The sequence below is a fragment of the Astatotilapia calliptera genome, chromosome 3, assembly GCF_964374335.1.
Source record: "Astatotilapia calliptera chromosome 3, fAstCal68.1, whole genome shotgun sequence".
Lineage (NCBI taxonomy): Eukaryota > Metazoa > Chordata > Actinopteri > Cichliformes > Cichlidae > Astatotilapia > Astatotilapia calliptera.
Window position 1 is genome coordinate 69383518 of NC_137424.1, and position 144179 is coordinate 69527696.

The following is a 144179-nucleotide window of genomic DNA, read 5'->3' on the forward strand; positions in this document are numbered from 1 at the left end:
TCTTTGTTCTTGTCGGGCTGATTCTCTGTCCATTCTCTGGTCTCTTGTTGCTTGAGACTGCATCAATGATTTCACCAGAGCTGTCAGTTCATCCAGTCTATCGCCAGGTTTAGCTCCTGCTTTAGCCACTGGATCAGCTGTAGCACCTTCACCATCCTCTGCCACTTCATTACTGTCATTCATCTTTCCACTTCTCGTCATCATATTTACCTCATTCATTAGAGGCAGCACTCCTGACACCACTTGTCAGTTTTGGCCGGCGGTCATAGGTTCTGTCCAATAATATGACGCGAGACTGGAGTAAAAGACATCCATGGATTGGCACTTTATTAAAGAAGGAGCATGATAACAGCAAAACACTAACCACAACTAAACAAAATGGCTTCCTTTTATACTCTACCTTTTCCAGGTGAGCATCCGGAATAGCCCAAGTATGGGGGTTAACTAATCAAAATGAACACATAACCCTCCACACAAACAAACATACAATAACATTAAAGCACATCACAAACATATACATATTTCCAACACACTATAAACAAACCAATAACATAAGCTTCACCCATTTCTATCTAAATTAAAACCCTCTTTATCCATACTCCCTAACCTGGCACACTGGTCTGCCCCAAGAGCTCTTAAACAGGTGATTGAGCTGCTTTCACTCTTTTGCTCCACATCCTGCAAGAAGCAACTAGGACAGGTGAGTACCTTTACAAGTTCTCATTTCGCATATGTTTAGGTTATTGATAAATGATTAACTGCAAGCAGCTCTAACTTTGGCTCTTCTCCGACACAGGTAGGATAGTGATGGGCAGATGAAGCTTCATGAAGCACTGAAGCTTTTCATCCAATTGCTTCACCCCAGCGCAAAACTTCTTAAAGCTTCATTTGCTCTAGTAGGACACCTACTGGACGTCAAAATATTAGTTGGCATGAATTTGAAGAGTGTGGCCTTTTGCACACAGCCTGTACATGTCAACAACAAAAGGAGTGTGTAAAACATGTATATTGTAGTGATGGCAGTATACTGTGTATATTTATGCTGGCAGTATGGAAAATGATCATTTGGAAATGCTTAAAATGGAAATGATCATTTACTGTGAGGTGAGGTGTGGTTGGGGTGTGGACAGTAGTTGTGCTTTTGTAACGTTGAGGTATGGACAGCTACACACTGAGGCGTCAGTCCTGCCTGTTCACATTTTATTCTGTAAAAACTAAATTTTCACTGCTTTTATGACCTTTTTAGTGGGGAGAACATAGCTAGGATTTAATGATTTAACAAATCTTTTGAATCCTTTGTCCTCCACAATGCTAAATGGCTGGGAGTCCTCAATCACCATGCTAACCAGGTTTTCATCTATTTGAGATTGTTCTCCTGAGGAAAGACAATAAAGACAAAGCACAGATATAAATAACCACACACGTGACTTATTACAGTTGTATAATATTGTTATATCATTTAGTAACATTACTGCATGCTATATTATCATGGCATTTGATGGCTCACCTGGTCTTGCTCCACAATCGCTGTTCCCCTTATTCTCATGCAAAGCTCTGTAGTGCCTAAGCATGGATGAGGTGTTGTTGTTATATCCCAGCTCCCTGGCACATAGCAAACACTTCACCTTGTACAAAAGTAAAGACAGCTTAACATAAATTGTATTGCACCATCAGTATTATGAAAATACATCTTCTGTAGAAATACCTTGTTGGGAGGAATAAGATCAAAATGTTCCCACACAGGGGAGGACATCCTCCTCTTCTTAGCTGCCTCCATTCTCTCCTGACTTTCTCCCCTCACTCTCATAAACCTCCAAACTGTCTCCAAACTCTCACTAACCGCAACTCTCCATCAAACACCTACATTTTTGAATGAAGTCTGAGGGGTTTGTATCGCTGTCATATCTCGCGGCAAAGTTCGAACCACTTCATAAACCAGTCACGTGGTACAGCCGGGCAGCGAGGCTTCGGACGTCATCATTTTCAGCTCCTCCCATAAATGAAGCAAGCCTCGATACGCGCATCGCGGAAACGCCCCCTCCATTACTCGACACAAGCTTCGAAGCCTCGATACAGAACATCACATCACTAAGGTAGGATGGCCAGTCCCACTGTCTCTTTTCTGTTACAAGCTGTCAATTTAATCGTATGTCAAATAACCTAATAAAAGACTCCATAAGAACTAGTGTGTTTTCTTTATTACCCCATTTTAAATTCCCAATCCAACAATTTATTATTAACAATACCAACCAGGTAATGGAACCCCTGGTCTCCATTACATGAAGCTATTTTTATTTTTGTATGACACCTGATTTATATGGAATATGGCTGAAGTAAACTAAAGTCTAAAATACTTAGTCAGTCATTTGTTTAATAGTAATTTAACATTATATAATTCACATATAAAACTATTAATTGTAATTTTAAATGGTTTAAAAGCATGTAGAATAGCATATGTAGGCAAGTATATTTCTATTTTATTTATGTATTTATTTAAATTTATTTATCTGTTTTTATCAAGGCAATCATAATGAAGCGATTCGTTTTATTTTGTAGATTCGAGCTGCTCTATATCTGTATTTTTGGCCACCAGATGTCACCAGACAGGACTGTGTTTTAAAGCTTCGGGTAATGAACCATTTTTAGATACGAGGTTGAATGCTTCAGAAAGCTTCATTTGTCCATCACTATCATCTGCTATGAAACTTCAGGAGTAGCAGATGACAGGAAGTGGTGACTGTGAGTCACCACTTCCTGTCATTAAAAATAATCCAGGTGTGAGGCTTCAATTACAAGAACGGGATGGTACAGCCAACTTTTATCCTATGGCAGGAAATCAGTAGTGACAGTCAGAGTGTAAGAGCAGCAAACTGATGCCAGACTGATGTTTACAACTGCGTCACCTTCACTACCCCTGTATGTTTGTAAAATCCATAATAATAATAATCCAGTGTGGAGTCTATGCCAGTCTTACAAGATATAAAATTATTATCAATAAATAAACAGCCACTGAAACTAATATGAAGAAAAGTACTGTTTACTGTACACTACTATTCCTAGTGTATATATTTTATATCGTATATCTTATTCATCTGTTCCTCTGTCTCTCCTGCTGCTTTGAGCATGTACATGACAAAATAATTTCCCTCGGGATAAATAAAGTTGTTCTTATTCTTATTTACTCAAAAATGAATTAAACAGATAATCACTTTTAATATTTAAATACCCTGTAAGATAAATCAGTTACAAAATATATATTCATAGAAAATAAATGTTTCCATAATATCTGAAAGTACAACTACATATGTGACTGAGTGATGGTGTCCCACTGATTAATGCCCCACTACATCAGTGACTCGTGAAAGCTTTGCATTGCAAAGGTTAATAATAATAATAATAATAATAATAAAGAAATAAATAAAATGTATTTTTGAGGAAGTTCATTACAACTCATGTCTCAGCTACACTTCCTCTGATCCTCATCACAACTCTCTGTCTACACAAACAAAGAAATAAAAGAATTGGTGTTGACACTTGTGTTTGATGCATTTCTGCAGCTCATTCATGATTCAGGCTGTGAAAGTTTGGGCGATTATCAACAGGTTTATCTACTTAATGTCAGCAGGTCATTGCTCGTTGCATCTTTGCCATCTTTCTGTTTATGTCTGTAAAAACTACAAACTCTTTTAGAAACATGCTTTCTGTAAGTCAGTGTCAAAGGTGCGAAAACTGACTGCTACTAAATGAATATGGAGAGAGCCAGAACTTTATTTTTATTGGTCACCTGAAACCTAAATACGTAGTCAACAACTTTTATGTGCTCTAAAACGCAGCTTGTCATGTGAAAATCCTCCAGGCACCTTCTGTACAGAGTGTCGAAATAAGTGTCAAAATGATCCGGAAACTATATCTATGGAACGCCAGGACTGCCATAATGAATTAATTAAATACACCATTAAATAATTAATTAAATGTGGCAATAATTAATTAAAATTGGAATTAATTAATTAAATAAATAGTTGACACATGTAATTAATTAATTATTGACACATTTAATTAATTATTTATGTATTTCACATTTTAATTAATTATTGACACATTTAATTAATTATTGACACATTTAATTAATTATTTAATGATATATTTATTTATTTCATTTTGGCAGTCCTGGCGCCTGGCTCTCATCATGAAATAATTTTATCTGTCAGCCTCACCCATCAAACTCAGGGGGCGGGGTTAACGCTGCCCATGCAGCTTCTCTAACATTCGATTGGTTGCCGTGCAAAGTAAGTCAAAACAGGTCGATCCTAGATAATCGATTGCTTGTGTAGACTTGGGGCAGCCAGGTATCCCAGAATGCAGATCAAATCACAGGCAGCAATGGTGGTGGTGTAGTTTTAAAATACCCCGTTTTTCTGTCACCAGCTACACTTTTAACAGTGTTTTAGCCGCGAATGTCGCGACGTATGTCTGGTCAGGTTGTCAACATAGAACATGTTTGCAAAAGTGCTCAGATGTTTTCAGAGATTTCACTAGCTCTGCTAACAATTAGCATGCAGAGTGCACCGAGGAGGTTACGTTAACCGGTTTGTTTACATATTCCACTCTCCTTGTTCCACATGTTGCATTCGCAGATTCTCATTTTCACCGAACGATCGTCTCTTTCCGCCTGGTCTTGTGTCTCTGTGCTTCTGTAACATAAAGAACGAGCTGACATTTTTCTCACGAAACCAGCGATCAGCTCAACAGACCCTCAGTTTACCTGCATGCATCCTCCTCCTCATGTCAGCTGTTTAACACCTGCTGCTAATTCAAGAAACACGCCCACGTTACCTGGTGATAGTCACAGTTTAACTGGGCAGCCGGTGCTCGATATAAAGCAATGTCAGCGCATTTTTCTGCACAAGATAAGTAAATATAGTGTTTTCCCCGAGCGCAGAGCTGCTGGAGCTTGTTTCCTTACAGAGCACTTTATAGGCGAACAGCTTCATCAGCGGCTGATGTCCAATCACCGGCACACAGCTTTGAAACCTCAGCTGAGTTTTAGCTCTCAGTGGTTAAACACTGGACTTCATTCACTCAGGTTCTGTCTGTCGGGTCACGTTTACTTCGCTGTTTTATTTACAACTGAGCAAATCGGTTTGGCTGAGGTTAAAGTTATGTTTCATAACTGCATAGTTTCACAGACGTTTAATGGTTCACTGGCACATGTGTTAGACTGAACTATCATCTAAATATCATCTGTTTTTTAATAGTTATTCAACTGTATTCTAAGCACCAGCTGTCTGTTAGAATGTGATTTTTCTCTCTCTCTGTTGGCAGAGGTATAAAAATGCGCTTTCTTGGATTCATTTGGTGATTTATTCAATGTATAACTGTTATTCTAATCTGCTGCTGAGTCTCTTACACTTTTCTTTATGCTGTATATTTTCACGTCTCTGGAATAGTTGGAAGTTAGATTGTCAGCTGGGAAACTTTGTGTTAACTCATGGAGCTGAGGATATCGTGGATATGCTGACCTCGCTGCGTGGTGTACAGAGCGAGGTCAGCATGATTAATTTTCACAATAAAAATATTAGCCGAACATCATGAAGTCTGTATGTGTTTCATTGTGTCGAACAACCTTTGTACAGTTAAAGCCAGCAGTTACTACATGACGGAAACACCAACGTTATCTCTTTTATGCGTTTATACACAGGTCACGCTGATTACTGAACAAAAACCCAAAGATCAGATGTTAAACAGATTTATTTGCTCTCTCTCCTCCTTAAACATGTTTTTAATGTTAGTTATAATTCAGAATTGGCGACTGAAACACGTAGGACACATAAGAACATCAGGAAATAAAACACCGATAAATATAACCTCAGTAAAAGAAGTCAGCAGGGGTTACTACAGCTGTGTACCGGGGCCTGCGCTTTGTCGGTGGGATTGCTTGCGAGGCGAGCGGGTCTATCCCACGCTTTGCCGTGAGACTGGGCAGACATCTCCGAAATCATCGAAGCACTTTTGCAAAGAGGCTGTATCTTGACAAACCGACCAGACACATGAAGATTAAACCACTACATTCTCGGCTAAAAAAATATTAAAACGGTATTTGGTTACACACAAACAGGTTTTTCAAAGCTCAGTTCTGTTAGCTTCCACATGCCGGTTGTTGTGTGCTAGAAACAATGGCCACCAGGCCAAAGCAATGGTTTTGACTCGATCAGCGTTAACCCCGCCCCCTGAGTTTGATGGGTGAGGCTGACAGATAAAATTATTTCATGATGAGAGCCAGGCCTGCCAAAATGAAATAAATAAATATATCATTAAATAATTAATTAAATGTGTCAATAATTAATTAAATGTGTCAATAATTAATTAAAATGTGAAATACATAAATAATTAATTAAATGTGTCAATAATTAATTAATTACATGTGTCATAACTATTTATTTAATTAATTAATTCCAATTTTAATTAATTATATCCACATTTAATTAATTATTTAATGGTGTATTTAATTAATTCATTATGGCAGTCCTGGCGTTCCATACCTTCATCTAACTTTTCATCTTACATGTGTAAGAGTGAATGGTCTGGAAAAAAGAAAATATCCAGTTAGCGTGAACATGCCTTGTTGATGTCAGACGACAGAGGAGAATTGCCAGAATGCAAAAGGGACTCAAATAACCAGAAGACCACACAAGTTTCACTAAGAACAAAAGACGGGAAATACATGTCCTGGTCTAATGAGTCTGTGATAATGATTACTGACCTTCATTGTGACATGAACTAGAGTAAGGCACAGTGGTGAACCAGCGACTAATGCACGCAGGGAGTGAAGGGTGGTCTGTGTGGTTCCATCGAACAGAAAATTGACTGGCTCAAACAACCAAAAAGGTTCTGAAAGAAAGGTGTCAAAATGCATGGTGTATTGCAGTTCATGTGAGGAGGAGGCTAACAAATTTGAGATGTTGACTTGGCCTTTAAATTCCTCAGATCTCAGCACACCTTCAGAAGTCCAGTGGAGTCTATACCTCAGTGGGTCAGGGCTGTTTGTCAGTAATAACATCAGTGCACCAATTAGATCTGCAGAGGACTGAAGTAATTATAAGCCAAGGGGTTGAGATGTTGGAACACTGCACATAGTGTATTATGTGTATGAGGACTCCACCCTGTGAAACACTAGAGTGCACATAAAACCTGAACACAATAAACAACCATTTTGGATCTGACCTTTATATACAGTACAAACAGAAAAATCACAAGGACATTTGTTTTGTTTTTTTTTTAATTACAAATTAAAAGATATTGGACAAAAACTTAAACAAATAAACAATAAAGATCAAAAGTACAAGTTGTATGGGTGCATGTCTGCTTATTGTATGTTTGTTGATTATGCTGTTTTATAATCATGTTCCTTTAAATGTTAAAAAAACCACAAATAACTGCTACAGCAGCAAAAATTAAACACAACTCCTTAATGTTAATGTCAAATAACAACTTAAAAACGCAAAATACATATAAGATATACACTGTCTTTTAAATGTTTTTTTTCCTGTGCAGCCAGTTTTATTTAGTTTCAGGCAGTAACACGTTAGTGCTCCAGTTCTGCCCTCGTGCAGATTGTAACACGACTACTGTTGGAAATGTTTCAACAACCTGACTTACAGTGAGCTCAAACTGCACCCGTCTCACAGTCTGCGAGTTGAAGTAAAACATGGTTGCACACAATTTCTGTGCCTTTAGGAAATTCTGCAGAATTAAATCAACACTGCTTAAAATAGATTATTATGAAGGTGTAATTTTACATTACATATTTTGAAATTTTAGGTAATTGTTATTTTGTTTCATTACGCATTTGTTTTAATTAAAACTTACCCTCCAAAAATAAAGATATAATTTTTTTAGAGAATTGATTGCTGACGTACAAAGCTCCAAAATATTGCATCTACATAGTTTTTAGTGCAAACCACTTTTGCTTAAACCCCCCCCCCAAAAAAAAACACAACAACATCAACAACAACAAAATCAAGCAACAAAGAACAATAGCAGATACAAACCTGCACCACTTGATTGTTCTGTTTTTACATTGTTACCACAGTAACAAGCCAAGCGTTCAGACCGCGACCTCTGAGTCAGCTACAGAGCCACGTCCCCTAAATGCTGCCCATCCTCTTCTGTTCCCATTTGGAAGACACAGGTAGTTTGTTATTATCACCTGTTATTACTCCCAAGCCTGGATAATAGGAGGAAGCATACAACACTTTCAAAGCTGCTCAGGACATGACTGAAGGTCACATATATATTAGGGATGCAACGATACACAAAATTCACGGTTCTGTTCGGTTTGATACTTTGGTGTCACGGTTCGATATTTTTTTGATACAAAAAAAAATATTCATGCCTTTTTAATTTGTCATTTATTAAAATTATAAATATATATTTTAACTCAAAAGTACAGTTTTTAAATTTAATGTTGCTTAAACAACAAAGTAATAAAAAAATAAATCTATCTCATCGAGAAAACATTCATCTTTGGAAAAGAGAGTTTATTACAGAGAAATGGCTCTTTCCAAACTAAAAGCTATACTATACGCTTCTTCTGGGCTATACCGATCGCCCTGTGTCTGAGGCTGGACGGCCAACACGTTAACGAGCTAACTGCGCTAACACACTAGCTCCCACTCATGTAATTAAGCATTGCGTGGCACATCCAACATACTGTTTTACTTTAGTCCATGAGCGCTTACCTTCAGGGTCATATGTCACATGAAGACCAAAATAGTTCCAAACACCACATCTGAATGAGGGTGGGGGAGGTTCATGTTGTAAGGAGAGCTTACAGAACTTCTGTCTCGCTAGCTTGCCCTGCACTCAGTGAATCTGCGTTCAACTACTCCGCCTAGGCTGCACTGTCGAGCGCAGAACCACTGAGCGCTCAACACAGACAGCATCGTCAGAAGGAAGGTTGATAAAATAAATAAAAAATTTTGTATTGTTTGATACATATGCGTACCGAACCGAAAGCACTGTATCGAACGGTTCAATATCGATATGAGTATCGTTGCACCCCTAATATATATATATATATATATATATATATATATATATATATTACACATCGAGCAAACAGATCACCAACAAGTTAGAGAAATAATATCTTTTACAAACATTCACAGACGTTTATTTTACTGCAGAAAAAGAAACTTCTGCTATTTTATTTTTGAATTTTTTTTTGCAAAGGTCTGCCACAAGACATTTTGTTGGATGCATCAAAAACAAACAAATAATATGTTTGTAATAATAAACAACATTGCATGATGGAGATAGTGGCCATTTGATTCCCAATTATAAAGAACAGAGGTTTCCAAGAGCCACTGCAGGGGTGCGTGGTATGAAAAGAAAAAAAAAAAAAGAATGCTTGGACACTGCTAGCATAACTGACAAGTTATTGACGGGGCTTCTTATAAAGTTTGTATCTGTCTTGTGTGAAACTTGTATGAAAAGCATACAAGAGTGAAAACAGATATAAGATCCCTTGAAAAATTATATAAATGAAATGTAACTAAACGTAACTACTCCTGAAATTTTGGAGATAATTTGTAATACTTCTGGAGATATAATAAGCCACATGGAAAATATATATAATGATATATTTAACCCTTTAAGACCTACCATAGAACCAAGTCCGCCAGAGCTTATATGATATTTTTACATGATGTGGAGCCATTTTTTGGAGCATTTCAAGTTGCTATACATCAATACAACCATTATAGCCCAAATTTTAATAATATGTCTGCATTAAGTGCATAGTAATTACATAAATTGCAAAAAAGTGCAATAAACTACAAAAAAAATTAAAATCGTTTTTGTTTTTTTTAACATATATTTGTAGTTAGAGAAATTTAAGAGGCTTATCCCTCAAAACTGTAAATACAAAAAAAGTTGCACAACCTAGTTTCCCACCACAGGAAATTTATTGTAAGTGTCTTCATAGTTTTATTTTTGAGATACACCAATTTTCATATACTGCAGGAAAAACAAAAAAATATATTATAGGGCAAATTTGCAAAATAACAACATATGCATCAAAATAAAAATATTTCCAGCAGTGCAATATGAGTCCTAAGCATCCCAGAAACGACACAGAAAGTCATGAAGTCAAACATAACTTTTAAAAACACAAGTATAGGCTCATAAGGCCACGATGGTAAAAAAAAAAACTACATTTCCGCAAAATGACGTCACTTCCGGTTTTGGGCAGGTCATGCCGGACATGTGATAGTTCACGCTGATGGACTAGGAAGTGTTACGAACAGCTGATCGGATTGGCAAAGCGTGTTTCTGGAACATTATGTTTTTGTTGCTGCAAGTGCTTTTTATGCAGTTTTTGCAAAGCTGTATGTGGATGGAAACTGTGACCGAGGACAAGCTGATGGCACAATATGTAAGTACAACTCCTCCGGTTTCATATGCAAAAAAAATTATTGCGCTAGCTTACGTGGTTGCTGTGCTACCGGGATTTAAAAAGAGTTACGCAAAATGGAGCGTGTCCGCTCCGACCGGCTTTAAAGGGATAATAGATATACATATATAATTCTATAATTTGTTCCCCCTGTCCAAATCATGAATAAACAGTATCCCATAGTTGTTTATGTTTTTAAACCCATTTTTCAAGAAGATTTTTCTTGTAAAACAAAGGGGGCAAAACAAAGTAAATGTGTGTGTGTGTGTTTTTTACAAGACCTGGAAACGGAGACATTGGTTACACATTACTATCCTTACCATGCTGTCCTCTGGTGCCTCCGTGTTAGATTTGAGTGGGATTCCTCCAGTGTCTCCAGTTTCATAAAGCTGCAATTTCTCTCTCTTCTTTAGACAGAAAAATACAAGGACCAGGACTGCAACAAAAAGCAGGCATATTCAAGATCAGAGCTCACAGAGTGCTTTTATGTGTGGTATACCTACACTATTGTATGCAGCATTGTTCGCTTCCTAATATGCAATGAGCAAACTACAAGAGAACCCCCATCTAACCCTTACAACTTAATCACAGTGGGAGACTCACAAAGCAGTAGGAGGAGGACCACAGGACACAGTATAGTCATAATTCCTAGTAGTCCGAAGGACACAGACCTGCAGGAAAAGGTGAATCAGTCATTTTTCCAAGTGTCCAAAAAGCAACCACACCCCATCTTACCCTGAATCCATATGTAACAAGTGTCACCTGGCAGTTTGTTGCTCTCTGTCAGGTGATTGGCTGAAGAGCTGTGAAAAGGTAGTGGGTGTGTGCGGTGAAGTCAGCGCTCTTCTGTGGAAAAAAACCGGCGATTAATTCGCTTGGGTGTGAGTGGGTATACCAAGCCTATTCAAATGTCTGGCTGTTATTAAATAAATGTCTGAATCTTACAACCAAAGTGTTTATCTGATGTAAAATGTATAGAAATCATACATATACCAACAAGACTGTACATCACTGTCACAACAGCGTTTGTTTTCATTCACAGGCTCTATTTTTCTATATATCTTTATTGCTTTTCCTATAATACCTGGTGGGCGGGTCTCTGGTCAAAATGCCCAGGCTGATCTTTTGTCCCAGTCCAGCCCTGACTGCATCCACTTTTTCAACATTGACATTCACAGGGATGGACTGCCACGTGGCACTGCTGCCATTCAGTGATGCTACATTTTGTGCAGTGATAAGGAGCTGGACATTGTTGGTTTTCTCATAATCTAATGGCTGGAAAAATGAAAGACATTTTAAAGTTTATAAATATAAATCAGTTGTATATAGGCTGACTTTGCATTAGATGTGATCCATGCAAAATGCTTCCACCAACATCACTAAATGATAATAATGAATTGAATAATAATCCAGTCTCACCTTTGTGATGTACAAAAGCCCTTCGTTTGTTTGGGGGTCAGTAACTATCCTGAAATTTCCATTTTCGTTTCCTTTAGTAATAACAAACTTTGACATCCAGTTTGATGTGTTTATCAAATCTTTATCTTGAACAGGAATTCGAAGTAAAAGTTTTTCACTTTCATCTTCTTGCACAGTGACATTATACTACAAGAAAAAAAAGCAGAGGGGGTTAATTGCTGTTTACTTATGTTAGTAAAAAGTATTTTGGTGAAATAAGTAGAAAAAGGACGTCAAAATCAATCGATATGATTTCAGTTATTCAGCCAAATTACAAACTGACACTTCTTTCAAACACTTACAGATGATTTCATGAAGGTTGGTGGATTGTCATTAATATCACTCAGAGCAATTGTTGCTGTCGATGTGGCAAACAGACCATTTGGTGCACCGTTCATATCCTGGATTTTTACAGTCACCACATGGTTGTCTTTTACCTTTAAAGAAATGTTACAAAGTATTATAATAAAAATATGTTGTAAAGCACTTGCATCATCGATTTCAATGCTATTTTCAATTAAAGTTCACAGGTATCAGTGATGCAGAGGCAGTGCTCACCTCTCTGTCTAGGGTGTTGGTTGTTGTTGTGATGACACCTGTTTCTGGATGAATGGTAAACATGTCTGATCCAGATACGAGTGTATATTTAATCTTCATATGGTCGGTGCCAATTTGGTCTCTGTCAGTTGCACTCACCACTCCCACCACAGTCCCTGTATTGTAACCCATAATCATTTAGAGCAACTGCACTGAACGTCAAATACAACAGAATCAACTATTACTGTATGTTGTCTTTCTCACCTGCACTACAGTGCTCAGGAACTGTAAAGTGTAAAGGACCTACGAACTCTGGAGCATTGTCATTGAGATCATCTACAATCACTCTCAGGGGTATTTTCTCATCTAGCTCCACATTAGTATGCTTGTCAAAAACAATCATCAAAATCTATAGAGGGAAAACAAACAAACGTTTGACTAGTTTGATGCACACAAATATAGAAAGCAGAGTCAGGAACATAACAAGACTCCATATGTGAACTGTGCCAGTTCCAGGTTTGAATGAAAAAATAAATAAACAAACATGCTCAGTAGAGGATTGATTACGCTGCAACTATTTGAATGATTGATAAATCACCCGTTAAAGATGACTGTGGAACATTATTGGAACTCTTTACAAATCTTCTAAATCAGCGTCATCTTCACACTCACATTATATGCTGGGAACTCCTCACGATCCACTGCTTTGAGCAAGAACAGATCCCCCGTGTCTGTGTCCATACTGAACACTCCAGTTGGATATGTATCGACTCCTTCTCCTTCAATAAAGTACCAATAACGTCTGTCTGAGGAATATGGCCCCAGCTACAGCAGAAACCAAATAAAATGATACATATTAAGGAAAAGAAAAAAAAAAAGGATTCTGTTATTCATAAAGTCTTTACAATCTGATGTGTATTGACAATAAACATTTGCATACCACAGTGATCATAAATGATAAAAATTAAACATTCAATTCACCCTTTCAATTAGTTTTGGATAGCTCCCTTCATAATTCTCCACTATCGATTGCCACGGGAGAACACGAAAACATCTTCTAGAGCGGTTCAGGGAGCCTTGGCCTCGTCGCTATGACATTCCAACAAGTTTGGACATGTTAGAAAAAAGATGCACTGTTCCTGCTGAGCTGTATAAACGACTCACAATATGCAGTTGCCTTACCTGTCTTTTCGGCATTGTACTGCGGACAAGGTGAACTTCCATCTTTCTTTCCCGTCCACTCTTGTCCTGAGCAGACACAGAAAATATCCGTCCTCCTTCTCCCACTGAGACAGACGTTAAAGCTACGACTGCTCCGTTACTTTTTATTGTGAAACTCGGGTCCTTCACAGTTAACTGCACTGATTTTGCATCACAGCCGACGGTTTCAACTGAAAAGCGAGAAAGTGAAAGATAAAAAGAGCCATAAAACACAAAACATTCGGCTTACAACACTTTTTCACACAGAAGGATTAACACAAATACACAGAGCAGCACCTTTTGTTACTTGGTATCCAGGTGGAATTATTTCAGGTACAATTACGTAGAGAGATCTCAGCAGAAAGCACGACTCCACACAGGACAGGATCTGGAGGTGAAAGTGAGTTTCAAACTGACTTGTCATGTTTAAATGTTTTAATACTTCTTGGCATGACAAAAGTGACAGAAAGTAAACATGTATCAGTCATGTAGGAGTGCTACATGACCAAACTAGAAGCACTTACCAGCATTAGGTAGGTGGAGGAAATCAAAAGTTTCCCCATCTTAGAAAAAAAAAAAGACTGACTTTGTCCTGCGTCAAAGTGTTGGGAGTCTGGTTAATGTAAGTGTGTTAACTCAAGAGCTTTGTCACTTGTCTATTGCTTCACTTCTCTATCAATGTAAAAAGGCAGGTGTTTCTCAGACGGCACACCCCACTATCGCATGAGTGCTGCTGTTTGACTGAGGATAAATAAAGTAGTCGTGTTAAACCAATCACATGACTACTTCAAGATGACAAAGCAAAAAGATGATATATAACAGTTTTTCAGTTGTGTTGATAGGCCACGTAAAACCAGAGTCATGATAAACAATATATACGTGGCATCTTTTCCTCACCTTTAATGTCTAACGACAGCTCTAGCAAGCATTCTCAGCTTATGAGCATAAAAAACAAAACAAAACAAAGAACACCTGTGTTGGTGGAAATGTGTAAAATGTTGACCAATCAAAAAATGTTATGGCAACATGACATTTGGATGTTTAGAAAGAGGGGGGAATTTAAGGAGTGATGGTGAGAGAGACAGAGAGAAAGAGTTTGTGAGAGATTTAGTGTGTCTGGAGTGTGTATATGCGGTTGTTACAGTAAAAAATGTACCTTTTTCTAATCAGAGTTTCTTTTTTGTCTGACTTTAAATCAGTTGTGCTAATACAGTATGTCAAAATGAAAACATAACTGTAAATTCACACATGTGAGGTTATGCTGAAAAGAATGACATAAGTGAAACCTAAAATGGGACTGAACTAAACAAACTATGACGACAATGACAGGCCACTGAGTGTTTGCTTTCAGCAGTTCAGGTTCATGCTCATGTCATGTTTGAAGTACTTCACGTTCAAGGTTTTTCATTCACCTGTTCAGGTTTCATCTTATGTCTCGTGTCATTGTCTCCATAGTTTGTTCAGTTCAGTCCCAGATTAGGTTTCACTTTTGTTTGGTCTCGCCTTGTTTTTCTGTTTTGTTTTTTCTTTTTTTTATCAGCCGTAATAAAGGCTCACTTTTTGTTTGATCATCAGTTTATTTCTCCTATGCTTGCTTTTAGGTCCGCTCCACAAACACATCGGCCATGACGGCCGTGACAATTTTGTTTTTTCTGGGACTTCTTTTATACCACTGTGGTTGTGAATCTTACTTCACAGCACAGGTAGTCTAAATCTCAAATAGCAACAAGCAAGGTTAGAGAGTGCATTAAAGGTGAAAGTGAGTTTCAAACTGACTTGTCACCTTTAAATGTTTTAATGCTTCCTGGCATGACAAAAGTGACAGAAAGTAAACATGTATCAATCATGTAGGAGTGCTCTAAAACCAAACTAGAAGCACTTACCAGCATTAGGTAGGTGGTGGAAATCAAAAGTTTCCCCATTATTGGAAAAAAAAGACTGACTTTGTCCTGCGTCTGGGAGTCTGGTTAGTGTAAGTGTGTTAACTCAAGAGCTTTGTCTCTTGTCTATTGCTTCACTTCTCTATCCATGTAAAAACACAAGCGTTTCTCAGACGGCACACCCAAGTGGAATTTTAAACAAGCGAAATAGCTTCGGGCTGTGCTCGCTGGTGTCTGCTGAGAAACCTCCCTGAAAGTTGCAGATATTCACGTTTTTTTCCCCACCAGCAGGGGCAACATGTCTATTTTACTGCAAGACATTAAACTGCGACTAAATGCTTTACTATTTCCCCTTGTAGCATTATTTATATAAATCTGTGCATATAGAGTACAAACAATATTCTTATAACACTACAGCATGCTGCAGGTACACGTATTTGAAGAAATACTGGTCTGTCTGCTTTTTTTGTCAAGACTTGTCTGCAGTAATGAATTAGTCATTGCTCATCAGGACTAATACAGTTTCCTAATACAACACATCTACCAGGATTCACAGTTGTGGCCAACCAGCAAATCAACACTAAGATTTTGCTTAAACTCCACCAAGAACTAACCTTAGACCGAACCAGTTGTCACAAACAATTTTTCTTGTTGCCACCTGGAAAAAGTAAAAGAAAGTCAATAATGATAACACTATCTATGCACTTCCTAGGAAAATGTTTTAAATAAGTCAGTGTTTCATAGCTTTTCTCATTGCCAATAAAGCCAGCATTTACAAAAAACAAACAAACAAACTAATCTGCATGTTGTTAGGTGGGACATAAGCTGTGCTTGTTACTTGTGATACCACATATAACAACCCATTGTATAGTTTGCTGTGAAAAATATGCATATAGGGCACACAACATCAGGCCTGACATTAGAAAGTGATCATGGCTGTCATGACTGGATATAAATGTTGATAATATAATATACTCAGGTGGCTCAAGCCATGTACATTTATTATTTTTTGGAATTTTTGTTTGTGACCAGGCGTTTTGAGTTTTTTTTTTTAATTTCCTGATGTTAGATTGAGATTATATTAAGTTCTTGTGTTATAATTCAGTTAGGGAGTAATTGAGTTTCATTCTAGATTTTGTTTCATCTATGTCTCCTGATATGAGTCTTTTCCTCTCCTCTATGTAGTCTGTCTTGTCCTCAGTGTTTTTACTTTCAGTTATCTCAGTGTGTTATTCTCTCCCTGTGTTACATTTTCTAAGCTTGTGTTGTCAAGTCTCCATTATGTTTCCTGTTGTATTTTGCAAGTGTTTTTTTTTTAATTATTATTTTCAGTGGGTTAAGTTTTGCTTCTCCTGTGGCGTCATGTTCATTTGTGTCAGCTGTGTTTCCTCAGGTGTTTCCACTTCCCTCATTACCCTCCTGTATATTTAAGTCCTCTGTCTTCCTCTCCTCCTTGTCATGTCACCATGTCAAGTCAGGTCAGGTCACTGAGTGTTTGCTTTCAACAGTTCAGGTTCATGCTCATGTCATGTTTGAAGTACTTCACGGTTTTACATACACCTGTTGAGTTTTCATCTTATGCCTCGTGTCATTGTCTTCATAGTTTGTTTAGTTCAGTGCCAGTATAGGTTTCACTTTAGTTTCACTTGTTTTACTGTTTTTTTTTCTTAATATCAGCTGTAATAATGGTTTGATCATCAGTTCATTTCTCCTGTGTTTGCTTTTGGGTCTGCTACACAAACATGCAGGGCATGACAATTCTTTTTATATATATATACCACTGTGTTTTTGAATCTTACTTCATGGGGTAGGTAGTCTAAATCTCAAAAAGCAACAAGCAAAGTTAGAGAGTGCATTAAAGGAATGCCACAGTTATTACTCATGTTTCCTGAGTAGAATATTTCTCATTTCTAACTTTTTTTTTTTAATATTCAAGTTTATTCAACAAAAAATTATAATGTATTTAAACTGAGAGAATCTCCACCTCCCTTTTCAACTTCACTTCCACATACGTTGACCTACAGACACCATTCAAACTTAAAAACAAAGCCAAGACATTGAGCCATTCAGATTGCATGTCTCTTTTCAATATCTTTTATAGCTTTTCCTTCAGTTCCTGTTCAAGTTCCATGTTTTATTCCCACATTTCAGATTTTATAGTAGGTGCCTATATGACAGTATGTTGGCAATTCCCTGTTCCATTAGTACCTACTTGGATCAACTCTGCGTGGGTTGCAGGGTTTGCCATCAGGTTATAGTACGTGCTCAGCCAGATTTCCAAGTGATCCAAACAGGTACTAAAGTGTGACACCGTCAGACTGCATGCCACTGATTGGCTGGTCAGTAGCATCATTCGATGAGTCACTAGAGCATCTTGTTCACGGAAATAGCATTTTTGAAAGTAAGCAATAAAGGAAATGGTTACAAAAAACAAATTTAAGTTCAGATAGTGGAACATTACACACACACTGTAATGCTCAATTTGTTTTTAATTTTTTTTACTGTGTTTTCACTGTGCAGCCAGTTGTATTTAGTTTCAGGCAGTAACACTTTACCTCTCCAGTTCTGCCCTTGTGCAGATTGTAACAGGAGACTGTTGGAAATGTTTCAATAACCTGCACCCATTCGACAGTCAGGGAGTTGAAATAAAACACAGTAACACAATATTTCTGTGCCATTAGGAAATTCAGCAGGAGTAAATCAACACTGAGCAAAATAGATCATTATGAAGGTCTAATTTTACATTACATATTGTGAAATATTAGGCAGTTATTTTCTTTCATTATGTTTTTGTTTTACTTCAAATATATCTGCAAAGATGAAAATTAATAACAATAAAAACCAGCAACAAGGCGAAAAAAGAAATGCACTTTCTTACTGCAGACAATGATTTAAATAAAAAAAAGTGTAAAACATACCATAGTGACTACTAACTAATATACAGACAAACACGAGTAGCTGAATTTCAACCCAAATTAACCAGAACTTCTAGTCCATGAACTAAGAGCTAAAAGGTTCCCTTAAGGTGGTTTTGTATGTTCTCCCACCAATAGCTTGAGTGCAAGCAAAACCAGTTTTTTTTTGTTTTTTCACAGCTTTCTGAATTAATTTAAGTTAATGATAATCAACAATTTATGTGGTATACCCCAAAAACAGCTGGATTTTTATGAGAAATTGCTTTCCAACCAGAAACGTGTCTTCACCAAAGACTCCTGAAGTGTAAGAAGGTGCTGTCCTCCAAAAATAAAGATATGATATATTTTTTTTAGATCTTGAGGTACAAAGCTCCAAAAGATTGCTTGGTAAGGAGCTCCTATGGTGGAAATGTTGCTAAAGCCATACAGCACACAGTATGCACAACTAACAGCATCTGCTTAGTTTTTAGAACAAAACCACTTTAACATAAAAAAAATATAAACAAAGGAACAACAAAAAACTCACAACAACAATAACAGCAAAGAAATAAAGCAAAAATCAGCAATAGCAGATACACACCTGCACCACCTGCTTGTTCTTTTTTTTATATATATATATTCTTACCCCAGAAACAAGCGAAGCATTCAGACCCAATCTGCATCTTTTACAGCTTAAAGTAAACAACATTAATCTGGAGTGACTGTTTTCGTGTCTTTCTGCAGACCTTTGCAAGATTTTTTAACTTTCATCTGAATGTATTCAGAAAGTCAATGTTATCGTTTTCATTATTATCACTGCAGCATCTGATAGAGCCAGTTACACAGCCACATCCTTAGACCCTTAGAAGTGAATGACATCGTCTGTGTATTGCCCTTTTGTTCCCATTTGGATCAGTTTCTAGAAGACACAGGCAGTTTGTTAATATTCCCTGTTATTACTGACGGTCAGATATTGAACATCAGGCTAACATATCACCAACAAGTTAAAGACAAAATATTTTTTACCAAAAGCTAAGAAATGCTGAGGTTTGAACAGGATACTATCCAGACTTATAGAAAAAGACGATATTACAAATGGGATTTAACTCATGTTTGTAATCATAAAAAAAAAATATTACCTGATGTAGATAGTGACCATTTGTTATACAGAAAACCTCTTTATGTCACAATCTGAGGAGGCAGACCGTGCGGTGGTGTGTGTGGTGGACCCAGGTGCGAACACACGAGAGTAGACTGGAGTTAACTTAACTGAAAGCGAGCCTTTATTGTGGCTGGTGACAAGGAGTGCAGACAAGGCAGAAACGCAGTGACAAACTAAACTATGACTAAACTGGGAAAGTAAAACTAGGAAAAACTAAGAAGACACAAGAAACCATAACTATGAATACTAAGTCTGGCTGTGACAACATGGAGAGTGGGAACACAGATGACGCGACACAGACTGTATGAAACACAGAGACTAAATACACATGAGGGATGATCAGGGGAAGTGGCCACACATGGGAGGACAGCTGACACACATGAACCTAACGGACAGGACAGGAGAACCTCAAACGCGCAGCGCCGAACTTTTATCAACACATCTCCTGCCCCACCAGGGGTGAAAGGACACTGGACCACTGCTACACTACGGTCAAGGACGGCTACAAGGCACAATCCCGCCCTCCTTTTGGCAAATCTGATCACGCCGCCATCTTCCTCATCCCAAAATACAAACAAAGGCTGAAACAGGAAGTTCCGGTTCAGAGGAAGGTCGCGCGCTGGACGGATCAATCGGTGGCCGCGTTACAGGACGCACTCGATGACGCAGACTGGGGCATGCTCAGAAACAGCTCCGATGATGATGTCAACGTGTTTACGGAAGCGGTTGTGGGATTCATCGGGAAACTAGCGGATGATACCGTGGAGACAAAGACTATCACAATGTTTCCCAACCAGAAGCCGTGGGTGGATAAAACCATCCGCGACGCTCTGAGATCCCGCACCGCTGCCTACAACACGGGACTCATGACGGGGGACATGGACCCGTACAAAGCCGCGTCATATAACGTGCGGAGGGCGCTGAAAGAGGCGAAGCAGCGCTACGGGAGGAAACTAGAGTCACAACTCCAACAGAGTGACTCTAGGAGCCTGTGGCGGGGACTAAGGACAATAACGGACTATAAAGCACCAACAACCGGTATGACGAACGCGGCCGTGACTCTGGCAGACGAGCTGAACACTTTCTATGCTCGCTTCGAGGCTCCAGCTAAGGAGTCCAACGATGCTAGTGCTAGCGGCGCTAACGGCTGCAGACAGGAAGATACTGCCAGCACCGGAAACGTACTCGTCATCTCCGAGCATGAAGTAAGGAGAGCCTTCAAGAGAGTGAACACCAGGAAAGCAGCAGGACCAGACGGCATCCCAGGTCGTATCCTAAGAGACTGCGCATACCAGCTAGCTCCTGTGTTCACTGAGATATTCAACATCTCTTTATCTCAGTCGGTGATCCCCACATGCTTCAAAGAGTCCATCATTGTTCCTGTCCCGAAGAAACCCCACCCTGCTTCTCTCAATGACTATCGCCCTGTAGCCCTCACCTCAGTAGTGATGAACAGTGTTGGGTAAGTTACTTTAAAATAGTAACTTAGTTACATTACTAGTTACTTCTCTCAAAAGTAACTCAGTTACTTCAAGTTACTCGTTACTTTCAAAGTAACTAGTTACTAGGGAAAGTAACTTTGGTTTTACTCAGAATTCTCTTGTTAATGTGTTTCTTCCATAACTTTGCCAGTCTTCTAGCTTGCTTACTTGCCACAAGTGCACTGTGCCACCTACCAATAGAAAGGAAAAGATAATGTGCATATTTCCACGAGAGAAATCCCACGCCTGGACCGTCATTGACTGCTGCCATGATTCTAGCCTACGTCACAGCGTCATGTGCGCCTTTTACATCCAACACAAAAACTGCAGTCGTGGCGCTTTGATTGTACTCAGAACTCGGAAATTCTGCCTTCTGAATAGGAAGATGTAGGTAACACCAGACTGCAGATGAGCTGCATACAGGGCTGGACTGGGACAGAAAATTGGCCCGGGCATTTTGACTAGAGACCGGCCCACCATTATAGGAAAAATCATAAAGCCTTTGAATGAAAACAAATACTGTTGTGACAGTGATGTACACTGTTCTGATGGTATATATGCATCAATCTATCAATCGTTTGTTGTAAGATTCAGATAATTATTTTTTAAAAGCTAGACATTTTAAATGAGAATAAGAAAGAAAAGTATTTCTTTGTGCCCCCCTCTCCCCGTTAATGCCCTACCTGCCCCCCTGGCAACACTTTGCTAGACCCGCACCTGCACAGTTACCAGCTGTCAGCTACTTAGAAAAGGATCCTGGGGTTATTTGTCTCTCAGAAACAGTTCATAACTTCCCTTCAACTCATTCATGTCACCTAAAAGGTAAACCTGTTTCTCCATCACAGCTCTGATGATCCAGTAAGGACATCTCCTGGTTTCATCTTCATGTTTCCCTCTCACCAGATAACCAAACCATATCATGACCAGCAGCTTTTTTGCAGCTGTGGCTCCAGCAAACATCAGCTGATACTAGAAAGTAATAAAATAAATTCTAACAACAGCTGATCAAGCTTAAACGTGCTGCTGTTGTTTAGCACGACATCCGCTGGTTTCCTCTTTCGGCGCAAAGTGAGCCATAAACAAACAAGAGAGCCGATCAGCTGATCATTGATCAGTTTTCATGATTGAAGTAGAAACAGGAGAGGGAGAATGAGAGAAGAAGAGGCAGCTGTGCAGCAAAGACACAGAATAACTCCAGCTTTGTGTCTTTTTCATTGTAGCTGAATTACGGGACAAACTGTTCCTTTTCACCTCAATAATAAGAAACGCGTAATATTTTCTCTGAATACCAGACGGGACGGTTGGCAACTCTAATAACTTATGAACAAAATAAAGTTCAACATCATTAACTTCATAGCACCCACCCAGCTGTATAGAAACTCCGTCATGCTAGCTAGCACGCAGTACGGAAAAAGTCAGAATAATGAAAATAAACTCCACCTAAACTTGGTTCATATCTGACCCAGAGAGACTGCAGGTCATAACTTCTTACCTGAAGTTCAGTTCACACTTGGACCGGCGGCCGCCTCGGGTCTCTCCTCTTGCGTCCCTTTTCCTTCATCCACCTGCTGCCTCCACCACTTGCTAATGTTACTGAATCTGTGGAAGCTCCGCGATAGCCACCACACGAAGTAACGAGTAACGAGCCTATCTAAATCCCAGTAACGAGTAACGCGTTCCTGATTTGGGCATAATAACTAGTTACCGTGCTCGTTACCACAGTAATAACGTAGTTACTGTAACGCGTTACTTAATAACGCGTTAGTCCCAACACTGGTGATGAAGTGCTTTGAACGCCTGGTCAGAGACTTCATCATTTCTTCACTACCAGACACACTGGACCCACTACAGTTCGCTTACCGTCCAAATCGTTCCACAGACGATGCCATCTCTCATCTCCTCCACACATCACTCACTCACTTGGACACTAGAAGGGGGAATTATGTTAAAATGCTCTTCATAGACTACAGCTCTGCATTTAACACCATAATTCCCTCCACACTCACCACCAAGCTGGAGCATCTGGGACTCAGCTCATCTATGTGTCAGTGGATCTCCAACTTCCTAACTGGCAGACCACAGGCAGTAAGGATGGGCGGACATGTCTCAGCCTCCACCACTCTCAGCACTGGAGCCCCCCAGGGGTGTGTTCTGAGCCCCCTGCTGTACTCTTTGTACACATATGACTGTGTGGCCACTACCAGCTCCACCACCATCATCAAGTTTGCTGACGACACCGTCGTGGTGGGCCTGATCTCTGATAACAACGAGACGGCCTACCTGAAGGAGATTAGGAATCTGGAGAACTGGTGCCAGAGGAACAACCTCCTTTTAAACGTCAGTAAGACAAAGGAGCTGATAGTGGACTTCAGCACTAAGCAGGAGAGGAACTACCAGACCCCCGTCATCAATGAGTGCCAGCTTCAAATACCTCGGAGTTCACATCACGCAGGACCTGTCATGGTCCTGTCACATCAACACCTTGGTGAAAAAGGCCCGTCAGCGTCTCTACCACCTCAGACGCTTGAGAGACTTCCAACTGCCCTCCAAGGTGCTCAGGAACTTTTACTCGTGCACCATAGAGAGCATCCTGAGGGGAAACATCTTAACCTGGTTCGGGAACAGCACCATGCAGGACAGACGAGCTCTACAGAGGGTTGTGCGGTCAGCTGAGCGCACCATCCGCTCCGAGCTCCCTGACCTGCACTCAATCTACAGCAGGCGGTGCTGGACCAAGGCCAGGAAGATCGTGAAGGACCTCAGCCACCCCAACAACAGACTGTTCTCTCTGTTGAGGTCAGGAAAGCGATTCCGCTCCCTGAAGACCAACACAGAGAGACTGAGGAGGAGCTTCTTCCCGCAGGCGATACGGTCTCTCAATCACACCACCACACAGTACTGACCCACACACAGTTCTTACACACACACTGGACTTTCTGGTCTTTGGTTTTGCACAACACTGGTCACTATATTCTTCATTTCCGGTTAATACTTGTACAGCTGCTGTTATTGTGTATATATTTATTTATATTTAGATTTCTTCATACATTCTTATATAGTTCTATATTGTGTATTTTGTTGTACAGTTATTTTATTTTCAACTTTAATTTATATATTTTATCTTTATCTTATTCTTCCCAGTTAAATTTACCCTTCATTCTAATTTGTGTTGTACAGTTATTTCATTTTTAACCTTAATTTATATTTTATTCCTTCCTAGTTAAATTTACCCTTTTTAATTTTTCATATTTATTTCCTATCTTATTCATAGCCTTTTCCTTTTTGTTTTCTTTAGGTCACGAGCAGTTGTCCAAGCATTTCACTACATATCGTACTGTGTATGACTGTGTACGTGACAAATAAAATTTGAATTTGAATTTGATTTGACGTCCGAGACTAGGTGGGGTAACCAAACCTGTGACACGCGCAGCGCTCAGCTGGCGACGAGGCCTCTCAGCCCCGCTTTCTAACTAATAGTAACACGTTTCCTGCTTTAATGCACGAGGATGGATCACCGCCACTTTTTTCCTAATAACTAAGACGGATGAAACACCGATTATATTAATCCGTAACAAACGTCTCCTGCTTTAACGCACTGAGATGTCCTTACGGGACGCTCTTTAACCCTCCTCCCCTTTTGTGAGTGTGGACGCTTCATCTCTTTGCTCTTTAAATGCTTTGCTTCTTTTATTGATTTTTATTGATTTTTATGCTGATTTTTTCCCTTTTTTCCTTATGAGCTTACCTGCGATAGCTTCTGGACACTTATAGATCATTAGGACTAAAGTGTTCTTAACAGAAACAGCAACATTTTTATAGTTACCTTATCCTCAGCGCTCCGTGTGTCTGTGGCCTAGACACAGCTGAAGCCTGATTACAGCGTCTGGGCACCGAACAGCCTCAATAGCCTGGAAAGGGGCTAACCGCTAGGCTAACTAGCAACAAGATGCCTTCCCTTTCCACAGATGACTACCACAGCCTCCTGCAGAAGATTGCAGTACTGGAGACAAAAATTCATCGCTTAGAAGTAAACGTGGAGGTAAATGGACTGTGTGGAAATGAAACAACCTTGCCTTTGATTCAAAACAATGGCGATGAGCAAGCTAGTACACAGCTAAGGAGCACAGATAACATGACCAAGAAAGTAGACTCTGTGCATTATTATAAATCCTCAAGTGATAATCCCCCCTTGGACTGTCTTGGTGCAAAACCAAGACATAAATCATGTCTCCTGGAAGGGGGAGGACGTACCACAGGCAGGGCACAGCGAGCTGAAATCTCTGAAACCGACTGGCCTTCACTTCCTACGAGACAGAGAAGCTCTTCTACCCCTGTATACGGGAGGAAACAGGACTGGACAACCGTGAATAGGAAGGATAACAACAAACCTCCAAAACAACTGAATGTGAAACTGCAGAACAGATTTGCTCCACTATCAAAGGACCCTGGATCTATATCGGACAACCATCCATCTAAAAGCAGCGAAGTAAGGTCTGAAAATCTGTTGAAAAGTAAAAGACCACAGGGAAAGCTAAAGGCTAGGCCTGAAACTCTGATTGTGGGTGACTCTGCCGTAAAGGATGTACAAAGGATGTGCGGTAAGAACACTAAAGTCCTCTGCTTTCCTAAGGATATGGTCAACAACCTGAAGGAGAGAATTCTTCAAACTGCAGATGAATATCCAACTGTGACAAACATTGTTCTGCATACAGGGTCAAACGATGTGTCCAAACAACAGTCGGAGGTTCTGAAACGGGACTTTACTGGATTATTAAATACTGTAAACTCTCTGAATGCAGCTGTATTCATCAGTGGACCTGTACCGCCGGTCAGAGGAGGAGACGAGAGATTCAGCAGGTTGTTTACACTGAATAAATGGCTTATATCAGCATGTGCTGACCACTCGGTGCATTTTATCGACAACTTTAATATTTTTTGGGAACGCAGGCATCTGTTTAAAGCAAATGGATTTAATTTTAACAAGTCAGGGGTGAAACTGTTCACCTCCAACTTGTTTTATTCCATACGTCATCCATCTGTGCTTGGTGCCAAGGCTGAGATAAACGAGGAGTTATCTCATAAAGAGGAACAAACAGTACTCCAAGAACAGACAAAGCCCAGCAGAAACCTTGAGGAGGAGCTCCATTTGCCCCCACCCGGGAAGAGCCTCAGAAAGGAGAGACATCTAAGGCATCTGAGGAAGAGCCTCAGAAAGGAGAGACATCTAAGGCAAGAAGAGGGGTCCCTATTTGCCTCCAACTCTCTCAACAACACCAACGACCAGGACAAGGGACCACGACCATCCCCAGTCCCCCAAACCCCTGACAGGCCATCACCCTCCTCCCCCTCCCTTTCTCCCTCCTCCCCACACCTGAAATTCACTGAGGAGATGATGGAGCGGGTCAATGCTGGGCTCAGATCTACCCCCCGTCCCAATCCCTTTTTGTCCCCCATAAACCCCCCACCAGAGCGGCCAAAGGTTCGCCATCGAGCCCCACCCTCAACAGAGCAATCGAACTCACATTGCCCAGCCTCACCCCCCTTAGTTCCTCTTTACCACCTTCATGCCCTGTCTCCGCAGTCTGATGTGTGATGTGTGGAGGGTCCGGGCTGTGAGGATTATGGCAGTGGTGACTTTTCCCAGGAGAAGCTGGGACCCTGTTTACTAGAAGGTTTTAAAATTTCTGTACTTTTAGGTGACAGGAGACATGTGGCCTGGTCAAAACACAGAGAGAGGCACTCTAAAAGATCTTTAAACATAGTAAACATACCTTGTGTGCCTCAGACTGCTCCCAAACACGAGGAGACAAGTAATACCTCTAAAACACTTAAGTTGGCTTTATTAAACGTTAGATCTTTAGCTGGGAAAACATTTTTAATTAATGATTTAATCACTGAGCACAGCCTTGATTTTATGTTTTTAACTGAAACTTGGTTGGACCAAAGTAACAGTGGAGCTGTTCTCATCGAGACGACCCCTCCTAACTACAGTTTTATCAGTGAGGCCAGGGTGAGCAGGAGAGGAGGGGGGGTTGCTGTCTTATTTAATGAATCATTTCAATGTAAGCAGCTATCTCCTGGAAGTTTTCAGTCTTTTGAATATGTGGCTTTACAGCTGAAGGCCCCATCCAAAGTTGTGTTTCTTAATGTTTACAGGCCTCCCAAATACTGCACAGACTTTTTTAATGACCTCAGTGAACTGCTGTCTGTGATCTGTGTTGATTTTGACTGTGTAATTATTGTTGGGGATTTTAACATCCATGTGGACAACCCTCAGGACAAAGGGACTAAAGACCTGAGTAACACTCTGGGCAACTTTGGGCTGACTCAGCATGTAACAGAGGCCACACATAATAGAGGACACACTCTTGACCTACTGATCTCCAAAGGCCTGAGCATTTCAAAGGTTACTGTGTCTGATGTGGGCCTGTCTGATCATTACTGTGTTTTCTTTGAAAGTAAAATCTCAGCCCACACAAATATATCAACAACAGTGATCACAAAACGGTGTATAACTGAACACAGTAGTGCAATTTTTAACCAGGTCTTCCCATTAACACCTGACCTGTCCAGAGGGTCAGTCAATGAGCTCGTCAATAGCTTCAATGCTAACATGTTAAATGTAATGGACACTATTGCTCCCATTAAGGTGAAGGTTATCTCTGGAAGGAAAAAGTCTCCATGGAGAAACTCCACACTGGTGAAAAATGAAAAAAGAGAGTGTAGGAAAGCTGAGCGCAGATGGAGAAAAACAAACCTCCAGGTTCATTATGACATTTATAAAGAGAAACTTCACAATTATAATTTACAACTGAGGAGTGCAAGGAGGTCCTACTTCTCTGACATCATCACTAAAAACAGCCATAATGCTCGGGTCTTATTTTCTACAGTTGACAGGCTAACAAACCCTCCTGTGTCAGTGGCAGCTGAACTTCATTCGACCATGGCCTGCAATGACTTTGCCAAATTCTTCACAGAAAAAATCCAAAAAATTAGACAAGCAATTGGTACATCAACAGCAGATCCAGGATATGTACTGTGTCCACCAAAAAACTGTTTAAACACCATGAAACAGTTTCAACCTATTAACAGCAAAGACCTGGAGGACATCTTAGGTCAACTGAACTCCTCCTCCTGCTGTTTGGATGTCCTGCCAACAAGTTTTTTCAAAAAGGTCTCAAAGACTTTAGAGTCAGACCTGTTACAGATCGTCAACTTTTCTTTATTATCAGGTGTGTTTCCAGAATCACTAAAAACTGCTGTAATCAAACCTATACTGAAAAAGGACAATCTTGACAAGACACAAATGAACAACTACAGGCCGATCTCAAATCTCCCATTTTTAAGTAAGATCATTGAAAAAGCAGTTTCTCAACAGCTCAATTACTTCTTAAAACAGAATAACTGCTACGATGCCTTCCAGTCAGGTTTTAGACAGAACCACAGCACTGAAACCGCGCTGACCAAAGTGTTTAATGACATATGTCTGAATACAGACAGTGGAAAAATGTCAGTCTTAGTTTTACTGGATCTCAGTGCAGCATTTGATACAGTTGACCACAACATATTACTCAAACGACTGGAGAACTGGACAGGTCTCTCAGGAACTGTACTAAACTGGTTCAAAACATACTTAGAAAACAGGAAATACTTTGTATCAATAGGTAACTTCACATCTGAGCAGACAAGTATCACATGTGGAGTTCCCCAAGGTTCCATCTTGGGACCCCTTCTGTTTAACATTTACATGCTCCCACTGGCACAGATTATAAACAACAACAAAATAAACTATCACAGCTATGCAGATGACACACAAATATATATCACAATGTCACCAGGAGACCAAGGCCCTGTGCAGGCTCTTGGTAAATGCATTGAGGAAATCAATGACTGGTTGTGCCACAATTTTCTCCAGCTAAACAAAAACAAAACTGAGGTAATAGTCTTTGGCGCCAAAGAAAAACGATTACAGGTCACCAGAGAACTTCAATCTATACATCTAAAAACCACAAACCAGGCGAGAAATTTGGGTGTAGTGATGGATGCAGACCTAAACTTAGAAAAACACATTAAGACAATAACAAAGTCAGCTTACTATCACCTCAAGAATATTTCAAGGATAAAAGATCTGATGTCTCAACAGGACCTGGAAAAACTAGTCCATGCATTCATCTTTAGTAGGCTTGATTACTGTAACAGCATCTTTACAGGTCTACCTAAAAAATCAGTCAGACAACTACAGCTCATTCAGAACTCTGCTGCTCGAGTCCTCACTAAGACCAAAAAAGTGGACCACATCAGTCCAGCTCTGAGGTCTTTACACTGGCTGCCTGTCCGTCAGAGGATAGACTTTAAAGTTCTGATGCTGGTCTATAAAGCTCTGAATGGTTTAGGACCAAAATACATCAATGACCTCCTGACCCAGTATGAACCTTCTAGATCCCTCAGGTCATCTGGATCCGGTCTTTTATCAGTTCCCAGAGTCAGAACCAGACACGGAGAAGCTGCATTCAGCTTTTATGCTCCTTATATCTGGAACAAACTCCCAGAAAGCCTCAGATCAGCTGAAACACTCAGTTTATTTAAATCCAGGTTGAAGACTCACCTGTTCTCAGCTGCATTTGAATAAAGCACCAAATCCACACTTTTAAGCTTAAATTTCAAAACTTACATTTAACTACTGATTTTATCTACTGTTCTGATTTTATCTGTTTTGATTTTATATACTGTTTTGTTTGTTTGTTTGTTTGTTTGTTTGTTTGTTTGTTTGTTAATTAGTTAGTTTATTTGCTTGTTTTAATCAATTTTAAATCATGCTTTTTATTTGTTTTTGTTTCTAATGTCTCTGTAAAGCACTTTGAATCACCTTGTTGTTGAATTGTGCTATACAAATAAACTTGCCTTGCCTTGCCTTGCCTAAACATCAACTTGGAGTTCTTAAAAAAGTCTCTTGCTTTAACGCACTGAGACGGACGCTAGCCGCCTTTTTTTTTTTTTTACTGAGTGAATTTACACTGGGATACGTTCAACTTAGCGAACAGATAATTTAGGCTTTAAACAATATGCACGGTTCGAAAATAAACAGGTCGTGCTTACCTTTTAATCATGTGAGCTAGCTCTCTGTTCGCCTCGTTTCACGAGCTCAGCTCTGCCAATTCATCTCTGGGCCTCGAGCGAATCCCGCGGGTTCGGCACCAAAACTGTTGAGAAATCAGTTTTACCCCGGTTCTTTTTATTCCTCGAGCATCCAGAGATGGCACCGGACTCAGTAGTCATTTTCACAAAATCTTTTATTCATCTTTATTCATCTTCATTTAAGCATGCACTTCTCGAAGGGAAGACGAGCCGGTGTCCCTCTGCAAAAATCTTCACCCCTTTGTTAGTTACAGCCAGCTTTATAGAATTAACCCCATCATAAAACCCCCACAGTTACAAATGTTGGAACCCCCACCTTAAAACATCCTCTGGGGAATTCCCACTCAGTGGGGGAGAAGCCTTCTAAAATCTACTCCTAAATTCACAACACAATGAGGCCTTTATTACTTTACAGACAGTGTCTCTGCAATAATTCTACATTCTATGATAACACATTTCTAAACTCTACATCAGCTAAATATTCTACAGTGTGCAGTTATATTAAGAAGAAAATAACAAGAAAATAGCAGCAACAATAATAATGATAATAAAAAAAATCCTGAAGTATTAAATATTTCTATAATGTAAAAATGTAGTAATATATTGTGCTCTTGTGGCTGCATAATTTGTATTATTGTAGAAATGACTATAGATAACCTTTCTTTTAACCCAAAATTTGGGTTAAAATAAATCTGATATTCAGATGAGAATTTGGGTCCCAAATCTGTCTGTAAGTGCTGACAGTCAAGTGATTTCAAGTGAAATAATTTCAACATGTTTAAGAAGCTTATCAAATCCTACACTTATTGTTTATCTCAGTGTCCTCTTTAAGTTCTATAAGATGGATTATATACATGAGCAGATAAATGAATAGAATCATTACAACATGAGAGAGATAATCCCATACAGCTTATGACAAAATTTAATCCAAAGTGATTGATGGCCCTAATCATGACCTTTTGACCTCCCCCCCTCCCCCCCGGAAGCGAGTAATGACCGTGACGAATTGCATCTGGAGAAGGGGGGGGCGGGAAACCCCCGATTATATATATTATATTTTGTAAATATAATAATAAACGTGAATGTACTGTGTGATTGTGTAACTTTATTAGCAGTGTCCTCTTGAAAATGCGCCAACATTTTCACCCTCCTCTCTGCCGCTTAATGCTCTCTGGTCGCTATGGTAACGTGTAAATATTTCTTTCAAAATAAGACACACAACTACAACAAGGGAAAGACCCAGGGAAACCGAGTTAACGATAACCCCTGAAAACCATAAATTTCACAGCGGAGCCTCAACTCTCGTGGCCCGGTACCAAACGACTCATGGACTGGTGGTGTTTTTATTTGCCTGCAATCATTTTTGATTTCCTCTGCCTTTAGGATTGCAAGTATCCAGGCTCAGGAGAGGGGGTCAGTGGGAAGCCCTCTGCTGCTACTTGGCCCTGGTTTGCCCTCATGGATGAGGTGATAGGACAGATGCCTTCCACTAAGCCTCCTGTCCCAATTTCCTCTCTCACTGAGGACACCCCAGGGCCAAGCACAGCAGTGGGTGACCAAAAGGACAGCGATGACGAAGCGGCTCAGCCACCTACGACAGGGAGAAAGAGGAAAAGAGATGATGAGCTGCTAGACCTCATCAGAGAGGACAAGAGGCAGCAAATAGAGGCTGAGGAGAGGAGAGCAGGGGAGGATGGACATACTGTTTTCACTTCTAGAAAGATTAGTTCCCAAATGAGTTATGTATTGAGAATTTTATTTATTTGAAAATATTTGTTACATTGTTATATGTGTTGCATTAGTTTAAAGGTTTTATGTTATTAACAAATTGATTCAAACAAACAGTAATTGTCACTGAACTCAATTTGTTTTACAGGCATTTTTAAAATGTTTGAACATAACACTAACTTTGAACAATATTACATGGATATTTATTTGATAGCAATAAAGTAAATAACAATAACAATTAAACAAGAATATTTCAAATACACAGTATGCAAAGATGGAAAAACAATATTTTCAGTTGTGACCTGTTCCTGGACCGTTTCTTTTACAACTGTAATAGATTACAGGAAGTCTCTGGCAGTGTTGCTGAAGATCAGACATGGATGGGGTGCTGCAACTGAGACCTGCGGTTTGTCTTTTCTGGTCAGCGAGTGGAGAGTCACACGGGTCTGCAAAGAGAGCTTAAGGATGCTTCCTCCCACTGTCCACTGCATCGTCCATCCTAAATGCGTGTAGATTAAAGGAAATAATTTTACCTGGATATGATTGTCTCTGATGAGCCTATGGTACAAAACGTGCGGGCGACGACGGTAAGGTTTTTCTAGCTCCTCAAGAAATAAAATTGTCCACACAACGGAGCAACATTTGTTGCCCCTAATATAAAAATATTCACGCTGTGGCACACAGAGGTGCAGACGTGAGGGGAGAGAGAGCACCGAGGAAGAGCACAGACATAACGGGCAGGGGAAAACATGGAATAAAACACAAGGAGGGGAGACGAGGGCTCACAGATACACAGAGGGGCACACAGGGGGTAAAGTCACAAGGGGAAATCAAATAAGCAACATCTTAACAGAACAACCTAGGAACCATGGCATAAATAAAAACTAAGAATGCTAGAATGCAACATGACCCAGGATCATGACAATATCAGCATTAATTCCATACCTCAGTTTGCTGTTTCAGAAAGCTGCTGATCTCAGATCTACACAGCTTCCCTTTTAAACAATGGATGTACTCAGCTGCATGAAAAGCACAGCTGACTTTCTCTGGCACAATTAAATAAAACCTGATGAAGGTCAAAGGTCGTCATTTGTATGTTGAACTACAAACTTGTGATCTGGAATTCTTTCACAGTTTTTTGCAGATAGTGTATTATTTACCAAAAAGTAATCCAGAGTTATTCATACCAGAGTAACCAGAGAGGATCATGTATTTTTAAATATATAACTTTCTACAGGACTGAATATAATATCTTTATGTAAAAGTCCTTCTTCTTTGTTTGTTTCCACCAGTTTTATAGAAACGACCCCATCGTAAAACCCACATGGTGTGTCGTAAACTCTGTGTTTGTATGAGCGAGCACGTGAGTGCCGGTGTGTGCGCGTACCAGTGTGTGTGTAGGTGTGTGTGTGTGTGTGTGTGAGTGAGAGAGAGACTTCCTGTCGGTCATCAAAGTCCATCTCCCCACACCCAAGCGACACCGAATTCCTCTACAAAACATACAAAACATTTTACAAGCACTGAGACCCCTACTCTGCATTAGCATCCCCCGACTGTAGCTTCCTGTCTCCTTTTATGACAGGGTTAGGGTTGATGGGCTGACCCCCAGTGTCCACAAATTCCTCTCCCTCTACACCATTACACACACTCTCAGGCCTACAGCTAAACCAAACTGAAACACACAGACAAATCCTTCCCTATTTCTCTGATCTACTGCTGGACCCCCTCATCTAAGCAAATTTAACGCATTATATTCTAATAATTGTTTTTTGTACTCACAGTAGTTTAGACACAAATGTGAGTTCATTTACAGACAGATTTGGTTTAAAATAAAGGTTATTCATTCTCATTTCTACAATAATAAAAATGTTGCTGTCATGGTTCTGGGTCTTTTGACCAAGTCTTTTTGTGTGTTTTCTGGCATTTTGTATTATATCTAAGTCACTTTACTTTTCTAAACGTTTATTCTATAGTGCCTGGGTTGTTCTGTTTAGTTTTGTTTATTGTCTAAGGAGCTTGGAAATAACTTCTGGATGTGATGGCCCAGGATGTGAGTGGGTGTTAAGGCGAAATGGGAATCTGGGAAGGGATCTCAAAACTGGATTATAGATGGCAGACAGTTGGTGTCATAAACCACCGCCTCTGTTCAAAGATGGTCGCTCACAGTGGACGTAAATGGCCTCTTGTGAGCTCACCTGAGCTTCTTGGATGAGAGGTGAAACGTCTTCAAGCAACTCAAAAGAAGTCCAGACGCTTTTCTTTCCAAGCTCCTTAGACTACAATGACCTGGATGACTGAGAACCTTCACAGACAGTTTTGTTTATATTTTTTTCCACTGTGTCTTTGCCCTTTGAGTCTTCCTCTGTGTGTTTGTGTTTATATAGTTGTGAGAGCCCTTGCGCCTTGTTTCCCCTGCTTTGTGTTTCATTCCATGTTTTCCGTCATGTCTGTGCTCTTCCTCAGGTTCCCTCACTCCCTCTTGTCTACCTCTCCTCCACTCCTGCATCATGTTTCCTATTTTATTACTGATGTCTTGTGTATCAGTGTTTGTTCTGTTCAATTTTGCTTCCCCTGTTTCGTTATGGTCATTCATGCCAGGTGTTTTTCTCGTGTGTACTCACTTCCTTTTAATCCCTCTGTGTATTTAGGTCAGCTTCTCCCTCAGTCCTTCGTCACGTCCTCCCTCATAGCTGTTTGACTCTCCCTGTGTTTCCCAATGTGTGTTATCATTAGTATTTCCCAGTTTAGTTTTGTATCGCCTTTTCCATTCAGCAAGTAAAGCTGGTTTTGAGTTTACGTCCTGTTTCTGAGAGTTTGCATTTGGGTCCTTCTCCTGCTTGCACACGGCCGCTTTTGTGACAGTTGCAGCTACAAGAGCACAAAATAATAATTCATTACCAAAAGCTGGAGCATTTTCTACCGCTGTGAAATATTCATGCTTTAAAACACACTGGAGCTAAAACCCTGGTGTAAATAATCACAGACACCATGAACCCTGCAGAGAAAACAGGATTCACACACACCAGAGACAAACAGGATAAAAATCAATCAAACTAAACACAGATCCTGTCACGGCTCGGGTCAGTGGCCGTGTGAAGAGTGGAAAGGAGGACTCAAATGCAGCACTTATTCAAACGTGAGGGCGATTTATTAACAATACCAAACATAAAGTGGAGATGGCAAACAGAACTAAGGATGAACTAAACTGGGAGAAACTATACCAAGGAGTAGCAAACCTGAACATGAAGGGAGAACAGCAGGGAGAGTACGCAGGGAATTTCACAGAGTATGAACACAGACGACGCGACGAGGAACAGAGGCAAACACACACCATAAGTACACAGAGAGACACTGGGAAATCACACACAGGTGGGAGACACAGCTGGACCTGATTAACCTGACGAGACAGGGGAACACTAACACCAGGGACCAATAGAGGGAGCACAAACCCAGAACCCAGTATCTAAAATCCCAAAACACAAACCATCATAAAACAGCCCATGAATAATAATGAGAATAATAACAATAAAGAACACAAACACAAAATCACTGAGTCATGGACGCAGGACCATGACAGAGCCACTGATGCACTTGTTTTTATACTTTAGCAATACGCTGACAATACTAAATATTTAAAATCTTTAGAATATTCTGTCTGACCGACAACTGCTGCAGGCTTCAGGTGGAGCCCAACCCTCCACCTCTCTCATTTCACGTAAAACAAAACGTACTGCATTATTTTCATTTTCTTCGTGAGATTTTATATATGTTTTTATTTTCAGATTCACTTATACATAAACTATGAAATCCCATGAAGTGCAGAAAGCTACATTAGAATTTGCTTTTTTATTTGTATGCTTTTTAAAATTATCTTGGCACTGAAGCAGCACACAATACAAAGAAGAGACTGCACATTTTACATGAGCACAAGCATCAAATTTGAAATTCAAATCATTTGTATTTTACTAAGATATGTGGGACTGATTTGCCTAACTTCTCCTGACCGGACTCTCCTCTGCTCTCCATTTTGAGTCCCTGACTAGTTGTAGTCATAGTGTTTATTTGATTTCAGTTACTTTAACAGCAAAATCCGAATAAACACTTGAGAGGGATATTATACCCCTTAAGTCAAACCGAGTGATTTATGACCCAAATAAAATGATTTATGACCTATGGAGTAATAAAGGAAGTAATAAAACAAATGGTAGCCATAAAAATATATTTTTTAATAAAATTATTATATTCATAAAAGTATGATCAAAATTGTCACATTTTATAACTCATTAATTTTCAATAATTAGAAAATGATTTGATTATTAAAACATATTGGGTTTATTTTTTCCTATTTTTTAAGCCAAAAAAGTTTACTTTTTATGGCCAAAAAACGCTTTGTATATAGCACTACCCCTGCACTGTTTGTATATACACCTGGTGGAACTGTAGTAAATACTGACTGTACCTCTGAGTCCTCAAGCGAACCGTGACAATTTCTCCTTCTTTCATGTTTATTCACCTCTTTATTTAATCATCATTTAATATTTATCTCTTACCCTTCCTCTTGTGTTAGCTTTCTGTTATCATCTCTAATGTTAGCGGGTCGGTTTTGACCCGTGAATTAAATCAGCTATAAAATATACTAAAAACAATAAGTTCTCATCCAATTTGTTTCTCATCTCTTGGTTACCTTGTTAGGCTTCCTTATCCACGAAAATCTTGGTTTTAATACTTTTGGCGTGGGCCTCTGGGTCTTTTTTTGTCACTATACCCCTCGATTTCAATAAAAAAAAATTGTAAATTTAACCTCAAGAGAATCATATTAATAAATAAAAGTTTTCTGTGTTACCTGAGTATTACTGAGGGGTATAGAACACATCTCTTAAATAAATCTGTTTTATTGTTTTTTTTTTCATTTTAAGATTAATAACTAAAATGACATCTATGGTGTTACGGGTCAATTCCGACCCATTGATATTTACATCAAGCAGTAGACCTTTAATATAAACTGAAAAAAAGAAAAAGTCCACTCCTCCTTTGTTTTAGTTATAGCCGTGGGTAATTGTAGGCTTTTTATCACTTCCCAATGATACAGCTTCACCTCAGTTTCCTTTGTGAAGTTCTTGTCCGAGGTCATATCTGGTAAAAAATAAAATAAAATAAAATATCACAGCTGATATTGTGATCCTGCAGTCCAGTGGTCATATGGTGGACCACACATTTTCATTGTTTCTTCTCAGGGGTGCCACTCACAGCTTTGACTGTGAAAATCTGTACATTCCAGGCATATGTACGTCTCCCACAGTGTGTGTCTGACAAGGTGATCAGCAACACAGGGGCACCACAGGGGACTGTCCTCTCCCCCTTCCTCTTCACCCTCTACACCACAGACTTCAGCCACTGCACAGAGACCTGCCATCTTCAGAAGTTTTCTGATGACTCTGCGGTGGTTGGATGCATCAGCAGGGATGATGAGACAGAGTACCGGGCTGTGGTCGACTCCTTTGTCACGTGGTGTGAGCAGAATCATCTGCAGCTCAACGTGGCAAAGACCAAGGAACTGATCGTGGACTTCAGGAAGACCAGGAAACACTTGACCCCTATTTCAATTCAGGGGGTCAGTGTTGACATCGTGGAGGACTATAAATACCTTGGAGTTCACATTGACAATAAACTGGACTGGGCTAAAAACACCACAGCACTTTACAGGAAGGGCCAGAGTCGTCTCTATTTTTTGAGGCGACTGAGGTCCTTCAACATATGCCAGAAAATGCTGAGGATTTTCTATGAGTCTGTTGTGGCCAGTGCGATCCTCTATGCTGTTGCATGCTGGGGGAGCAGGCTGAGGGTCGCAGATGCCAACAGACTTAATAAACTAATCCGTAAGGCCAGCAATGTTGTGGGGATGGAGCTTGACACCCTCAAGGTGGTGTCGGAGAGGCGGATGCTGTCCAAGATAAAGACTATGTTGGATAACACCTCCCACCCACTCCATGACATGCTGGTCAGTCACAGGAGCTCGTTCAGTGAGAGACTGAGATTACCGAAAAGCACCACTGAACGACACAGGAAATCATTCCTGCCTGTGGCCATCTCCCTGTACAACGCATCCACTTAACACACTGTTTGCTGCTACAACTACACATGTTTCTTTTCCAACTATTTATTTATGAGTGAAGTATGTATGTGTATATATGTATATATTGTACTATTCTTAGTTAGTGTATTGTCTGTCTTGTCTTAATGTTGGTTTAAAATGGAGCACTGTAACAAAAAATAATTTCCCCCAGGGATTAATAAAGTATTCTGATTCTGATTCTGATTCTGATAGTTGGTTTTTGCATCACAGGCTTCCCAGATTTTTCTGCCGTTTTTCCCTGGCTTACTGGGTATATATTGCCGGAAGGGGCATTTTCCTCAAAAAGTGGACAAGACGTTCATCCACTGTCACTGGCCCTGGGATGAACATCAGTGGAAGAAGCTGCACTCATCTCTCCCAGACATCCCTGATGGGAGCGAGCTTGTCAGACCTCGGTCTGGTCTCTCTGTTGTCAAATCTGAGGACTCTTGAATCAAAATGATATCAAATGTGTGAAGTGACATCGTTGCCCAGAAAATGTTTCTGCCTGTCGATGCATCCCATAGACGATCAGTGGCCTCATTGCAGCATCTGTACACTCCAGCAAGAAGAACACCAGTGAAAGCATCCAGGAATTCCTCATCATGTCGCCATGGACTTTTTTTCCCTTCAAGGTTTATCATAGTAATGATGATTCTTTCTAGTGACAATGGCATAAATATCTCAAAACATCTCTTGATGTCACTGACTTTGGTCAGAGCAAACCTTGTGATTCCAGGGGTCATTTTGATGACATTTGCAGCAGCTGCCCTGCCATGTACATCATGAGGTACTGAGCTCCAAAAGATCTTACCATTTTTGGACTTGAATCTTTCAGCAGGGCTTCAGCACCAGCGACCTCCACCTCTGATCAGATGTATCTGTGTCTGTGTCTTCTGGATGATACTACACATTGCCTTCCTCTGTAGAAACCTGCCCATCTGAATCGCTATGCTGCTCTGTGTCCTCTCCTTCATTTTCACCAAAAGTATGATCCTGAACTTAGCTCACCGTGAATCTTCTTCTCATTTTTTGTATGCTGCAAATTGTAAATGTGCACTCTGGAAGTCAAATGGCCACTCAAATAGTGAATTCACCTCACATGCCCATGTTTATTTTGTTTTGTTTTTGTGCAGGTATAATGCAAAAAAACATGCAAAATAAGAATCCCCTAAAGCTCATATGATTAGGAGAGGCGCTTGCTGTAAGTGTTTTAGCTGACAGTGCACTTATGATTTCAGTTTTGGCTTTAATTATTGCTTTATACTCATAATATTATACCTGGGTCGAAACCGACCCTAACAACACAAAGGTCATAATTTCAACTAGGGCATTTTATAATTTAGTGAAAATATTTTTTTTTTGTTTTATTTTGTAGAAATAGAGGTTCCTGACAAAGTCAAAAAGCCTTGATACAATAAACAAATGTATGTGATTTTCTTATGCATTTGAAATTTAAAATGGGTCGGTGCCGACCCTAACACGAGAGGAGGGTTACTCTCTTCCACACCATGTTTTTTTAATCTTCCCCACATCACAGTTTGATGATTTAAAGTCTCACACACAACCCATCGAAAGGGGAGAGACGATGTGTGATTGGATAATGGCAGGTCATCCTGAAACCATCAGAATCAGAATACTTTATTAATCCCTAAGGAAATTATGTGCATTACAGTTGCTCCAAGAAGAAATTGTAAAAATAGTAACAGTAACAGACTAAACTCCAAGCAATGCATTATGTTACAGATTTTAATATTAATTAGTCATTGTCAGTTGTTGATTTGTCCTGTTCTCATTGTATGACGAATTATGATGGCTGTTTGGTGGCCGTTTGCACACTATGCATACTCTCTCTCTCCTCATATGTGTGTGTGTGTGTGTGTGTGTGTGGGGGGGGGGGGGGGGGGGGGGGGGGGGCAGAGGGAGTGCTCACCCACGGCGCCAAACAGGCTAGGACCGCCACTGTGTAGAAATGACGGTGTATCATAAAAGATTGATATCCAACTGATCACTTGACCCATATTACGTTACTTGCTCTTCGAGTGAATTAACAAATGAAATGAAAAGCGAACAGAGAGTCTTATGTGTGTGTTTATTTCATATTTTCAGTTGTTAACCTCCACGGCTAAACAAAGCACTCTGAATCGGTTTCAGTTATGTACTGATGAACACATTAATGGACATAAGGGGCTTCTTTCAAAGAAAAAACTCAGGTAGATATTATTTGATATATTATGCTTTGTATGTTGTTCAATATATCTCTATGCAACTCAAGGGAATTTTCAATACACAGCAGTATATTCACATTTGAAACCAAATATTTACATACACTTTAAAGAAAAAACAAAAACTTTTTTTTACTGGTAAACATCAATTTAGGGTAAACGTTTTTGTTTTAGATAAATAAATATTGAAATAACTTTTGAATTAGTGAAATGTCAGAATAAAAAACAGAGAGAGAGCTGTCCATTTTTCCACACCTGTGGATGCATATAACGCAAAATACAGAGCCTGTTTCTTTGACATGGGAAAATCAAGAGATGTCAACCAAAACACCAGGAAAAAGTGTGGCTCAATTTTGAATACAATTTGGTGCCATTTGCAATTAAGAAATACAAACAATTTCTCTCTTTACTCTTAAATTTAACAAATATGTATTTTAATATTTAACAATCTAAAAAAGTAAGTAAGTAAAGTTTATTTATTAAGCGCTTTTCATAGACAGGCTGTCACAAAGCACTTTACACAAAGAAAGAAAGAAAGACAAAAATAGTAAGTTAAGTCACAGAATAGACAAAATACATAAAACATTTTAAGTAAATAGTAAGTAAATTTTCAGTCAGGGTGCTTTTAGAGCATCCACATTAGCTCACGAAATAAAAGTATAGTGTACTTTAACATTTGAGGTTCCAATAGAGTCTTACTTAGATAATGTGAACCATCTCATGGACCTCTTTTTTTTTCTATTATGCATCAAACTTATGCAGATCACTTGTAATTTATTTGAACAAATGTAGGAACAAGCAACTCCTTTTGGGCTTCTGTTATGCATTTACCTCTCACACCTTAAACTAAATGTTAGTGTTCTCAGAGTTAACATATCTCATGTTAAAATCTTGTATTTCTAATACCCAGCCTCAGTGTTCGCCCTGTAGACCCTCAGATGGAAACACCAATGATCTAGATATTCACAAAATTCGGACATTTTTAAGGTCTTACATTTTTGTTGTTTTTATGTTTTACACAAAAAACTTCACATTTTATATTTCCAAATGAAAGCATGTGTCATGGAAAGATAAATTTCTTTAATGATGTTGCTGCCACAATCTCAAATACTAATTATTCTGGGACTTTATGGTCAAACTATGTGATTTTCCAAATGTGTGTGGAGTAAAATGATCCTTTTCTTAGGTAATTGTTGTGACCATTCAGGATTAACAACAAACTTTTCGATAGCAGAAACAGTCTGTCTTATAGTTCTCATATGTTACCGCTAGTTTTACAAACACATTCTTCTTTATGTCTGTTTACGTGTTTTTTATGAAACTGATTTTCAATAGTACAAGTACCTTTGCTCTCCAGTATAATGCAATCACCTCTAAACAATGCACATATTTTATGGCTTTTTATCAGCTGCAACACCATGTAGTACCAGGATGTTAGATTCCCTTTACCAGACAGTGTTGTTAGCCCCCAACCAGGCTAACCAGGCTCCAGGTTTCTGAGCTCTAACCCTGGCTGCCAAATGTGCCCCCTAGGCTCTTGTGCCTTTTACCACCAGACTAAGTTTGTAGTCCTATCTACTAATATTATTTTATTATAGCACAAGGTTCAGCTAGGTTACTACTTTACTTTGAGCACATTTTGTAACCTGATACTTTATCAAACTTTTACTCGAGTATTTTTGACACTAGCAGCTGTACTTCTACGTGAGTAAAAATGCACTTTTGCCACCTCACTTGCCACTTTTCTTGAGTTTGTACAATTTTTACATTGACACTTTCAACGTTTTACATGTTATCCTTGATCACAGTTCTAAACAAGCTAACTTTCTTGACATCAAAGTAACCAAAAAAAAGCAAATATATGTCCAGTTCTCTTTACTCCAAACTTGCGGATCGGAAAATGTATGTAATTACTATGCACTTAATGCGTACATATTATTACAATTTGGGCTATAATGGTTGTATTGATGTATAGCAACTTGAAATGCTCCCAGAAATGGCACTACAGCATGTAAAAATATAAAGTAAGCTCTGGCGGACTTGGTTCTATGGTAGGTTTTAAAGGGTTAAGTAATGCAGGACAGGATCACTCTCTGTGTCTCTAAAATCCAACAAACTGGCAATCACCTCTAAATAATGGGAATAGTTTATGGCTGTTTATAACATGCAACACCATGTAACACCTGGATGCTAGACTCTTTTACCTGGCAGTCTTCCTAGCCCCCAACACCCACCCTTTACTTCCAAACATTGTGTCATGCTGGAAGTTTTTATCCTGCCCACCTCCAAAAGCAGTTTACCTGTAAGCCAAAATATTAGAGTTAAACAAATTTGTGAAATCCCTGAACAATACGGGTTGTGCAGTAGCAGTAGTACTAGAACTAGTACTACAGGGTGGGCCATTTATATGGATACACCGTAATGACATGGGAATGGTTGGTGATATTAAAGTCCTGTTTGTGGCACATTAGTATATGTGAGGGGGCAAACTCCTCAAGATGGGTGGTGACCATGGTGGCCATTTAGAAGTCGGCCATCTTGGAATCAACTTTAGTTTTTTCAATAAGAAGAGGGCCATGTGACACACCAAACTTATTGGTAATGTCATAAGAAAAACAATGGTGTGCTTGTTTCAATATAACGTTATTCTTATATATTCTTAATAATCCATAACAGTCATAAAAACACAAACAAAACCGCAAAACACTGGGTCAAATGACCCAGAACCATGATAGTCTCTCTGTCCCTGTCTGTGGTTCCTCTGTTATCCAGAGCACTGTTACAATCATGTACAAGTACACCAAGTACCTGTTTCTCTGTAGGAGCGTCACACATATATCTGTTCCCAGGATAATAGTGGAAGAATTGCAGAGACTCTGTGTCTCACTTCATAAGAGAGGTTTTCTAACAGGGACCTGGGAAAGAGGAAAATGGATGAATATTCTCAGATTTGTTTTAATATTATCCATCAGTTTGCACTGAGCAGATACACACAGATCTTCACACAGATCCAAAATAACCAAACCACTTTTACCCATCATAACTGCCCCTCAGCTGAAGTCTGAATGCTTTGTTTTAATAAAAGAATCTAACAAAAGGTTCTTTTTTATTAATTTAAGGTTTCTGAAATGTTATGTTTGATATTTTGTCTTCTTCTTGTCTTTACATCAAATTCCATTAGGAATAAACCAAAGAGTAAATCTGAGTCCACAGTAATCAGAATCTATGTAAAACATGGAAATTGTAAAGTGTTTACACTCAATATGTTCATTTGTTCCGTTATGTAAAAATCACTCAGTTCATCAAATAAAATCAGTCGTTGATTGGTTGATTGACAGGGCAGATAATCAGAGGTGCAGAGTTGTTACCACCATGATTCAGACTGGGACCGAAGTATGGGTGGAGTTTGTGAGTGAAGGAGCAGCCAGTAAAGGAGTAGATCAAAGCTGCAGCATCTACATCATAAAAGGAGACCAGACCCTCCTCATAATCCACAAACACCCCCACCTTCTCAGGACCAGGCTGAAGACAGAGACGGACTGGAGGGGCAGCACACGCTTTGTACTCATTTCCATTTCTCAGCAGGACAGTCCAGAAACCATTCTGAGGACTCAGTATAATATTTGACCTCCTGTCGATCGACTCTCTGGCCACTCCTAAATCCCACTCAGTCTTTCCTTTAACCTCAACCTCAAAGTAAAATCTGCCTGAAGAGAAACTCTGCTCTCCTAAAACACAAACACACTGAGAAAATCTCTCTGAGTTGTCTGGAAGTTTCTTCTTCACGTCACTATGATACACTTGTTTTCTATCATCACACAGAATGAGAGCAGGATTTGCTGTATCAGGATCCAGAGTCACATCCACTGCATACTGCTGGACCCTCTTCAGCTCAGCCTTAAACAGCTTCTTCTTCATGGGTTTCCAGAATGTCTCCTCCAGCTGAGCCACAGCTCTCACCACAGTCCCCTCATATGATGGTGGACGGACTCTGACCTCTGTCCGGTCCTTGGTGGGTGGAGCAGCTTTCAGGGAGGAGAAGCTGTGGAGGAGGTGGAGATGGTCTTCAGATTGTGAGAGCTGCTCCACCTCAGAGCTTCTCTTCATCAGGTCAGATATTTCCTGTTCCAGATCTTTGATGAGACCTTCAGCCTGTTTCTCTGTCGTTTCCTGTTTGTCTTCGATCTCCTTCATGAGATCCTTCAGCCGTCTCTCAACAGACTCCTTCAGAGCAGTGAGGACCTGAACACCCACTCTTTTCTGTAAATCTGCACGATCTTTACTCATCTTCACTGACTCTTTGATCTCCTGAATCTTCAGTCGTCTCTTCTGGATCTTCTGCTGAATCTCAGCCTCTGTCTTCTCCAGCTCTGCCTTCTTTCCTTCATATTCTTCTTTCAGAGGAACAAACTCGTGGCTCTTGTGGTCTAAAACAGGGCAGAGCATGCAGACACATGTCTGGTCGGTTTTACAGAACAGCTCGAGAAGTTTATCATGCTTTGTACACACCCTGCCTTCAAGGTTCTCCACAGCATCAATCAGCTGATGTCTTTTCAGACCTTTGACTCTCAGATGAGGCTCCAGGTGAGTCTGACAGTAGGAGGTCTGACACACCAGGCATGATTTCAGGGCCTTCAGTGTGGTTCCAGTGCAGACATCACAGGGAACTTCTCCTGGTTTGGCAGCTTGTTGCTCTGAGCTGCTGGCGTTCTGCAGAGCTTCACGTCTGCACTGAGCAACCATCTCAGAGAACAAAGTGTTGATGTCTAGTTCAGGTCGTCTCTTGAACACCTTATTACAAATAGGACATATATATCTTCGATTAGTTTTCCAGTGCTGACTGATGCAGTTTTTGCAGAAGTTGTGTCCACATGGTGTGCTGACTGGATCAGTGAACACATTCAGACAGATGGAGCACGTAATCTGATCTTCAGATTGCAGATTACCGGCAGCAGACATGTCTGCACTGTGAAGGAGAAAGAAAACATTTTTTTTAAATTCCATTTTGTTTCATTTTTTAAAAAGAAAGTGTCAGTATTTTACTCTTTACATGTGTCCATCAACAATTTTGAGTTATTGCTGCTCTGCTGTGACGGTATGTATACTGTGATGAGCAGATGAAGCACTTTAACCCTCTAAATGAGCAAACCTCCAGGTGAAAAAGTGTGAAAATCACCAGAATGATGCCACTTGTCACAGCCACAACAGATGTCATTGGCAGAGTTTCCACTTTCTGATGGTTCGTGGACCATAAAGTTCTTAGGCAAATTAAAGCAGCAGAAAATGTTATAAAAAGGTACCTGGTGTTGAAAACAAAATATTAGTTAAATTTAGTTAAAATTTAATTTAGTTAAAATTAGAGTAGAATTTGGAAACTCCACAGTTTTGATCTACTGGTCTGAGTCAGTGACCCAGTGTTTTGTGTTCTGCTTCAGTTTCCATTATTTGATATTATTCGTGGTTCTGTTTCCTTGCTCTTCCTCATTTAATCTTTTGTGTTTCCTGTTCTCTTAGTTAGTTTATTCATCTTTAGGTTCTTGTTACTGTGCCTCACCTGTGTGTCATGTTTAGTCTTAGTCTATGCTGTTTTGTCTGGATGTCTCTCGCTCTCTCTCTCCCTCCATGTTCCTCTCTCTCTGTGTCGCTCGCTCTCTCGCTCCATGCCTTAGTCATGTCTGTATCTGCCTTAGCTGTTCCCATGTTTGCCTCCTTGTGGTTCATCCATTGCCTCCCCAGTCTGTCATGTGCTTCCCTGTCTGATAAGATAAGATAAGATTTGCTGATGGTATTGCACCACCATTTATTTAACTTCCTGTTCCTGTTTTTATTATTCATGATGAAAATGGTGGCATGTGAGACAGCTCTACTGACAAAACTCCCCTCACTCTGTGACAAACAGAGTATTTCCTCTCAATGCTTCATAATAAAGGCCTGCCTTCGCTTTGCTTTTAATGTGAAAGAGCTAACTGAAACAAAAGCACAAATAAAAAGAGGAAATGTGGAGTCAGACAGAAGTCAAAAAGACAGAAGGTGCGTTCCAAAACAACCCCCACATTTTTCCAAAAAAACCCCCAAAAACACAGCAATCTGCAAAGAACAACACAAATTATTGGCTCAAAAATCCCAACAAGGGAGTGTGAGAGAGAGTGCCGCAGGCCTGCTGACCACAACCGTCGAGTGTGCGCTCAGGTGCAAGCGTTTCTCTGTGAAAACTGCCGTCCCAGTTACTATGTTACTGTGACACGTGCATGTATGCTCGTATTGCTTCTTAGCTCTAGCAGCATTCTCCACAACAGGTTTTGTGGATTTGGCATTAAATTGTGTGTCATAAACTTTCTAAGTTACATTTGCATGACTCATTGAAATGTCTTCCTGAAAGTAAAACTCTTACAAACACTTATTCCTTAAGGCCAACTGCAAAATGGTTTATATGCCATTCATAAAACATTAGCGTGTTAGAAGACCTCTTCTAACTCCAGAGAAGCCTGATAGACCCGTTTAAGTAAGATCAGCGTTTTCTAATCTTTTGCCATTCTCAGCACACAGCTCTTCTCTTTTCCTAAGTCCTTATCATATCTCCTACCAACTTTTCCTTGACCTCAGTGACGTCTTCATTAAGGTCAAGGAAAGCAGGTTAGGAATATAAGATAGGAGGTACTTTTGGACACCTCGAGGTTCATTCCCAAGTCCTGAGCAGTGCCTCAGTGAGACTCTTTCAAACAGCAGCTCAGTGTTTCTACAGTGGATCTGTGGCTATATGAGCACATTTCTATTGAACCAATGTGACTGTGATGAACAGAGTAATCAGCTGCACTCACCACTGTTGCTGAGAGAAACCTGATTGACAGATGAATCTTCTTTCAGAGACAAACAGGACTCAACTGCAGCTCTGCTCTCTCACACGTTTACTTTCGCTTCTGGAAAATTATGTTAAATTTCTTGCTCCGCCTCTGGCTGTACATATTTGCATTTCCTGCTTCTCCCATTAGGATCACCTGGTTTGTAGCAGCTAACTGGTGTAGCAGGTGAAAGGAGTGGATCCTGAATTTACACAGTAATGATGGTGTTAGGTGAAACTCAGATGTTTCCTCTGAGCTAAATTGATGCTTTAAATTTAAGATGTTAAAAATTCATTTTTGAAACCTCTGAATATCCCTCCTTTCAGGCTGCTGCAGGTACAGGTGACATCAGGTTAAAAAAAGATGTTAATTTACATTTCTGTGTTTTTTATTACTTAAAAAATGTAAATATATGTTTATATTTATATACATTCATATTTTTAATTAGTGCTCTTAAATGCCTACAACAATAATAATAATAGTTATTTTTGATTTGACTAACCAACTAGCCTGGCTCTGGTCGACTGTGAGGGGAAGTAAGGTGGCCAGCAGGCTGACACGCTCTGGTAGAGCTGCAGTCATGGAGGGGGTCACTGACTTTTTGACGCAGAGTGTATCCTCAGTAAGCAGCCCAGGAAGGTAAGCTCGGGACTGGTGGCGCGTGTAGTTTTTCAGCAGGTATACACTATACACACATCTAGGGGGGTGCCACTCCTCTCAACAGAAAGTCTTTCAGGTTTATGAGCTGCTGCGTGGCAGTTTGAAGCTTCAGTTCCCTTTACAGATTTTCTATAGGGCTGAGATCAGATCTGGAGACTCTCTTTGCTTTGATCAGTGTATCCTATCAGTGTATACATATCAGAGTGATTTATTTTACTACTCATTATATTACTTTCATGTTATTCTGTAAAATGTCCTGAAATACACTACAGATTTATACTTTTAACTGGTTAGGGAGAAACAAAATGGACTCGCTCTCTCCCGTGATGCACCACTGTCCAGCCCTCAGAGTCCATCTAGGACTTGAATTTTTAAATATTTCTCTTGTAGGAACCACTAAACTCAACACTGATTTTTTTTTCTCAGCCATTTAATCTCAAATTTATTCTGAATGTTACAAGGACAGATATGGACAGTTTCAATACGAAGCACAATGCAGTGTACATGAAGAACGAGTAGGAATTCCTCCTCCTCTATACTTACACTCAATGAGCTCCTCCCTGACAAATACCAAGTTATCATCTCCATACTGTTTGTGTGTGTGTGTGTGTGTGTGTGTGTGTATTCATCGCACTTTTTGAGTTTCATCGCTAAATCGGTGTACTTAAGTGCATAAGATGGAAAAGAATTTATTCTGAAAAAAATACAGCCCTATCGACAGCATAGATCATTTTTTTAACCTCTCACCAGGTCCCCGGTGACGGTCTAGCCACGTCAGATGGCAATTCTCTTTTTCACAAGAACAACAACACCAGAAACGCTCTGTGCAGGTAGCAAAGTCTGCGCTATGGGGGTGCTGGGGCTGGCTGGACCCTCAGCTTCCATGCCAGGATCTGCTGCACAACCTTGCACTGGCCCCATGGGCACGGCAAAATTTGTAATCCCTAGTTCGGCTCCCGAAAAAGATGCTTGGGTTGTTCTTGTGTCTAACAAAATTCGTTCTAATGTTTTATTTTTAATGTTACTGTGGAATGTGTTGAACAAAGTGAGTTAGCACAATTTAAATTCCCAAAAAATATTAGTCCCTCAAATGACTGCAAAAATACAGGTGTTTCTCTGCTCCAAGATTCCCTTTCACACGGTAAGCATGTCTGTTGTATCCTGTGCTTCATAAATGTCTGTTTGATTATTAAAACAGTGTTTAAAATGTGACTCATCTGTTATCCAAAAACATTTTCTCTAGATATGCAATGTTACTGTTTTGAAATATATGTATCTTTTCAAGTTTTCAGCTCGATGTCAAACATATGACTGACTCTTGAGCATATTTAACTAGCAAAAATCCACAATGGTATAACCATGTTAAATAAAAGATGCCCAAGTGTGCACCTTAATGCATGTCTTTGAACTGTATGTTAATATGTACATGTAGTGTACCTCTACCTCTGTATGTACTCACTCACTTTTTATTATTATTTGTAAATATGTGTACAAATGGTTGGGAGGTTTTTTTGTACTGTTTTTATCAATAAATCTCAGCAACAAAGGAAATACACGCATGTGTGTTGATTTCTCCCTAAGATGGCAAACTGAAACACAAGTTTCCTTGTGGCTCAGGAAATTAACCACTCCAAGTTGATGACTTTTGGAGATTTATTTCCCTGGATGATTGAGAATGCATCAAGACGAACACAACAGGAAGTTCACAGCTTTTAGCAGCTCCCCACCCCCTCACACAAGTTGGCAGTTGGCAGTTAGAAATCAGCAATCATTCACACACCCCCACTCCCCCACTTCTCAGGTAACGACCTAATTTACATATGAATGACTAGCCAATTTAGCTTCCACTTGGCTGAAGCTAAAGCCTAGCTAAAAGCCTGCCAGCCATTTGGCTGGAAGGCGGGTTTTAAAGGTAGAAAGCCAAATGGCTCTCTGGGACTCTAAGTGTTGCAGAGCTTTCTATGACAATATCTACAAAAAATACACTTGTTGTTTGACATGCAACTGCATAGGTTAAATTGATACTGTAAAACATGAAGAAAAAGCTTTGTAGCTGTATACTGACCCATGAAACTACAACACATCACACTGACGCAGGCATCTTTGTCTCTGTGGTAAAAGCTGTAGTCTGGAGATCTGGTGGACGTGGACTGCATTCTAAAAACAATCCGCCAAACAAAACTTGAACCAGCTTTTTTAAAATATGAAGTGCAACAGCATGGTTGGTTCATGTTTCATTGGCTATTTTGGCAAAGAGCCGGGAAACACATGTCACCAAGGTATCTCCCAGGTTTCAACTGAGTTGAAACTCTGATAACAGACAACACACTGTGCAAAAAAACAGAATCCAATCTATATTTGGTGGGTGATGACGTCTTAAAAGTATATTATATTTCTGAAAACAACTTTATAAACTTTATAATACAATAGTAGTGACACAGCATGATACCCAATGACACAACATAAATAACATGTAAACACTAAAGTACCACAGGTGATTTTTCTCCTTGGAAATTTTAACTAAACATATAAAATAGCTGCTTAATAATTTAGTTGAACAATTACTGAAGTAATTTAACTTTTTACTTGTCAGTAACTGCAAGACTGAAAAAAATATTTTTCTACTCATCTTGTACCTGGAGTCTTTAATTAGCCACGTGAACACAGCTTTCCCCACCATGTAACTGCATCATCAATTTCCATCCACGGTTTTGTTCTGTCATATGATGTGAGAACAAATACTCCAGTGATGCTTGTTGGGCTTGTTAGCAGCTGCCAGTATCTCCTCTGTAGCCTGTTGTACTGGAATGCTGTGTTTTTACCTCTAGTTTGTAAAACAAATCTATTGTTTTCACATTTACAGAGAGACATCTTTACAGATGGACATGATAATGATAATGTTGAACTAGTTTCAGGCTTGATGGCAGACTAGGTTCAGATCTTATTTTGAACTAGACTGAGATTTTATGTCAGATAAATTTTGAATGTAAAATTACTTCCAGATTTGATATTTAGTTGGTTTCAGACTTGTTGTCTATTGTGGAAATCGTGTGCATTAAACAGAGGTAGTCACATTGCTAGCATTTTCTCAAGTGTTTATTCTTGTGAGAAGAATTGTGAATATCTCTAAAATATCGATAGTCTGCGTTCTACTAAAGAATTCACCAGAAGAGAGGAAACTGACCCTATTACCACAATGTCTTCCTTGCATGCTTATTGCCATATTGCCAAGGAGAAAACCAGCAGCCTACAAAGGTTAGACACAGTTCAAAAGGCTATAAGTAGCAGACAGGTTAAATAAGAACAGGGGCAGGAAGTAGGATACTGCCTCAGTTAAGGAATAATGCTGGGGTAAAGGGGTTAGACGTAATTTAGATACAAGAGAAAGAAAGCTGTATGTAACAAAATGATCTTCTACATGTTGAAATAGTTTTCAGATTTGATGTCAAAGTTTCAGATTCAAAGTGAAAGTAGTTTTAAATGCCAAACTAGCTTTAGATTTGATGTTGAACTAGTTTAAATTTATGTGGAAGTGCTAATACAGTTATATCATACACAAGTGATTTAGAAACGATAGGTACACTATTATCACTATTACACAACTGTAACATGACTAATTCAATACATATCAAATCAACCACATTGATTTATTAACTATTATAGTTATTTTATCATGAGATGTTTGTGCATAAATAAGACAAAAAAATTGTTGTCTCTTTGTACACCGCCTCCATGAAACAGGACAATAAAAACACATGTAAGTATCTGAGATGATCTTTTTGCAGTCCAGTCTGGACTTTGGACTTCATGTCAACACCATCTATCATCACATTGTTTCCTTATTAATTCTCATTTACGTCTTCAATTTACCCCATTTTTACCTTTCATCTGGCTGTAAAGGTTGATAAGGTGTAGTCGTCACCCTGCTGGGCAGATGTGGGTGGTGCTAGCACCCAAGTTTCTAAATGATGACATAGGATGTGGAAATTCATGCTCTAGCTGCGCCTAAGAATTTCAAGTATATATCTAAGCTACTTTAATCTCAATGTCTAAGTCACAGGTCATATTTTCTAAAACTTTTGTGAAGTTAGTTACTGTCAGTTACTTCAAGAGGAAAGTCACCTAGGACTGTCAAATGTACATGCATCTGATGGAGGCTGAGGGAATATTGCTGGCAACCACCAATATTTGTGTAATTTCCCAATGATTTCATGGGGGGATGAAACCAACAGACATGCTGGGTCTCCAACTGCTGCATTTGTAACAAAACAGACTAGAACAACAAACTGCAACTGAAAGACAAAACACAGGGGATACACAAACAAACATGAAGTTTTGCTGTTTGTTTCTATGTGTGTCTGTGTAGGTGTGAGTGTGAGAGAGAAAAAGCAAAAGAAATAATGTGAGTTTGTCATGAAACATACTCGAAAATGAGAGTGAGTGTGGTGGATTTTTGGATGACATGTATACAGGTGTACCTGTATACCTGACTCCTGGTGTTCGTGGCATGTCCCACCAGGAGGACGCTCCGGGGCAGACCCAGGACATGCTGGAGAGATTATATCTCGCCTTGGTATTAGTTGGTGTTGACACTTTGATGCATTTCTGCAGCTCATTCATGATTCAGGCTGTGAAAGTTTGGGCGATTATCAACAGGTTTATCTACTTAATGTCTGCACGTCATTGCTCCTTGCATCTTTGGCATCTTTCTGTTTATGTCTGTAAAAACTACAAACTCTTTTAGAAACATGCTTTCTTTAAGTCAGTGTCAAAGGTGCGAAAACTGACTGCTACTAAATGAATATGGAGAGAGCCAGAACTTTATTTTTATTGGTCACCTGAAACCTAAATACGTAGTCAACAACTTTTATGTGCTCTAATAAGGAGCTTGTCATGTGAAAATCCTCCAGACACCTTCTGTACAGAGTGTAGAAATAAGTGTCAAAATGATCCGGAAACTATATTCAGAGTCAGAGAGACAATTATTCAGCAAAAAATAAAAACCATGAAACAGTTTCACAGTTAAAGGGTTTTCATGTGGAGATCACATTCATTACTGCATTCCCGCACCTCCTTAAACTCAGCAGATTTCAAGCTTTCACTCCTTAATATTTAATATCATCTTTCTTTAAATATTAGGCCTTTCCAGATTACACCTAAATTATTGTTTTCTCAGATATTCCACTTTATATTATGTACTTTAAAATAACAAATTTCCACAGAGCACAGAGAATTGATTTTTGTTACTTTGATTTAAAGCCAGTATCATGTCACGCCATCATCAAATAGAGGGCGCTCTAACATAAATAGATGTGGATCTTTGTGTTTTCTTTTTCAGCTCCAACAACAATTCTTTAATCTGCACCTCTTTCATGAGCCTCATTGTACTCTTACTGTTTTTATACATACAAGCTGCAAAGTTCCTTCATCTAACTTTTCATCTTACATGTGTAAGAGTGAATGGTCTGGAAAAAAGAAAATATCCAGTTAGCGTGAACATGCCTTGTTGATGTCAGACGACAGAGGAGAATTGCCAGAATGCAAAAGGGACTCAAATAACCAGAAGACCACACGAGTTTCACTAAGAACAAAAGACGGGAAATACATGTCCTGGTCTAATGAGTCTGTGATAATGATTACTGCTGTGACCTTCATTGTGACTTGAACGTGAGTAAGGAACAGTGGTGAACCAGCAACTAATGCACGCAGGGAGTGAAGGGTGGTCTGTGTGGTTCCATCGAACGGAAAATTGACTGTGGCTCAAACAACCAAAAAGGTTGATGCTGGTTCTGAAAGAAAGGTGTCAAAATGCATGGTGTATTGCAGTTCATGTGAGGAGGAGGCTAACAAATTTGAGATGTTGACTTGGCCTTTAAATTCCTCAGATCTCAGCACACCTTCAGAAGTCCAGTGGGGTCTATACCTCAGTGGGTCAGGGCTGTTTGTCAGTAATAACATCAGTGCACCAATTAGATCTGCAGAGGACTGAAGTAATTATAAGCCAAGGAGTTGAGATGTTGGAACACTGCACATAGTGTATTATGTGTATGTGGGCTCCACCCTGTGAAACACTAGAGTGCACATAAAACCTGAACACAATAAACAACCATTTTGGATCTGACCTTTATATACAGTACAACCAGAAAAATCACAAGGACATTTGTTTTGTTTTTTTAATTACAAATTAACAGATATTGGACAAAAACTTAAACAAATAAACAGTAAAGACTAAAAGTACAAGTTGTATGGGTGCATGTCTGCTTATTGTATGTTTGTTGATTATGCTGTTTTATAACCACGTTCCTTTAAATGTTAAAAACAAACCACAAATAACTGCTACAGCAGCAAAAATTAAACACAACTCCTTAATGTTAATGTCAAATAACAACTTAAAAACGCAAAATACATATAGGGTATTTAGTTTCAGGCAGTAACACGTTAGTGCTCCAGTTCTGCCCTCGTGCAGATTGTAACACGACTACTGTTGGAAATGTTTCAACAACCTGACTTACAGTGAGCTCAAACTGCACCCGTCTCACAGTCTGCGAGTTGAAGTAAAACATGGTTACACACAATTTCTGTGCCTTTAGGAAATTCTGCAGAAGTAAATCAACACTGCCTAAAATAGATTATTATGAAGGTGTAATTTTACATTACATATTTTGCAATATTAGGTAATTGTTATTTTGTTTCATTACGCATTTGTTTTAATTAAAACTTACCCTCCAAAAATAAAGATATAATTTTTTTAGAGAATTGATTGCTGACGTACAAAGCTCCAAAATATTGCATCTACATAGTTTTTAGTGCAAACCACTTTTGCTTAAAAAACCCCCCAAAAAACACAACAACATCAACAACAACAAAATAAAGCAACAAAGAATAGCAGGTACACACGTGCACCACTTGATTGTTCTGTTTTTACATTGTTACCAGAGTAACAAGCCAAGCGTTCAGACCGTGACCTCTGAGTCAGCTACAGAGCCACGTCCCCTGAATGCTGCCCATCCTCTTCTGTTCCCATTTGGAAGACACAGGTAGTTTGTTATTATTACCTGTTATTACTCCCAAGCCTGGATAATAGGAGGAAGCATACAACACTTTCAAAGCTGCTCAGGACATGACTGAAGGTCACATACATATTAGGGGTGCAACGATACACAAAATTCACGGTTTGGTTCGGTTCGATACTTTGGTGTCATGGTTCGATATTTTTTTGATACAAAAAAAATGTTCATGCCTTTTTAATTTGTCATTTATTAAAATTATAAATATATATTTTAACTCAAAAGTACAGTTTTTAAATTTAATGTTGCTTAAACAACAAAGTAATGCAAAAATAAATCTATCTCATCGAGAAAACATTCATCTTTGGAAAAGAGAGTTTATTACAGAGAAATGGCTCTTTCCAAACTAAAAGCTATACTATACGCTTCTTCTGGGCTATACTCTCAGCAGCATATTAAACATATCAGGTCCCCATAAGGAGAATCGTGTGCTAACGGCTGTCTAAATGACTCGGGTAAAGTTTGTAGCATGTGTGCTTGTTGTTTTTGTCTGCTTCCACTTGTCTTTGCACTAGGATAATGTCGGAGTAAATGTGCAGTCATATTTGTTGTGTTCCCACTAGTGCTGTCAGCGTTAATCTGAAATGACGTTAACGCCACAACACGGCAAATCTCCGTTAACGAGCTACCGATCGCCCCGTGTCTGAGGCTGGATGGCCAACACGTTAACGAGCTAACTGCGCTAACACACTAGCTCCCACCCATGTAATTGAGCATTGCGTGGCACATCCAACATACTGTTTTACTTTAGTCCATGACGCGCTTACCTTCAGGGTCATACGTCACATGAAGACCAAAATAGTTCCAAACGCCAGATCTGAATGAGGGTGGGGGAGGTTCAATTTGCCATGTTGCAAGGGGAGCTTAGCTTCTGTCTGCTAGCTTGCCCTGCACTCAGTGAATCTGCGTTCGACTACTCCGCCTAGGCTGCACTGTCGAGGGCAGATCCACTGAGCGCTCAACACAGACAGCATCGTCAGAAGCAAGGTTGATAAAATAAATTAAAAATTTTGCATTGTTCGATACATATGCGTACCGAACCGAAAGCACTGTATCGAACGGTTCAATATCGATATGAGTATCGTTGCACCCCTAATATATATATATATATATATATATATATATATATATATATATATATATATATATATATATATATACACACAGTGGGGCAAAAAAGTATTTAGTCAGCCACCGATTGTGCAAGTTCCCCCACCTAAAATTATTTGGTGGGGGAACTTGCACCAGAGGTACACTTCAACTGTGAGAGACAGAATGTGAAAAAAAATCTATAATATCTATAATATATATATATATAAATATATATATATTACACATCGAGCAAACAGATCACCAACAAGTTAGAGAAATAATATATTTTACAGACATTCACAGACATTTATTTTACTGCAGAAAAATAAACTTCTGCTTTTTTTATTTTTGAATTTTTTTTTGCAAAGGTCTGCCACAAGACATTTTTGTTGGATGTATCAAAAACAAACAAATAACATGTTTGTAATAATAAACAACATTGCATGATGTAGATAGTGGCCATTTGATTCCCAATTATAAAGAACAGAGGTTCCCAAGAGCCACTGCAGGGGTGCGTGGTATGAAAAGAAAAAAAAAAAAAAAAAGAATGCTTGGACACTGCTAGCATAACTGACAGGTTATTGACGAGGCTTCTTATAAAGTTTGTATCTGTCTTGTGTGAAACTTGTATGAAAAGCATACAAGAGTGAAAACAGATATAAGATCCCTTGAAAAATTATATAAATGAAATGTAACTAAACGTAACTACTCCTGAAATTTTGGAGATAATTTGTAATACTTTTGGAGATATATAATGATATATTTAACCCTTTAAGACCTACCATAGAACCAAGTCCGCCAGAGCTTATATTATATTTTTACATGCTGTGGAGCCATTTTTTGGAGCATTTCAAGTTGCTATACATCAATACAACCATTATAGCCCAAATTTTAATAATATGTCTGCATTAAGTGCATAGTAATTACATAAATTGCAAAAAAGTGCAATAAACTACAGAAAATTTTTAAATCGTTTTTGCTTTTTTAACATATATTTGTAGTTAGAGAAATTTAAGAGGCGTATCCCTCAAAACTGTAAATACAAAAAAAAGTTGCACAACCTAGTTTCCCACCAAAGGAAATTTATTTTAAGTGTCTTCATAGTTTTATTTTTGAGATACACCAATTTTCATATACTGCAGGAAAAACAAAAAAATATATTATAGTGCAAATTTGCAAAATAACAGCATATGCATCAAAATAAACTATTTCCAGCAGTGCAATATGAGTCCTAAGCATCCCAGAAACGACACAGAAAGTCATAAAGTCAAAGATAACTTTTAAAAACACAAGTATAGTCTCATAAGGCCACGATGGTAAAAAACTACATTTCCGCAAAATGACGTCACTTCCGGTTTTGGGCAGGTCATGCCAGACATGTGATAGTTCACGCTGATGGACGTAGGAAGTGTTACGAACAGCTGATCGGATTGGCAAAGCGTGTTTCTGGAATATTATGTTTTTGTTGCTGCAAGTGCTTTTTATGCAGTTTTTGCAAAGCTGTATGTGGATGGAAACTGTGACCGAGGACAAGCTGATGGCATAAGATGTAAGTACAACTCCTCCGGTTTCATATGCAAAAAAAATTATTGCGCTAGCTTACGTGGTTGCAGAGCTACCGGGATTTAAAAATAGTTATGCAAAATGGAGCGTGTCCGCTCCGACCGGCTTTAAAGGGATAATAGATATACATATATAATTCCGTAATTTGTTCCCCCTGTCCAAATCATGAACAAACAGTATCCCATAGTTGTTTATGTTTTTAAACCCATTTTTCAAGAAGATTTTTCTTGTAAAACAAAATAAGTGTGTGTGTGTGTGTGTGTGTGTGTGTGTGTGTGTGTGTGTGTGTGTGTGTGTGTGTGTGTGTGTGTGTGTGTGTTTTTTAGAAGACCTGGAAACGGAGACATTGGTTACACATTACTATCCTTACCATGCTGTCCTCTGGGGCCTCCGTGTTAGATTTGAGTGGGATTCCTCCAGTGTCTCCAGAGTCATGAAGCTGCAATTTCTCTCTCTTTTTTAGACAGAAAAATACAAGGACCAGGACTGCAACAAAAAGCAGGCATATTCAAGATCAGAGCTCACAGAGTGCTTTTATGTGTGGTATACCTACACTATTGTATGCAGCATTGGTCGCTTCCTAATATGCAATGAGCAAACTACAAGAGAACCCCCAACTAACCCTTACAACTTAATCACAGTGGGAGACTCACAAAGCAGTAGGAGGAGGACCACAGGACACAGTATAGTCATAATTCCTAGTAGTCCGAAGGACACAGACCTGCAGGAAAAGGTGAATCAGTCATTTTTCCAAGTGTCCAAAAAGCAACCACACCCCATCTTACCCTGAATCCATATGTAACAAGTGTCACCTGGCAGTTTGTTGCTCTCTGCCAGGTGATTGGCTGAAGAGCTGTGAAAAGGTAGTGGGTGTGTGCGGTGAAGTCAGCGCTCTTCTGTGGAAAAAAACCAGAGGCGATTAATTCAATTTGCACCAGAACGGGGAAACCGGCAGATGTCACGCTAAACAACAGCAGCAGGTTTAAGCTTGATGAGCTGTTGTTAGAATTTATTTAATATTGATTTCTAGTATCAGCTGATATTTGCTGGAGCCAACAGCTGTAAAAGCTGCTGGTCATGATATCAGTTTGGTGAGAGGGAAACATGAAGATGAAACCAGGAGATGTCCTTACTGAATCATCAGAGCTGAAAAGGTGATGAAGAAACAGGTTTACATTTTAGGTGACATGAATGAGTTGAAAGGAAGTTAGGAACTGTTTCTAAGAGACAAATAACCCCAGGATCCTTTTCTAAGCAGCTGACAGCTGGTAACTGTGCAGGGGCGGGTCTAGCAAAGTTTTGCCAGGGGACCAGGTAGGGCATTAACAGGGAGAGGGGGGCACAAAGAAATACTTTTCTTTCTTATTTTCATTTAAAATGTCTGGCTGTTATTAAATAAGTGTCTGAATCTTACAACCAAAGTGTTTATCTGATGTAAAATGTATAGAAATCATACATATACCAACAAGACTGTACATCACTGTCACAACAGCGTTTGTTTTCATTCAAAGGCTTTATGATTTTTCCTATAATACCTGGTGGGCTGGTCTCTGGTCAAAATGCTCGGGCCGATCTGTTGTCCCAGTCCAGCCCTGACTGCATCCACTTTTTCAACATTGACATTCACAGGGATGGACTGCCACGTGGCACTGCTGCCATTCAGTGATGCTACATTTTGTGCAGTGATCTGAAGCTGGACATCGTTGGTCTTCTCATAATCTAATGGCTGGAAAAAAGAAAGACATTTTAAAGTTTATAAATATAAATCAGTTGTATATAGGCTGACTTTGCATTAGATGTGATCCATGCAAAATGCTTCCACCAACATCACTAAATGATAATAATGAATTGAATAATAATCCAGTCTCACCTTTGTGATGTACAAAAGCCCTTCGTTTGTTTGGGGGTCAGTAACTATCCTGAAATTTCCATTTTCGTTTCCTTTAGTAATAACAAACTTTGACATCCAGTTTGATGTGTTTATCAAATCTTTATCTTGAACAGGAATTCGAAGTAAAAGTTTTTCACTTTCATCTTCTTGCACAGTGACATTATACTACAAGAAAAAAAGCAGAGGGGGTTAATTGCTGTTTACTTATGTCAGTAAAAAGTATTTTGGTGAAATAAGTAGAAAAAGGACGCCAAAATCAATCGATATGATTTCAGTTATTCAGCCAAATTACAAACTGACACTTCTTTCAAACACTTACAGATGATTTCATGAAGGTTGGTGGATTGTCATTAATATCACTCAGAGCAATTGTTGCTGTCGATGTGGCAAACAGACCATTTGGTGCACCGTTCATATCCTGGATTTTTACAGTCACCACATGGTTGTCTTTTACCTTTAAAGAAATGTTACAAAGTATTATAATAAAAATATGTTGTAAAGCACTTGCATCATCGATTTCAATAATGCAAGTTTTCAATTACATAAAGTTCACAGGTATCAGTGATGCAGAGGCAGTGCTCACCTCTCTGTCTAGGGTGTTGGTTGTTGTTGTGATGACACCTGTTTCTGGATGAATGGTAAACATGTCTGATCCAGATACGAGTGTATATTTAATCTTCACATGGTCGGTGCCAATTTGGTCTCTGTCAGTTGCACTCACCACTCCCACCACAGTCCCTGTATTGTAACCCATAATCATTTAGAGCAACTGCACTGAAAGTCAAATACAACAGAATCAACTATTACTGTATGTTGTCTTTCTCACCTGCACTACAGTGCTCAGGAACTGTAAAGTGTAAAGGACCTACGAACTCTGGAGCATTGTCATTGAGATCATCTACAATCACTCTCAGGGGGGCTTTCTCATCTAGCTCCGCATTAGTATGCCTGTCAAAAACAATCATCAAAATCTATAGAGGGAAAACAAACAAACGTTTGACTAGTTTGATGCACACAAATATAGAAAGCAGACTCAGGAACATAACAAGACTCCATATGTGAACTGTGCCAGTTCCAGGTTTGAATGAAAAAATAAATAAACAAACATGCTCAGTAGAGGAACAAATACTCTGTAGCTATTTGAATGATTGATAAATCACCTGTTAAAGATGACTGTGGAACATTATTGGAACTCTTTACAAATCTTCTAAATCAGTGTCATCTTCACACTCACATTATATTCTGGGAACTCCTCACGATCCACTGCTTTGAGCAAGAACAGAGCCCCCGTGTCTGTGTCCATACTGAACACTCCAGTTGGATACATATCGACTCCTTCTCCTTCAATAAAGTACCAATAACGGCTGTCTGGGGAATCTGACCCCTGCCACAGCAGAAACCAAATAAAATGATACATATTAAGGAAAAGAAAAAAAGGATTCTGTTATTCATAAAGTCTTTACAATCTGATGTGTATTGACAATAAACATTTGTATACCACAGTGATCATAAATGATGAAAATTAAACATTCAATTCACCCTGCTAATTAGTTTTGGATAGCTCCCTTCATAGTTCTCCACTACATTCAAATTCGCATAGCTCCGTCTTCTAGAGCGGTTCAGGGAGCCTTGGCCTCGTCGCTATGACATTCCAACAAGTTTGGACATGTTAGAAAAAAGATGCACTGTTCCTTCTGACCTGTATAAACGACTCACAATATGCAGTTGCCTTACATGTCTTTTCGGCTTTGTACTGCGGACAAGGTGAACTTCCATCTTTCTTTCCCGTCCACTCTTGTCCTGAGCAGACACAGAAAATATCCGTCCTCCTTCTGCCACTGAGACAGACGTTAAAGCTACGACTGCTCCGTTACTTTTTATTGTGAAACTCGGGTCCTTCACAGTTAACTGCACTGATTTTGCATCACAGCCGACGGTTTCAACTGAAAAGCGAGAAAGTGAAAGATAAAAAGAGACATAAAACACAAAACATTCGGCTTACAACACTTTTTCAAACTGAAGGAATAACACAAATACACAGAGCGGCACCTTTTGCTACTTGGTATCCAGCTGGAATTATTTCAGGTACAATTACGTAGAGAGATCTCAGCAGAAAGCACGACTCCACACAGGACAGGATCTGGAGGTGAAAGTGAGTTTCAAACTGACTTGTCACGTTTAATGTTTTAATACTTCTTGGCATGACAAAAGTGACAGAAAGTAAACATGTATCAATCATGTAGGTGTGCTCTAAAAACAAACTAGAAGCACTTACCAGCATTAGGTAGGTGGAGGAAATCAAAAGTTTCCCCATCTTAGAAAAAAAAAAAGAGACTGACTTTGTCCTGCGTCAAAGTGTTGGGAGTCTGGTTAGTGTAAGTGTGTTAACTCAAGAGCTTCTTCTCTGGTCTATTGCTTCACTTCTCTATCAATGTAAAAAGGCAGGTGTTTCTCAGACGGCACACCCCACTATCGCATGAGTGCTGCTGTTTGACTGAGGATTAATAAAGTAGTTGTGGTAAACCAATCACATGACTACTTCAAGATGACAAAGCAAAAAGATGATATATAACAGTTTTTCAGTTGTGTTGATAGGCCACGTAAAACCAGAGTCATGATAAACAATATATACGTGGCATCTTTTCCTCACCTTTAATGTCTAACGACAGCTCTAGCAAGCATTCTCAGCTTATGAGCATAAAAAACAAAACAAAACAAAGAACACCTGTGTTGGTGGAAAAATGGAAAATGTTGACCAATCAAAAAATCTTCTGGCAACATGACATTTGGATGTTTAGAAAGAGGGGGGAATTTAAGGAGTGATGGTGAGAGAGAGAGAGAGTTTGTGAGAGATTTAGCATGTTTGGAGTGTGTATATGCGGTTGTTACAGTAAAAAATGTACCTTTTTCTAATCAGAGTTTCTTTTTTGTCTGACTTTAGATCAGTTGTGCTAATACAGTATGTCAAAATGAAAACATAACTGTAAATTCAGACATGTGAGGTTATGCTGAAAAGAATGACATAAGTGAAACCTAAAATAGGACTGAACTAAACAAACTATGACGACAATGACAGGCCACTGAGTGTTTGCTTTCAGCAGTTCAGGTTCATGCTCATGTCATGTTTAAAGTACTTCACGTTCAAGGTTTTTCATTCACCTGTTCGGGTTTCATCTTATGTCTCGTGTCATTGTCTCCATAGTTTGTTCAGTTCAGTCCCAGATTAGGTTTCACTTTTGTTTGGTCTCGCCTTGTTTTTCTGTTTTGTTTTTTCTTTTTTTTATCAGCCGTAATAAAGGCTCACTTTTTGTTTGATCATCAGTTTATTTCTCCTATGCTTGCTTTTAGGTCCGCTCCACAAACACATCGGCCATGACGGCCGTGACAATTTTGTTTTTTCTGGGACTTCTTTTATACCACTGTGGTTGTGAATCTTACTTCACAGCACAGGTAGTCTAAATCTCAAATAGCAACAAGCAAGGTTAGAGAGTGCATTAAAGGTGAAAGTGAGTTTCAAACTGACTTGTCACCTTTAAATGTTTTAATGCTTCCTGGCATGACAAAAGTGACAGAAAGTAAACATGTATCAATCATGTAGGCGTGCTCTAAAACCAAACTAGAAGCACTTACCAGCATTAGGTAGGTGGTGGAAATCAAAAGTTTCCCCATTATTGGAAAAAACAGACTGACTTTGTCCTGCGTCTGGGAGTCTGGTTAGTGTAAGTGTGTTAACTCAAGAGCTTTGTCTCTTGTCTATTGCTTCACTTCTCTATCCATGTAAAAACACAAGCGTTTCTCAGACGGCACACCCAAGTGGAATTTTAAACAAGCGAAATAGCTTCGGGCTGTGCTCGCTGGTGTCTGCTGAGAAACCTCCCTGAAAGTTGCAGATATTCACGTTTTTTTCCCCACCAGCAGGGGCAACATGTCTATTTTACTGCAAGACATTAAACCGCAACTAAATGCTTTACTATTTCCCCATGTAGCATTATTTATATAAATCTGTGCATATAGAGTATAAACAATATTCTTATAACACTACAGCATGCTGCAGGTACACGTATTTGAAGAAATACTGGTCTGCCTGCTTTTTTTTGTCAAGACTTGTGTGCAGTAATGAATTAGTCATTGCTCATCAGGACTAATACAGTTTCCTAATACAACACATCTACCAGGATTCACAGTTGTGGCCAACCAGCAAACCAACACTAGTATCAACACTAAGATTTCGCTTAAACTCCACCAAAAACTAACCTTAGACCGAACCAGTTGTCACAAACAATTTTTCTTATTGCGACCTGGAAAAAGTAAAAGAAAGTCAATAATGATAACACTATCTATGCACTTCCTAGGAAAATGTTTTAAATAAGTCAGTGTTTCATAGCTTTTCTCATTACCAATAAAGCCATTTGAAGCTTACACAGCTACATTCTCGCTTGAAAATAACTTAAACATTTATTTTGTGACCCAGACAGAGTAATAATTCAAACTCCGCCACTCTGTGTTTCTCCGCTGCTGCCTGGTTTGCGTTTTGGACGAAATGGATTCTGGGATATTGCATTTTGCCATTTCGAGCTGATTGGAGACCAAAACAGCCAATCAGATTTTTTTTGCATCCAAGTCTGTAATTGGCTGTTTTTTTGGCACAAATATATATATATAACGGTGTACAGAAAGAGTTGAGCGTGCACAGGCAGAAATGTTGAGAGCGCGAGCAACACATTGCGAGTGAGCGCAAATGCAAAAATCGAGCGAGAAGGGCTGCTATTGTGTGTGTGTGTGGATAATAGCAAACACTGAAATACATTTTTTGCACACAGCAATTAATTTTGTTCACTCAAATTCAGCTTTTCTTTGCTCAAAATAAATTTCTCCTCAAAATGCTACACTTGCACCTGCAATTTTTTTTACGTGTGCTCAGAATAGTGGCACAAAACTAACGCCATACGTAAAAAGTCCAAAACATGTAAAAACTCCAAAACACTTAAAAACTCCATAGCACTTACAAACTTCGAAGCACGTAAAAACACAACAGAAGTGCTCCAGGATGCTAAGCGCAGTGTTGAGCTTTTGTTACCTAGTGGCTACACAAGCCAGGAAGTACCAACGACCGGATTTGGTGTGCGGTAGTTACAGGTAAACAGAGATTTTTTTTTTTTTAATTATTTGAATATATATGAGTGCTTGTGTATAAATACACAAACAATACACACATGCTTTCAATTGTGTAATTTAAGTGATCTAGGTAGCTCTGTTTTGGAAGTTCATTAGATCTGACATTAAGACAATCAGGTTGAAATCAAGGAATGTAAGAAGTCACTTACATCAAGATAACAAGTATGGAGGGAGGCACACAATATTTTGCATCTACAGAAACAAGTCTGATTGCAGAGGAAAAATGTCAGTTGTCAAAAATGTGTTTATTCTTCTAAAGTGTATGTAGCTTCATATCTCCCATACTAGTGTTGAGTTGTTACTGTGGTTTAACTGTTGTAAATCATAAGATGGTAAACAATACAGAGCTGTGTAATCACAGTCCTACACTCCATTTACTTTAGATACAAACTAGTGTGGCTTCGGGGCAGTAACCAGCTAAAATAAACAAAACATCACTGAGCCAGTTAAACCTACTATGCAATCCTACAGCTGACTCAAAGTGAAAGTGAAAAAAAGAGAAAACAAACAAAAAGTCTACACATTCTCTTAGGGCAGCAGATCAGCAAGTCCCTTGCAAGAAAAAAAGAAAATTGCACCACAGCAGTTGTAAATCCGAGTTAAGTTTTGTGATGATAATAACTTCAATAATAAAACCTGTATGCACTTTTTTTTTGCATATTTATTATTTTTTTAGATACCTTTCTGAACTACAGAAATAACTATGTTATGTTTTGATTTGATTTTTCACCTTCTACCATAACAAAATCATTATTGATTATGTATTAATATATATTTATTTATTTTATGACACAATATATAAACATTTTGTATTAAATTTAAATGTTAATTAGTTAGCGTTATTACATTTGGGTAACTGTTAATATTAGAGATATTTTTATCCAGAGTCCAGTTTGCAGGTGCTGGATCTTCAGTCTTGCTCTCAGTTTTTATTGTCACGATGTTGATGCCTGTGTAGGCGTTTGGTTCTTCAAGATCACCACTTTTACACTCTTCAGGGGTTTCCAACTCTAGGCCTCCAGGGCTGGTGTCCTGCAGGTTTTAGATCTCACCCTGGGTCAACACACCTGAATCAAATGATTAGTCCATTCCCAGGCCTCTGGAGAACTGCAAGACATGTTGAGGAGGTCATTTAGCCATTTAAATCAGCTGTGTTGGATCAAGGACACATCTAAAACCTGCAGGACACTGGCCCTCAAGGCCTGGAGTTCGACTCCTGTGCCTTAGGGGTTCCTCTTGTTTTCATGGAGCCTGCAGTGCAACAGTAATGTGGGCATGTTGGCACACAGGAACAATTGCAAATATAAAATGTAACCTACAGCCTACTTTATGTGAAGAACTGTAGACTTTAACCAGTTTATTGAATAATCTGAAACTCTTGAGAAAGAGTTTATTAATGGAATGACCCCAGAGAGAATGGTTTGTGAAAATTGAAGGAAAAATAACAAATCGTCTACATAAAAACAGATTTTATGTTCTACACTCTTGCATCGTATGCACTTAATAATTATAGCCTGTCTAATTGCTGCTGCTAGTGGTTTGATAAAAATTGCAAACAGTGAAGAGGAGAGTGGGCATCCCTGCCTGGTGCCCCTCTAGAGACAAAAATTGGAGGATGTTTGGTCATTCAGCCTGACAGATGCTTTTGGGGAATTATATAATATTTTTAATCAGTTTCTGAAACAGTTTCCAAAACCAGATTTGTGTAGAGTTACAAATAAAAACTTTCCAGTGTACTCTATCCAATGCTTTTCCCGCATCTAGAGACAATATTGTAGTTTCAGTGCTTTTATTACATGAACAGTCTATTAAATTAAATAATCTATGTGCATTTTTAATGAATGGCTCCCTTTTAAGAAACCAGTTCGTCAGGATGTATTGTGAGATGGGTTATCTTCTCTAATCTTTTTAGAGAGCTTTGCAGATTGTTTTAAGATCAACATTAAAATGGTAGGAATGTCTTTGCTTTGGTTTTAGCAGGAGAATAATGATGGCTGAATTCATATTTAATGGTAGTCTGCCATATTCCTTGATTTCCTGCAACATTCTGTGGAATAATGGTGCCAGAATTGTCCATACTTTTCAGGGCTTGCTGGAGTTCACCTGATGTCAGCGATGAACCTAGTGCCATTGCTTGACTGTCACATACCAACCATGCCACTGCACACATCAGACATACAGATGCTGCTCCTGCTTTTTGGGGGTTGTTGTGGTGGAAGGTGGTTCTCCTCTAATTGGCCCACAGTACCTCCAAAACAGTTTCTTGTCATCTCCCTGTCATTTACCCAGTAGTTAGAATTTCTACTGTGGGGTCCTGAATGGTCAAAAGATCCATTCTCATTCATTCAAACAACTTTGACATAGTGGACATAATTAAAATGTCTGCTGCCCTATTCTTGCTCAAAAAAAACCACATTACAGGCCATTGTAAGGCATTTGTCTCATGGGCGATCGTGGCTCAAGAGTTGGGAGTTTGCCTTCTAATCGGAAGGTTGCCGGTTCGAGCCTCAGCTTGGGCAGTCTCGGTTGTTGTGTCCTTGGGCAAGACACTTCCCCCGTTGCCTATGGTGGTGGTCAGAGGGCCCGGTGGCGCCAGTGTCCGGCAGCCTCGCCTCTGTCAGTGCGCCCCAGGGTGGTTGTGGCTACAATGTAGCTAGCCATCACCAGTGTGTGAATGTATGGGTGGATGACTGGATATGTAAAGTGCGTTGGGGTCCTTATGGACTAGTAAAGCGCTATATAAATACAGGCCATTTACCATCTTTCATCAGACACTCAGCCTTGCAGACCCACCACAAGTGCTTCAATTTTCTGCTTGATATTCAAGATTTCACCCCAGTTTTGTGTTATACGCACATCAATCCCAGTCTGTGGAGACAAGCCGTGCGGGGGTGTGTGGTGGACCCAGGTGCGAACACAGGTGAGGAGACAGGAGTGAATTTAAACTGAAAGTGAGCCTTTATTATGGCTGATGACATAGAGGTTAAACAAGGCAGAAGCACAGTGACTAAACTATAACTAAACCGGGAAACTGATACTGCGATAACCTATGAAGACTCAGAAAACTAAGAATGCAAAGACTGGCCGTGAAAATTTGGAGGGTAGGAACACAGACGATGCGACACAGACTGAATGAAACACAGGGACTAAATACACATAAGGGATGATCAAGGGAAGTGGAAACACATGAGGGGGAACAGCTGATACACATGAACCTAATGACATACACTGACATTAGACACAGACTTTCAAAGTAAAACAGGAAACATAGGGATTAAATGGACGTGACCTGAACTGAACATAATCACGCAGACATGACGCATGACAGGTAGACGCACGAACCAGGGAGACTGAGTACAGGAGGAGATGACATAAACAACTAAGAAACAAAGGGCTAAACAGCACCCTAGAAATTAACTAGACGAACTAAGCTAGAGCATAAATGAATACAAAAGATACATAAAACTCAACACTGGGTCGCACGACCCAGGACCATGACACTATTAAAATCCACACAATAAAATCTTAGCTTAGTAACTTTAATTTTGTCTTGAGTCCCCTTTCTATTTCTATGGATCTAAATCTAACTTCTGATCTTTTCTGTCACTGAAGCTTAATTAAGTGTCCACACATAAACCAAATCCACTTTGCTGCATTCAGATTCTGACATGGCTCAGACATGGAGTTTACCTCAGTGAGGCTGTTCTGTGCTCAAGAAAAATTTTGTTGTTGAGCCCAGGAAACAGTCACTGCTTCAGTCTCTCTTCCTCTGTCTCCATCGTCACTGTATCCAAACAGAGGGAAAAAGAGCCATTAGGCTGAGCGCACACATCTGCCTCGCTGCCACATCTCGACGCCACCCTGAGAGCTCACTGTGCCACCCCTACCCTACAGCAGGCCAAAGACCACCACACCCCTGCCACAACCTCATTGACTAAATTCAATCCAGATCTTCATAACTGTAACAATGAACTTCACTTCATCTCTCAAGACTGCCTTCTTTCCCAAACAAAGTAAAACTAAGCAGGCAGACAGTCCTCATTCCATATTTTATTTGAAGATAACTCTGTCTTGACCCTTTACAAGTCGTTGTCCTTTACCTCCAGCTTTCTCCTGAAGTTGTTCTGAAATATGCCAAGTCTCCATCACCACAGTGTGAAGGCAGACGCACAAAACAGTTAAACATTTTAAAACAGTGAAATCATTCATAATTTTGGAGCATCTTGTTTCATCCGGATCAATGCTCATCTTATTGCTTTAATATGACCAAAAATTTACCCAGAAAGTCACCGGGAAACTGTGACTGCTGCTATGATTGTGAGTTGCTCCCTGCTTGTCAATAAAAAGAATGCAGGTGTGAGGCCTCACTTATCAGAGCTGGAAGCTGCATCTGCATCAGGTCTGCGCTGAAGAATCATTAATGACTTCAGACTGTAGTTCGCAACTGCCTCACCTTCACTACTTCTCTATATATGTAAACTAGAGCATTAGGCAGCAATTCACTTTAAATAATGCATTAATTCTGACCTCTCTAGATTGTTTTGAAGTGTTTAATGACGTTAGCCTGAAAGAAGACATCACACTCACTCTGATCATGATCCCAGCACTCTTCCTGCACAAACAGACAAATAAATGAATGAGTTGGTTTGTGTGGACATGTCACTTTAAATCTTCTCTGTAGCTCTTACACTTTAGTTTACTGCAGCAGAAAAAAATGTAATTTAATTTTTGAGTTTAGCAGGTGTATCTACTTGACTGCATGCTTCGTTTCAGAAAAAGAGGACATTATGTAAATGTTTGTCCTAAATTCCTCTGTGTGGTTTGATGCTCATTAAAAAATCATGGATGATCATCTCACAGTCTTATTTTCCTGCCTCTTCATGTTTCAAATGTTTCTTTACCTTACAATATAAAGCACCTCTGGGCAACACTTGTTGCAATTTATCACCTTATGATTAAAATTGAACTAAATGGTCAGAAACTTTGCTCTTTAGATGTTTTTAGTGTTTACAAATGTGTGGAGGTATTTTTTTAATAAACATTTGGAGGATGAGAATTATCTGGTGTAATTTCCCAGTTTGACCTCATGGTGACAGTGTTGTCTCACTGTTACCAATGCTACACTGAGGCGAAAATATGACTGAGAGAGCAGTGTTACAGTGTTGGAGCGTGTTTTATGGCCAAAGTTATCAAAGCAATTACTCAAAGATTTTCAAATCAACATATTTATTATTAAACGTCATGATAACACAGCACTGGTGTTAACAGAACTGGTATTAGAATCTGGTATATCTGATAAGATAAGATAAGATAAGATAAGATAAGATAAGATAAGATAAGATAAGATAAGATAAGATAAGATAAGATAAGATAAGATAACCTTTATTAGTCCCACATGTGGGAAATTTGTTTTGTCACAGCAGGAAGTGGACAGTGCAAAAGTTATGACGCAAAAATTAGAATACAATAAGAATAAATACAGTACACAGCTGTACAGAATAGAATAAAATAATATACTATATACAGTAGAATAAAATAGAATAAAAATATACAATAAGATAAAAATAGAATACGAATGCTATATACAACTGAGTAAAAATACAGAAAAGATTATTGCACTTAATGATGATACAGAATTGTGTTTTTTAGGAAGGGAAGCCCAGTAACAGACTTAGGATTAAAGGTGTTACATCTCATTCACTGAGAAGAAGAATGAAGTGTCTGGTACAACGTACAGGAACATGTCTAAACCCACTTACTTTAAGTTCTTTAAGAACATACAGCAGATTTTTTAACTAATTAAATTTGTTTTTCACAAATAGGAAGTTCATTTGTGTTTAGCTGATTATTTCTTTGTTGTAACAAAGCTTCTTGGCAGTAAACCTTATAGCATGGACAACCATATAACTTAGAAAATGTAGAATTTAGACGCTATGATTCTTAAAAGTTGGGTATGTGTTGTCAACATATAGCACAGTTTGAAGGTTTAAAATATTGTATGACCTTTACCTCCTTCAAGGTCAAGAGATTGTTCTCAACTATCTGCTATGTCAAAACTGGTTCTCACTGCCAGTGCTTGTATTGACAACATGCATAAAGGGAATGATATATGCGGATCCTAAATACTTTGGACCAACGTCACATTAAGGTCAAACTTTTATAAAGTCTATTGTATCTTTAAAAATTAGTTCCCTTTGTTTGTATTGGAAATGTTTTAGTAAGAAGCACTGATATATGTCCAGTCTAAACATCACCTTATAGTCTGCATTCAAATTTGACAGTTTGACATAACCAGTTTCAATGAAACTGGTTTGGATTATTTGGGGACATGGGTGAACTTACATTACTGCTACTGAGTCACAATGTAATAAAGAAAACAGGGCTAACACAGAGAGCAGAGTGTAAATACAGGACATGATAGAAGAAACTTTGGATCCGTGTTTGAAATTCAAAAATGATTCAAATTACTACGAGTCCCTTCTGCTCCATGTTTTTAGTCTGGGTACATAATGGTATTATTTTCAGTATGTATAAGTGTGGAGAACCTGGTGAAAAATATCACTTTATTAAAAACCAAAGGTGGCTGTGAATGGAAAAGAATCTGCAGTAAAAACATCAGTTCTTCTTACTGATGTGACTGACCTTTAGTTTCTGATTAACATGTATTATGTTTTTGACTGTTTAACTATGTAATAACTACATAACCCTCAGCAGAAAATGTCCACTTTATAAACCATCTCAGCAGAGGAAACACTGTTGTTTATCTGTGTGGAGTGGCTCAAGAGTTGGCAGTTTGTCTTGTAATCGGAAGGTTGCTGGTTCGAGCCCCGGTTCCATCAGTCTCGGGGGTTGTGTCCTTGGACAAGACACTTCACCCGTTGCCTACTGGTGGGGGTCAGAGGGCCCGGTTGGTGTCAGTGTCTGGTAGCCTCGCCTCTGTCAGCAGTGGCGGTCCTAGCCTGTTTGGCACTCCCTCTAGTTCACCTTAGTTCAGAGATTCACTTTGTCTGGAGCAGTGGTTCTTAACCTGGGTTCGATCGAACCCTAGGGGTTCGGTGAGTCGGTCTCAGGGGTTTGGCAGAGCCTCCACCGTGACATGCACGGCTCATTTTGTGCACCAATAAAAAAAACATATCTATGTCTTGAATTTGAAAAAAAAGATATTTTATTTTTCACTAAAGAGGAGTTCAGTGAATGCGCATATGAAACTGGTGGGGTTCGGTAACTCCAACAAGGTTAAGAACCACTGGTCTACGGTTTACTTCTGGGATTTCACACAACCCAGGATTCAGATCATGAATACATAATGGGCTTAGATTTACAACATTATGAATGAAATGTGTTCTATTTGGAAGCAGCCCCCCCCCCCCTCCCCTTTCGACAGGTTGTGTGAGACTTTAAATCATCAAACTGTAAATTATACATTTTAAATTGTTATTGATCTCTTTACCCCGAGTCCTAAAGTGTATATTTATTTTCTTACTCTTCTTATATTTATTGTTTGTTTACTTGCACTGCTGTAACTGGAGCCTCGTCGTCTCATCTCTATATGCTGGACTGTATGTAGCGAAGATGACAATAAAGTTCACTTTGACTTCAGCAGCGAGTAGGCGCACCGAGGGCTCTTGCGCTCACTTTATAGAATTTTGAAAAATACATAGTCTGAGAAAAAACAAAACAAAAAAAAACATAGAAGAGCCACCTCCACGGGACAAGACTCAGCAGTTCATCTGCATCTAAAGGACAAAGGTCACTCTTTCGAGGATGCCAACTGTTACGACCCGGCTCAAAAGCCACAACATAAAAAAGGAGATGAATACCAGAGTATGTGTGGCCAATTAGCACCAGCTGAACACACTGAGCAGATTAGAGGCTGCAGAGGGACGTAACACCTCCCTTAAAAGGGTTCCTCTAGGACTCCTAAATTTATTAAAAGCCCCTCTGAAGCCTTCAGGTCCTTGACCCACAAACCTGGAATAAAAGTTAAAGCTAACAGAAGCAGTGTTCACATTATAGTTGGCATCTCTAAGAATGGATGGGCATGAGGATTTGAAGTTGCCACACTGAACACACACAAAAAGTAACATGTGACCAACACAAAGGAGCACAATGGTCACAAACCCAAAATGATTACCTGATCTGCTACAACACAAAACCAAAAGTAGCTTCAAATAATCACAAGTGATCTGTTGTCTCCACCACACAAACAGTCACATACAAGTGGCCCTATACCACAACAAGTTACTTTAATCCAAAAAGTTCAGTAAATCAAGCACACTAGTGACCAACCACAAAATAGAGAGCTATGGCCACACAATGATCACATCAAGGGTGGTCAGCACCCCACAGTGTTATTGCCATCACCTGGCCAACAACACTCACAAGTGATCCAACAAAATAGCCATATTCCCCACAACACTAACGGTCACAACACAAAACCCTCACCTCACAAGGATCTCATTAGCATCCATCAACACTGACATATGCACACACATGGTGTGCACACAATGCCAACCTAAAAACAGCCTACCTTCCTCAGCTACAGACCATAATCAAATCAGTCTCAAACCTCCTACCAAGTTTGGTGCCACTGATTTACTATGTGCAACTCCCAGCCTAAAACACTAAAAACAACAAAACCCTAACTTTTCCTACCCTAGTCTTCAGTGGTGTACCAGGCTCGAGGCAACTTTAAACGCGAACTCGAGAGCAGGCAGCAGACCAGAGATATAGTCTCCTACCAAACTCTGAAGCGTACCCCCACCCAAGATAGCCACCAAACAACAAATTAAAACAACAAAGCAAAAGAACAAACAAGTGCTTCGCTGGAAGGGCAGCACAGCCACCCAGCTGAAACACACTGACTAAAGGGAGTTTGCTCAATCACAGTGAACACCATCACTCACCCACTTAAAACTAAAACAAACTGACATTCAGTCTCCACTAGTGATGTGACGTTCTGTATCGAGGCTTCGAAGCTTGTGTCGAGTAATTGAGGGGGCGTTTCCGCGATGCGCGTATCGAGGCTTGCTTCATTTATGGGAGGAGCTGAAAATGATGACGTCCGAAGCCTCGCTGCCCGGCTGTACCACGTGACTGGTTCATGAAGTGGTTCGAACTTTGCCGCGAGCTATGACAGCGATATAAACCCCTCAGACTTCATAGAGATTGAAAATGTGACGTCACTCAGGGGTAAAACCTCAAAGAATTCTGGGAACTCGTGGCAAGAGGTACTAGCGCACGCAGGCTTTCAATTGAAATCAGTCACACAGCGATAAAAAGAAAGACAAAAAATGGCAAGAAGCTGTTGTATTATTAACTGCAATAGCCGGTCGCATGACAGCCACGGGAAGCCGACGGGTAAAGAGATCGGTTGTTATCGGATTACGTCGTTGAAGAGAAATTGTTCGAGCCATGTTTCCGAAGTAACAAAGAGGCGACTGGATTGCAGCCATTCAAAGACAAAATATAACGTCCCAGAACCCTCCAGCTCACAGGTTAGTCTGCTCCAAGCATTTCCACAAAGGTCAGTCTGCTGTTGTAGTTAATGCGTCATTTTTCATAACATAATTGGTGATATAGGTTACAAGCAAGTCTGGTGCTGAACAGAAATTGTAGCGCTATGCTCCTTTATTTATTGTGCATAAATAGTGAATTGTCCTGACACAATATTGCGTTTCGCTTCTGTTATTATGGTACATTGACAAAAACATATACTTTTATTCACAGGATAAAACAGTTGTTTTGTATCACTAATTGTCCAGTACGATTACAGCATACAGTATTATTGTCACTGCTACATTTCTGTAATGCTACCAGAAATTATTTCCATTACTAATTAATTACCGTTGAGCTCAAAGGTTATATTAATAAACGGTTAACGAATGTGTATTTATGACGACGATTTGTGAGACTGGTAAACTTATGATACGTACGATGGTCTTTCGTTCTACACGGTGCATTTCAAGGTCCTGCACCCATCCGTCGGTAAACTGTACCTGGGCTTGTTGCAGTGACCTGAAGTTACTAAACTTCACGAGTGTATGCACTCACTCCAAGAAGCGTATAATTATAAATCTGAGCGTGGTGAAAGTTGGGCAGTACGCTGACGTCTTTTGTCCACTCTGTGTGCTCGTAAGGGTCTGACCCTTTCACTCCTTTGATTTTTTTCCTCGTATCTTTTCTTTGACTTTTCATCAAGTCTGTCTTTGTACGGATCAGCATTGTTCTCCTTTGTTTTGTACATTCCTTTTTGGGGGACAAAGAAAAAGCAAGAATTTATTGGAACCGAAGAATGAACGTTTTGCGGTGCTGCAAATGCTTGCATTTGATGCGGTACTTGGATTGTTTTGCCACGAGTTACCGGCATGGAATGCGCGAAAGTCACGTGGTCTGTCAATCTCTATTCAAAAATGTGGGTGTTTGATGGAGAGTTGCGGTTAGTGAGAGTTTGGAGACAGTTTGGAGGTTTATGAGAGTGAGGAGAGAAAGTCAGGAGAGAATGGAGCCAGCTAAGAAGAGGAGGATGTCCTCCCCTGTGTGGGAACATTTTGATCTTATTCCTCCCAACAAGGTATGTAAATTTCTACAGAAGATGTATTTTCATAATACTGATGGTGCAATACAATTTATGTTAAGCTGTCTTTACTTTTGTACAAGGTGAAGTGTTTGCTATGTGCCAGGGAGCTGGGATATAACAACAACACCTCATCCATGCTTAGGCACTACAGAGCTTTGTATGAGAATAAGGGGAACACCGATTGTGGAGCAAGACCAGGTGAGCCATCAAATGCAATGATAATATAGGATGCAGTAATGTTACTAAATGATATAACAATATTATACAACTGTTATAAGTTACATGTGTGATATTTATATTTGTGCTTTATCTTTATTGTCTTTCCTCAGGAGAACAATCTCAAATAGATGAAGACCTGGTCAGCATGGTGATTGAGGACTCCCAGCCATTTAGCATTGTGGAGGACAAAGGATTTAAAAGATTTGTTAAATCGTTAAATCCTAGCTATGTTCTCCCCACTAAAGGTTATAAAAGCAGTGAAAATTTAGTTTTTACAGAATAAAATGTGAACAGGCAGGACTGAGGCTCAAAGCCTCAGTGTGTAGCTGTCCATACCTCAACGTTACAAAAGCACAACTACTGTCCACACCCCAACCACACCTCAACTCACAGTAAATGATCATTTCCATTTTAAGCATTTCCAAATGATCATTTTCCATACTGCCAGTATAAATATACACAGTATATTGCATCACTACAATATACATGTTTTACACACTCCTTTTGTTGTTGACATTTACAGGCTGTGTGCAAAATGCCACACTCTTCAAATTCATGCCAACTAGTATTTTTACGTCCAGTAGGTGTCCTACTAGAGCAAATGAAGCTTCAAGACGCTTTGCGCTGGGTTGAACCAATTGCATGAAAAGCTTCAGTGCTTCATGAAGCTTCATCTGCCCATCACTAGTCTCCACTAAAATGTCCAAATATCCTGGACGAGCCGCCACTTATGTTACGACCCGGCTCAAAAGCCGCAACATAAAAAAGGAGATGAATACCAGAGTATGGATGAGAAGAGGTTTTATCTTAAATTGGAATAGCAGGTTGGCTCAAATGGCTGATGCCACCAGGGCAAAGACAAGTGAGCTCCCTGGGAAGCTTGCCTCAGGTATGCTTTTATCCACACCTGACTAGGTGTGGCCAATTAGCACCAGCTGAACACACTGAGCAGATTAGAGGCCGCAGAGGGACGTAACACAACGTTCACATTTTGGACAGATGGTTTGAAAGAGGAGTAAAAGAAGCCATCTATGTCCACTGTGAACGACCATCTTTGAACAGAGGCGGGGGTTTACGACACCAACTCTCTGCCATCTATAATCCAGTTTTGAGATCCCTTCCCAGACGCCTTAACGCCCACTCACATCCTGGGCCATCTGACCTCAGGAAATCACATGATAGGGTGGGGCCAGGTTTCACAATGAGCTCAGCCGAAACCCTGGCTGATTAGGTCCCACACCCGTTTTCACCCGTTTTGGCTCATGTGATTAGTTAGAGGATCATCAGGGGGTACTTTGTCCCTCTTTGGGGGGAAACTCCCACTGGGTTTAAATCTGGGACTCTCCACCATTTGACTCTTAGAACTGAAGAAGCTTCTCGGATGAGAGGTGAAACGTCTTCAAACAACTCAAAGAAGTCAAAAAGGTTGATTGTTGATTCTGCTTCAGGCAAGAAAACTGACTTCAGTCTTCTTGTCTGTGCCTGCAGAGCTCATCTTTAAAAACAGCTGCTGTAAGCCTCTACAGTTCCCAGAAACTGAGACGTGTTTTCTTGTGGATACTTGTTCACTGTGATTTATGGTTAAAAGAAGCTACACACAGAAAAACTCAGTGTATGCGTTAAATGCAGAGACAGGAGGGAAGCACCACAAGTACAGACTTAGATCTAAAGATCTAAGTTGAAGTAAATCGAATTGATTATCTGAACCCAATCATACTCAACATTATATTTTTAAACTTGTAACCTCCTATAAGCTAGCAGCTGTGATCTTATATTATATCAAGTAAACATGACATTTGTAACACTGCATTATTCTTGTACGCCAAAACACAGACTTAACAATGTGGTGTATGCTGTACAGTGCAGTGAGGTATGCTCAGACCTCTACATTGGAGAGACCAAACAGCCACTTCACAAGCGCATGGCACAACACAGAAGAGCCACCTCCACAGGACAAGACTCAGCAGTCCATCTGCATCTTAAGGATAAAGGACACTCTTTCGAGGATGCCAATGTTCACATTTTGGACAGAGAGGACAGATGGTTTGAAAGAGGAGTAAAAGAAGCCATCTATGTCCACTGTGAGCGACCATCTTTGAACAGAGGCGGGGGTTTACGACACCAACTCTCTGCCATCTATAATCCAGTTTTGAGATCCCTTCCCAGACGCCTTAACGCCCACTCACATCCTGGGCCATCTGACCTCAGGAATTCGCATGATAAGGTAGGGCCAGGTTTCACAATGAACTCACCCGAAACTCTGGCTGATTGGGACCCACACCCAGTTTCACACCTTGGCTCAGGCGATTAGAGGATCATCAGGGGGTCCTTTTGTCCCTCTGTGGGGGGACACTCCCATTAGGTTTATATCTGGGACTCTCCACCATTTGACCTTAGAACTGAAGAAGCTTCTCGGATGAGAGGTGAAACGTCTTCAAGTAACTTAAAGAAGTCCAGACGCTTTTCTTTGCAAGCTCCTTTGACTATTCTTGTATAGTGTTCGGGTCTGTGAGACCCGTTTTCATTTTTTTTTTCCAAAAGAAAAATTAAACAATTAATTATTTTTTCAACCTGAAATTCATTGGCTTTGGCTTATTTTCTGTGAAGAACATAAATCCGAACACATTTTCAATGACCGTATACTGTACCTCCCCCCACGCATTTACATTACATACAAGGTGTTCGGGTCCACTGGACCCAGGTCTAAAAAAAGTGTTAAAAGTGTAGGTCCTGTGTTCACACACTCTGTCGTCCTTCTTTCTGGTGCTGCTGATAGTGTTTCCTTCCCCTCCTGCTCCCACACCAAGTTCAACTATTCAACTATCAACACCGTCTGCTCTTACATTCCCAAACATTTTACCCTCTTTCTTGAGGGATCCAAATTTTATTTTCTCATACCCTGTCCCACCTGCAAATTAGGGGCATAACACTATAAATAAGACTTTGCCAATATGGTTCCTTCTCACAAATGATCAAGATGAGAGTAGACGAGTACCCCATCAGCAGCCAGCTCGTCAGCAGCCAGCTCCAGGACCAGAACAAGCCCACAACACAGCAAGTAAAGAGAAATGGATGTCAAAAAATGGTGAAATTGAATGTTCTTCTTGCCCAGGAAATGAGCCACCCTGCAGAGCTGCTAATGTGATAAGGAGATTCCATCCAGAAAATTATTCTGGATTGCAGTAATCTAGAAGGAAGGTGTGTTTTGGAGAGAGGTGGAAGGAGATGGACCACGTTGATCTACAGGCCTATTGGGGTTCTTATACTTGCTGGAGTTTTCAGGTCCAAAGGGGAATCCACAGAATCCCTGTGGGATGCAGAAACCGGCAGAGAATTTTTCTGTGCATCAGTGTCTCTGGAAAACTTCCATAAAAATGTGTATGAGGATTAATAGATGTTGGTGTGTTCTCTTTACTCTTCACCACTATCGAAAATTCCTCTTGTCACAGCAAAATGAATGTCATAAATTATATCTGGCCTCCAGAGGGCCACAAAACTTCAGCTTCCTTCCACTTTGGTCTGAGCCCCTCAGTCCTCCAGTTTGTCCTTCTGACAGATTAACGCACACTCAAATCGTGCTGACTATCATCTTCTGCTCCTTCCACTCAATTTTTTCTAAAGTCAAATCACATACATCCATAATAGTGGCCTACTATGAGGCAAAAACAAGGCAAAAACAAAGACGGAGCATTTTCTTCATTTTCCTTGGTTTACGTTAAAGGATGTCCCAAGATTTAAAACACACAGGACACTAAGAATGGTCAAGTCAAACATGTTAATTTTATATAAGCCAAGGAAATAAAACATGCACCACTTTCAAAGCAGTACTTTCACATTACTGTCAGTCGGGGGTAAAATGTTCTGAAATTTTTGCCATGGGTGTGGTCTCTGGTCTTCTGCAGTGGAGAGATGAAGCAGGGCGCTCATAGGGCAGTGTCAGGATGGCAGAGGGGACATGTGTTTATATTCAAATAAATTTTATTTATATAGCATCAAATCACAACAACAATCAAGGCGCTTTATATTGTAACGTATACCTTACATTAAAATATACAGAGAAAAACCCAACAATCATATCACCGCCTATGAGCAAACACTTTCGTGAGAGTGGGAATGAAAAACTCTCTTTTAACAGGAAGAAACCTCCAGCAGAACCAGGCTCAGGGAGGGGAGGGGCCATCTGCTGCGACTGGTTGGGGAAAGAGAAGAAAAACAGGATAAAAGACATGCTGTGGAAGAGAGTCAGAGATTAATAACAAGTATGATTCAATGCAGAGAGGTCTATTAACACATAGTGAGTGATAAAGGTGACTGAAGAAAGAATACTTAATGTTTCATGAGAATCCCTCAGCAGCCTACACCTATTGCAGCATAACTAAGTAACTAAGCGTCACTCTGAGACAGGATATTTCTCATTTTAGAGATATTGTGCAAATGGAAGAAAGCAGTCCTACATATTTATTTCAAATTGTGCTTTGAAGAACATATTCTGGTCAAAAATGACTCCAAGGTTCCTCAAAGTGTTACTGGAGACTTCATACTGTAACATAAAAATGCTACAGTATGAATTGAACATGGATGCTGCAGAATGTAATATGCTGAACTGATTTTAAAGTGTAAAGTAATGCGATTCTGTAGACCTTTACCTTGTTCACGGATGAACGCAGGTGATGACTTATAACACCACCTATTATTCACGGTCAGTGCAGTCTTGAGATCCCTACTTGGGTGTTTCAACCTCCACTCACCCCTTGCCTCATGTGACTTCAACAACTCATGTAGGGTGGGGTAATGTCTTACTAAGGTTTTACATCTTGTTCTCAGTGACGTTTTCCATACCTTGGTTCATGTGATGACTCACATAATCAAAAGTGGGCCAGCGACTCTCATGACCACCTCCAAGAGGAAAGCCTCCAATAGCTTTTTTAAATTTTTTTTTAAATCATCTGGAATGCTCTAGCAATTGCTGTAAAACTGAAGAAGCCTCTTGGATAAGGGTCTATGTTGCCATTAAAAACCCAAAACTAGTCCAGTTTTCTTCTTTTCGATCTCTCATGGATATATTAAAAAGAAATAACTCATTTTATTTCACAAGCTACGTTGGAATTCTCTTACTTCTACATTGTTCTGCTGCATTGTTCCAGAGGTCTCCACTCTCGTTCATGCCCTGTAATGGGCAAAGACATTTAAGGACCTTTGCAGAGTGGCCCTGGCAGAGTGACATGGCAAAATCAGTTGTGATCTCTTGTGGGAAAATGTTCCAAGCATCTTGCCCGGGATGATGATTTATCCAGTCAGGCAGAAGAGGGGGGTTGTTCAAAGCAAATAAACCGCTCAGCCAGCGGCACTTCGAGAGGAGGTTATTCAAGCTAGCATCATGAATTTCACCTTCCTGTCCATGGAACCCCTGCCATTGAGAAATTATTCAAGTTTAAATGACAAACATTTAATTCAAAAAAGAGCTGTTGTGTTTAAGTTACAGTTTCTTATTGAACAAACAATTTAATAACCTGGGTTTGGTTTCATGTCCCACAAATGCACAGTGTAGTGTATTTACAATGTGTGCAATGTCCAACAAACCTGAGCAGCAGTGTCTATGAAACTGTAGTAAAAAGCAAGCTGAAGGTTGTGAAGGGTTAGCTTCGTGTATTCATGAACCTGAAACAAATAATGAAACCTGTCGTTGATCTTTATCACAAAAGCTTCAGTGATCATGTTTAACACATCCCAAACACATCAGTACCTTCTGAGATGCTTGAGCGTGGTCTGCATTTAGGTTAAATGCTAACTCTATCAGTTTCTTCTTCTGTTCCATATCCCCTGTCCCACACAGAAAGCTGCGCTATAATTCGCAGAGCAGAGGGAATAAAAATATTTTTTATAAGAATAAAGTTCATACTACACTATAATCTCACTCTAATGCCCCACCTGAATCCAGGCTTTGATTCTCTCTGGGGTGCTGTGAACTTTCTGCAGATGAGGCTTGATTCTAGTCCAGTCCTTCCTCAGCTCTTTATACATCTCTTTCAGTCTGGTTTCATTCACTGGGTTGTTCATGTTTTCAGAGTTCCCGGCCTGTAGTGCAATGTCAACCTCTCCTGCCACTCTGGTAATAGTAATAGATAATGTTGAAATTGTAAAATAAACAGATGGTGTTAAATCCACGTTTCATTACAGTACCTGTCTTTGAATGATTTCAATTCTTCTTCAGTTTCTTTATGTGCAGATCTGTGGAATAGTGTTTGGTACAAATAAGTGATTTGTTTCTGTTTACATTAGGATTAGATATGTATAAATAATAATGGATTGCATTTATATAGCGCTTTTCGGGACCCCTCAAAGCGCTTTACAATGCCACTATTCATTCGCTCTCACATTCACACACTGGTGAAGGCAAGCTACAGGTGTAGCCACAGCTGCCCTGGGGCAGACTGACAGAAGCGAGACTGCCATATCGTGTCATCGGCCCCTTTGGCCATCACCAGTAGGTGAAGTGTCTTGCCCAAGGACACAACGACCGAGACTGTCCGAGCCGGAACTCGAACCGGCAATCTTCCGATTACAAGACGAACACCCAACTCTTGAGCCACGATTGCCGTATTGGGTATTTTCGGTTCCCCAGTTGGTTCAAATTTGCTGTATCATCTGAAAACTATGAATTAATAATTTGTCATGACTTTTGAATTCCTTAGTTGCCAAAGAAGCTATTTTGAATCTAAAAATAAGAATACATCCACCAAACTAATTCTTTGTTCACAAGCATACAGCCACACCAACAGAGGAGTTCCTTAAAGATGAAAACTGGGGAAAATCAAATTTAAAGGCAGCAAGTAGTCATAGAGGTAACACATTTGGAGAAGACGAAGGAGATTGTTGTGGACTTCAGGAGAATGCACACCCAACATGCTCCTCTGACCATTGACGGAGCGTCTGTGGAGAGAGTGAGCAGCACCAAGTTCTTGGGTGTGCACATCACAGAGGATCTCTCCTGGACGTACAACACCACAGCACTGGCCAAGAAATCACAGCAGCGTCTCTTCTTTCTCTGCAAACTAAGAAGAGCAGGAGCACCAGCCCCCATCATGCACACTTTCTACAGAGGCACCATCGAGAGCATCCTGTCGAGCTGCATCACTGTGTGGTTTGGAGCCTGCAATGCGTCCTGTCATAGAACCCTCCAACGCATAGTGAGGGCTGCAGAGAGGATCATTGGTGTCTCTCTCCCCTCCCTCCAGGACATTTACAGCACCCGTCTCACTAAAAAAGCCCTTTGCATAGCGGCTGATCCCACGCACCCAATGCAAAGCTTCTTCAAGCTGCTGCCGTCAGGGAGGAGACTGCGGAGTCTCCAGGCCAGGACCAGCAGGCTGAAGGACAGCTTCATCCATCAGGCTGTCAGGAAGCTTAACTCCCTCCCGATTCTGCCCCCTCTCCCCTCCTCTCCTCCACGGTCTCACTGAACTCTGTCACACACACACACACACACACACACACACACACACACACACACACACACATACACACACACACACACACACACACACACACACACACACACACACACACTCTGACTCACTCACTGGCCTGCACCAGTTACCAGTCACTTTGTGGAGCATTGGACTCACTGTTAACCTTTGCTGTATTTTTCACAGTAAAATACCACAAAATGCCCAGTAACTTACCTGAAAACATTTCTACAGTTAATTACTGTAATTTGCTTTGCATTATGGGTATATTAAGGTTTTTTACATTTACTTACTGTATTTTTTAAAATTGCGGTAGTAGTTATACCTACCGTTAACACATTAGCAGTAGTGCTACTGTATTATGTGATTTGAATGGTTCATCATACTGTTTGTGTATTTTTACTCTTTCAGTGGTTGGTTGCAATAGTGCATTACATTTTAACTCTTTCACTGCCAACCATTTCCAGATTTTCCTCCAACCTATGCCATTTGTCAGTATGATACCAGTGAAAGTATTATGGTTTTGACTTTTTAGGGGACTTGCCTGTGTGTAAGGTTCAAGAATTCTGATCATCTAATCTGCTGCATGCAGTTGTATGCACATGCACAGCTGCTGCAAATGTGTGCTTGCCACTGCGTTGCCAAAGGCGAACTTCAGTCAGTGGAGAATATTGTAATAATTTGGTGGAGGCTTCTCAGTCGAGCAGTAACTGAATTGCTCATTTACATGTACAGAACTCTTCTGGGAACTAGTCAACCCAACTTAGTGAAACACACACTGAATGCATGCTGGCCCCGCCCACCAACCTATCTCTACCAACCACCACTCCATATCCTGACTGACATGACCTGTGATCCAGTGATTGACAGAAGAGGAAAGACAGGCCAACTTTGCTAACTCTTCGTTACGATATGCTCGAGAGGACAAAAGATTTTGCACCTCGTTATTGTTGGACCTCTGTGTGGAAACTGCAAACGGGACGTCATAAGGTAATGCAAAGGACTCTCCTACCTAACATACTCGTTTATTAATTTTTAAGAGCATATATATTTTTTGTGTGTGGGGGGAGGGGAGGGGGGGCTTAAATTCGGTGTTAGCTTGGTCGAAATAGCACATTAGCTGAATTATTCTGGAAAAAATAGGTTGTATGTGTTTTTTTCTTTTCTTATTCAAATAAATATTTAGATATATATTTTCCACGGGGAGGGGCGAGGAACACAGGCGCAACGACAGTCTTTGTCTTTTTCCCGCCGAGTGTGGTGCATTGTCCTCCTGCGCTTCTGTTCTATGACTTTTGAGAAGCTGGCCATGCTAACAGTGGGACATTTAGCCTCAGCTAAAGCAGCAGGTAAAAATACACATTTAATGAGAATAATGTAAGACAACTTTTTTTTTTGGAAATTTAGAGACTGCTAAAACAATCTTATCCAGTTTTGAGCTTGCTCATGTAGGTTAGCCTGCTTTATTTAATTTTGTGTGAGCTGCAGTGCACAACATTAAAAAGTTAATATAACGTTAGGTTGGTGGCGCGAGGAACTCCAACCTAAGTTTAATATTTATTATTTTTTTAAGTGGGAAGGGGAGCATGTTTTTTTTCCTTTAATACAACGTCTTCCAGGGTCTTTTTCATATGAAAACCATGTAACGTCTGTGTTAGGTTGGTCAAAAGGGAATTAGTTGAATTATTCTGGAAAAGATGGGTTGTGTGTTTTTTTTCTTTTTTTTACTTATGTAAATATATTTTTCAAGGGTTAAATAAATGCAACATTAAATTAACAGTTGTCTCTCTGTCTTTTCCCGCCCAGTGTGGTGCATTGCTGTCCTCCTGCCCTTGCTGGCCGCGCTGACAGTGTGATGTAGCCTCAGTTCTTTGACAGACAAGACAAAACAGCAGGTAAAAAGACATATTTAGTGAGAATAAAGGTAGACAACATTTTTTTGGAAATTCAAATTCAGACACATGCAGCCATGTACAGGTGTAAATTTTGTGGTGTTTTTTGTTCAGAATTAAGACAATTTTGTTATCATACGAAGAAACATCAGCACACAGCTAATTATCGATTCACATGTGGAATAGAGCAATGTCCTTCTTCCTATCGAACATTTTCTGCATTCAGATCCCATATGCACAGGAACCACCGCTATCGCAGGGCTCAGACTAAACACACCCATTTTAAAGGAAATCTTGCTTGTGGAGTTGAGGCATGTTTCTATGTGGCAGAGAATTTTTCAGCATTATGCACTCATTTGAGATTTCATATTAAAGATGGCAAGAAAGTTGTCTGTCCTTATGATGACTGCCACAAACATTTCAGAGTGCGCTCATCTTTTGCCACACATTTATCCAGGAAACATAAGCCGGTGATAACAACTCAGGTGTCAACTCTCCCCGAAAATATAGACTGTACTCAGCCTTCTGAGGAGACTCTGACTCCAACTCCATGTGATCATCTAGAGGAGTGTGATAATCAACAAGAGACATTTTTACATAATTTGGCTCTTTTCTACCTGAAAATGCAAGCCAAGATGCTGTTGCCAGCGAGCACAATACAATGTATTCTTGATGGATTTCTGCATGTCCATAGCACTTCTATGGCAGATGTTTTTGACAAGTTGAAGGGCAAGCTTTCTGAGCTAGACATACCACAAACTGAGATAGAAATGATTATTCAAAATCTCTCTAAAGAGGATGTCTTCACAATATACAACAAAGGAATACTCAGATCTGACAAAACAAGGAGAACATTTTACAAGCAGTATTTTGACTATGTTGAACCCACCCAGATTTATCTGGGAAGTGATGCTGCTGGAAAGGAATGCTTTTGCCAGTACATTTCCATCAAAGAGACATTAAAATCACTCCTTAGACAGTCAAGTGTTAAAGAGCAATATCACCAATCCAAAAATCATACCTCTTCCAACATGGTTGTAGAGGATGTGGCAGATGGAAGAAATGTGAAAGAAAATGCTCTGTTAAAAGACAATCCTTCTTCATTGTCCATCATCCTTTACCAGGATGGATTTGAGGTTGTGAATCCTCTTGGGTCAGGGAAGAAAAAACATAAAGTTTTGGGGGTTTACATGAGTCTTGGTGAGGTCCAGCCACACAATCGCTCTTCAGTTGATCCCATGCAGTTGGTGATGCTGTGCAGAGAAAGGGACTTCAAGACATTTGGTCAGGAGAAAGTTTTCTCAAGTATTATCACAGACCTTAAAGATCTAGAAGATACAGGGATTGAGACAGATGATGGAAATACCCTCAAAGCGGCCTTGATTTCCATTTGTGGAGATAATCTTGGTTCACACTGCTTAGGTGGTTTCACTGAAAACTTCAGTTGTAGTACGCATTTTTGTAGATACTGCTTGATTGAAAGGACAGACTTTGAAAAGACACCACTAAAGCTTGGTCCAAAAAGAACCATCACTGGTCACAAGGAGAGTGTACAACAGCTATCCACCACTGACCAAGACATGGTACAGGGGGTAAAGTTTGACTCACCTTTCAATTCTCTGAAATATTTTCATGTCTGTACTGGGCTTCCCCCATGTTTGGGTCATGATTTATTTGAAGGTGTAGTCTCTAATGACTTGGCATTGTACATCAGTCATTTAGTGAAACAGGAAAAGCATTTCACTTATGCACAACTAAACAGGTCGATCACACAGTTTAAATACTCAGGGAATGATAGTCTCAGTAAACCATGTGAGGTTAAGGAGTGTGGCAAAAAACTTTCTGGTTCTGCAGCACAGAACTGGTGTCTGTTGCGACTGTTGCCATTGTTGGTTGGTGACAGGATAAAAAATCCTGAGGACAGTCAGGTCTGGCAACTGTATCTACAGCTCAAGGAAATGGTTGAGCTCATATGTGCTCCCAAGATCCATCATGACCAGATTGCATACCTTAAGATAATAACAGAGGAGTATGTTCATTCAAGACACACAATTTTCCCTAATCACCCACTCAAGCCCAAGCATCACTATTTACTGCACTATAGTGACCTCTTTTTGCACTTTGGGCCTCTTATTCGCTTGTGGACTCTCCGGTTCGAGAGTAAGCATTCGTATTTCAAGGAATGCGCCCGGAAACTGCACAACTTTGTTCACCTTTGTAAAACACTGGCAGAAAGGCACCAGCTGCTTCAGGCGTACCTCAGCAGTGGACCATTGTTTGCTCCAGCAGTTCAAGCAGTTGGTGAAACTAGTGAATATGATGAGCAGTTGTACAATGGTCTAATTCAGGAGTCTGTCAGGACAGCTGGCTTGATGAAAGAAACAACGTCAGAGGTATCAGCAGTAGTTTACAAAGGAACAAAATATTGCAAAGGGCTTGTTGTTGCTATGGGTCATGATGAATGTGGCCACATCTTTGGAAAAATCTCAGTGATCCTCATCAGTCACAAACAAGTACACTTTGTTTTGGACATCCTTCAATCTGTGATACTGATCAACCTTGGACTTCACTGTCTACACAATTCTGAAAAAAGATTCATATGTGTTCAAGCAGACAGTTTGTTTGATTACTACCCTCTGCCAGTGTATATCGCTTCAGGTTTAACCGTTGTATCTTTGCATCATTCAATATCATCCTCTTAATTCATTGCAGATATGGACAGTGGCAGCCTACATCATGAAATTAACCTGGCATTACCTGACCTGCATGAAGAGACAAAGAGGGCAGTTATTGAGCACCTGACAGACATTATTGGTGTTAGAAACAGAGAAGATCTCCTGTTTGTTGAGCCTGATGATATCAAGCCTTTCTTGACACCAATTCAAAGTCGAAGACTTGTTCAAGTATTCAGAAAAGGTGAGAATGCATTAATGTCATAAATGGTTGCAGTCCTATCTTGAAAATAGTTGTAAATTAGTTATTTTGAGAGTTATTTTGAAATTGTTATAGCTTTCAAAACTAAAACTAGCTTTCATTGCCATTGGTATTATTTCTCCAACACTCTTGCTTTTGTGTCTTATATAAGAGTATTACTCAATAAATACTCCAAAAAAACCATCTGTACATAGTTAATGTGGAATTGTTCTGCTGTGTTTATGTGTGTGTGTGAATATCGACGACCAAGTGGAGTCTGGCTCTTCAAACAACCCAAAGGAACCTGAAACCACCTGCTCAACAACTGTGCAAATGCCACTACAGGGTAATTCACTCTGTTCTGCACAAGCATCAGGTCAACTCCCTTCCACACAACCAAATGTAAGCAACACCTCCTGGATCAGCAATTTTTCAGTTCCCTGGGAGAAGATGCCAACAAGACTTTCACAGGCCTTGGCAACTGGTGGAATGGCTCACCCAGAAGACAGGAGAATAATGATTAGGACTGTTGTAGAAGGAATGCGAGTACACTGCCCCAACCCTAACAGAGCTGCTTGTGGGGAGGTAGCTAGAGCTATTGTATCTAAGTATCCCGCTACCTTTGCAGATAAGACTGCAGAAGGTGAGCAATTAGGCTGTGGTTATTATTCCCTACTCAAACAGCTTAAAACAAGAGTTGAACATGTAAATAGAGACAATGTCAGCAGCAGAATCCGGCAGCCAAGGAAAAGGTCTACCAGGGAAAACAATGAGGGTGATGTTGCCATCAAAAGGGGGAGATCTGAACTTGATAGCTATGGTTGCATCAACTGGCAACCCACAACCCTACCAGAAGGAGAAACGAGTGAAACTTTGGAGACAAAAAGACAGACTATGTCAACTGTCTTCAGATCAGCAGGTCCTCAAGCAATTGAAACAACAGATGTAAATACTTATATGTCTTTGACTTATATTTACCAGAGGCACATGCTTAATTCTTGGCCTGCCCCCACCTTATGTGAGGTTCAAGAGCATTGGCCATTTCTTTTTACTAAAAGAGGCCTCTGCACTCACTTCCACACACTCACAGATATTGAGGTAGAGACACGTCTCAGTGAAGCCCTTCTTACGAAAGGAAGGAGAATTTTGAACTTCTTTCAAAGCCAGAGACTTCAGTGGAACAAGGAGATTGAACATCTGCTACGTGAGTGCGACAGTGCAAAGCTGAACCACAACCAGATCGCCACAGCAGCCATCCTCCTTCTGATGAAGTACTTCCAAGAAAAAGAGGACTCAATCTTCATCTTGGCTGACGTAATTATATTTAAAATTTTACACATGCACTCTCAATACTGTCAACATAAACAAAGGAAAATATTTCAATGATTTTGGGTATCATCATTCAAATCAGTTCATTTTGTGTTTTAAAGGCTTTTTCCACCAAGATGTCTGTTGAGAGAGAGATGACCTTACCCATCACACCAAGGGTAATAGCGCTTGGTAAGTAAATAGTTTCAATCCTGTTGTAATATTTTTGTAAAAAATCTATGTAATTATTGTGGTATTTGTACCCACAACAACTTACTTAACAGGGGTTTGTCTGTTTTATATTGTATAAAAATAGAATACACACAGTTTGCTGCTGTTTCTCTTATTATTTATTATACACAATGACCAACAGGAAAAAACAGCCTAACACTTCAGCACAGGCCAAAATGCAAAGACATAAGGCAGTTTTTTCCTGTAATTGATCATAATTTTCATTAGATAATAAATAATAAGAGAAATAGCAGCAAACCGTGTGGATTCTATTTTTGTACAGTGTGAGGCCTGCTATCCAGCATTCTTGTGGAAACCTTATTTGTAAGCGTGAGCACATTGTCTTATTGGACTCTTGTCTGTTTTTAGGGAATAATTTCATGTCTGCAAGCCGCTGGATGATCAGTTTGGAGGGCAAGGTATTTTATGAGCCTGAGCAGATGCATGACTTTGCCAGCACCCTTGCTGTCTTCTTTGCGTCATACTACGTTTTCAACCTTGAGTATCAGGAGTCAGCGTCCATCACACTGGAGATGATACAGAGGTAAATACTTTACACCATTTAAGAATGAAATATATGTGATAGCTTGACTACAGTTGCAGAAACATATAGGTGATTGCTGTAACGTATGTTTTAATTTTGAAATTAAAGCAGCCTTTTTTCTGTTAAAAGGTTCTTTGTGAGGATCAATCCAGACATGGGAACAAAATGCCCTGCAAAACTTGGTACAAGCCGCAAGACAGGTCGTGTCGTAAAGAGGAAAGTTACAAGCATCTGCCCTCGGATCACCACCTTCCTCCAGCGGCTCTCTGAGTTTGAATGGAGGACTTCCAACTAGGTAAGAACAGAGATGATAATATCTTTTACATAGCTGATAATTATATACATACTGTACACACATCCATACAACAGTATGAATGATCTCAGACAGATGTGAACAAGTGAATAACCTGAGCAAACATGAATATTGATTATGTGTCTTTGACAGGTGGTGATGTAGACTACGCTGAACCCGACCATCCTGGTAACGGAAATCTAAATCCCATGTCACATTCTATTTCCTGGGACCCACTGATAATTATTACATTTTGTAAATGAGTTTTGTTTTACAATTGTAATAGTTTATTTAATGTTCATGCTGGTGGGTTTGTCCTGTTTTTAGTGGAATGAAAAACTGTTTTCCTTAAAAAAATCAGACAGAAAGGTGAAGGACTGTGTAGTTTTCATGTACGCTTCTATTTATTTTGGTTATTGGCATTGTTTTTATTCAGTTGAAAAATGTTTTTCTTGTTAAAAAAAAATATCAACAATAAATGTTGGTTTAATTCACTATTCTGAGACTACTTTATTGAATTATATTGTTTTTTGTAAATGTTCTTATATTGAATATGAATGTTAATATTATTTTATATGCTGTAAAACACAATTACAGTCTAAACAAATTATACTGTACACAATTACAGTGTTATACCATAAACCACATTTGCAGTACAGTGATACTATAAAACTTAATCACGGTAAGTCTTTCTAACTGTAAACCACGTTTACAGTAAAGCTGTTATACTGTAATATATGTTTACAGTAAAGCTGTTATACTGTAATATATGTTTACAGTAAAGCTGTTATACTGTAATATATGTTTACAGTAAAGTGGTTGAACTGTAAAACATCACAACAGTAAAGATACTGTAGATCAGTAATTACAGTAACTTACTGGCAATAGTGTTGCCAGTAAGTTACTGTAAAAATACAATAAAATGTCTAACAGTGCTGCCACTACCTCATAAGACTTTGTTGTTATACTATCTCTTACCGTACATCACTAAATCTCCATTTGCACTATTTGCCTATTTGCACTACTCTGCCTGGTTTACACTCAATGTCATTTACCCTTACCTGAATATTGTATATTGTATATTGCATAGCTTTCTTGTTAATTTGTATTGTATTTATTTAAATTTTTACTTTTTAATTATTTTATTTGCATTTTTTAATCACTCTCTTTTATTTAAATGTTCATTTGCTATTTCATCTAGGGTTTGAGAGTAACGAAATTTCTATTCTCTGTATGTCCTGTACATGTGGCAGAATTGACAAATAAAGTTGACTTTGACTTTGACTTGACTTTGACATTTAATAATAAGTTATGAACATGAATACCTAGATACGACACATTGTTGTGCTCTAACATTAAGGTATTACGTTAATGTATCTCTGTGCCAAGATTGTTGTCTGTTAATAAAATCATAAATAAAATAATAAAAGTTGACTGTCACCACAGCCTGGATGTGGATTTGAAACATTTTTAAGTCTTTTATGCATTGAAATGTGTTTACCTTTCTTCTTGGAGTTTCTCTTTATAAAACTGTTCCATTGCAGCCAAACTGTTAAAACAAATCAAAAAAAAAAAAAAAAAAAAATATATATATATATATACATATACATACATATATATATATATATATATATATATATATATATATATATATATATATATATATATATATATATATATATATGTGTGTGTGTGTGTATGTTGATTGACAGCGGATACAAATACTGTTTCATGGGTGTCTATAAATATTGCAGAGATATAATTACCCTGCTTTTCTGAGGCTCAATTGGTAAAATGTGTTCACCTCCGTCAAACTATTTAAAAAAGTAAACAGATTAATCTGTTAAAACACATCAGATCACAAATTCATCATTAAACAATAACACATCAACACTTTTAAACATAATGCCAAACATATAGAAACCAACACTAACTGTTTAAATTCTACATTTGTCTTTCAAATCATTTTTTTTTTTTGTAGGCCACTGTTAATAAGCAATATTGCAAAGTTATTGATCAGTCACACCACTCTGCAAAAGACTGCAAAATTTCACAGTTTAATACTTTAACAATGTAAGTGCAAATATGTTATGTGATATTTCACCAGATTATACCAACAGTACCTCTCTTTGACTGAATTCAGTTCCTCCTCATGACGTTTCACCACCATACTGTGAAACAAATATACAGCATGAACAGATAAAACAGGATGAAATAAAAAGAGGAAATGAGAAACTTGAGGCACTTGTGAAATATGAGAAAAAAAAAGAATGTTTACTTTGCCTCACAAAGTTTTTTTCCCATCTCAGCCAAACTGTTTAAAAACATCATAGAGAGGTTATTCACAATATACAATATATTCACTCAGCCCCTTGGTTAGAAATACATCTGTATCTACAGTTTTGTGTACAAGTCCACCACCGGATTCAGCAGCTTGTAGAACATGCTTTAGCAGCAGTAACCTGCAGTGATGTAAGATAAGATAAAAAAAACTTTATTAATCCCTCGGGTGGGTTCCTCTGGGAAATTCGGTTCCAAAAAAGCACAGCACCGACAGAAGTTACAGAGTTACAGAATATTATATATAAATATAAATATATACACACATAGATAAAATATACAAAGGGGATAAATAGAATAAATAGGAATAAAATAAAAAATAAAAATACAAGTGAATTGCACATTTCAAGTATAGTCTATTGCACCGTTGACTATTAACAAAAAAGTATTGCACAAAAGGTATTGCACAGTGAAGTGAAGAGGCAATACAGCTTAGTTGTTCCCCACTTTATCAAGTCTTGTGCTTTGTTCACCCCTAGCTTTGCAAACCTAAGCCATTTAGTTATGTTATTTTAGATAGAAGAGGATTTCTCTTGCAATCCTTACAAGCAGCTGTGCTTGTTCAGTCTTTTTCTAATTGTGATGTCATTAATGTTAACCTTTAACCTGCTCACTGAGGCCTGTAGAGTTCCTGGGTTTGTTGCACAACCTTGTGATGAATTTGCTGCAACACACACTCCTAGGAAGAATGTGTTGTTGTCTAGCATATTGACATGAACTCTCCATATGTAATGATCCCCCACCCTTTGGTTTTGTTACCTGGATATTTCTTTAACCTCCTAAGACCCAGACTCCTCCACGGCATGCATTTTTAATTTCTCTTTGATATTTGGGCATATTGGGACCCGATGAATGTAAAAACCAAGAATTTCCAGATTTTTTTAAAATTTTTTTTACCTATTTTGTGTTTCTAAGAAAAATGAGATCCACGGATGAGGATATTCGTTTAAAATTTCAATAGAACAGTAGCAGTATAATGTATGTATCACCTGTATGTGTCATCAAACCATCTTTGAACAGAGGCGGTGGTTTACAACACCAACTGTCTGCCATCTATAATCCTGTTTTGAGATCCCTTCCCAGACGCCTTAACGCCCATTTACATCCTGGGCCATCTGACCTCAGGAAATCACATGATAGGGTGGGGCCAGGTTTCACAATGAGCTCACCCGAGCTTAAAAACACTACAAAAGACCAAGGATAAAGGAGGACTAGAACTGCCTAACTTTCAGCACTACTTCTTAGCCAACAGGCTTCAGTTTATCTCAGGATGGCTAAAACATACCCTCTTAGATGAACCTTGGCTAGATGTAGAACAAGCACTTTGCAAGAATCTAGAGATCTCAGACCTACCATTTATCAGCTCAAACATCCTATGACATGAATGCTTTAAAAGCATCAACATCAGCTCTTCTCTGACAGCATGGTGGGAGTTTCTAAAATTGACGGAGTCTTCATTAATCCCATGCAAATGTACACCTATCTGAACAGAGGCGGTGGTTTACAACACCAACTCTCTGCCATCTATAATCCTGTTTTGAGATCCCTTCCCAGACACCTTAACGCCCACTCACATCCTGGGCCATCTGACCTTAGGAAATCACATGATAAGGTGGGGCAAGGTTTCGCAATGAGCTCACCCGAAACCCTGGCTGATTAGGACCCACACCCGCATTCACACCTTGGCTCATGTGATTAGGTAGAAGATCATCAGGTCCCTCTTTGGGGGGAAACTCCCACTGGGTTTAAATCTGGGACTCCCCACCAATTGGACCTTTAGAACTGATGAAGCTTCTCGGATGAGAGGTGAAACATCTTCAAACAACTCAAGAAGTCCAGACGCTTTTCTTTCCAAACTCCTTAGACCACACTTCCTGATGCTCAGTAACACAGGTCTGGATTTCTGGAATGTTTCTTTTCTTTTACTTACTAAACCAGTAAAACTAAGTTTAAAAATCAATGTTGTCAGGTTTCAGGGGCGGATCTCATCCATCTCTCCACCCTCATGGGAAGGGCTGAGGCTCCCCAGACGAGAGGTCACCCAGTAGCCACCGAGCAGAAGCTAGAGGGGGCTGCACCGGCGTGCCTGCCGGCTCTGCCAGCAGCCAGCTGTGCCAGAGAGAACCGAGCCGCAGGCCCAGAGGCCCGGGGGCCCCTCGCGCCCCGGCAGAGGCCTGACCGAGCAACAGGCGCCAGGTCCCACCAAGTAGCCACCGGGAGTAAGCTGGTACATACCTGAGCGCCCAACCCCGGACACAAAGAACCACCAATGCACCGACCCCTGAGGGCATCAGTCACCGGCAGGGAGTGGGGTGAGAGGAGATAGGCCTCCACACTTTGGAGGGCCTGGGAGTTCCCAGAGAGGTGGAGTCTAAGACCCGACCTGACATATAGACACAGACAAACAGGCACACACATACACAAACATGCATTCCCACCCTCATGCACACATGGACATGTACACACAATCACACTCCCCAAACATACTCTATACCCTGGGTCCAGGTACCCTCGCCCCCAGAGGGGGAAACAGCACCCAGACCCAAGAGATGTTACCCATCCCCCCTCCAGGGGCGGGGGCACCTAGACCCAGTTTGTAGAGTACGCTTGGGGAGTGTGATCGTGTGTACAACGTCTCTTTATGTCCTTCTCCACGTTGGTTGAGTGTGGAGTAAGTGCATATGAGAGCATGAGGGTGGGAATGGATGTTTGTATCTGTGTGTGCCTGTATGTCTGTGTCTATATGTCAGGTTGGGTGTCAGGCACCACCTCTCTGGGGACATCTCAGGCCCTCCAAGGTTTGGAGGCCTATCTCCCCCTACCACCACTTCCCCTGCCAGTGGCGGACCCCCTCAGACATCGGTGCGTTGGTGGTTCTTTGTGTCCGGGGATGGGCGTCCAGGTACACACCGGCTCACTCCTTGGCGGCCGCTTATCGGGGCCTGGAGCCTGGGGCTCGCTCGGGCCACTTCGGAGGTGGGGTGCCCCCGGCCTCTCGGCCTGGGCTCGGTCACTCAGGCGCAGCTGGCTGCCGGCGGAGCTCACGGGCGCGTCACTGCAACTCCCCCTGGCTTCTGCTCCGCGGCTGCTGAGTGAGCCCTCATCTGGGACTCTCCTCAGCTCTTTCCGGGACAGTGGCGCAGCTGCCCCTCTGTTGGTCTTCTTTGGTCTCTTGTGTTCTGGGGGCCTCTGGATGTCTGGAGTTTTGATCTCCTCCACACCTGCTTCACGCCCTGGAGGACGGGGCTGTGGCCCCCCCACACCCTCTAGCAGATCATTACATGAAGGAACCTTTTAAAAAACAAAAAACAAGCGCGTCCATGCTCACAGGTGTACACACGGGTGATCACACACACAAACTACACCCTTTTTGGCTCCTACCTCAAAGCACACTGTGTTCTGTTGATCTTATGTGCTGCACAATAATGTTTAACATTTAGTATTTACTGTCATATTCCCATATATCATTGTGATGTTGTTTATTCTATTACTCTTGTTCTCTTCTGCTTGCTCTCTTTTTTCTTTCTCAGCAGGTGATCCAGGTGATTGATATATGCATTTTTTTTCTCTGCCCGTTCTGTTGGTTTATGTTTTTTGCCCTTCTCCCCCGTCCCTCTTCTCAGCTGTTTCTCTTTACCTCTTTCTTTCCCCCAGTCAAGTCTGTCCCGTATTCAGTAAGTGAAAATAAAATAAACAATAAAAGGTGAATCAAATGGACCATTACGGCAAGGCTGGGATGGTCAGTTTGGTAAAGTAAATCCGTTGGGCATCTTTCTTTGCCTTTAGACAACAATTCTGATGGCAAAAGAGCCAAACGGGACAGGCCAAAAAAAAAAAAAAAAAAAGAGAACGGGGGTGTGTGAAGACCCCATACCTCCCTCCTCCAGCTCATGCGTAGTGTTGCTGCGTGTTGCTCTAAAGTGCATTTAATAATAATAATAATAATGGATTGGATTTATATAGCGCTTTTCAAGGCACCCAAAGCGCTTTACAATGCCACTATTCATTCACTCTCGCATTCACACACTGGTGGAGGCAAGCTACAGTTGTAGCCACAGCTGCCCTGGGGCAGACTGACAGAAGCGAGGCTGCCATATCGCGCCATCGGCCCCTCTGGCCAACACCAGGCAAGTAGGGGTAAAACAAGGGAGAGCATGGTGCTGCTGCCAGAGAGCAGCAGGTGTTAGCACGGCCCCTCCCGAGAACCCTCAATGTCTACATGGATTTAAAATTGAGAGGTGGGCACCGGCTAGGTTTGAGTACAGACCGTCCAGTGGACGCCGTTAACGTGCCCACCCTCAAGGCCCTGTATATATGTGTGTGTTATGAGAGTGTAAGAAATGTGGATGTCTAAGTTGTGAGATAAAATTGAGGCACAGGTGGCCAGAAGGGGGCAGAGGGGGGAGATGTCTCCCCTGCACCCTGGTGACACACCGCACCCCAAGGCCCTACCTGTGTGGGTGGGTGTGGTGGAGCGGGAAGAGGGAGGTAGCTGGGGATGGGGAGGAAAAGAAGGGAGGGTTTTTATCGTTAACTCGGTTTTCCTGGGTCTTTTCACGTGTGTTATGAATAAATCTTATTTTTTTCGGTACCGGTACTAGTTTTATTTTGTTGTATTTATCCGCGACACCTTAAAGGCCGGTCCGTGAAAATATTGTCGGGCATAAACCGGTTTGTGGCGCAAAAAAGGTTGGGGACCGCTGCCCTACATGCTTGTACCTTGGAAAATGTTTGTCTTTGTGAGTATTAATGTGTTCAGAAACAACTTTTAAGTGTTTACATGAAGTGAACTGTGATGCTAATGCAACGCATGTGTTAAGCTAGGCTAATCATTAAGTTTGTAAATTAAGATGTGTATTAGCTAGCAATTTATTTTTACTTTCTGTATATTTCAGTTACCAAAAAGAGATGGCAAGGAGAAGCCTCGAGAGAGGAAAAGGCTTAAAAAGATCTTCATTAAAATCACGAAAAGCAAGCCTTGTGTAGAGATCTCATCTATTTTGTTCACTGGCTGTCTAGCTTCACATGGTCACGTGTCGTGAAGGCAGGTACAGGTTTATTAAAATAAGATAGCATTAACACTTTGAGAGGATTCACAGTTAACAGTAAATATAAATGCTAAAACTAAATACTGTATATATTGCACAGTGTTACCCCCCCCACACACACACACACACACACACACACACACACACACACCATTAACAAATGGTTCAGCCTTGTTTTCAGTAGCAAGCGATGTACAAAATTCAGTAAACATAAACCTGAACTCAACAGAAATAATGAGTGATGTTCTACAAAACTCTTCAATGACAGTAAACTATCTGGTGTATTAGGGAATTGTATTCCAGAATTATGAAGAAATATTCATGCCCAAAAATATTAATTTTACATTAAAAAATTATAAGCATTAATTTCAGAGTAAGGTTTATTGAGTTTTTTTTTTTTTTTTTTTTTTTAAATAAAATCTTATGATGAGATGATCACATAGCAAAATATAGTATAATTCATGCAGTCTATCCTATGTTCAGCTGTGGAAACCAGGTAAATGAAGCAATTTTTAAAATTCCTGATCAGAAACATCAAATAATATTAAAAAGAGTGAATCCTTACCTCAGCTCCTGTGGAGCTGCTGATTGATTCCTGCTGATTGATAGAAAAGTTATTCACAATACACACAACAATTTTGAAGAATTCATTTCAGAGTTTTAATGTTTATTGAGCTTTTCTAAAATGTAAAATCTTATGATATGAAGATCATATAGCAACATAGTGACATCCTGTGGAGCTGCTGCTTGATTACAATCTCTAATTGTAATCAAGCAATTAGATTACAATCTCTAATTTGAAGGTAAAGAAACACAGATATAACAGATATCCCCTAACCCTAACCCTATCTAGGCAGATGTCCAGAGAGGAAAAATACTAAACCTAAGCTATGGACTACATACTCATCATATCATTTCAAACTAAGAAAACTGATGAACAAAACTTTAAATTACATTCAGTCATTTTCATGTTTATATACTTTTAACTTGTATAAACATTTAAATCTGACAGTTTATGCAGTGACACAGGTTGATATAAAGTATTTACCTGCGGATCTTTTGAGTACTCATCGTGGTATCTTGTCTTGTTTAGTGAAAGTCTTTTTTCAGTCTGACACAAGTACGACTGTTACACTGAACTCCACAGACCAGGGGGTGGAGTTCAGTGAGGTCCGCCCCCTGTTTTGTTCATAAATACTCTGTAACTGCTGCTCTTCAGCACTGTTTCCACAATGGATAACTCATACATCATAGCGATAGACTTTGGCACTGCGTACAGTGGATATGCTTTCAGTCTGACAAAAAGAGAAGCAGAAACAGAACCTCATTTAAAATACTGGGGTCAACAGGTTTCACTGAGGACCCCAAAGACTCCGACCTGCATCCTTTTTGATGATCATGGAAAATTTCTCAGCTTTGGTTATGAAGCCCAGTCAGTTTATTTTAGAACACGAGGTGATGAAGCCAGAAAGAAATTCTTCTTTGAATGCTTCAAGATGTCCCTCTATGGCAAAGTAAGTGTAAAAATCTAAATATATCATCAATCTTATATTATGGTTTAACACTTTCTGCGTTGTGCTGAGTGTGTTATAGATGATTACAGTATAGTTAAATACTTTTAGCTCTTGCATTTTCCCGATCAACCTTATTAATTGTGATATAATGTAAGATGATAGCCACAAGAACATAAACATAAATACATCAATTTTAAACATAAATATCATCTTTTGGCTAGTCATTTTTGAAAAAGATTTTAAATCTCTGTAAATTGCTGTTTGATTTAGACTCTCACATAGGAAGTTACAAACCTATTAACTAATATCCAGTCTGCCATCATAGAAGCTTAACAGTGATGTGACAATTGAAGCTGCAAATGGACGGTCAATGAAGGCACTGAAGGTGTTCACTGAAGCTCTGAGACACCTGAAGGAGGACGCTCTGAAGTTCATCTCAGAAAATGCTGGTGGGAAGCAGTTCATAGCCTCTGACTTCACCTGGGTGGTGACTGTACCTGCCATCTGGGATCCTTCAGCAAAACAGTTCATGAGAGAAGCTGCGACACAGGTAACAAAGACAATAAACAGATCAACTGTTCTGCTTAAAGTGAAAAATTTATTTACCTTTGATTTATAGGCAGGAATTGTTACCACAGGCAAGGAAGACAGACTGGTTATTGCACTGGAACCAGAAGCAGCCTCAGTCTGGTGTAAGAAGCTGCCAGCTGATGGTTATAAAACAGAAAATAACAGTGAAGTCACATTCGAACAGGCTTCAGGAACACAATACATTGTGGTGGACTGTGGAGGTACTCTGTGTTTTCATAGTGTAATTTTTCTTACTTTTACATTTTACTCACACAATGTTGTTTTTGTCAAAGTTTACACGAATTCAGAAAATTTAAGTTTATCGATGTATTATTAATAAAATGAAGATTATTTAGACAGAACACCTCTCCCACATAATGTGGTGTTTTGGATATTTATTTATGTTAGCCTGGGAGGATGAAACTAAAACCATTCAGGACTCCCATTTAAAACATTGAATCGAGCGGTGTCAGAATTGATACCAGATAACTAAATTTATATTGCTCCAAAACTTATGGAATCAATTACAGGGAAGTCAAACTAAGGAATCATTCTTTTCAGCATAACCTCACGTTTGAATTTTGTGTTTGTTAGTGTTTGGTTTTACAGTTTCATTTTGACATACTGTATTAACACAGTTGATCTAAAATCAGACAAAAAACAGAAAATCGGAGTAGAAAAAGTTTATAACCACAAACATGTTTATTGAATCATATTTCACAACTTTTAATGCAAATATAAATTGTCAATTTTAAAATCATATGCATCAGTTTTGCAAACAACAAAGTTATTTGCAGCCGTTTACATTTACCCCCTTTTTAAATAACCATTTCAAACTATTTACAGAACAATCCGCTGTTCTGGATTCAATAAGATGCCACACAAATTATTTGTGCCACTCCAAAAATTTTTTTTACTGTATGTCCACTATAAAGGAGAACATCACAGCCTGATACCTGCAGGACTGACGGTAGCAGGTGTAATCAGCAGTTGCCTCATTGTTCTGACACATAACACAAAGCTATCCACGCTACACAATAACTACACAAGTCAACAAATTTAACTACACACTACAAACGCTAAACATCACAAATCTCTCACATCTCAAAACTCTCTTTCTCTCTCTCTCTCTCTGTTGCAATTACAGCTGCCAGTCTTTTAGGGTCTGTCTCTACCAGCTTTGCACATCTAGAGACTGAAATCTTTGCCCATTCTTCTTTGCAAAACAGCTCCAGCTCAGTCAGATTAGATGGACAGCATTTGTGAACAGCAGTTCTCAGATCTTGCCACAGATTCAGAAAGGTTTCCAACCCCTGGTATAGATGCTATCACTTGTCACTTTTAATTAATTCCTGTGATTTGCAGGTGGAACCATTGACATCACTGTTCATGAAGTCCTGGAGGGAGGAGCCCTGAAAGAGCTGCACAAGGCCTCAGGAAATGATTTTGGGGGACAGACTGTGGATAACAAATTCAAAGAGTTCCTCAGAGAAATCTTCAGTGATAGTTTGTGGGATGAATATGAAAAAGAGCATCCAGGAGAGCTGCAGAAGATGATGTATGAAATCTCAGTTTTAAAAGAGAATGATGATGATGTGGACATCAGCTGCCCATATAACCTGGGTGAAATGGCAAAAGAAAAGCAGAAAATGGAAAAGTTTTTTGAATCGCTGAGAGGTGTTTCCTGGAATCAAGGAGCCATCAAAATCTCAAAAGAGAAAGTACGATCTTTCTTTGCTGAGAGTCTGAATGGCATCACCAAGAGTCTCAGAGAAATCCTGAAGAAAGGTTTCAGCATTAAGTACATTCTGTTATTGGGGGGCTACGCTCAAAGCCTGATTCTGCGTCAGCATATTACCAATCACTTTGGTGATCAGTGTAAAGTTCTGTGTCCTTCTCATCCTCAAGAAGCAATCATGAAAGGAGCTGTGATGTTTGGAAGAAACCCAGCATTGGTGGCATCTCGAATAAGTGCCTTTACTTACGGGGTTTCTTTGTCTCTTAGGTTTGATGCATCCAAGCATAGAGCAGACAAGAGATACACAAACAAAGAGGGCGAGTGGTGTGATGCTATTTTCTGTGTACTGGTGAAGGAAAATGAGGAAGTGGGCTGGGATAAAACCAGTGAGCACAGCTTCACTCCAGTAGAAAGAGATCAGACAGCAGTTACCTTTGCATTTTATCGCACAGAGAGAAAAATCCAAGATCTAATGTATGTGGATGAGTGGGGAATAGAGAAAATTGGTTCTATTATTCTTGAGTCACCTGACACAGCACGCGGCATGAATCGTGAAATCAAACTACAAATCAAGTTTGGTGCCACAGAAATGACGGCCACAGCCATAGACGTAGATTCAGGTTCCACTGTTAAAATTGACCTCGATTTTATGGCTAAATCAATAAAATCATTCAGAAACAACGTGTGGCAGAAATGAATTCATGAAACATCAGGAAACAAATAGATACATTGTTGTTAGAGCCACTGCTGTCCTTAAGTTATAATAGGTACTCTAGCAGTTTATCTTTAGTCACGGAAGTAGTGAAAACATCCTTCTTCTTATGAAATCTGATGAGAACCTATGTGAATATACATTGTGGTTATGTTGCTTTTTTTTTTATTACCGTTAAACTTTATAAATAAAACTTTTGTATAATCCAATCCAATTTTAATACACCTGGAATTTTAATTTCTTTGTTTCTTTTCTTCATAAAAATCTAACCTGTGCCTTAAAGTCCAAAGACATTGCAGAAATTTTAATCCTTCAAAATGTATAATTTAAAATATTTTCATTAGTGTATAATTCCTGTTTATATGTTTTATGATCTATCCAGGGCTTTTTCATTGAACAATTCTTAAATAATTTTACCAAAATCATATAGAAGAAAGTTTTGAAAATGTTACTTTGAAGTTATTTGTAGCATTACTTTATTAATTGTAATTTGAATGATAATTGGGGGATTCATCAAATCTGGAAAAGAAATATCCTAAAATGTTGATGTTTTTTCTTCCAACATGAGTGTTAAAAGGTTTTTTCCTATTGGAAGGTACACAGTTACTACTATCATCGTTCATTGCTAATAGCTAATAATAAGTAGAGCCTGTATCCTAATGAGCCTGTACAACACCTATTAATGCTTGTTCGACCTCAATAAAGGGCTTTCATATGTTGTTTTAAAGCTATTGTTCAATAAAATATTTTATTTTTTTTACGATATAAACCTGTTTCTTCCTGTAAGACAGGGGTCCCCAATCCCAGTCCACGAGTGCTGGTGTCCCTGCAGGTTTCAGATCTCACCCTGGGTCAACACACCTGAATCACATGATTAGTTCATTCCCAGGCCTCTGGAGAACTTCAAGACATGTTGACAAGCTAATTTATCCATTTAAATCAGCTGTGATGGATTAAGGACACATCTAAAACCTGCAGGACACCGGCCCTCGTGGGATTCGGGACCCCTACTGTAAGGAAATCAGTTGTCTGTAAAACCTGTGGACTCATCACATTCACCTGTATTGGAGTTGGAGGATGAAGGTCTTCATCTACCTCCAGTAACAATAGCAAACTAATTTCCTGGTTAATTTTGTAAACATTAAAAATACACACAATTTTGTCATTCCATGACAAAATGACCAATACATCACATTTTCTAACACATCATGACATTACAAAAAATACAAAACTGTACTTTACCATATTCCCATTATTATAAGTATCAAACTATGCTGTAAACAACAGGTGGAAAGAAAATTATTTTAGAATATTGCTGTAAAATAATGTTTTGCTTTATTTTACACTCCGAATGACTCTGGAAGTGAAATTTGATGGTGGTAGAGTTACCTGTTAACCAACTGCTAAAATAAGTTTCAGGCTTGAGATCCGGTGGAGACTGATCTCTACTCTCCTTACCTGCTGAACTGCTAACAGACACATTTAATGACGGTCATCAGATGTGATTTAACTAAAAGCTTAGCTAAGAACAACTGCAAGCTTTTAACCCTTACTTGTTCATTAAATATGTTAAATTTCTCTCATTCTTTTTAGAAACGGTGTTGGTCAACTTTCTTGAAAATAGTAATAAGTAACTAAATTTGTTTAACATTTAAACCGATTTTTTGCATATTCCAGCACATAAAATGAAATAGTTTTTTGTGCTGACACTTACTCTTTCAAATAGATGCACATAAAACACAGCGGAAAATAAATAAAATCGAAGACTCAGCAGTCCTGTTACTCTATTTTCACCTGTATAGCAGGAGTGGGGCAGGTGGAGGTTTGCCCTGGTGCAGGTGTGCCGCAGTGGTCAGTGGAAGAATCTGCGTGTTTCTCTGTGAACTTTACATTCTCGTGGTAGTGTAGCCTACTCGATGCTTGCTCAGAGGTTTAGGGGTTTTTTTCACTGTAAAAAAAAGTTTTCTTCCCACACAGTGAACAGCAGACGCTAATGTTTTTGTCATTTTTACAGAATCAAACTCAAAGTAAGGTCAGTTCTTCCATGCTTTAAACACTGCACGGTCATACTCTCTCCCACACTTATTATAATATCCATTGTTGATCTGTACACAGCTGTTGCCACAAATGTCGCACTCGCTTACGTCACTGTCATGACGTAGTAACACAGCGTGGTTATGGGAAAGTAACAGTAATCTAATTACATTTTATGCAATAGTAATCCCTTATTTTACTCGTTACTTGAAAACAATTATGCATTACAATTAATGCATTACTGCCCATCTCTGTTCAGAAATGTTCACTGCGGCAGATGCCCAGTTGTGTGTTTTGCTTAACTAAGGAAAATGTGGCACCAGGATGTCCTACAGGAAGAAGGCAGGCTGATGGGGGGATGTGACACTTTGGGCAATGTTATGGGAACCCTTGGATCTACCTAAGAACTGTTGCAGAAACCCTTTCATTGCAACAGTACTCCCTGATGACCCCTTTCAGCAGGATAATGCATCCTGCCACAAAGCAAACATGGTTTACAAATAGGTTGAGGAGCACAACAACCGGTTTGAGATGTCGACTTGGCCTCCAAATTCCCCAGATCTTAATCCAATTGAGCATCTGTCATGTGTTTGACAGACAAGTCTGTTGCATGCGGGCTCACCTCAGAGCTTACAAGACTTAAAGGATCTAAAATCTTGGTATAGATGCTACAGAATACCTCCACGGGTCTAGAGGAGTCCATGCCTCAACAGGACAGGGCTTTTTGGCAAGCAAATTGGGGACCAACACAATGGTAGGTAGGTGGTCATAATGTTATGCCAATTTGATGTAAAAACATGTACATAAATAAACAAAACAAAAAATCCAAAAAAAGCCCAAACTTTCTTGTTTTGTTTGTTTTTAATTGATTTCAATATAAAACATATAAACAGCAAATCGTTACTTTTTTTTCATTACAATAGAAATTTAAGTTATATAAGTTTAAAAACGTATTGTTGATTGATTAGAATAAAATTCCTTACTGAAGAAGTACTTCTCAGTTGATTTCAAACAGCTGTACTGTCACTCAACATCCAGCACTATAAAACATTGTAAAGCAAAGCGAAAACAAACAGTGAAGCAATGACTTCCATCAGTATCTGATCCTAGCACACAATCGCAAAACAACAAATAGAGACATCTTAGATTCATAAAACCTCTTTTTCAGATGCTATAAACTTTTCAATTCAATTTTATTTATATAGCGCCAAATCACAACATCAGTTACCTCAATGCGCTTTATATTGTACAGTAGATCGTACAATAACAGATACAGAGAAAAACCCAATAATCATGATCTCCTATGAGCAACCACTTTGGCGACAGTGGGAAGGAAAAACTCCCCTTTAACAGGAATAAACCTCCGGCAGAACCAGGCTCAGGGAGGGGTGTCACTCTGAGACAGTTTATTACTAACTTTAGAGATGTTGCGCAAATGGAAGAAAGCAGTCTTACATATTTGTTTAATATGTGCATTGAAGGACATGTCTTGGTCAAAAATTACTCCAAGGTTCCTCACAGCATTACTGGAGGCCAAGGTAATGCCATCCAGAGTAAGAATCTGGTTAGATACCATATTTCTAAGATTTCCAGGGCCGAGTACAATAACCTCAGTTTTATCTGAATTAAGAAGCAGAAAGTTAGCGGCCATCCAGGTCTTTATGTCTTTAAGACAGTCCTGCAGTTTAACTAATTGGTGTGTTTTATCTGGTTTCATGGACAGATAGAGCTGGGTGTCATCAGCATAGCAGTGAAAATGTATGCTATGTCTTCTAATGATGCTGCCTAAGGGAAGCATGTATAATGTAAACAGAATTGGTCCTAGCACTGAACCCTGTGGAACTCCATAATTAACCTCAGTGTGTGAAGAGGACTCTCCATTTACATGAACAAATTGGAGTCTATTAGATAGATGTGATACAAACCACTGCAGCGCAGTACCTGTAATACCTACAGCATGTTCTAATCGCCCTAATAGGATATTATGGTCAACAGTATCAATGCTGCACTGAGGTCTAGCAGGACAAGCACAGAGATGAGTCCACTGTCAGAGGCCACAAGAAGATCATTTGTAACCTTCACTAAAGCTGTTTCTGTGCTGTGATGAGCTCTGAAACCTGACTGAAACTCTTCAAATAAACCATTCCTCTGCAGATGATCTGTTAGCTGTTTGACAACTACTCTTTCAAGGATTTTCAAGGAGCCCGTGGATTTTTTTTCCCTTTCTCTCACCCTCTCTCTCACTAATTTCTGCTACACTCTGCACGCGAGTCTTGTGCTTTGCGCTGGGAAGGGAAGGGGGCGGGGGGGGGGGGGGGGGGGGGTAGTTACACTCTCAGTAGCACAGGAGCAGAGTAGGAGGGAAATAGAGAGAAAGACAGCGAGGGACAACAATGTCACATTAGAAAGGTATAGTAATGATCCACAACTATTTTCAGTTGCAGATGATAGAGGATTCAGAAAATAGGCTTAATAGGATTAATAGGCTGGTGTGAAAAATTGCTGCCACACCGCCCCCTCGGCCTGTGTTTCGAAATTTCTGGTAGTTAGAATGACTCGGGGGTGTTGATTCATTTAAACTAACATAATCATCCTGCTGCAACCAGGTTTCTGTAAGGCAGAGTAAATCAATTTGTTGATCAATTATTAAGTCATGTACTAACAGAGTCTTGGAGGAGAGAGACCTAATATTTAATAATCCACATTTTACTGTTTTACTCTTTGGTTCAGATGTGGATACTGTATTGTTCTTTCTTTGTGATTGTTTATGTTTAAGTTGTTTGTTGCTGGTTTTTAGTTTGTTTTTCGTCTGTTTGGAAGCTGACACAGTCTCTATGGAGATGGGTTTTGCGGGGGTAACAGGAGGAGAGAAGCTGCAGAGAGGCGTGTAAGACTGCAACTCTGCTCCCTGGTCCCAGCGTTCCTGGTGTACAGCCGTTAAGTATTTAAAATACAAAATATGAGTAACTGTATTCCAATACAGTTACTGTTTAAAATGGTGGTATTCCGGATACAGTTACTTTTTGTTGAAATAAATGGAATACACGGTGGTCTTTTCCTGTTTCATATGTTAGTACGTCCCCTCTCTATTTTTGGTAATTCCACCCTGTTGGAAACAAACAAAATACAAACTTGAGACCAAGGCTCTGTCTCAATCTCGTGGCACATGTCACCTCAACTTGCGGCCCGAATAATGACGTGATCAAACATTTTCAAAAATAATTCTTCAAAAAATTACTTAATATGAAGGCAATAGGCAGAGTGTTAGGCATTGCCCTGAAGAATGTAGCCTCATGGGCAGTGTAGCCCAGGTGTAAGTAAACTACTAGACTGAACTGCACACTGTGTTCGTGTTTTCCTCTGAAACAGTTCCATTGGGGCAGCCTTTCAACGCCTCTCTCTGCCTCTCTCTCTCTTTTTTTTTCCCCTGCCTGTCCCGTTTGGTTCTTTTGCCATCAATTTTATTTTATTTTTACTTGCTAAGTATGGGACAGACTTGACTGGGGAAAAGAAAAGGGAGAAAGAAAGAAGGAAAGAAAAAGAGTGGGGAAGAGGGACGGGGATAAAGGGCAAAAAACAAAAGCCAACAAAACAAACAGACAAAAAAAAACATATATCAATCACCTGGATCACCTGTTGAGAAAGAAAAAAGGAGAAAACAAGCAAAAGAAAGAGAATATAATAAACAACATCATCGCAATTATCTATGTGAATATAACAGTAAATACTAAATATTAAACATTATTGTGCAGCACGTAAGATCGACAGCGCACAGTGTGCTTTGAGGTAGGAGCCAAAAAGGCTGTAGTTTGTGTGTGTGAGCACCCGTGTGTACACCTGTGAGCATGAGCATGCTTGTATTTAACAGGTTCCTTCATGTGATGATCTGCTAGAGGGTGTGGGGAGACACAGCCCAGTCCTCCAGGGCATGAAGCAGGTATGGAGGAGATCCAGGCTCCAGACATCCAGAGGCCCTCAGAACACAAGAGACCAAGAAAGATCAACAGAGGGGCAGCTGCGCCACTGTCCCAGAAAGAGCTGAGGAGAGTCCCAGATGAGGGCTCACTCAGCAGCTGCGGAGCAGAAGCCAGGGGGGGTTGCAGTGACGCGCCCGTGAGCTCCGCCGGCAGCCAGCTATGCCAGAGTGACTGAGCCCCAGGCCAAGAGGCCGAGGGCACCCCACCCCCGAAGGGGCCCGAGCGAGCCCCAGGCTCCAGGCCCCGAGAAGCAGCAACCAGGAGTGTGTCGGTGTGTACCTGGATGCCCATCCCCGGACACAAAGAACAACCAATGCACCGATATCTGGGGACGTCTGTCACTGGCAGTGGGGGGAGGGGTAGGCCTCCATACCATGTTTTTTAAAAAAAAAAACATATTTCTTGTCTTCTTTGTAGAAAAGAGCGGTTAAATGTAGGCTCTTCAGTACAGACTTAACCTTTGTGGAAGTTTTTTTTTTTAAATAAATTTTTTATAGTGAAATAAATACAGTCCAGTTCCAGGATCTTGGAACCTAATATGTTTGCAGTTTCAAAATCATCATAATACAGTAAAATGTGTAGAGCATATTTCTGTTGTGGAAACAGAATGGTTTTGGAAATATAATCCTTCATTAATGTCTTTGTATAACCCAGTTTGTCTTTCAAATTCATGCAAGAAATATTCTCTATTTTTCGTTATACTTGAAAATCAATTTATTGTAACTAAAATGGGCACATACATGTATTTGTCTCTGACAAGTATTTCACTACAAACACCTGTAGTTCTAAGTCTATGTGTATCCAATCTTACACCAAGTACAAATTCATTAACCTCCTAGGACCTGGCGTCCACATATGAGGACATCACATTTTGGGTTATTTAGACCAAAATACTCAATTTTGCTCAACAAGGGCCTGATATCCACTTATAAGGACATTATACTGCTACTGTTCTATCAAAATTTTAAATGAATATCCTCATATGTAAATGGTCTGTATTTGTATAGCGCTTTACTAGTCCCGAAGGACCCCAAAGTACTTTACACAACCAGTCATCCACCCATTCACACACTGGTGATGGCAGCTACATTGTAGCCACAGCCACCCTGGGGCGCACTGACAGAGACGAGGCTACCGGACACTGGCGCCACCGGGCCCTCTGACCACCACCAGTAGGCAACGGGGGAAGTGTGTTGCCCAAGGACACAACGACCGAGACTGTCCAGGTTGGGGCTCAAACCGGCAACCTTCCGATTAGAAGGCGAACTCCCAACTTTTGAGCCACGATCGCCCCTCCTATGTGGCTCTTATTAATCTTAAAAACAAAAATAAGGTAAAAAGAATCTGGTAATTCTTTGTTTTTACATTCATCGGACCCCGATATGCCCAAATATCAAAGAGAAATTAAAAATGTGGGTCTTAGGAGGTTAAGCTCAACTATTTCACATTTTTAATCATAATATATCTGTCTTTTTTTTTCTCAGTGTTAATTTTGAAAATCAGTTATCTAATTGGTTTAAAATGTGCTCAACTCTTTTGTAAATGTCTGATTCCTTACTATGAGAGGAAAATGTTTGGAGTACTACTTCTCTTCCTTGACTCTGAATGTCACTGACAACTTCCTCAACGGAACAGCTTTTTTGAGCAGCACTTTCAGTAAGAACAGAAGCTTGTAAAAGAGCGACAATAAATCCACACATTCCAACAAGCAAGTCCTTTGAAATAACAGTGGGAACCTGAACCTGTTTTGTGTTTGTTTCTCCAGTAAAGCGTTCATGTGTGCCTTATTTTCTGTAATGAACAGGGTGAACAGGGTGTGCATTCCTGGGGATGGCAGTTAAAAGTATTTAATCACTGAAAAACCGACACGCAAACAGACTTATTCGGAAAATAGTCTCTGCATGTGTCAGTTTCCATGATGTGCATGAATGGGAACTGAAATTCACCTGTTTGAAAGTGGAAAAGTGGAATAATTTCCAAGAAAAGGCACTTTCTAAAGTGTAATAAGAAGTGTATAATGTTTCAAAGAATTACTGCTAATTAACAGTGTAATTTTGATGTACTCAGTATATTCTAAGGAGCTTGGAAAGAAAAGGTGTCCAGACTTCCAATTTAAAGAAGTCCAGATGTTTTGTCTGGTAATTTAAGATCTTTTTAAATGAAGTCAAACTGCTGCTTTAAATTTCCCAGGCCTTTCAGTGTGGAGTTTGCATGTTCTCCCTGTGCCGCTGTGAACTTTCTCTGCAACCAACATATTCTCCCAAAGGACAAATACAAACATGTTAAATCCTGTCCAAGGTCTGGGATATGTTGAAATGTGAAACACCTGAAGCACTTTCAGGTACTTTCTGTCACTTAGTTGAACTGCCACTAAACTGTCATCATTTCTGACACCCACTCAGATATAACGAATGCTTCTGTGTGTCTCCAGTAGCGGTTTTTGATATGGGCGACATGGATGGTTGCCCTGGACGGCATCATGTCATTGGCACAAAAAATGTTGCTCACACCCATGCTGCCCCGACATCATGGCAGCACTTTTCTTTTTTTTTTTGCATGGGCACCAATTGCTTTTGTGTTGCCCATTTGCAGGGAGGAGGCCCTCCATTTGCGAGTTGCGCCTGCTGCTTGCTACACAGGGAGGAAGGGGTAGGACGGATGGCGGGGCATTTTCTGGCTGGCTGGAGCAGCACCTAATAACCAGCTCACAAAATCAAACTAAATAAAAACAAACCACTAGACTAGGGCTGTTAGAGTATATTGTTAAATGTTGTCATTATTATACTTAAATGTGTAAACCTTGTTTTAAACTATATGATCAAAGACATTCTTTTGGTTGTATTCTACGGACCCCCGCAGGGGACATGGGAGAAAAAAAAAATTAGGGAGAAAAAAAAAAATTAGGGAGAAAAAAAAAATTAAGACAGACTTTTGCGAGATCTCGCAAAAGTTTTAGCCGCATTCTTCGGAGGCCGCCAGCTCGAAACCGACCGGGAGGTCGAGGCACGATGTGCCGGGAAAGCGGTGTTCCTCCCGGCTGTAGTAGGTCTCGACCTCCCGTTAGCTTCGAGCTAGTGGGTGTCAGATTTCCAAAAACGTCGGAGCACTTTTGCAAATATGTGATGTCTTGTAAACCGATAGGATTGAGGTCAGGTCTCAAAAAAGGGCCACCTTAAAATAGTGACCTGTGACTACCCTGCACAGATTCAAGACACCCTGTGCCAGATGCAGCAAAACAGCCCCAGAACATAACCGAGCCTCCCCCATGTTTCACAGTTGGGACAGTGTTCTTTTCTTGATATGCTTCATTTTTCCATCTGTGAACATAGAGCTGATGTACCTTGGCATTATTTCATATCATCAGACATCAAATTGATTTAAAGCCAAATACAGGACACAGTAACACAGGTTAAATGTTAACTTCGACTGCCTGTCTCACTACAGTGAATAACTGCTCTTCTTGATTTGTTTGGATCTGATTTTACAGATTCATTTAGATATATAAACACGTATCTTCTTCATTGTTTTATACGTGTTCCATAGACTGCAGCAATAAATAATAAATCAAAGGCTTCACAGTCTGTGGGCCCACTGTGGGTGTCATGTAGTGGCTGGTCTCTGTGGCAGAATTAGTTTCCCCTGTGTCAGGAGCACATGCTGTTGTTTAGGTGGGGGTGGTGGTGATGGGCAGTGCGCGCACGGGGGGCAAACATTTTTCTTGTAAAACAAAGGGGGGCCCAGCAAAAAAAGTTTGGGAACCACTGCCTTATGCAGAGATCACCATGGAAACCACGCCTTACCCTCCCTCCATCTACTTATAAAACTACCCTGCAATACTTAACTGTGTGGAATAAAGTATAAAACAAGGAAGAGATGTCATTATTACAACTGTAGCTGCCTCCACCAGTGTGTGAATGTGAGAGTGAATGAATAGTGGAATTGTACAGCGCTTTGATGCTCTCGAAAAGCGCTATATAAATGCAATCCATTATTATTATTATTATGAGGTAGTTGTGAGATATATAATAATAATAAGGTATGTTTGTATTAACTCACTAAATTCCAACAGCAGAATCTTTAAAGTTAGTTTGTAGTTACTAATATTTACTGTACTAGTGTTAACGTGTCACCGCGTTTGTAATGTTTCGCAATGACTGTAAAGAGAATACAGACAGAATTTATAATGTCCATGAGTACTGAGGCAGTTACAATATACACACATTCATTTTATCTGTATCTTTCATTTCCTAGCAGCATGTCTTCATTATCTTTCTGTCTGCAAACACGCTGATTTCACTGGTTTAGCTCACTTTTTCTCTCGCATTGGTACAAATTTGTCATCACATCACAAGACCTTTTATTGTTTTTACTGTTTTTACACAAGTAGACACCTTGATCAATGTCAATATGCTTCTTAGTAAAGAAGCCAGTTTACAATCTGCATGTATGTGTTGTAAAACCAGCATATTAATCATGAGTCATGTTTTCCTGTATGTTTAAATAACTGAAATTAAACTTGCCGATTGATTGGTAAACACAGCCCATTTTGGGGTGCTACACACACATAAACACACACACAAACACACACATACAGTACACTGGCACTCAGTGTCTGACACGTGCATCTGGTTGCTTTAGCAGTTCTCTGGGTTTTAGGGAGACCAATCGTGACTGATAGTTCATTTATCCGGGTATGTTTTTACTTGATTGGCAATAGGTCAGTAGGTTACCCTAAATAATGATGTCACATCCAATCAGATGCTTTGCAGATGGTATTACCTGGTGGCTAAAAATTTGGCTTTCATAATTTCAGCAGGTTAGATTGATTATTCGATAAAATCTTAGTGCTTCCTTATATGGTATAAATGGATGTGGCTGTGTGATGATGTTGTTGTTGGTGCATGAAGCATTCCCTCTGCCTGAAATGTTGGCTGAAGAAATTGGAGCTCCTGAAGTAGACACGTTACTGTGAGGCTACAGAATGAACCACTGAGGAACAAAACACTTTGCTCTGAATTATTTACACATCACATAAAAATGAGAGCAATTAAAACAGCACTTAGTTTCATGTTTGCTGAGTTTAAAAAAAGCACAGAGATTAGTGTGACAGTTTTAATCAGGTTCTGAGATGAAAACATTTCCTTCTAAATTCTCAGTATTCATTTATCAGCATTAAATCAAACATTTTCTTTTTATTTCTGTGTCTAAAAAAACTCAGAACTTTCCACAGCAGCTGGTTGATCAGATACTGTGAAGATGTAATCTATTACTCTTCTGAGAAATGAGATTTTTCTGAGATGTACTAACAGTGATCGTGTTTCTGTCAAATTTTTGTTTTACACACCAGATTGAGACCATGATTATAACTCCTCCTGAATTATATTCTAAAGACAGCCGGGCGTTTGATTTGTTTTGTTTAAATGCTTAAGTCCAGTGTTCCTAAACTCTTTATCTTTGCTTCACGTGTAAAATCTAGTTCTCTTCCTTCTTTCTTTTATTTAAGAGCAAATTTTAAATTGTGACGTATGATGTTATTCGTTAATCTGGAAGAAATTATTCATGGATTTGTGTCGTCATGCGTAGATTACTGTGGCTTTGATAAATCATCTCCTTCACACCTCCAAGCTGCACTAAATGCTGACACCAGAGAATTAACACATTTTAATAAGGGTTCTCTTTATTTATGTTCTACACTTCAGGTTTCATTTTAAAATTCTTGCTCGAGATAACTAACAGTCATCCACAGCAACTAAGTTTAGCTGACTCTGTGGACTCTTTTAAAAAGTAGTTTAAAACCTTGCAGCTTATATTACTGATGATGTTCACTGTTTAAAAAACTTTTAAACTTAACGACAGTAAGCTCTATGGTCCAAAACTGTGACAGTTGCTCCATATGCAGAATCTTAAAGGCCACATTGTTATTGAATCATAATTATTATTCATTGATGTGTCACTTTAATGTAGCATCTGAACATAACCCAGTTTACTCATATACTCTGCTCTAAATCCTGCACTGAAATATGTGGATTGTTTGTTTATTAAAAATTAAAATCAGCATGGAGTCATTGACAGAAGAGCAGCAACAAACAGCCTGTTAATTTACATTTTGATATATTTATTTCAGAAACGATTCTTAAACAAAAATATAGATTATAAAAACATAATCAGATAAGTAAAGCCCAAATTATGAAGTCTATGCTGCATCACAACAATTTTAAATGCCAATATAAATTATTATTAATTACAACAATTGAAACAAAATAGTGCAGATAAAAAAGGTGCTTTGATAAATCTGCTCTTAAACACTATAACAAAATACATTTTCCACAAGATCTGATAATGATTCACATGAATGAAGAACTGATACAATTAAAACTACTTTATAACATTGTTATACATCTAACTGATCACTGGCCAATAGAGAGAGAAGAATATTCAAAATTATACTCTTACAACACTGAGATATGTGAATAATATATGGATTAAATGCCAATTCTAATATGCCACATGAAATGAAAAAAAAAATCAGATAATCATTTAATCCATATATGGTGATGGCCATGCTAAGTGTGTGAAGACACTCTCCTTTCCTAGTTTTCTGTTTCACACAGACCACAACAACACAAAGCATCACCTGCAGACCACTTAGCAGTATCCACCTTTGGCGGATTTTGCTTCAGCACCCCCAAAAATGAATCAAAGCACCCCCAAAGATTTCTGTCTTTTTTTTTTTTTTTTTACAATATTTGCTGTTTGTGTAACACACTGCTAAAAATATAACAAGCATACAGTACTGTACTTGGTTGAGACATAACATTTTAACAACAAAAGTATAGATAACACCCCCCTCCCAAAATGGTCTGTTCCAGCTCGACCCCTGCTCTGGCTCTAGCGCCCTTTCTGCCAGAGCGATGGTGGCTGAGACACAGCGGAGCGGAGGTGTAAGTGCCTGGCTTAAAACAGGACATATTAGCTGCATTTAACCTTCAGTTACTCTTTATATAGTTAGGTAGGAGTCAGACCATGTTTCTTTTTAACTGAAAAACATTACACCAGGTAACCTGCAGTGTTGAAAACATGTTTTCCAACAATGTTTGCTACCCTACAATCCATCCTCTCGTAGTAAAATCACTGATATTTGATCGTCCTGTTGCTCCCATCGAAATGTATACAGCTTATTTAAAATCTAAAACTTAAAATTGTCCGTAGCCTGCTGTTGTTACCACTGTCCTGTTTTAAAATGGATACTAACTGACTGAATGCCCATTAACCTTATAACTCCTGTTGTGTGTGTGTGTGTGTGTGTGTGTGTGTGTGTGTGTGTGTGTGTGTGTGTGTGTGTGTGTGTGTGTGTGTGTGTGTGTGTGTGTACAGAGAGACAGTCAGGTTCATAATGGATATAAGGAAGTTTTTTTCAAAAAAAGTAGCCACATTCAGGTAAAAGTGTAAAATCAAATGATCCGTCAATAAAGGATAATGTTGGATCTGTCATGAATCGCTGTGCGGCAGGCAGGAGTTGGACCCAAAATGCAGGACTCACAGACTCGGGGAGGTGAACTCCAAACACAGCTTTATTTGCTGGTAGAACAAACATACAAAACTAGACTAAACTGGGAAACCATAAACTAAGAACTCACAGGGAGACACAGGGAGATCCACACACAGCATGAGGGACGACGCGACACTGACTCAGAGAAACACAGGGTTTACATACACTGGGAAGTAATGAGGGGAATGAGACACAGGAGGGCACAGCTGGGAGAAATCAGGACTGACGAGACAAGCAAAGCAGGACGCATTCACATGAGACACGGACCATCAAAGTAAAACAGGAAGTATCACACAGAGACGCGAACTTGACACAGTGGAGACAGCAACTAAGAAACACAGAGACATAAACCATAAGGCAGAGGTCTAAGAACCAAAATACACAGGGAAATACTCAGCTGGGAACACAAGAGACTAGACTAGAGAGAGTAACAAAAAACCAACCATGAGAACATAATGCACAATGCAGAGTGACAGAAAACAAGAAACTCAAACATGCAAAGACACACAATTACACAGAACAGAGGGGACACAGAGAGACATGAAGGGCAAGGGATCAAAACTAGAAGCCATAGAATAAATCACACACAAGTACAATAATACAAAAATCACAAAGAACTAAAAACGCTGGGTCAGGAGACCCAGGACCGTGACAGGATCAGTGTTTCAATATTTATGTCTTTTATTAGATGTTCATGTGGTTTGGTTATTTGCCTTTTGGTTGAAAGTACACTGAGAGAGGACTTTTTGTTAGTGATCTTAATAGTATTTTTTTCATATTAATGTAATTTTTCATCTAATTGAATACAATCTATTTTATTGTCAGTTGTGATATTATTCTGTTATCATATGTTACCTTACATATGTAATCAAAGTAGTTGAACTATGATAACAGCTGTAGGACATATATTATCCTTTAGTTTAGATGGTGTGCTGTGTATGTAGTTTAGTCCTCATTATACTTTTGTAGTTCATTAGATAAGTGTGCATCACTCTGTATCCTTGATCTGCGGTGAATGTCTTACACTGTTTTCTTGACATGCTTTACTGTTGAATCATAAAAAGAAGGTTGTAAGCGGAGACTTTGTGTCTAGGGCAGAAGAGATAGACCACATTCCATGCCCCCCACCTTACAGAGAGCAGAGAAGACAGGGAGCCGAGGTCATAATTTAGTAAGAGAGAAAGAATGTGTGTGGGAGCCAAGTTAAGATAGTTCATATGTTTTAGTATTTATATTTCGCTGTTGTTAAGCTTGTTTGTGTAATTAATAATTTTAGGAAATAGATGCATGTTTATGGTGGAACTAGGTTACGTAGTACCATGAATACATGTGCCTTAAAGACTCGTGTTTATAGTAAAATCCGGGCATCACGGATGTATGCAAATTAGTGCATGCGGTGCGGGAGGGGAGAGAGAGAGAGAAAAGGAGTTAACACGGCATAAGCTATACGGGGCAGCAGGGTAGAACAGAGCCACACGGTTTTCCTACCGTAGTAGGTTATTTTGTTGAGGACAAGTTAAACCTGACCACTCCTGTAAGATGCAAAAACTGTGGGATAAATTTTTTGTTACATCTTTTCACATCGGAGTCCCGTGGAGTTCTTTTTCCTCTTCAAACTGACGTACGCGAGTGAATCACGGGAAAACTGGTCTCACGGCTTACACAATGTGAATGTTTAGGCTTTTACGACTGGGTGGGGGCCACTAGAGACTATAAAAAGCTGAGTAACCCGTCACCATTTTGAGACATGCTGCTGACCCTCTGCAGGCATCTCTCCCGTCCGGACGTTCTAATTAGGGGTGGGTTTTTATAATCGATTTATTGATTAAAATCGATTCTGGCTTGGATAACGTAAAATCGATTCATTAAAATCCTGAATCGATTTTTTAATATAAATTTATTTTGCCCGAAATGCCAGAATCTCAGGTGAAATCTCACACAATTTCAACCACCACCAAACAGCTAAGACAGTAAATGAGAGCAGGAACACGGATTCTGCACAAAGACTTAAACACACAGCGCGACCCGCGGATCAGAATCAGTTAGATGTCGCCTTTCTCACGGTCGGGGCTGAAAGCCGACAGCTCGCTGATTCTGATCTGTCGGTGGGTCCGCGCTTTGTGTTCACGCCCTTTATGCGCTGATTCTAAAGCTGTTAGTTTGATGTCTCTCCAAACAATATTAACCGAACCAGCAGCAAAAGAAGATCCAAACTATGCTTCACATAAACATCGTCATGTATTCACTCTTACTTTTACTGTTTTGCTTCGACCACGATGCACAGCTCTCTCTCTCTCTCCCTCTCTCTCTCTCTGTACTTCAAGAACAGTTTCCCGTCTAAAAATCTGTTTTCTTCATTATTCGCTTGCTTGTTACGCACAAGTCTACCGTTGTTTACAGCGCAGTCGGCCGACGTTTTTTTTTTTTCCGTTTTATATACTTCCGAAAAGAAAACCTAATTTCTGCCGTTCAATACTGAACAAATTAAAACTTTTTAAAATTATGCAAAATGCAACATGCGTGTCTCTAATAAAACCGCTGTAACTTCAGATTACAATCATATGTTGATTAATGGTTTTCTTTCGCTTTTGATGTACTGCAGAATATTTTTATAAAATCCCAGGCCAGGAAAATCACCTTCATGTTTTTCTGTGTTTTATCTTCAGCTACTTTGACACAAAGGCATCTGCTGTGATGCTCACACCTTTGATAAAGTCTTGCATGTGTCAGCTTCCTTTTTATAGATACAAAAATATGTAAATGTACTCATCTGAATTATAATATTTCTGACTGTCAAAATTTCCCAGATTCAAATTGAATTGAATCGAATCGAATCGAATTAAATCGAATCGTGGATCGAATCGATTTGGGACCTTGTGAATTGGAATTGAATCGATTCTAGAAATCAGTGACGATACCCAGCCCTAGTTCTAATGCTCTTTATTGTTGAATTGTATGGAAATAAATGATTGTTGATTGAGCATTTATACACCGAGTATTGTCCTTCCTTCAGCCCAAAGATTCAAAGAATTGGGAAATCTCAGCACAGTCCAAAGAGGGAGAGAGGAAAGAGGGAACGTGAGGAGAAAGTACAAAGTCAGGAAGAACCAGGTAAGAAAACAGACAGTGAACAGTGACAGGCACAACACAAACTGTTAAACTGACAAAGAGAAAAAACCTGATTTTACTCACACAAACAAACTGGGTTGAAACATTTTTGACCCTCTTTAACAACATTCCAACATAAAATTATAATTGATTGGATAGATTAAAATTAATGATATATTTTTATGTGGTTCAGCCACAACTCTACTAAAACCTCAGCCAGTAATAGGTAGGCCAACTTTTGGACCGTCCACTTGTCTGTATGACTGCTGTAGTACGTACATCACATTTGGACACTATCAGAAAGAGCCAAACAGCTCTGGTGGAGTGAGGAGCTGTAAAGAGAAGCAGATGCTCTGTTTATATTCTAAAAATGTTTTAAGCTTGTTTCAAAGATTCTGTACTGCAGCTTTAAATGTTTTCCAAAAGCACACATACACTTATCAGTGTTTCTCAAACTTTTTAAAGTGTGAATGTCAAGCTCTCCCAAATACCACTATGAAAGCATGAAAGTCATAAATCTTACAACACAAAATTAGTCTTATTAAATTAGTAAAATTAGTATCTGCAGTAAAGATGTTTTCATGCATGGTATACATTCTACCACAGGCAAAGTTGCCTCCATTTTTAAATATATATTTTTTAAATATTTTGTAATAATTCTGTTTCCGGAGTGTTTTTTATGTATCTGTATTATATTATACATAAATATTAAAAGTGAATCTCTGTCCAAAAAATGCACTCAGTTTACTTTTTACTCACTATGAGTAAGGATGGGTACCGGTATCCGGTGCGTTCTGACATAAACGGTAGTAACCAGACCGAAAAGCAGTGCACATTTCGGTGCTTTATTTCTGTTCTTTTTTTTCCTGAGCTGTGATACACTTTAGATTCTAGCCAATCATTTTACGTTTCGAGGATAGTAGGCGGGGCCAGGTACGTACGTTCTTTTAGAGCAAAGCTACAGATTAAAAATGCCCAAGGCGAAGCGGTCAAAAGTCTGGCTGTACTTCACAGCAAAATATGCAAACTCAGCAGCCTGCAACAAGTGCTTTAAGCTGATACTGTGATACTGTCAAAGGAGGTGACACCTCGAATCTGATGAAACACCTGGCGCCATATAGCATTTTGTTAAAAGCTGAGAAATGCACCGTATTTGATAGCTTGCTGCGAGACCTCACACTGAGCACATCTACTGCGGGTGTGGTGCCTGTTATCGGACCCGGAGTTAGCAACATCCCCCAAAAACCCGAAGAGGAGAGTCCTGGCCCCTAGCCCTGCCAGTGTAGCAGAAATGATGATGGATGATGATGCAGCAGCAGCTGTTCTTCTCTGCGTGAGTAGCTTAATGTTGTTCATGTGTAATTTATGTTGAGTAGGCTAACCACGTTATTACATTAATGCATGTAAGGTGAACTAGCAAACATCATCATAGCTACATGCGGCTGTCTTCTTGTTTGATGGCAGATACTCCCTTCACCCTGGCCAAAAAGGCTAAAATGACCAAAGAAAAAGTGGAAAACAGTTAAACATGAGAGGTTTTTGGACAAAGTTTGTGTTTTTTCCTTTGTTTAAGCACCGCTTCCAGCCAAGAGTGATACCATATATGCCCCATAGCCGCAGAAAAGGCTAACATTGTTATCTTTTGACAAAAAAACAGCTGAACATGAGAGGTTTTTGGACCAATTTTGTGTTCTCCATTCTTTAAGCACCAGTTTGAGCACCGTTTAAGCACCGGCACCGTTTCAAAAGTACCGGTTTGGCACCGGTATCGGATAAAACCTAAACGATACCCATCCCTAACTATGAGCATCATTCATTATTCTCTCCCAGTAATTAAGGTTAGGATATGGTTTTTTTTTTTTTTTTATTCCAATCCATTCTTCTTTTGCAGCATTTAAATAACCTTGATCAGATTTGATGGTTTTGTTACAGATTTTTCAAAAAAGTGTTTTGCTTTTCTTTCACAAATTTGAGGATTAAATTATGTTAAAATGTACAAAACAGTGATGTCATGTTTTGAGACGAGGACCCAGGCACAGAGAGACTTGATGAATTTAAGATTCTTGTGATTTAATAAAGAAATTTGCAGACTTGCACAGAGATGGTAAAATTATGATGATTGATAACGGAGACGAAGACAACAGACGACGAGGACAGGGAGGAACAGGGGTTTAAATGCACCAAGGAGACAGTCAGATGGAACTCGGGACAACTGGAGACATTTAGGGATGCAGGGACTGACAGAGACAGGGAAGAAGTCTCATCGTGACAACTAAAGTTTATCTTGCCTGGCTGGGCAGCTCTCCTGATGCTCAGCACCCCCAAAGCTCTGATCCTAGAATCGTCCCTGGTCCAACCAAACATCCAACAATTTCAAATCTACAAGCCACTGCACAGCTGCACTGTGGTGATATTTTGTATGCAGACTATAGAAGTCCAATGTCCAAATGTACTTTATGGTTTATTTATCCATTTTTGCAAGCAATAACAAAGACCCATTTTTGTTCCTTCCTGCTGCTTCTCCTGCTTTGGTAAAAAAAAACATAGGCCCACCCCAGTGCATGCTGGTTCTATACCAGTCTCTACAGTTCTTCCTGCGTGACTTAACAAGATAAACAACAAAATAAAACAAAACTAAGTAAATATTAACCTACAAATAAAAATTGTAAATAACCCAAAAACATAAACAAACCAACAAACTTTAACAAACTTCAAAATAAAAAAAATAAAGAATAAATAGCTCCAACACTGAGCTAAGACTCACACACCTCTATAAGCTTATGTTTTGCATATTTAGCTATTTAAGTAAACGTCGTTCTGAATTGCAGAAATAACCAATATGTTTTAATTTGGGTGATTTTGCACCTTCTAGCATGATAAAACCAAATAGATTTGATTATTTATTTATTGAATAACACAGTAAATACACACATTTTAGGAATTGTACAGGCAGTTTCTCAGGACTTTGAAGTGCGTATGTTACCAAACCTCATTGTTTTGCACTGTCTGTGTTTTTAATTAAATGCTGACTGGACTCAGGTCTGGGTTGTCCAGAATGATGATGGTTCCTCTTGCTGTCATGGATCCTGCAACACAGCAGTAATATGAAAAAATGAAAAATATGCACAATTATTAAGTGTCACCTACAGTGCCTCTTTATGTGAAGATCTGCAGATTTTAACCAGTTTATTGGATAAACTGAAAGTCTTGAGAAAGAGTTTATTAATGCAATTACCTCGGAGAAAAGGCAACACATCATCCTCATGAAGACTGATTTGAGGTTCTACGTTCTTGCATTTTATGCCCTTAATAACTATAGTCCGCCTAAATGTTGCTGCTAGTGTTTTGATAAAAAATTGCAAACAGTGAAGGGGAGAGTGGGCATCCCTGCCTGGTGCCCCTCAGGAGACAGATGTTGGAGGATGTCAGGGTTAGGGTTAGGCGTTTAAAAACACATCCTTCGGTCATTATATTACCTTTATAAAAAGAGTAAGGTAAATATGCAAGTGAACTGTATATCAGTGGAAAATGGTATGTCTGATTTTCATTGAAATATAGTGTACCAAGTGATAGAATGTGTGCAGCAATGACACCAAAGTCAAATTTGTGAGCTTTCATTTCTCTTAAAACACATTTTCCCATTTTGTTTTCATTCTGTGCTGAAACTGTACAAGAAATGAAACTTTCTTCAAGAACACAAACTGATTGCATGTTTAAAGAATGCTCTGCTGACAATTTAAAAAGTCACTTTCCATTAAAAAATAAAAAACAATTTATAGATTATTCATTCAAATATCAGATACAAAAATCCCTTAAAACTTTTAATAACACTAAAATTTCAAACAAATGAACAAAATGAAACTAAAACAACATGTTCAGAAGTTGTTTCCCAATTCCTAGGCTGCATCCTGCGAAGAACCTGGCCTTCGCAGTCTATGTGGGCCAGGTCCTTCGGAGACCGAGGAGCCCAGAAGTGCAAGGTTGTGAAATTGGACGGTCTAGCCTAGATTTGCGTCACCAGCTCTCTTGGTGGAGTTTAATAAACTCAGCTGCAGGTAATGTTTCATCCATACCTGCTCCTTATCTGCACCTACCCCACAGGGTGAAGAGGATGTGCATGGATTATTTTTATGTTCTCTGAGATTCACCTGGCCTAGCACACCTAGTGAGGTGTGCCTAAAAATCTGGCCAAAGAGTGTATGCACTGTGGAAAAAGTCACAAAAGAATAAGTGCCAGTAGGTGGCAGCAGAAGAGCTTTAGTTTGCACGTGACATGTTTCATCTGACCTTGAGTCTGGCCCCAGCTTGGCTGCCTTCAGCAGGCCTCATGTCCCATCAGTAATATATTCATATACAATAATATATGAATCTCTATGTTACTTTACTGCAAATATATATAACTGCTGATATTTACTGACCTAGTAAGAGAGAGGCAGCAGGCGCAGGCCTACACATTACCACATTTAAAGCCTGAGCCCCACAGATCATACAAATGACTGATCAGTTCTTAAGTTTTTAGAAAAAAAAGACAAAACAGTGAAATACTTTCAACATATTCCAGCCGCTCGTTAAATTCTACACTTACCGATCATCTCAGTGTCCTCTTTAAACTCCATAAGATGGGTTATACACATGCACAGATGAAGGAATATAATCATGAAAACATGAGAATTGTCCCTGAGGAGTTTGTGACATTTTACTTTTATCGGAACATTAAAACCTGCTCTGATACACCACTGTCTAGTGTTCTGTGTCACGCCTCACATCTGTCCCATATGAAGTGGAGGCAGCTACACTCCCCCATTTAAACATTTGTATTGTGAAGCCTTTACTTTGAAAGATGTTTCCAGGCTAGCAAAGTGTTTTCTTTTTGTTATGTTATGCAAAGTCTTTAGTCTCTAATCAAAGCAGCTCTGCTCTCATCCAGACTGTTTGATACACAGAGCATAAAGTTGTATTGATTACAGTTTTTACACATGTATATCTCTTCTTATAGAGGAGGAAGAGTCCAAAAAGCTGAATGACCACACAGCTGTTTGCGTTTGTTACCCACAGGCTGGAAAAAAGACCAATTGCACTGTGATGATTTGTAGACTGTGACTAACTTTAATTTTGTATCAAGGATCATAAATAATATAATATAATCATAAACCTTTTCTTTAGCAGAAAAGTGTGACCTTCTTGATTGATGCTGTGAAAACAGCACATAAAAACAACCTGTGATATCCTGCAAAAGTTAGTTATACTAACATAACATACATAAGAAGGACTTAGTGACAGATCACAGGAAGAGGTGTAACAGCTGAAATCTGTAACATCAGCTTCATTTTGTTGCTTCTAATTACAGGAAAAGGCCCAGAGCAACCAATTAGAGCCAGATTATGTCTTTAATTCCCGGCCACAGAATAAAAGGTTAACAATAACAGTAAAGAGCTTGCTTGTTTTATGTTTAATATGTGTGATTTAAAAGCGAACACACAGCCAATGAGTGTAAGGAAGATTTAAGACTGTTTTCATAAAGTGCACTAAAGGTTAATTAGGAGGAGGATCAGTGATCCCGCGAGTTTCCACTGACGGTTGCTTGGAGCAAAGCTCAGGAGGGTGAGCTGTGTGCTGTTTGACAATTCAACAGGAATCCAGAGAGAATACGGAGCAGAACAACAGCTTTTATAATCACGTCTGCGCAACAGAAACTAACTGTGGCTCAAGTACCCCTCATATTCAGCGTCACTTTACTGAAGAGACATTGCAAATCCTCCATCCATTTTCTTCTGCACGTCCAGATCAGGTTCACGGGGAGATAAAGTCTACCCCAGCAACATTTCAAGTTCTCCTAAATACAAATCTCTTTACTAATATTAAAACTAAAGATCCAAATGTACTTTATGGTTTATTTATCCATTTTGGCAAGCAATAACACATACCCATCTTTGTTCCTTCCTGCTGCTTCTCCTGCTCTGGTAAAAAACCATAGGCCCACCTAAGTGCATGCTGGTCATATACCAGTCCCTTTATTTATACTAAATTTGCCTACAGTTCTTCCTGGCTGACTTAACAAGATAAACAACAGACCAAAACAAAATGAAACCAATATTAACCTACAAATAAACTCAACAACAAACTTTAACAAATCTCAAAATAACAAAAATAAAGAATAAATACCTCCAACACTCTGGCCCCTGATTGTGCATACAATCACAATTACTTTAAAGTTATAAAAAAAGGAGCTATTCCCTCAGGCAAGTCCTTAATCTCTGTTCATGATGTTATTTCTCTTCCAGTAGCAAAAGAAGTTTTGCAACTGGCCTCTCCAAAACACACGTCGTTGTTTGTAGTCTCACAGAACGCACCAAGCCTTTTGCATCTTGGTTTACATTTAAGACTTTTGTCATCATCCATGATCCTCTTGGAGCTGTAGCGTCTGTAATCAAGACACTATCTCCAGGTATACGAAATCTTTTAGTCCTCATCCATTTTTGTCTTTCTTGCATCTTGCAAACAACTCTGCCATGTACTGTACCTGTTTACACTTTTTCCTGATATGAAGATCATTCCTATCAATGCTTCATGAGTCATCTGAAACTCTGGTGATGGGTCTGTCGTTCAATATAGCTTCAACTTCACAGAAGACTGTTTGGAGTCTTTCATCACCCAAAGCTTGTTCTTTGAGAACTGAGACTAAAGTACTCCTTATGGAACGAATGAAACGCTCCCACACAATCCTTTGCCAATATTATTGAGAATAGCTCCAACAACCCCCGGCTTCTTTTCTCAGTAACTGACTTCCCTGAATATTTCCCCTGCTTCTCGTATAAATAGCTCCACAGAAACGTGTGAAAGATTTTTGCAGTTTTTCATTAATAAAATAGAACAACTCTGATGTATGACCGCCCTACCTTCACATGAAGTTTTTACAAAATTCAGCTGCTCTACTGCCTTTGACCAGTTTGAGCCTGTGTGTTTTAATCAGGTAGAAGAACTTTGTAATGGTATAAAGACATCATCTTGCCCATGCCAACACATTTCTTGAAAAAGATTTTTAAGGTTGGTTCTGACATTTTAGAGATTTGTAATAGCAGTCAGTTTTATGTCATTAACATGTTTTGGGATTAAAATCAGAGAATAAATGTTGGAAACTTTCTGTCTGACCAACAGTGGCTGCAGGCTGCAGGTGAGCGCCCTGCAGCCGTTTCAGACACATTATAAAGACTTCTAAATAAACTATGAAATCCCATGAAGTGCAGAAAGCTTCAGTTGAATCTGGTTTTATTTATTTGCTCTGAGGTTATCTTGGCACTGAAGCAGCACACAACACAAAGAAGAGACTGCAAATTTTACATGAGCACAAACTTTACATCAAATTTGAAATTCAAATCATTTGTATTTTACTAAGATATGTGGGACTGATTTGCCTAACTTATCATGACCTGACTCTCCTCTGCTCTCCATTTTGAGTCCCTGACTAGTTGTAGTCATAATGTTTATTTGACTTAAGTTCCTTTAACAGCAAAAGCTGAATAAACACTTGTTTTCTATTCAACTTTATTCATATACAGCAGTTTTCTCTTCAGTTAATCCTTGCTGTTTAAAAGTTGAGGAAATAATGAGCAAAAGATAATTTCAAATATAACAATACCCAACCTGAGGACAGATTGTGTTACCAAACTACACCCTCCACTTTGACAAAGGTAGTGCTACTGTCAGTTAAGGGAATTTTTTTTTTTGAACTTGTGGCTTCTGGCCTGCTGCAGTGGCGAGGTGATGCAGGGAGCTCATGGGGCCGTGTCAACAGAGGGGGACAGGTGTTCATGTTCAATTCAGTTTTATTTATACTGCATCAAATCACAACAGCATTTGCCTTATATTGTAAGGTAGACCCTACAATAATACATACAAAGAAAAACCCAACAATCATACGTCCCATATAGCAAGCACTTTGGGAGAAGTGGGAAGGGAAAAAAGAAACCTCCGGCAGAACCAGACTCAGGGAGGGGCGGGGCCATCTTCAGCGACCGGTTGTGGTAAGAGAATGAAGACATGATAAAAGACATGCTGTGGAAGAGAGCCAGAGATTAATAATAAGTATGATTCAATGCAGAGAGGTCTATTAACACATAGTGAGTGAGGAAGGTGACTGAAGAAGAAATACTCAATACATCACGGGAATCCCCAGCAGCCTACAACTATTGTAGCATAACTAGCTAAAGGTCACTCTGAGACATGATATTTCTAATTTTAGAGATATTGCTCAAATGGAAGGAAGCAGTCCTACATATTTGTTTAATAGGAGCGTACATTGAGGGACATATCCTGGTCAAAAATGAGCCCAAGGTTCCTCACAGTGGTGAGATTCTGTAGACCTTTACTCTGTTCAGGGATGAACACAGGTGGTGACTTAAAACACCACCTATCACCAACAGTGCAGTCTTGAGATCCCTACCCGGCTGTTTCAACCTCTACTAACCCCAACAACTCAGTAGGGTGGGGTGATGTCTTAGTAAGGTTTTACCTCTTGGACCCAGTGAATTTTTCCATACCTTGGTTGGAACTCACGTCATCATATTATCTTCACTCTGGTTCACGTCTGGATGCTGGGATGTCCAACTATATCCAACAACATTTTCAGAGTGGTCCTGGCAGAGTGATGTGGCAGATTCAGCTGTGATCTCTTGTGGGAAAAAGTTCCAAGCATCTTGCCCTGGATCATGATTTTTCCAGTCAGGCTGAAGAGGGGGATTGTTCAGCACCAATAAGCTGCTCAGCCAGCTGCACTTCTGGGTAAGGTTATTGAAGCTATGAGTTTCACCTTCCTGTCCGTGGAACCCCTGCCATTGAGAAATTATTCAAGTTTACATGGCTACAAACAACATTCAGTCCAAAAAAAACCAATGTCCTGTTTAAGTTACTGTTTCTTATTAAACACACAATTTAACATCTTGTGATTGATTCCTGTCCCACAAATGCACAGCGTTGTGTATATACAATGTGTGTAATGTTGTATCGGTAACTCCAACAAACCTGACCAGCAGTGCCTTTGAAACTGTAGTAAACAGCAAGCTGAAGGTTCTGAATGGTTAACTTTGTGTATTCATGAACCTGAAACAAATAATGAAACCTGTCATTGATCTTTATCACAGAAGCTTCAGGCTACATCCACACGCACACAGGTATTTTTGAAAACGGAGATTTTCGTTTTTAAAAAAAAAAAAAACGTCCACACGTAAATGCCCAAAATGAAGGAAAACACTGCCAGGAACATGCCAAAACAACAGGTGGTGATATATTCCTAACTGTGTAGAAATTTTGGCCAATCGAAGTCTAGAAGCCTCGGTGGGAAAGAGTAAACAAAGATGGCGCATAGAAGCAGAACTGAGTCCTATGTGTGGAGGGAAAGTAACTTTGTGTGTATATTCATTATATATTTGTGTGTATAAGTAAGCATTTAAACACTGCAAAATTAACAGTAAGAGTATTTTGTGTAAGTCCGCCATTGTAGAAATTCTTTTCACCGAAACGATAACGTGGTGCACAGTGTGATGTCAAAAAAGGCGCACATCTTTGATGCAGCGTTTTTTCAGTTTTCATCCACATGTAAAAGCAAAAATTGATTTTCCCAAAAAAATAAGTTTTTAAAAATCTCAGTTTTCAGTGACTGAAAACGCCGTATACATGTGGACGAAAGGTGCAAATGCATAGAAAAATCTGTGTTTTCGAATATACCCATGTACGTATGGACATAGCTTTAGAGATCATGTTTAACACATCCAAAACACATTAGTACCTTCTGAGATGCTTCAGTGCTGTCCGCATTAAGGTTAAATACTGACTCTATCTCTTTCTTCTTCTGCTCTATTCGCTTTGCCCCAGATTGAAAGTTGCGCTATAATCATCAGAGGGAATGAAAATATTTTTTATACATGAAAAAAAGTTCACACTACACTCTGATCTCACCTCGTTAGACTGTATAATGTACCTGAATGCCAACTTTGATTTGCTCTGCGTCGCTCTGAGGGGCCTGCTTCATTTTAGGCTTGATTCTAGCCCAGTCCTTCCTCAGCTCTTTATACATCTCTTTCAGTCTGGTTTCATTCACTGGGTTGTTCATGTTTTCAGAGTTCCCCGTCTTTAGTGTAAGATCAACCTCCCCTGCCATTCTGATAATAATAATAGATAATGTTGAACATGGAAAAAAAAAGGTGGTGATGTCTGCACCATCATACAGAGCACTGTTAAATCCATGTTTCTGTACATTACCTGTCTTTGAATGATTTATACTCTTCTTTAGTTTTTTCATGTGCAGATCTGTGGAATAGTGTTTGGTACAAATAAATGATTTGTTTCTGTGCTCCACAGTTCACATGACTATAAATAAGATATTTTTTGTTTCGTGAGTGATTTCAATTTTCTTTATTATCTGGAAAAATTGTAAATTAATAATTTTTCATGACCTTCGGAGTTAGTATTCTTATTTTTAGTTGAATCTAAAAATAATAATACATCCACCAAACTAATTCTGTGTTCACAAGCATACAGCCACACCAACAGAGGAGTTCCTTAAAAATGAAAACTGGAGAAAATCACATTTAAAGACAACAAGTAGTCATTTAATTAAAAGTTATGAACATGAATACCTTGATATAAATATCATCGCTGTTTTTGACACATTGGCGTGCTCTAACATTAAGGTATAAAATACTTCTGTAATTTCTGCAAAATTTAAACAGCTAATACCTAAAAAGTCTGCAATCTGCACTTTTATTATTGCATGTCAGTTTCTAAATTACATATATTTTTTAATCTTGAGTACAGGGTAGAAAAAGGAAAAAAATGTATCTCTGTTCCAAAATATTATGAAGGTCGCTGTGAGGACACACATGTTTCTATTAATAAAATAATAAATTAAAAAATTAATCAAATTATAAAAGTGGGCTGTCACTACTGTCATGATTTGGCTGTGTACAGGCAGGAAGATGACCCAAAATGGAGAACTCATAACACACGGGAAAAGCTCAAAATGCAGCTTTATTGCCGACACATGGAAATGATACAGGACCAAAGTAAACTGAAAAATATAAACTAACCCACATGGAAAATATCAATATATATATAAATCTTATAAAGTTTGTATCTGTCTTGTGTGAAACTTGTATGAAAAGCATACAAGAGTAAAAACAGATATAAGATTATGGGCAGAAATCAGTGCCATCAGAAACTGAATTTGAATAAGTTCAATTTGAATTTGAATTGCTCAGATTGAATCTGAATTGTAACTTGAATAAATGCTTTTGAAAACTGAATTAGATTTAGTCTAATTTGAAATTGAATTTATGGTTTGAAAATGATCATCACTAAATTGAAATTGAATTTTATATTTTGAAAATGAATTGATTTGCTTTGAAACTGCATTTTATCCTTTAAAAATTCTGCTCTCGAATAATTTCAGTTTCACTTCTCACCATTCAGTTTCAGTTCCAAAATTCAGTTTTTTGGAACTTACATCCGGTTCCGGTTCAAGCTCAGATTAATAGAACTACGTTTTACTAGCGGACCGAAAGTGTTACTGACGGGAATCTACAGCGTCTTGAGCTGAATTAAGACTTCAGAAGTCATTCGTCATGTCGAATGACCAGCGGATAAACTCTCAGGTTGGTAATAAATGTATTACATGTATAAGAACAAGCATCATGTTAACAAATGATAGCCGCAAGGTAACTTTTATGCTTATTGTAGCTGCTAGCTAAAAATTTAGCGTAGTTTGCCCTGAATTCAGCTTTTACAAACAAATATGATCGACTGTTTCTAGTAGAATTCCAAAGTTGTCATCTTGTACCCTCTCAGAGTACCCCCTCTGTATGCTTGCAGAGACCCCTACAGTAGGGAAACATGCAAAACGGTGCCCAAACCTTTGTGTTTTAGCTTTATTTATGTCTTACACAGCATCCCAACTCTTTAGCTAACTTAATAACTTTAGCTAAAGTGAATAGTTAGTCTAATTCATTAGTGCAGCATTACTGGATCACCTCTGTTTGAAGTGATATAATGTGATATACAACTATCACTGAAACAGCAAACTTTGTAAATAAGCAAACAACACTTCTCATTCTCTAAACGTTTGGCCACAGCTGTACATTACACTATCAGTGCTTGTTCACTCTTGACAATAATTACATTTCAAAATTTACTTTGTGCATTTACAGGTAAACAATATCTAATATTTTATCTAAATGACTGCTTTGTCTTTGAAAAGGGTGAAGAGCCTGAGGCCGGTGACAGTCCAGTTCTACTCTAAGTACATCCTTACAGTGGCTCACAGGACAAGGCCACATTCCTGTCCTGCCAGAAGAGAAGACAAACTTCAGAGTCTTCATGCAGTTCAACCACACCTGTCATATTCCTTATGACAGGGGTCTCAAACTCCAGTCCTCAAGGGCCAGTGTCATGCAACTGTTCCATGCCCTCGAGGACTGGAGTTTGAGACCCCTGCCGTATGGTGTTCATGCAGTTTTCTACCCCACAGTTACAGCATGTCTGACTGCCTGTTCAGCATATGCAAAATATATGATGAGTTTAAGCATGTGATGACTAAGGCCTTCCATTATGGTGTTTGTCATCATATGTCACAGACATCTGGATGATCATTTGGAATAAACTAAAAACTTGTTACTTCATCTTTTATCTTTATTATTATCATTGTTCTTATTTTACATTTTTCATTGTTAGGCATTAGGTTTATTTGTAGTAGTCCTTTCCAACGTCTTTCCCTCTTCCATGTTACTGTGTCAGCTTGTCAGCATCTATTTGGGTTTGGAAGTGGAACAGAAAGTAAGGAAATCCAAAGTGCCATTAAAACCAGGAGAGGTTCTTATATTTCAGAAGAAGGGATTAATTCAAAAGAAATGACCTCAATGCCATATTTTATTTAGGAACCCTAGAGAGCACTTTGCAAAATAACACATTCTTATAATTTCACCCTCAGATGAGCCAAGCTACAACTGTCAGGGAAGGTGATGTAGGTACAGAGCATATGAGAGTGGTTAAGTTAATGTCTCTTGTCTAGATGAAGGCACAAGAGGGATCAATGGCAAGGCGTAGAGATTCAGTATCTTCAGTCTTCAGTGGACACTCCATTTCTGGCACAAAACACCTGTAAAAGATGGTCGATTTAGGAGGTGACCCGACAACTTCAGCCTGTCAAACATAGTAATGGAGCAGTATGCTTTAAAAAAAAATCTAATTAAGCATGCACTCAGTACCCTAAGAATTATTCTGGTAGTTAAACACAGTGATAGTTGTATATCATATTATATCACTTCAAACAGAGGTGATCCAGTAATGCTGCACTAATATATTAGACTAACTATTCACTTTAGCTAAAGTTATTAAGTTAGCTAAAGAGTTGGGATGCTGTGTAAGACATAAATAAAGCTAAAACACAAAGGTTTGGGCACCGTTTTGCATGTTTCCCTACTGTAGGGGTCTCTGCAAGGATACAGAGGGGGTACTCTGACAGGGTCCAAGATGACAACTTTGGAATTCTACTAGAAACAGTCGATCATATTTGTTTGTAAAAGCTGAATTCAGGGCAAACTACGCTAAATTAGCGTTTTTAGCTACAATAAGCATAAAAGTTACCTTACGGCTATCATTTGTTAACATGATGCTTGTTCTTATACATGTAATACATTTATTACCAACCTGAGAGTTTATTCGCTGGTCATCCGACATGACGAATGACTTCTGAAGTCTTAATTCAGCTCAAGACGCTGTAGATTCCCGTCAGTAACACTTTCGGTCCGCTAGTAAAACGTAGTTCTGTTAATCTGCGCTTGAACCGGAACCGGATGTAAGTTCCAAAAAACTGAATTTTGGAACTGAAACTGAATGGTGAGAAGTGAAACTGAAATTTTTCGAGAGCTGAATTTTTAAAGGATAAAATGCAGTTTCAAAGCAAATCAATTCATTTTCAAAATATAAAATTCAATTTCAATATAGTGATGATTATTTTCAAACCATAAATTCAATTTCAAATTAGACTAATTCAAATTCAGTTTTCAAAAGTATTTATTCAAGTTACAATTCAGATTCAATCTGAGCAATTCAAATTCAAATTGAACTTATTCAAATTCAGTTTCTGATGGCACAGATTTCTGCCCATATAAGATCCCTTGAAAAATTCTATAATGAAACTTGTATGTTTTGGATACTTACTAAAACAATATATGAAAGTAATGAGAAAGTGGCCACTTTCATGAGTTAAGTCATATAAGGTTTTACTATTTCTTTTCCATATGGGAATATTCACCAAGAGACACAGACACATGAGAGAGGACATAACACTGACTCAGAGAAACACAGGGCTTAAATACACTGGGGAATAACGAGGGGAATGAGACACAGAAGGAGCGCACAGCTGGGAGAAATCAGACATGGTGAGACCAAAGGGAAGCAAAACTCAATACATTCACGTAGGACACAGAACTTCAAAGTAAAACAGGAAACGTAACACTGAGATGCAGACTTGACTAGGTGATACAGCTGACAGGGGAGACAGAGCAACTAAGAAACATAGAGACCAAACATAAGGGAGGCACAAATAACACAAAACACCGGGTCAATGACCCAGGACCATAACAAGCACAAGCCTGAATGTGGATTTGAAGCATTTTTAAGTCTTTTATGTATTAAAATGTGTTTACCTTTCTTCTTGGAGTTTCTGTTTGTAAAACTTTTCCATTTCAGCCAAACTGTTAAAACATATAAAATAAGAAGAAGTTATTCCGATACAGGTTCAATTTCAATTTTCATCCCCTTTTAATGTTATTTTTTACAACCAATCTCTTAGTAAAATAGTAGTGTGTAAAAATGGTCTGTGCCTTTTTGGAAGAAATTTAACAATTAATTAAAAAAAAATTTGAGGATAAAAATTCAAGTCTAAAATGAACTAATATTAGGAACAGAATGATCTAAATAATCATGGACGTGTATATTGAGCGACAGTGGATAGAAATACTGGTTCATGAGTGTCCATAAAAATTGCAGAAATCTAATTACCCTGGTTGTTTGAGGTTCACTTTGTAAACTTCTTCCATTTCACCCAAACTATTTAAAAACAAACAAATCCATGTGTTAAAACGCATCAGATCATACATTCATCGTTAAACGCAGATTCTGTGAACAATATCCGATCAATCTTTTTTTTTTTAAAATAATACCATACATATAGAAAACAACACTAACAGTTTAAATTCTACATTTGTTTCTTTAAACAAAATAAATCTGTTTTGTTTGATATTGTAAATCACTGTTATTAAGCTATTATAAATTGTTGATCCGTTCCATGGCACCCTTTGGCATCCTTCTTTTGAGCCACTGGAGGAACTCCATGAACTCCAGTGAACTCCATGCTCAGTTGACTTACAGGGATAAGGGTGGTCATCTGTCTCAATCCTGCTGAAGGTATGCAACACTGGACCAGTGTCCTGCACTGGACCAGTGTTGCATAGGATTTTTTTGACTGCTTTTGAGAGATTTTTACTCACTGAAACTGGGAAAAAATATTTTGAAAAATTAATCTCAGTCAGTTTTCAGTTGATGCGTATTATCAATCATACCACTCTGCAAAAGACTAAAATTTCACTGTTTAAAATAATACTTTAACAATGTTAGTATAATTATGTGGGTTTGTACAGTAGACTTTGATGTTTCACCAGAATATGCCAACAGTACCTCTGTATGAATGGATTCAGTTCCTCCTCTAGACGTTTCACAGACCTGTGAGAGAAAATTCATGTATTTAGTGTAATTAAGCATATGTATTATCAAGCATACCAGTTTGCAAAAGACTAAAATGCTACTGTTTAAAATACTTTAACAATGTAGGTGTAATTATGTGAGTTTGTACAGCAGACTTTGATGTTTCACCAGATTAATCGAACAGTACCTCTCTATGACTAAATTCAGTTCCTCCTTTTGATGGTTCACCACCATACTGTGAGACAAATATACAGCATGTAAAGCAAAATTCTTGGTGAACAGATTAAAAAAAATGAAATAAAAAGAAGAAATGAGAAACTTCAGACTTTTATGAAAGATGAGAAAAAAATGTTTTGGGTGTTCACTGTTCGTAGACTTAAATTACACCTTTCTTGGCTGCTACTTCAAAACACATTGTGCGCTGTCTGTCCTGCGTGCTGCACAACAACATTCAATATTTAGTATTTACTGCTGTTTACACTTAGCTAGATTAATGCGATGGTGTTTTGTTTGTGTTGCTTTGTTTTGTTTTGTTTTTGCTTGTTTTCTATTCTTTCTCTCTCAACAGGTGATCCAGGAGATTTTTTCCCCCTTTCTCACTGTCCCTCTCCCCTTCTGTTTTTCTTTTCCTTCCTCTTTCTTTCTCCCTTTCCTATCCCTCACTCATGTCTGTCCCGTCTGTAACATCTGAAAATAAAATAAAATAAATAATAAAAACAAAGGTCGATCAAATGGACCAATACGGCAATGCCATGATGATCCATTTGGCAAAATAAATCCATTTGGTATCCTTGTTGGTCTTCAGACAACAATTCTGATGGCTAAAGAACCAAATGGGACAGGCAAAAAAAAAAAAAGAAAAAATGTTTACTTTGCCTGATGAAGTTTTTTTCCCATCTCAGCCAAACTGTTTAAAAACATAATATAGAGGTTATTCACGATATGCAATATATTCAGTCAGCTCTATGATTGGAAATACATCTGTATCTACAGTTTTGTGTACAAGTCCACCACCTGATTCAGCATCTTGTAGAACAAACTTTAGCAGCAGTAACCTGCAGTGATGTGTCACTTTATCAGCCAGAAGTCTTATGCTTTGTTCACCCCCAGCTTTGCAAGCCTAAACCATTTAGCTATGTTCTTTTATATGGAAGAAGAGTTCTCTCGCAACCCGTCCAAACAGCCGTACTTGATCAGTTTTTTTCTAATTGTGATGTCATCATTATTAACCTTTAACCTGCTCACTGAGGCCTGTAGAGTTCCTGGGTTTGCAATGAATTTGGTAAAACGCCCACTCCTAGGAAGATTGTTATGTTCTCTGGTATATTTACATTACCTCTCCATATGTAATGATTCCCCACCCCTTGGTTATGACACATGAATATTTCTTTAAGAAACTCCAGCTAGCCCATCCATGCCCAAAAGCGTACATATAAAATGGCTGTACAGAAGTAAAACCAGCGATCGTTGACCACTTGCGCTTTGTGTGGTACCATATGTCGAGGCATTGTGTGTCTGTTTACGTTTGTATCACTGCAGCTTCTGACCCAAGCTCAGAAGCTGCAGTGATAATATTTGCTGGTGCCTTTGTCTTGCACTCTCACATCCTGCAGTTCCTTCAGTCCCAGATGGAGGCGGTGAACCTACATGGCATGGTGGTGATCAGGCAATTAAGGAAGTTTGCGTTGGACACTCAGCATTTAGTGGGGCCACTTTAATCTCCTGGCACCAAAGGGCAGCCAGCAACTTAAAATTTGCATGCCAGGGCCCCTGGCTCCCCCCTTAGACCTGGACATGTTCTATGGCACCCTTCTTTTGAGCTGCTGGAGGATTAGTGAACTCCATGCTCAGGGTGGTCATCTGGCTCAATCCAGCAATCCTGCTGAAGGCCTTGTCCAAATTTCACCTATTTCAGTCCACTGAGCTACGGACAGATTCCACTAAGAGCCTTGACCAGGAGGTGGCTCGGCAGGCTACTCTGTGCTCAGGTCATTGCAGGCGGCAGGTGTGGGTTAGAGAAACCTAAATTTCAAGACGAACAAACAGCTAAAACCTCCCTTATTGAGGTTATAGAGATGCTCACACTTGCTGACGATCAATAACATAGGTCCAGTGTTCAGTGCTGATTTTTTGACTGTTTTTGAGAGATTTTTACTCACTGAAACTGGGAAAAAATATTTTGAAAAATTAATCTCAGTCAGTTTTCAGTTGATGCGTATTATCAATCATACCACTCTGCAAAAGACTAAAATTTCACTGTTTAAAATAATACTTTAACAATGTTAGTGTAATTATGTGAGTTTGCACAGTAGACTTTGATGTTTCACCAGAATATGCCAACAGTACCTCTGTATGACTGAATTCAGTTCCTCCTCTAGACGTTTCACAGACCTGTGAGAGAAAATTCATGTTTTTAGTGTAATTAAGCATATGTATTATCAAGCATACCAGTCTGCAAAAGACTAAAATTTCACTGTTTAAAATACTTTAACAATATGAGTGTAATTATATGAGTTTTTACAGCAGACTTTGATGTTTCACCACCATACTGTGAGACAAATATACAGCATGTAAAGCAAAAGTCTTGGTGAACAGATTAAAAAAAAGGATCAAATAAAAAGAAGAAATGAGAAACTTCAGTTTTTTTCCCATCTCAGCCAAACTGTTTAAAACCATTTTAGAAAAGTTATTCACAATACACAAAACAATTTTGAAGAATTCATTTCAGAATTTTAATGTTTATTGAGCTTTTCTAAAATGTAAATTCTTATGATATGAAGATCATATAGCAACATAGAGTATAATTCATGCAGTCTATCCTGTGCTCAGCTGTGAAAACCATGTAAATGAAGCAATTTAAAACATTTCTGATCAGAAACATCAAATGATATTAAAAAAAGAGCAAATCCTTAACTTAGCTCCTGTGGAGCTGCTGCTTGATTACAATGTCTAATTTGAAGGTAAAGAGGAAACACTGATATCACAGATATTTATATCCAGAGAGGAAAAATACTAAACCTTATCTGCGCACTTCATACTCTGTCATATCATTTCAAACTAAGGAAAACTGTTAAACAAAACTTCAAATTGCATTCAGGCATTTTCACGTTTAAATAGTTTTAATTAGTGTAACCTTTAAATCTGCCAGTTTATGCAGATGATAAATGTTGATATAATGCACTTACCTGCTTTGAGTACTCATCGTGGTGTCTCCTGTCTTGTTTAGTGAAAGTCTTTTTCCAGTCTGACACAAGTACGACTGTTACACTGAACTCCACAGACCAGGGGGTGGAGTTCAGTGAGGTCCGCCCCCTGGTTTGTTCATAAATACTCTTTAACTGCTGCTCTTCAGCACTGTTTCCACAATGGATAACTCATACATCATAGCAATAGACTTTGGCACTGCGTACAGTGGATATGCTTTCAGTCTGACAAAAAGAGAAGCAGAAACTGAACCACGTTTAAAATACTGGGGTCAACAGGTTTCACTGAGACTCCGACCTGCATCCTTTTTGATGAGCATGAAAAATTTCTCAGCTTTGGTTATGAAGCCCAGTCAGCTTATTTTAACCCTTTAAGACCTACCATAGAACCAAGTCCGCCAGAGCTTATATTATATTTTTACATGCTGTGGAGCCATTTTTTGGAGCATTTCAAGTTGCTATACATCAATATAACCATTATATCCCAAATTTTAATAATATGTCTGCATTAAGTGCATAGTAATTACATAAATTGCAAAAAAGTGCAATAAACTACAAAAAAATTGAAAATCGTTTTTGTTTTTTTAACATATATTTCTAGTTAGAGAAATTTAAGAGGCTTATCCCTCAAAACTGTAAATACAAAAAAGTTGCACAAACTTTTTTCCCACCAAAGGAAATTTATTTTGAATGTTTTCATAGTTTTATTTTTGAGATACACCAATTTTCATATACTACAGGAAAAACGAAAAAATATATTATAGTGCAAATTTGCAAAATAACAGCATATGCATCAAAATAAACTATTTCCAGCAGTGCAATATGAGTCCTAAGCATCCCAGAAATGACACAGAAAGTCATGAAGTCAAACATAACTTTTAAAAACACAAGTATAAGCTCATGAGGCCACGATGGTAAAAAAACTACATTTCCGCAAAATGACGTCACTTCCGGTTCGGGCAGGTCATGTGTGATAGTTCGCGCTGATGGACGTAGGAAGTGTTACAAACAGCTGATCGGATCGGCAAAGCGTGTTTCTGGAATATTATGTTTTTGTTGCTACAAGCGCTTTTTATGCAGTTTTTGCAAAGCTATATGTGGAAGGAAACTGTGACCGAGGACAAGCTGATGGCATAAGATGTAAGTACAACTCCTCCGGTTTCATATGCAAAAAAAATTATTGCGCTAGCTCACGTGGTTGCAGTGCTACCGGGATAAGAAATAAATTCTTCTTCGAATGCTTCAAGATGTCCCTCTATGGCAAAGTAAGTGTAACGATCTGATTATATCAATATTCTGATATCTCTCTCTCTCTCTCTCTCTCTCTCTTTATATATATATATATATATATATATATATATATATATATATATATATATATGTATATGTATATATATGTATATATATATATGTATATGTATATATATGTATATATATGTGTATATATATATGTATATGTATATATATGTATATATATATATGTATATGTATATATATGTATATATATGCTTAGAAATTTCCTCCTGCACCTCACCTCCATCATCATATATATATATATATGTATGTATATATGTATATATGTATGTATATATGTATATATATGTATATATGTATATATATGTATATTCATATGTGTATATATGTATATATATGTATATATATGTGTATATATATATATATATATATATATATATATATGTGTGTGTTTGTGTGTGTATATATATATGTGTGTGTTTGTGTGTATATATATAAGCCACAAGCCATCTGACCTCAGGAAATCACACGATAGGGTGGGGTTAGGTTCCACAATAAGCTCACCCGAAACACTTGGTGATTGTAACCCACACCCATTTTCATGCCTTGGCTCATGTGATTAGGTAGAATAGAATAGAATGCCTTTATTTTCACTATACAGATATACAATGAGATAGCCTACAGAGCATCTCCTGATCAGTGCAAATGTGTGTGTGTGTGTGTGTGTGTGTGTGTGTGTGTGTGTGTGTGTGTGTGTAGGGGGGGGAGACAATGGCTCATGTGATTAGGTAGAGGATCATTAGGGGGTCCATTGAACTCGAGGCAAATGTACTGTTTATAAGATTGGGGAAACCTGCAGTCAGCTGAGACTGAAGAAGTCACTTGGATGAGTGATGAAACGTTTCTCCCACTGAAACCGCTACGTCCAGATGAACAGAATCAACTTTTTGAGATATACAGTTTCATACAAATTTCCTGTATCATATTTATATACACTTACTATGTTATTATGTATGTTTGTATTTAGATAAATTATTTGTCCATTGAAGCATGAGACCAGACTGTGTTATGGGTTTCTAGACTGATGTACAGTGAGTAAACAGAGGAGCTTCAGGTTTAAAGATTAGTTTGTTTCCACTGTTATACAGTCTAGCACTGTTAAAATATATTTGTATCAACTCTTTATCATTGTATGCGGCAATATACACACTTGTGTATAGTTCTGTGTATTCACCAGTGAGTGATAAAGGCCCCAAACTCTGCATTAGGAGGGTGGAGGAGAGAATAACTTGTAAAGATGCTATCACTTGTCACTTTTAATTATTTTTAATTACTGTCTATGTGTTGCAGGTGGAACCATTGACATCACTGTTCATGAACTCCTGGAGGGAGGAGCCCTGAAGGAGCTGCACAAGGCCTCAGGAAATGATTTTGGGGGACAAACTGTGGATAAAAAATTCAAAGAGTTCCTCAGAGAAATCTTCAGTGATAGTTTGTGGGATGCATCTCTCATAGCGGGGAATATCTCCATCTGCAGTAGCCTTAAAAAGCCTATTCTTCGTTCTCCTGTCAGACGCCTCGCTGCTGTGCTGCCTTACTGCTGTGCTGTCTCGCTGGCCAGTTATCATGATTGTTTTTTTTTTCTTTGGGGTTTTTTTTTTGTTGTTTTGCATTCACAAAGACTATCCAAAGACTTTTTGGTCATTGTCAAATAGACACTCTGTGATTACGGACTGAGGAAGTTGTAGTGTTACAACCCCAGGACTGAGAAAAAATGACTCTCTACATAATATATTCACCTATATCTTGGTTAAGAGAAGTGGCCATTGATGATAATAATAAACATTCCTGCAGAAGTTCTCTGATGTCTCTGCAATAATTGGCCTCATCACTGATGGGGACGACAAGGAGTACAGAGGACTGACTCAGGACTTTGTGGACTGGTGCCAGCTGAACTACCTCCAGATCAATGCCAGTAAAACCAAGGAGCTGGTTGATAGGTTTGTAGCTTGAACCCATCCGCTGGAACGTTGAAGACAATATAATTACACTGCAAAGCAAGACACGAAGTAGGCAAAGTTCTTCATGTTTCTCGTGCACGGGAGAGAACCAGACAACCGCCTTTCCTTCGCTTGACCCCAGTTGCTCTCTCCGTTCTCCCGTACCACTGTTCTTTTATTGAGTTTACATGAATATGCATAGGTTCATTAACATATGACGTCTACATACTGTTAGATTATAATATTATTTTATGCCATGTTAGACCCCTAATTAAAGATTGTGAATTATTATGTAGTTTTAGTTTGCATTATTCTCCTGAGTTAGAAGAAGGTAATAACTATTGCATTAGTTAAACTGATTTGCATTATATTAGACTGCTGATTTATTGTGGATGAAGGATATTGTTTTATGATGCATTATACTGCTGAGTTATAAGAAATACTGTTTGCAGAAAGTCATCGCCTTATTTGTCTGATTAGAAGAGAACAGAATATACTGGGGTTTTCTGCCCCATCTCAGCAGGAGCAGATAAACAGGGAGCCAAGGTCGTAGCTTAGGCGCTGTGTGAGAGAAAGCATGTGAATGTTTAGGCTTTTTATGATAAGGTGGGGGCACCAGAGGCTATAAGAGTTTGAGCAATGCTCCACCACTTTGAGATCTGAGGCTGTCTGCATACAGTGTCCATCTCCCACGCGTGTGATCATTAAAATCATCGTTTGACTCAACCCGACCGGACCAGTGTTGTTATTGTGGTTTTTTCTCTTGTCTCCATCCCCAATTTTTGAACCTTAACAATACACACAAAGAGTACCTTGCCTGTGTGTGTGTACGTGTGTGTGTGTATGTGTATGTGTGTGTGTGTGTGTATATGTATGTGTATGTGTGTGTGGTGTGATTTGTGTGAGGTCAATATGTGACCCTGTGAAGATTCCCCAAAGCTGGTGCCAGGAGTCTAGCGGGTCCATCTGAACAAAAGGCTCTTATACTTAAAGAAATATACGTGTGTTTGCTATACCATATATCAATAAGAGAAGATACGACCTCTCCTAGGAGGTGTGTGATCTATGCCAGAACACTCTGTAGAGGAGTGAACGCACTCCCCTCTTCATGCTACACAGAGTTGTTACAGACCTCCTAGAATGAGACATTCTTTCAATCTACAAATGATTATATACTTCTAAGCATATATGAGTAAATATCTCTAAGCATAAATGACAATCAACAATACAAAACCTAACTCGGGCCACTTCAGAGGTGGGGTGCCCCCGGCCTCTCGGCCTGGGGCTCGGTCACTCAGGCACAGCTGGCTGCCGGCGGAGCTCACGGGCGCTTCACTGCAACTCCCCCTGGCTTCTGCTCCGCGGCTGCTGAGTGAGCCCTCATCTGGGACTCTCCTCAGCTCTTTCTGGGACAGTGGCGCAGCTGCCCCTCTGTTGGTCTTCCTTGGTCTCTTGTGTTCTGGGGGCCTCTGGATGTCTGGAGTCTTGATCTCCTCCATACCTGCTTCATGCCCTGGAGGACGGGGCTGTGGCCCCCCCACACCCTCTAGCAGATCATTACATGAAGCAACCTTTTAAAAAAACAAGCGCGTCCATGCTCACAGGTGTACACACGGGTGATCACACACACAAACTACACCCTTTTTGGCTCCTACCTCAAAGCACACTGTGTTCTGTTGATCTTATGTGCTGCACAATAATTTTTAATATTTAGTATTTACTGTCATATTCCCATATATCATTGCGATGTTGTTTATTCTATTACTCTTGTTCTCTTCTGCTTGTTTTCTTTTTTCTTTCTCAACAGGTGATCCAGGTGATCGATGCATTTTTTTTTCTTTCTGCCCGTTCTGTTGGTTTTTGTTTTTTGCCCTTCTCCCCCGTCCCTCTCCTCAGCTGTTTCTCTTTCTTTCTCCCCTTCTTTCCCCCAGTCAAGTCTGTCCCGTATTCAGCAAGTGAAAATAAAATAAACAATAAAAGGTGAATCAAATGGACCATTATGGCAAGGCTGGGATGGTCAATTTGGTAAAGTAAATCCATTGGGCATCTTTCTTTGCCTTTAGACAATAATTCTGATGGCAAAAGAGCCAAACGGGACAGGCAAAAAAAAAAAGAAAAAAGAAAAACAGCATCTCTGCTGGGGACAGGAAGAGACTGAACAGGCTGATCCGAAGGGCCAGCTCTGTTCTGGAATGCCCTCTGGACCCAGTGGAGGTGGTGAGTGACAGGAGAATGGCGGCTAAGCTGTCATCACTGTTAGACAACATCTCCCACCCCATGCAGGAGACTCTGACAGCACTGAGCAGCTCCTTCAGTGGGAGACTGCAGCACTCACGGTCTGGGACGGAGAGATTTCGCAGGTCTTTCCTCCCCACTGCTGTCAGACTCCTCAACAAAGACTTTTGCAGCTGATCAAACCCTCACACGTGCAATAAGACTGCTATATGCGCAATTCTTGTACAATTCTTCTTCTGACAAATTTGTACTTTTGTATTTTCTTACTCAGTTGTGAAGGAAATCTCCGTCATCCGTAGATCGGGTTTCCTCCTAAGGCGTGGGCACCAATAAGCAGAGTTCATCCTTTAACATATAACAAAATTAAAATATTCTCGAGCATGATCAACGGTTAATCACGGTACCGGCCGGAGTACCGGGAGCAGTTTGGAAGAACAAGAAGACGCGGAGACTGTTCTAGATTGTCATTCCAAACTAACTCAAAGTTTATTCTCTGTGCAACAGTTTTATAGGCAGACAACAAGTTTCAGTTTCAGACCCTGCCCACTGGGTGGGGTGGCGTCCTTCTGACATTTGGGATCCTTTGTTCAGCAAGGGCAATAAAGATGCACTCACAAGAACAATAAATCTTATACAGAGGTCTCCTACATCCTGAGTTCTGACACAAAAACCAGATGGTCTTCACATAAACATCTTCTGCAAGGGAGTGATAGGTAAAAGAGTGATTTGTTGCATCTACTTTCACACCATAAATCTTGAGTTGACAAGGCAAGAGAAAATAACGATTAACATAAATAGCCTTGTTAAGTCACAGAATCTTCAGTCTAATATCATCATACACCAGTAAAAAAAGGTTCGTGTGTCAGCAGGTTCTCAGTTCAAACCATATAAGGAAGTTCCCCCTAGCTCTGAAAGGGGCCTTCTATAATCTCAACATATCTTTGACAGGTCCATTAAACACTAGACAGTTAGAATCCTTTAGTGATATAAGTTTGCACATGGTAGAATACTGCATGTAGTTATTTGCATTAGGAAATGTTTAACCATATATACCTAGAGGCACATAATCAATTGTGTGATCTTTAGCAGGCTGCAAGCTTGAGGTGCACTCGAGGAATGCACTGTCCCACTATACCACGGCAGGATCA

The 144179-nt window shown here is 39.3% G+C and overlaps 7 protein-coding genes and 4 long non-coding RNA genes across 17 annotated transcripts; 5 read left to right on the plus strand and 6 right to left on the minus strand.

Moving 5' to 3' along the window:
- Positions 1-301: 301 nt before the first annotated feature.
- Positions 302-2423, minus strand: LOC145425715 (uncharacterized). Its single transcript, XR_013906448.1, has 2 exons — positions 1508-2423; positions 302-1375 (listed from the first exon to the last, which is right to left on the minus strand). It is a non-coding gene; the product is annotated as an uncharacterized LOC145425715 (long non-coding RNA).
- Positions 2424-7258: 4835 nt separating this feature from the next.
- On the minus strand, positions 7259-30428 carry LOC113018104 (desmocollin 2-like protein). Of its 5 annotated transcripts, XM_080298918.1 has the most exons (15): positions 30162-30428; positions 16143-16186; positions 13946-14036; positions 13631-13839; positions 13430-13537; positions 13121-13273; positions 12713-12857; positions 12470-12624; positions 12214-12348; positions 11873-12058; positions 11538-11728; positions 11216-11299; positions 11057-11124; positions 10774-10889; positions 7259-8224 (listed from the first exon to the last, which is right to left on the minus strand). In XM_080298918.1, the coding sequence occupies exons 4-15, from the start codon at positions 13670-13672 to the stop codon at positions 8213-8215; spliced, it is 1395 nt and encodes a 464-aa protein (XP_080155044.1). In that variant the 5' UTR covers positions 13673-13839; positions 13946-14036; positions 16143-16186; positions 30162-30428; the 3' UTR covers positions 7259-8212. The 5 variants fall into 5 exon arrangements, with proteins under 5 accessions (XP_080155044.1, XP_080155043.1, XP_080155040.1 ...); XM_080298917.1 differs by lacking the exon at positions 16143-16186; XM_080298914.1 differs by lacking the exons at positions 16143-16186; positions 30162-30428 and adding an exon at positions 15532-15777.
- LOC145425701 (uncharacterized) lies at positions 18024-54264 on the plus strand. Its single transcript, XR_013906433.1, has 2 exons — positions 18024-18068; positions 54192-54264. It is a non-coding gene; the product is annotated as an uncharacterized LOC145425701 (long non-coding RNA).
- LOC113018468 (E3 ubiquitin-protein ligase TRIM21-like) lies at positions 43365-45462 on the minus strand. Its single transcript, XM_080298919.1, has one exon. It carries the CDS (start codon positions 45267-45269, stop codon positions 43578-43580), a length of 1692 nt encoding a protein of 563 aa, XP_080155045.1. The 5' UTR covers positions 45270-45462; the 3' UTR covers positions 43365-43577.
- Positions 52567-63167, minus strand: LOC113018467 (desmocollin 2-like protein). 2 transcript variants are annotated; one of them, XM_080298920.1, is made up of 14 exons: positions 63008-63167; positions 61427-61517; positions 61112-61320; positions 60917-61018; positions 60612-60761; positions 60204-60348; positions 59961-60115; positions 59697-59831; positions 59357-59542; positions 59022-59212; positions 58299-58382; positions 58140-58207; positions 57857-57972; positions 52567-54837 (listed from the first exon to the last, which is right to left on the minus strand). In XM_080298920.1, exons 1-14 carry the CDS (start codon positions 63044-63046, stop codon positions 54826-54828), a joined length of 1683 nt encoding a protein of 560 aa, XP_080155046.1. In that variant the 5' UTR covers positions 63047-63167; the 3' UTR covers positions 52567-54825. The 2 variants fall into 2 exon arrangements, with proteins under 2 accessions (XP_080155046.1, XP_080155047.1); XM_080298921.1 differs by lacking the exon at positions 63008-63167 and adding an exon at positions 61653-62099.
- A 16143-nt stretch (positions 63168-79310) lies between these two features.
- On the minus strand, positions 79311-97976 carry LOC113018497 (uncharacterized). Its single transcript, XM_080298932.1, has 11 exons — positions 97950-97976; positions 92275-92310; positions 92120-92167; positions 91763-91810; positions 91498-91545; positions 81531-81578; positions 81279-81456; positions 81094-81192; positions 80931-81008; positions 80466-80757; positions 79311-79539 (listed from the first exon to the last, which is right to left on the minus strand). The coding sequence occupies exons 2-11, from the start codon at positions 92298-92300 to the stop codon at positions 79511-79513; spliced, it is 894 nt and encodes a 297-aa protein (XP_080155058.1). The 5' UTR covers positions 92301-92310; positions 97950-97976; the 3' UTR covers positions 79311-79510.
- LOC113032145 (uncharacterized) lies at positions 83711-90493 on the plus strand. Its single transcript, XM_080298922.1, has 7 exons — positions 83711-84711; positions 87421-87624; positions 87893-88935; positions 89052-89121; positions 89530-89704; positions 89834-89999; positions 90150-90493. The coding sequence occupies exons 2-6, from the start codon at positions 87423-87425 to the stop codon at positions 89997-89999; spliced, it is 1656 nt and encodes a 551-aa protein (XP_080155048.1). The 5' UTR covers positions 83711-84711; positions 87421-87422; the 3' UTR covers positions 90150-90493.
- A 634-nt stretch (positions 97977-98610) lies between the features above and the next one.
- Positions 98611-102687, plus strand: LOC113018108 (heat shock 70 kDa protein 12A-like). The gene is made up of 4 exons (XM_026161170.2): positions 98611-98898; positions 99224-99448; positions 99518-99689; positions 100834-102687. Exons 1-4 carry the CDS (start codon positions 98617-98619, stop codon positions 101901-101903), a joined length of 1749 nt encoding a protein of 582 aa, XP_026016955.2. The 5' UTR covers positions 98611-98616; the 3' UTR covers positions 101904-102687.
- A 3605-nt stretch (positions 102688-106292) lies between these two features.
- LOC145425708 (uncharacterized) lies at positions 106293-109670 on the plus strand. The gene is made up of 2 exons (XR_013906440.1): positions 106293-106361; positions 107821-109670. It is a non-coding gene; the product is annotated as an uncharacterized LOC145425708 (long non-coding RNA).
- Positions 109671-126391: 16721 nt separating this feature from the next.
- LOC113018498 (uncharacterized) lies at positions 126392-137572 on the minus strand. Of its 2 annotated transcripts, XM_026161566.2 has the most exons (13): positions 137525-137572; positions 136686-136730; positions 135211-135246; positions 134527-134574; positions 134313-134357; positions 133638-133685; positions 133283-133330; positions 128841-128888; positions 128560-128740; positions 128368-128466; positions 127605-127682; positions 127124-127411; positions 126392-126638 (listed from the first exon to the last, which is right to left on the minus strand). In XM_026161566.2, exons 1-12 carry the CDS (start codon positions 137539-137541, stop codon positions 127136-127138), a joined length of 969 nt encoding a protein of 322 aa, XP_026017351.2. In that variant the 5' UTR covers positions 137542-137572; the 3' UTR covers positions 126392-126638; positions 127124-127135. The 2 variants fall into 2 exon arrangements, with proteins under 2 accessions (XP_026017351.2, XP_080155053.1); XM_080298927.1 differs by lacking the exon at positions 128368-128466.
- On the plus strand, positions 129767-131249 carry LOC145425695 (uncharacterized). The gene is made up of 2 exons (XR_013906424.1): positions 129767-130231; positions 130834-131249. It is a non-coding gene; the product is annotated as an uncharacterized LOC145425695 (long non-coding RNA).
- Positions 137573-144179: the final 6607 nt, after the last annotated feature.

Bases quoted from the DNA above. Each gene is read 5' to 3' on its own strand.
- LOC113018104 (XM_080298914.1), bottom strand. From the start codon at position 15,570: ATGGGGAAACTTTTGATTTCCACCACCTACCTAATGCTG. The intron at 14,037-15,531 runs GTAAGTGCTTCT...TTTCACCTCCAG, and splicing joins CCACCACCTACCTAATGCTG to ATCCTGTCCTGTGTGGAGTC. The intron at 11,125-11,215 runs GTGACACTTGTT...CTTTTCCTGCAG, and splicing joins AGAGAGCAACAAACTGCCAG to GTCTGTGTCCTTCGGACTAC.
- LOC113018468 (XM_080298919.1), bottom strand. From the start codon at position 45,269: ATGGAATTTAAAAAAAATGTTTTCTTTCTCCTTCACAGTGCAGACATG.
- LOC113018467 (XM_080298920.1), bottom strand. From the start codon at position 63,046: ATGGGGAAACTTTTGATTTCCACCACCTACCTAATGCTG. The intron at 61,518-63,007 runs GTAAGTGCTTCT...TTTCACCTCCAG, and splicing joins CCACCACCTACCTAATGCTG to ATCCTGTCCTGTGTGGAGTC. The intron at 60,349-60,611 runs GTGAGTGTGAAG...TTCCCTCTATAG, and splicing joins AGGAGTTCCCAGAATATAAT to ATTTTGATGATTGTTTTTGA.
- LOC113032145 (XM_080298922.1), top strand. From the start codon at position 87,423: ATGGACAGTGGCAGCCTACATCATGAAATTAACCTGGCATTACCTGAC. The intron at 88,936-89,051 runs GTAATTATATTT...TGTGTTTTAAAG, and splicing joins CAATCTTCATCTTGGCTGAC to GCTTTTTCCACCAAGATGTC. The intron at 89,705-89,833 runs GTAAATACTTTA...TTCTGTTAAAAG, and splicing joins ACACTGGAGATGATACAGAG to GTTCTTTGTGAGGATCAATC.
- LOC113018497 (XM_080298932.1), bottom strand. From the start codon at position 92,300: ATGGGAAAAAAACTTTGTGAGGCAAA. The intron at 92,168-92,274 runs GTAAACATTCTT...TTTGTTTCACAG, and splicing joins AAAAAACTTTGTGAGGCAAA to TATGGTGGTGAAACGTCATG. The intron at 81,009-81,093 runs GTACTGATGTGT...TATTTGTTTCAG, and splicing joins ACGCTCAAGCATCTCAGAAG to GTTCATGAATACACGAAGCT.
- LOC113018108 (XM_026161170.2), top strand. From the start codon at position 98,617: ATGGATAACTCATACATCATAGCGATAGACTTTGGCACTGCGTACAGT. The intron at 98,899-99,223 runs GTAAGTGTAAAA...CTGCCATCATAG, and splicing joins AGATGTCCCTCTATGGCAAA to AAGCTTAACAGTGATGTGAC. The intron at 99,449-99,517 runs GTAACAAAGACA...TTTGATTTATAG, and splicing joins TGAGAGAAGCTGCGACACAG to GCAGGAATTGTTACCACAGG.
- LOC113018498 (XM_026161566.2), bottom strand. The intron at 133,331-133,637 runs GTAATTAGATTT...ATGTTTTAACAG, and splicing joins GTGAACCTCAAACAACCAGG to TTTGGCTGAAATGGAAAAGT. The intron at 128,889-133,282 runs GTAAACACATTT...ACTATTCCACAG, and splicing joins CAGAAACTCCAAGAAGAAAG to ATCTGCACATGAAAAAACTA.